The sequence below is a fragment of the Triticum urartu genome, chromosome 5, assembly GCF_003073215.2.
Source record: "Triticum urartu cultivar G1812 chromosome 5, Tu2.1, whole genome shotgun sequence".
Taxonomy (NCBI): domain Eukaryota; kingdom Viridiplantae; phylum Streptophyta; class Magnoliopsida; order Poales; family Poaceae; genus Triticum; species Triticum urartu.
Genome location: NC_053026.1, coordinates 634,959,579 through 635,103,757, shown reverse-complemented (window position 1 = coordinate 635,103,757; position 144,179 = coordinate 634,959,579). Strand labels below are relative to the sequence as shown.

The window sequence follows — 144,179 nt, the reverse complement described above, 5'->3', positions numbered from 1 at the left end:
ATCTTGCCCATGAGGCACGGTTCGCAAGTACCAAGCAATTCATAATCCAGTGGTTCCAAAAGTCCATCAGTATGGAGTTTCTTCATGCGCTTTACACCGATATGACCTAAACGGTAGTGCCACAAATAAGTTGCACTATCATTATCAACTCTGCATCATTTTGGCTTCAACATTATGAATATGTGTATCACTACTATCGAGATTCATCAAAAATAGACCACTCTTCAAGGGTGCATGACCATAAAAGATATTACTCATATAAATAGAACAACCATTATTCTCTGATTTAAATGAATAACCGTCTCGCATCAAACAAGATCCAGATATAATGTTCATGCTCAACGCTGGCACCAAATAACAATTATTTAGGTCTAATACTAATCCCGAAGGTAGATGTAGAGGTAGCGTGCCGACCGCGATCACATCGACTTTGGAACCATTTCCCACGCGCATCGTCACCTCGTCCTTTGCCAGTGTTCGCTTAATCCGTAGTCCCTGTTTCGAGTTGCAAATATTAGCAACAGAACCAGTATCAAATACCCAGGTGCTACTGCGAGCTCTAGTAAGGTACACATCAATAACATGTATATCACATATACCTTTGTTCACCTTGCCATCCTTCTTATCCGCCAAATACTTGGGGCAGTTCCGCTTCCAGTGACCAGTCTGCTTGCAGTAGAAGCAATCAGTTTCAGGCTTAGGTCCAGACTTGGGTTTCTTCTCCTGAGCAGCAACTTGCTTGCTGTTCTTCTTGAAGTTCCCCTTCTTCTTCCCTTTGCCCTTTTTCTTGAAACTAGTGGTATTGTTGACCATCAACACTTGATGCTCCTTCTTGATTTCTACCTCCGCAACCTTTAGCATTGCGAAGAGCTCGGGAATTGTCTTATCCATCCCTTGCATATTATAGTTCATCATGAAGCTCTTGTAGCTTGGTGGAAGTGATTGGAGAATTCTATCAATGACGCTATCATCCGGAAGATTAACTCCCTGTTGAATCAAGTGATTACAATACCCAGACATCTTGAGTATATGCTCACTGACAGAACTATTCTCCTCCATCTTGCAGCTATAGAATTTATTGGAGACTTCATATCTCTCAATCCGGGCATTCTGCTGGAATATTAACTTCAACTCCTGGAACATCTCATATGCCCCATGACGTTCAAAACGTCGTTGAAGTCCCGGTTCTAAGCCGTAAAGCATGGCACATTGAACTATCGAGTAGTCATCAGCTTTGCTCTGCCAGACGTTCTTAACGTTGTCAGTTGTATCAGCAGCAGGCCTGGCACACAGCGGTGCTTCCAAGACGTAACTCTTCTGTGCAGCAATGAGGATAATCCTCAAGTTACGGACCCAGTCCGTGTAATTGCTACCATCATCTTTCAACTTTGCTTTCTCAAGAAACGCATTAAAATTCAACGGAACAACAGCACGAGCCATTTATCTACAATCAACATAAACAAGCAAGATACTATCAGGGACTAAGTTCATGATAAATTTAAGTTCAATTAATCATATTACTTAAGAATTCCCACTTAGATAGACATCCCTCTAATCCTCTAAGTGATCACGTGATCCAAATCAACTAAACCATAACCGATCATCACGTGAAATGGAGTAGTTTTCAATGGTGAACATCGCTATGTTGATCATATCTACTATATGATTCACGCTCGACCTTTTGGTCTCCGCGTTCCGAGGCCATATCTGCATATGCTAGGCTCATCAAGTTTAACCTGGGTATTCTGCGTGTGCAAAACTGGCTTGCACCCGTTGTAGATGGACGTAGAGCTTATCACACCCGATCATCACGTGGTGTCTGGGCATGACGAACTTTGGCAACGGTGCATACTCAGGGAGAACACTTTTATCTTGAAATTTAGTGAGAGATCATCTTATAATGCTACCGTCAATCAAAGCAAGATAAGATGCATAAAAGATAAACATCACATGCAATCAATATAAGTGATATGATATGGCCATCATCATCTTGTGCTTGTGATCTCCATCTCCGAAGCACCGTCTTGATCACCATCGTCACCGGCGCGACACCTTGATCTCCATCGTAGCGTCGTTGTCGTCTCGCCAATCTTATGCTTCTACGACTATCGCTACCGCTTAGTGATAAAGTAAAGCATTACAGGGCGATTGTATTGCATACAATAAAGCGACAACCATATGGCTCCTGCCAGTTGCCGATAACTTGGTTACAAAACATGATCATCTCATACAATAAAATTTAGCATCATGCCTTGACCATATCACATCACAACATGCCCTGCAAAAACAAGTTAGACGTCCTCTACTTTGTTTGTTGCAATTTTTACGTGGCTGCTACGGGCTTAAGCAAGAACCAATCTTACCTATGCATCAAAACCACAACGATAGTTTGTCAAGTTGGTGCTGTTTTAACCTTCGCAAGGACCGGGCGTAGCCACACTCGGCTCAACTAAAGTTGGAGAAACTGACACCCGCCAGCCACCTGTGTGCAAAGCACGGCGGTAGAACCAGTCTCGCGTAAGCGTACGCGTAATGTCGGTCTGGGCCGCTTCATCCAACAATACCGTCGAACCAAAGTATGACATGCTGGTAAGCAGTATGACTTATATCACCCACGACTCACTTGTGTTCTACTCGTGCATATAACATCAAACCATAAAACCAAGGCTCGGATGCCACTGTTGGGGAACGTAGTAATTTCAAAAAAATTCCTACGCACACGCAAGATCATGGTGATGCATAGCAACGAGAGGGGAGAGTGTTGTCTACGTACCCTCGTAGACCGAAGCGGAAGCGTTGACGCGACGCAGAGGAAGTAGTCGTACGTCTTCCCGGTTCAACCGATCCAAGCATCGTTACTCCGGCACCTCCGAGTTCTTGGCACACGTTCAGCTCGATGACGCTCCCCGGGCTCCGATCCAGTAAAGCTTCGGGGAGGAGTTCCGTCAGCACGACGGCGTGGTGACGATCTTGATGTTCAACCGTCGCATGGCTTCGCCTAAGCACCGCTACAATATGACCGAGGTGGAATATGGTGGAGGGGGGCACCGCACACGGCTAAGGAACGATCACGAAGATCAACTTGTGTGTCCTAGGGTGCCCCCTGCCCCCGTATATAAAGGAGCCAAGGGGAGGGGGCGGCCGGCCAAGGAGGGCGCGCCAAGGGGGAGTCCTACTCCCGCCGGGAGTAGGACTCCCTTCTTTCCTAGTTGGAGAAGGAGAAGTGGGAAAGAGGAGGAAGAGGGAAAGGAAAGGGGGGGGCGCCGCCCCCTTCTCCTTGTCCTATTCGGACTAGGGAGGGCAGGGGCGCGTGGCCACCTCTTGCCTCCTTTCCTCTTCTCCCTTAGGGCCCATGTAGGCCCAATAACCCCCGGGGGGGGTTCCGGTAACCCTCCGGTACTCCGGTAAAATCCCGATTTCACCCGGAACGATTCCGATATCCCAATATAGGCTTCCAATATATCGATCTTTATGTCTCGACCATTTCGAGACTCCTCGTCATGTCCATGGTCACATCCGGGACTCCGAACAACCTTCGGTACATCAAAATACATAAACTCATAATGAAACTGTCATCGTAACGTTAAGCGTGCGGACCCTACGGTTCGAGAACAATGTAGACATGACTGAGACACGTCTCCGGTCAATAACCAATAGCGGAACCTGGATGCTCATATTGGTTCCTACATATTCTACGAAGATCTTTATCGGTCAGACCGCATAACAACATACGTTGTTCCCTTTGTCATCGGTATGTTACTTGCCCGAGATTCGATCGTCGGTATCTCAATACCTAGTTCAATCTTGTTACCGGCAAGTCTCTTTACTCGTTCCGTAATACATCATCTCACAACTAACTCATTAGTTGCAATGCTTGCAAGGGTTATGTGATGTGCATTACCGAGAGAGCCCAGAGATACCTCTCCGACAATCGGAGTGACAAATCCTAATCTCGAAATACGCCAACCCAACATGTACCTTTGGAGACACCTGTAGAGCACCTTTATAATCACCCAGTTACGTTGTGACGTTTGGTAGCACACAAAGTGTTCCCCCGGCAAATGGGAGTTGCATAATCTCATAGTCATAGGAACATGTATATGTCATGAAGAAAGCAATAGCAACATACTAAACGATCGGGCGCTAAGCTAATGGAATGGGTCATGTCAATCAGATCATTCACCTAATGATGTGATCCCGTTAATCAAATAACAACTCTTTGTCCATGGTTAGGAAACATAACCATCTTTGATTAACGAGCTAGTCAAGTAGAGGCATACTAGTGACACTCTGTTTGTCTATGTATTCACACATGTATTATGTTTCCGGTTAATACAATTCTAGCATGAATAATAAACATTTATTATGATATAAGGAAATAAATAATAACTTTATTATTGCCTCTAGGGCATATTTCCTTTAGTATCAAGCATCCCCAAGCTTAATTCCTGCTCGTCCTCGAGTAGGTAAATGATAAAAACGGAATTTTTGATGCGGAATGCTACTAGGCATAATTTCAATGTAATTCTTCTTAATTGTGGAATGAATATTCGGATCCGAAAGATTCAAGACAAAAGTTTAATATTGACATAAAAATAATAATACTTCAAGCATACTAACTAAGCAATTATGTCTTCTCAAAATAACATGGCCAAAGAAAGTTATCCCTACAAAATCATATAGTCTGGCTATGCTCTATCTTCACCACACAAAGTATTTAAATCATGCACAACCCTGATAACAAGCCAAGCAATTGTTTCATACTTTTGACATTCTCAAACTTTTTCAGTCTTCACGCAATACATGAGCGTGAGCCATGGACATAGCACTATATGTGGAATAGAATGGTGGTTGTGGAGAAGACAAAAAGGGAGAAGATAGTCTCACATCAACTAGGCGTATCAACGGGCTATGGAGATGCCCATCAATAGATATCAATGTGAGTGAGTAGGGATTGCCATGCAACGGATGCACTTGAGCTATAAGTATATGAAAGCTCAACAAAAGAAACTAAGTGGGTGTGCATCCAACTCGCTTGCTCACGAAGACCTAGGGCATTTTGAGGAAGCCCATCATTGGAATATGCAAGCCAAGTTCTATAATGAAAAATTCCCACTAGTATATGAAAGTGATATCATAGGAGACTCTCTATCATGAAGATCATGGTGCTACTTTGAAGCACAAGTGTGGAAAAAGGATAGTAGCATTGTCCCTTCTCTCTTTTTCTCTCATTTTTTTATTTTTATTTTTTATTTTTATTTGGGCCTTTTCTCTTTCTTTTTTTTATGACCTCTTTTTTTTAAGTCCGGAGTCTCATCCCGACTTGTGGGGGAATCATAGTCTCCATCATCCTTTCCTCACTTGGGACAATGCTCTAATAATGATGATCATCACACTTTTATTTACTTACAACTCAACAATTACAACTCAATACTTAGAGCAGAATATGACTCTATGTAAATGCTTCCGGCGGTGTACTAGGGTATGCAATGAATCAAGAGTGACATGTATGAAAGAATTATGAACGGTGGCTTTGCCACAAATACGATGTCAACTACATGATCATGCAAAGCAATATGACAATGATGGAGCGTGCCATAATAATCGGAACGGTGGTAAGTTGCATGGCAATTTATCTCGGAATGGCTATGGAAATGCCATGATAGGTAGGTATGGTGGCTGTTTTGAGGAAGGTATATGGTGGGTGTATGATACCGGTGAAAAGTATGCGGTATTAGAGAGGCTAGCAATGGTGGAAGGAAGAAAAGTGTGTATAATCCATGGACTCAACATTAGTCATAAAGAACTCATATACTTATTGCAAAAATCTACAAGTTATCAAAGCAAAGTATTACGCGCATGCTCCTAGGGGGATAGATTGGTAGGAAAAGACCATCGCTCGTCCCCGACCGCCACTCATAAGGAAGACAATCAATAAATAAGTTATGCTCCGACTTCATCACATAACGGTTCACCATACGTGCATGCTACGGGAATCACAAACTTTAACACAAGTATCTCTCAAATTCACAACTACTCAACTAGCATGACTCTAATATCACCATCTTTATATCTCAAAACAATCATCAAGCATCAAACTTCTCTTAATATTCAACACACTCATAAGAAAGTTTTTACTAATCTTGTATACCTAGCATATAGGTGGCCAAACGGGCCGGGATAGCTGGGTCGGCCCGGTAGCACGACCGGCACGACACGTGCTAAACGGGCCAGGCCCGGCACGCGGCACGCCAAGTGTTGGGGATATTACTGCTGGGCGTAAACCGGCCTATCTGGGCCGGGTCAACTTCATCAGTAGTTCAAGAGTGCTAAAGCCCAAGAAGACAGATGAGGGCCAAAGGCCCGTAGTCGGTTTAAGACTTGTAGTTGATAAACCGGTATTAGTATATAAACTTGTATTGTAAGTTAGGAATAAGGAGAGACCAACCCGGATACGAATATGGACCGGTGTTGGGACTTTGTGAACCGATCGGCGTCACCCGTGTATATAAGGGGACGACCCAGCGGCGGTTCAAGGACAACAGACAACAACTCGAGACATAGGCGAAGCTTGTTTGCTCCCTAGTCATTGAAACCCCATCAATTCCATCACAACTAGACGTAGGCTTTTACCTTCATCGAAGGGGCCGAACTAGTATAAACTCTCTTGTGTCCCTGTGTCCGCTTTAACCCCTTCAAGCTAACCCGTCGCGGTGGCTCCACGACTAAGTCCTTTCTCTAGGACATCTGCCGTGACAAAACCACCACAGTCGGCGCCCACCATGGGGCTATCGCATGATGGTTTCAGGTTCTTGGAGGGCTGCTTTGAAGGACTCGAGGGCTACGCTGTAGGCCGGATGACTAAGAGTCGTCGCGGCAAGCTCTACATCGACGATGCAGGCTGGGGCCCCGAGGCCGGCTCAGTTGAGTACGGGTACCGGGTCCCCTTTGGTGGCATTCACGTTTTCATTGGCAAGATTGGTGAACCGGGCCCTGAGTCGGACATCTGCACCGACCTCGTCGAGACGGCTCAGCGTGCAGGATCCGCCCGGGTTAAACCGGCCATGAAGCGTGCCTTCGTGGGAGTCATCCATGGAGGAAGTTATGAGAACGGATCGGAATCTCGCGGCGAGACCATTGTTTGTTCCGATGACGAGTCATCGACCGGAGAAACCGAATCTCTTTATCAGCTGCAAGATGGCCGGATTGGGGGCTGTTCCGATGGCGACAGTATTCCGGGCCCCTCTGATCTGCCCAACCGAGTTGGAATATTCATGGCCGGCACACAAGTAGCGCTTCATTCTTCGACCGCTGCGGCAACAACCTCCGGTTCAGCAGCGGCGACGGCTGCCGGGGTAGGAGGCCCTGTGCGCCCGCCGGCTCAAGTTCTATCAGAGCTATTTGATGCATTGGTTGTGCGTATGGCGGAAGCTAATCCGGCGGATCAAGGCATTCACAACGCGGAGATTGCAAAGGTGAAGGAACAGATCACCCAGGCCAAGGCGGATCTGGCAGCTGAGGACACCAGGATGGCCACAGAGCGGGCCGCTCTAGACGCACAAGCCTACAGGCTCATGTTGGACCAGAGCGCATCGCAGGAAGTCATGAGGAGGAAGATCCGCTTCACCAAACTCTGACCCGTCTTCCTTCAAGCTGGGGTAGCCCTGAGCCGCTTCAATAGGATCAAAATCCGGCACCCAAGCTTCAGCCCGGATTAAGGCATTGATTGCACCGGTTCGAGCAGCAGATTTCTTCAGCTCTTCAACCCGGGCAGGAAGCACCGACAGTTTAATCAGAGTGTCCTGAATCAAGGTGGGTGTCGGCTTGTTGTGGGATGCAGTACAGGTGATCCACTGTGCACCAGTGTACAGTTGTTCGACCAACGTATAGGCGGCTTTCAATTTCTTCCGCACATCTGACCCCAAGTGACCAATGCTTGTCCCTGAAATATCATAAAGGGTTAACAAACCGGCAGCTCTGTAAGAAGGCAGAGTCAAGTCAGAAGTCAAACTGGCTTACCAAAGATAGCAGTGGTCATGGCATGCACGTGCCGCTTTATGCTGGTCAGTTCATCCGCCACCGGTTTTAGTGCAGCCTCGGCATCCTCTACTCGTTTGATTAAAGCGGACTTTTCAGTGGCCCAATCTGCCCTCTTCTTCTTGAAGCTCTCCTTAAGCTGTTCCATGGCGCTTAAAGCGCTGGCTAATTCCTCTTTTGCTTTGGAGGTTTCAGCTTGTTGGGTTTTCAGGTTTTCTTGGAGATCGGCGACTTGGCTTTCTTTCGTCTTCAGCTCAGCCTGCATGCAGACAGTTATATGCTTCAACAAAACGGTACAAGGATTGAAGTACCATCCACATAACAAGTTATGCACTTGGCACTTGGGGGCTAATGCATATTCGATCTTCATCTTTCAATTGCTTACAAAGTCCCAAGATCAATACAAGTATTCAACTTGGCACTTGGGGGCTAATGGCTATTTGCTCGTATATATTCTGATGCGGCAATCTCAATTACTTAAAGTACTGGTTTAACTACGCTAAGTTGAACCGGCCCTTGGGGGCTACATCAGTGAATTTCAAAGCATTAAGATTTATATTAGTAAGTCCCGGTTTGAAAGAAGATTATAAACCGGCCCTTGGGGGCTAGGAGAGTCAGCAAGAATTGAAGCATACAAGCAGGAAAGAGCATATGGAAGTTACCTCATATTTATCTTTCATCATATTAACCAGACCGGCTTCATAGTCACGACCGCTATACAGCCGGTTCAGGTAGCCGGAATGGATATCTTGGGCGTTTAGAGCAGCGTAAGTTGCCAGATCAGCATTCCACTTGCCTTTGCCAAAGACAACAAATTCTTCCTTGGCAGAATGTTTGGACAAAATGACAGGATTGCTTGGCTCGGTATGGCCAGTGCCAGTAATGACAACCTCATCATCCTTGGTATCGATGGTTTGCACTAGGGCTGTTGGCTTGTCAGTAGGCTTTGTTGGACCGGTGGATTTCTCAATCCGGATGGAGCTTGTGGGCTGATTGACAGGATTTGAGGTATCAATAGGTCTCTCTTCAGCAATAAGATCGTCGTCTTGCTGTGGTGGATCATTGGGTATATCCTCAGGAATAGCCGCTTCAAGATCTAGTGTTTTGCCCGGTTCAAGGACGGCATCCTCTTCGGCCGCTTTGTCCAGGCGAGCCTTCTTGCTTGGCCTAGGCTTGGCCCTGAAAGGAATAACAAGATCAAATACAGCATATGTTCCAAGGTGATGTGCTGCAAATATTATGATAAATATAGCTTACCCAAGCACCGTTTTGAGTGGTGGCAGCTGAGTAGCCGATGACTCGCCAGAGGATGAGTGGGAAGTAACCTGGTAATCGGAGTCAGATGGATTAAGAGGTTGACGAAAGCAGCCCGCTTTAGGACAAGCACTGACAAGCAAATTAGAGACCTCTGAATGGCGTTTCCGAAGTGGACTGTTCGGTAAACCGGCGGAGGTAACTACCTGGCCGCTGTGCCGGGTTGTGCGACGAGCTTCGTGCTGTTGGGTCTTCATAACAAATTTGGGATCCAAATAAGCAAGAGGATGAGAAAATTTAACTTTCCGGTTTGCCTGACGGATTTTTAGTGAAGGCAAAGGTTCTGAATCAGAAGAGAGAATAATTACCTCTGCAGCATCAGCGTGGCTGGCTTCGGCATCATCCTGACAAATATCATCATCAATAAGACGCATGAAAAATAAGCCAAGTGAGTCAAGCCCTACCTCAAGGTCCGGATTATCCACATCATCATCAGGGGCCGGATTAGAGGATGCAGTGGTTCTTTTCATGTGGGCAGTCTTTTTCACAGCTTTAGTCTTTTGCCGGGTTGCTCTTTCCGGTTTGTCTGGTTTTTCTGGTTTCTCTTGCGGCAGTTTCTTGCTCCAAAACGGATCATTGCCCTGATTACATAGATACTAATATTAAACAATGACCAGATGTATCAATAACAGATTCAGCAAAAAGAAAAATCAAAGTCTTACAGCTGGCGGTTTGTTGGTGGTACAGAAGGGAAGCAGGCCGTTTTTAGCACAGATGTGTTCCGGTTCATTCAGCATCTTATTCACAGCCTCTGTGATTTCTTCATCGGTGAGCTGGATGTTGGAATGTCGCAGCGGGTCATCAACACTGCCAGTATACTCGCACATCAAACCGGAGTGCTGACTAAGGGGCAGTATGCTCCATGATATCCAACAGCAAGCGAGTTCAACCCCTGTTAAACCGTTGGCCATAAAGGCTCTGAGCTTCGACAGTTGAGGAGCATATTTGCTTCTCTCCTGGGCAGTCAACCTTTGCGGAAAGGGGTGTGTATTGCTGAGCCGCTCCGGACGAAAGCCAGGCAAGGGATTTTCACCAGCAGGGGAGGTGTCTTTGCAATAGAACCATGTCTGATTCCACTCTTTGGGGTGGCTGTGCAGTTTGGCGTGAGGGTATGTGACCTCTTTCCTTTTCTGAATCGCCACGCCACCCAACTCTGTATTGGAGCCGTCAGTAAACTCAGTACGGCGGTTTAGATGGAAAAGGTCTCTGAACAATTCCACTGTGGGTTCCTCTTGAAAGAACGCCTCACAGAGCACTTGGAAGTGACACATATTGGTAACAGAGTTGGGGCTAGTGTCTTGTGGATGGAGTTGGAAATCGGCTAAAACATCCTGGTAAAATTTAAAACCGGGCGGCTTAAAGCCTCGGGCTAAGTGATCTACGAAAACAACGACCTCTCCTTCTTGAGGTGTGGGAGGGCATTCTTTGCCAGGAGCCCTCCAATGGATGGTATCTTTGCTGCCTAAAGCGCCGATCAGGACTAAATCGTCCAGTTGAGCCTCTGTGACGCGAGAAGGAACCCAATTGCACTCATATACTTGCTTGGCCATGATGAAATCTACAAGGTAGAAGATCCCGGTTCAAAAATGCATTGATTAAGGTACATTGGTATGTGCAATGTCAAACCGGAGACAGATCTATCTAAACCGGAGTTTTATGAAGCAACAACATCTGGCGGTTCAACAAGGGGACTAATGGTATATACCGGTTTGGCAATTTTTTCTACAAGGTTAAACCGCCTGATCTAAGCATTGAAACAGCTGAGATTGCGGATGGATAAGTATGCAGAAACAGATTTCACAAGATTTCTCTACAGCGTTGGATCTGAAGCAAGTTCAGAAAATAAGAAAAATATTCAAAAGCTCAAAGCAGAACAGTATTGAATCATGGGCAGAAATATATGTGAGATCTATGGTCTTGGGCATGAAACTAAAGGCGGATACTAAAAGCCACCGCTACATAGAGTAGGGGTTCACATATGCTTCTAGGAGCTAGTATATGAACACGAACAGGTGATGAACACTGCAAGAACACGAAACCCTAGAACAGATCTGTGTTGAGAAGAGCAGAAGGCTTACTAGAGTTGAGGAAGACGCGGAAGGTTGCCGCGGTGCTCTAGTGTGTTCAGGTTGGTGCAGCGGCCAAGGTCGGTGCAGAAGTTGACGGCGGCGGCGGAGCTCCGAGGCTGGCGACGCGAGGAAGACGAAGAAGAAAGGCACGAAGGGGAGAAAAGAAATGACCCTTCGGTCCTATTTATAAGGCAAAAGGAGATGTGTCAGGCGCGACAATCAAGGGGCCATGAAACGGAGTTGTCGCCTCGATTTCCGTAGATCTATTAAACAAAGAAGCATAATGGATAGCTTCGTTATGAGAGGTGACGTCACTCCGGTTTACAGCAATCAGAGAAGATGACATCATGGCGGTTTACCAATTTATGAGAAGGTGTTGAAGATGAAGTTTTTGTTAAAGGATTGACATGAACCCGTTCAAATCAATCTGGGGCCTAATGTTGGGGATATTACTGCTGGGCGTAAACCGGCCTATCTGGGCCGGGTCAACTTCATCAGTAGTTCAAGAGTGCTAAAGCACAAGAAGACAGATGAGGGCCAAAGGCCCGTAGTCGGTTTAAGACTTGTAGTTGATAAACCGGTATTAGTATATAAACTTGTATTGTAAGTTAGGAATAAGGAGAGACCAACCCGGATACGAATATGGACCGGTGTTGGGACTTTGTGAACCGACGGGCGTCACCCGTGTATATAAGGGGACGACCCGGTGGCGGTTCAAGGACAACAGACAACAACTCGAGACATAGGCGAAGCTTGTTTGCTCCCTAGTCATCGAAACCCCATCAATTCCATCACAACTAGACATAGGCTTTTACCTTCATCGAAGGGGCCGAACTAGAATAAACTCTCTTGCGTCCCTGTGTCCGCTTTAACCCCTTCAAGCTAACCCGTCGCGATGGCTCCACGACTAAGTACTTTCTCTAGGACATCTGCCGTGACAAAACCACGACACCAAGGGTCGTGCCTAGGCCTGAAGGCCGAGCACGCGGGCAGGCACGGCATGGCCCGATTATCTTTTTTATTTTTTATGTATCCTAATGTGGCCCAATAGGTAAAAATAGGCTAAAAACGCCCAGTGCGCTAAATAGGAGGCAGATTAGCGTGCCGATGGGCCGGCCCGATTAGCATACGGGCCGTGCCTGGGCTGCAGGCTGCAGCACGCGGGCCGGCACGGCACGGCCCGTATAATAATTGTGCCTTCGCAGGCCGGGCCGTGCCAGGCACGATTAGGATGGGCCGTGTCGTGCCGGGCCGTGCCGGCCCGTTTGGCCAGCTATAACCTAGCATATTAGGATTATTTAAGCAAATTACCATGCTATTTAAGACTCTCAAAATAATCTAAGTGAAGCATGAGAGATCAATAGTTTCTATAAAACAAATCCACCACCGTGCTCTAAAAGATATAAGTGAAGTACTAGAGCAAAACTATATAACTCAAAAGATATAAGTGAAGCACATAGAGTATTCTAATAATTTCCGAACCATGTGTGTCTCTCTCAAAAGGTGTGTACAGCAAAAATGATGGTAAACTAAAAAGCAAAAACTCAAATCATACAAGACGCTCCAAGCAAAACACATCTCAGGTGGTAAATAAAAATATAGCTCTAAGTAAAGTTACCGATAGAAGTAGACGAAAGAGGGGATGCCTTCCGGGGCATCCCCAAGCTTAGTCTCTTGCCACTCCTTGTTCCATAATTCATCAAATCTTTACCCAAAACTTGAAAACTTCACAACACAAAATTTAAAGTAGAAAACCTCGTGAGCTCCGTTAGCAAAAGAAAACAAAACACCACTTCAAGGTACTGTAATGAACTCATTATTTATTTATATTGGTGTTAAACCTACTGTATTCCAACTTCTCTATGGTTTATAAACTATTTTACTAGCCATAGATTCATCAAAATAAGCAAACAACACACGAAAAACAGAATCTGTCAAAAACAGAACAGCCTGTAGTAATATGTATCTAGCGCAAGATCTGGAACCCCAAAAATTCTAAAATAAATTTCTGGACGTGAGGAATTTATCTATTAATCATATTCAAAAAGAATTAACTAAATATCACTTTCCAAATAAAATGACAGCAGTTCTCGTGAGCGCTAAAGTTTCTGTTTTTTACAGCAAGATTAACAAGACTTTCCCCAAGTCTTCCCAACGGTTCTACTTGGCACAAACAATAATTAAACACAAAAGGCACAACCAAAACAGAGGCTAGATAAATTATTTATTACTAAACAGGAGCAAAAAGCAAAGGATAAAAATAAAATTGGGTTGCCTCCCAACAAGCGCTATCGTTTAACGCCCCTAGCTAGGCATAAAAAGCAAGGATAGATCTAGGTATTGCCATCTTTCATAGGCAATCCATAAGTGGCTCTCATAATAGATTCATAAGGTAATTTAATTTTCTTTCTAGGAAAGTTTTCCATGCCTTTCCTTAACGGAAATTGGAATCTAATATTTCCTTCCTTCATATCAATAATTGCACCAATCGTTCTAAGGAAAGGTCTACCAAGAATAATAGGACATGAAGGATTGCAATCTATGTCAAGAACAATAAAATCTACAGGCACATAGTTCCTATTTGCAACAATAAGAAAATCATTAATTCTTCCCATAGGTTTCTTAATAGTGGAATCCGCAAGGTGCAAGTTTAAAGAGCAATCATCAAAATCACGGAAACCTAACAAATCACACAAAGTCTTTGGAATCATGGAAAACACTAGCACCCAAATCACATAAAGCATAGCATTCATGATCTTTAATTTTAATTTTAATAGTAGGTTCCCACTCATCATAAAGTTTTCTAGGGATAGAAACTTCCAACTCAAGTTTTTCTTCATAAGATTGCATCAAAGCATCAACGATATGTTTGGTAAAAGCTTTATTTTGACTATAAGCATGAGGAGAATTTAGCACGGATTGCAACAAGGAAATACAATCTATCAAAGAGCAATTATCATAATTAAATTCCTTGAAATCCAACATAGTGGGTTCATTACTATTTAAAGTTTTGACTTCTTCAATCCCACTTTTAACAATTTTAGCATCAAGATCTAAAGACTCCGAATTTTTGGAACGCCATCTAGGTAAAGGTGGATCATATTCAGTCCCATAATTATCAAGATTCATATTACAAAACAAATATTTAATAGGGGACACATCAATAACTTTTAGATCTTCATCTTTATTATCACGGAAACTATAAGAACACGCTTTTATAAAGCAATCTTTCTTAGCACGCATCCTAGCGGTTCTTTCTTTGCACTCATCAATGGAAATTCTCATGGCTTTGAGAGACTCATTGATACCATGCTTAGGTGGAATAGATCTAAGTTTCAAAGAATCAACATAAAGAGAAATCCTATCAACGTTCCTAGCCAACTCATCAATCTTAAGCAATTTTTCTTCAATCAAAGCATTGAAATTCTTTTGCGAAGTAATAAATTCTTTAATATTAGATTCAAAATCAGAGGGAATCTTATTATAATTTCTATAAGAATTGTTGTAGGAATTACCATAATTATTAGAGGAATTTATAGGATAAGGCCTAGGATTAAAGTTTCCTCTATATGCGTTGTTACCAAAATTGTTCCTACCAACAAAATTCACATCCATAGATTCATTATTATTCTCAATCAAAGTAGACAAAGGCATATCATTAGGATCAGAAGAAACACTTTTATTAGCAAATAATTTCATAAGTTCATCCATCTTTCCACTCAAAACATTAATTTCTTCTATCGCATGCACTTTCTTATTAGTGGATCTTTCAGTGTGCCATTGAGAATAATTAACCATAATATTATCTAGGAGTTCAGTAGCTTCTCCTAAAGTGATTTCCATAAAGGTGCCTCTCGCGGCTGAATCTAAAAGATTTCTAGAAGCAAAATTCAATCTGGCATAAAATTTTTGTATAATCATCCACAAATTCAAACCATGTGTTGGGCAATTACGTATCATTAATTTCATCCTCTCCCAAGCTTGTGCAACATGTTCATGATCAAGTTGCTTAAAATTCATAATATCGTTTCTAAGAGAGATAATCTTAGCGGGAGGAAAATACTTAGAGATAAAAGCATCTTTGCACTTATTCCAAGAATCAATACTATTTTTAGGCAAAGACGAAAACCAAGCTTTCGCATGATCTCTAAGCAAAAAAGGAAATAGCTTCAATTTAATAATATCATTATCAACATCTTTCTTCTTTTGCATATCACACAAATGAACGAAGCTATTTAGATGGGTAGCGGCATCTTCACTAGGAAGGCCGGAAAACGGATCTTTCATGACAAGATTCAGCAAAGCAGCATTAATTTCACAAGATTTAGCATCGGTAAGAGGAGCAATCGGAGTGCTAATAAAATCATTGTTGTTGGTATTGGTAAAGTCACACAATTTAGTGTTATCTTGAGCCATCGTGACAAGCAAGCAATCCAACGAACAAGCAAACGAGGAACGGGCAAAAAAGAGGCAAATAGAGAAAGAGAGGGAGGATAGAGAGAGAGGGCGAATAAGACGGCAAGGGTGAAGTGGGGGGAGAGGAAAACGAGAGGCAAATGGCAAATAATGTAATGCGGGAGATAAGGGTTTGTGATGCGTACTTGGTATGTTGACTTTTGCGTAGACCTTCCCGGCAACGGCGCCAGAAATCCTTCTTGCTACCTCTTGAGCATTGCGTTGGTTTTCCCTTGAAGAGGAAAGGGTGATGCAGCAAAGTAGCGTAAGTATTTCCCTCAGTTTTTGAGAACCAAGGTATCAATCCAGTAGGAGGCTACGCGCAAGTCCCTCACACCTACACAAAACAAATAAATCCTCGCAACCAACGCGATAAGGGGTTGTCAATCCCTACACGGTCACTTACGAGAGTGAGATCTGATAGATATGATAGGATAATATTTTTGGTATTTTTGTGATAAAGATGCAAAGTAAAATAAAAGCAAAGTAAAAAAGCAACGGAAATAACTAAGTGTTGGAAGATTAATATGATGGAAGATAGACCCGGGGGCCATAGGTTTCACTAGTGGCTTCTCTCAAGAGCATAAGTATTTTACGATGGGTGAACAAATTATTGTTGAGCAATTGACAGAATTGAGCATAGTTATGAGAATATCTAGGTACGATCATGTATATAGGCATCACGTCCGAGACAAGTAGACTGACTCCTGCCTGCATCTACTACTATTACTCCACACATCGACCGCTATCCAGCATGCATCTAGAGTATTAAGTTCATAAGAACAGAGTAACGCCTTAAGCAAGATGACATGATGTAGAGGGATAAATTCATGCAATATGATAAAAAAATATCTTGTTATCCTCGATGGCAACAATACAATACGTGCCTTGCTGCCCCTACTGTCACTGGGAAAGGACACCGTAAGATTGAACCCAAAGCTAAGCACTTCTCCCATTGCAAGAAAGATCAATCTAGTAGGCCAAACCAAAATGATAATTCAAAGAGACTTGCAAAGATAACCAATCATACATAAAAGAATTCAGAAGATTCAAATATTGTTCATAGATAAACTTGATCATAAACCCACAATTCATCGGTCTCAACAAACACACCGCAAAAGAAGATTACATCGAATAGATCTCCACAAGAGAGGGGGAGAACATTGTATTGAGATCCAAAAAGAGAGAAGAAGCCATCTAGCTAATAACTATGGACCCGAAGGTCTGAGGTAAACTACTCACACTTCATCAGAGAGGCTATGGTGTTGATGTACAAGCCCTTCGTGATCGATGCCCCCTCCAGCGGAGCTCCGGAACAGGCCCCAAGATGGGATCTCGTGGATACAGAAAGTTACGGCGGTGGAATTAGGGTTTTGGCTCCGTATCTGATCGTTTGGGGGTATGTAGGTATATATAGGAGGCAGGAGTACATCGGTGGAGCAACAGGGGGCCCACGAGGGTGGAGGGTGCGCCTGGGGGGTAGGCGCACCCCCTACCTCGTGGCTTCCCTGTTGGTTGCATGACGTAGGGTCCAAGTCTCCTGGATCTTGTTCGTTCCAAAAATCACGTTTCCGGAGGTTTCATTCCGTTTGGACTCCGTTTGATATTCTTTTTCCGTGAAACTCTGAAATAGGCAAAAAACAACATTTCTGGGCTGGGCCTCTGGTTAATAGGTTAGTCCCAAAAATAATATAAAAGTGAATAATAAAGACCAATAATGTCCAAAACAGAAGATAATATAGCATGGAGCAATCAAAAATTATAGATACGTTGGAGACGTATCACTTTTCGGCGGGAACGCCGAAAACACACTTTTCTGGATTGAGCTTCATGTCATATGTCTGGAGGTTGTCGAATGTGAGACGCATGTCGTCTATTAACGACTCGATGTTCTTAGTCTTGATGATGACGTCATCCACATATGCTTCCACTGTCTTGCAGATTTGTTTCTCCAGGCATGTTTGAATCATGCGTTGGTAGGTGGCGCCGGAGTTTTTAAGCCCAACATAGTGTTGAAGCAGAAAGGCCCGTATGGGGTTATTATGCCGTTGCGGCTTGATCGGATTCCTTCATTTTAATTTGATGGTATCCGGAGTATGCATCGAGGAAACACAATGAGTCATGTCCTGCAATAGCATCAATAATCTGATCAATGCGGGGGAAGGGGAAGGGATCCTTAGGGCAATCCTTATTGAGGTCTTTGAAATCGACGCACAGGCGCCAGGATTTGTCCTTCTTTGGTACCATCACCAGATTTGCTAGCCAGTCCGGGTGTTTTATTTCTCTGCTGAATCCGGCCTCGATTAACTTGGCTAGCTCCTCCCCCATAGCTTGTCGTTTAGGTTCGGAAAAGCGCCGTAGTGTTTGCTTGACCGGCTTATATACCTTCAATATGTTGAGGTTGTGTTCGGCCAGCCTGCGTGGGATTCCTGGCATATCAGAAGGGTGCCAGGCGAATATGTCCCAGTTCTCGCACAGGAACATTTGTAGTGCAGCGTCAACCGTTGGGTCCAGCTGTGCCCCGACGGAAGCTGTCTTCTGGGGGTCCGTCGGGTGGACTTGAAATTTGATTGTTCCGTCTGCTGGTTTGAAGGAGGTGGATTTGGGACATTTATCAAGGATTACATCGTCCCTATCCACCATAGAGCGTAGTGCGGTTAACTCTTCGGCCGCGAGGGCCTTAGATAGTGCCTCGAGGGCTAGGGATGTTGTTTTGTTTTCGGCGCGGAGGGCTATGTCCGGATCACTAGCAAGAGTGATAATACCGTTGGGCCCAGGCATCTTGAGCTTCATATACCCGTAATGAGGTATAGCTTGAAAGCGTGTGAATGCATCTCGCCCCAACATGGCATGATATCCACTGTTGAAAGGGGCCACTTGGAAAGTTATCTCTTCGGACTGATAGTTCTCCGGCGTGCCGAATACCACATCGAGTGTAATTTTCCCCGCGCATCATGCCTCCCGGCTGGGAATGATCCCTCAGAAGGTTGTATTACTATGCTCGATGCGGCTCCTGTCTATTTCCATTTTATTCAGTGTGTCCTCGTAGATGAGGTTTAGTCCGCTGCCGCCGTCTGTGAGCACTTTAGTGAGCCGAAAGCCATCTACAATTGGGTTGAGGACCAAGGTGGCTCGTGCCCGGACTGACCGGATTTTTGGTTCGTCACTAGCGTTGAAAGTTATGGTTGTGTCGTTCCAGGGATTTATTGTTGCGACTTGGCAGACTTCGGCGAGGTCGCGGAGTGCCCTCTTGCGCCGATTGTTTGAAGTGAAAGTCTCGAAGACTGTCGATACTCTGTGGTCATCGTATTTCGGGGGGAGTTGCTCCACGGTGTTTTTGGTGAGGATATCCTCGCCGCTCTTGGCCACTTGCCGGAGTATCCAACATGCTCTAAGGCTCTGGGTTGGTACGGTATCCGGTGTCGTGTGTAATTTGCATGGCCTATCGAGCCATCCCTCCAGAACGGTTCCGCGACCCGCAATGGGTTTAGTTTTCTTTACTATGGGTTCGGGTGCCCCGCGAGGGTGCATCCATTTTTCTTGCCCGAGGGGTTGGGTGGAGACCAGTGGCTCGCAGCGAGCTGTCTGAGTTTTCCAAGCGCTTTCCATTGCGTAGTACTTCTGTACTATAGTTGCCAAGTCCACGAAGTGTAATACGCGATGGCGGTTGATGGCGTTGAGTATTCCTTCGTTCGTGCAATTATTGCAGAATACTGAAATCGCGTCCTCGTCGCGGCAATGTTTAATCTCGTCTTTGACAAGTAGGAACCTGGCCCAAAAGTGACGGACTGTTTCCTGAGACTGCTATCATATGCACGTGAGGTCGCATATATCCAGATGATCAGAATTTCTTGTTGAATATTGCATGTGGTGGGTGGGTCGCTTTAAATCCGAACCCTGGCCCAATTTGGAGTCCGGAGTTTGAGAAGCTTCTGAGCTTGTTAGTTCGGGTTCTGGGATGTCCAATGATTTTCCGAGCCCCACACCCGATTCCGGATTCAGAGGGCTTGGAGTGTCGTTCCGCAGACAGGTATCCGGCTCTTCGAGCTCAGAAATCCAAACATAGTTCGTCTTCAGCATAGGGGAAGAATTATTGTTTTCCTCTTCTACGACTATCTGATGGGTGATCGGCGGAGATTTGATTTCTCTCTGATCGGGTTGAAACCCAATTTGATCATAGTCAGTAGCGACCCCCACGGCGGCGATGCGATCTAGGAGTTTGTTTAAATACGACCACTCCGCCAGATTCATCCGTCTGGAGTATTCGAAGTCAACACGGAGGCGATTTTTGATGACCCGAGAAGTCATCGTTGGCTTAACGGCTGAACGGGCGGTCATGGTAAAGCCGCCCAGCCGAGGGGTTTGGCCTGAGGCTAGAGCTCCTCCGGAGGTGATACTGTCTTTGGTAACAAGGCGAGCCATCAACCCTAACTTTGATGTCACAGTGGAACTCAATGAAAGCACCAATGTCGGTGTCAAAACCGGCGGATCTCATGTGGGGGGTCCCGAACTATGCATCTAAGGTCGATGGTAACAGGAGGCAGGGGACACGATATTTTACCCAGGTTCGGGCACTCTTGATTGAGGTAATACCCTACGTCCCGCTTCATTGATCTTGATGAGTATGAGGATTAAAAGAGTTGATCTACCACGGGATCATTGTGTCTAAACCCTAGAAGTCTAGCCTGTATGATTTTCATCGCCTCTATGGACTAAACCCTCTGGTTTATATAGACACTGGAGGGGCCTAGGGCTATACAAAGTTGGTTACAGAGAAAGGAAATAATACATCCGGACGCCTAGCTTGCCTCCCACGCAAAGGAGAGTCCCATCCGGACACAGGATGAAGTCTACTATCTTGTATCTTCATGGCCCAATAGTTTGGCCCATGTCACACAGGCCGGACGCCCGAGGACCCCTTAATCCAGGACTCCCTCAGAGGTCTTGGTCTCCATGGGAGTAGGGATAAGTGGATGAGAAAAACTCTATCTCTATCTTGAGCTATCACAATGCTAACCCTAAAACGTAGGTGGAGGAGGAGTATATATAGTCTAGGGGTGGATGGAGGTACATGGGCCTTGGCCCAAGTCATGCATGCACGCACGGTCTGGATGACCCTGGCATCAGAGGTCTGGATGATCCGGGCGGCCATTCGGATCGTCCGGATGTGTCATTGCAGCCGTCGTGGGTCCGGATGTCCAGGTCGGCGTCAGAACGTCCGTGTGGGTCCGGATGATCCGGGGTGTTGGTTTGGATGATCTGGCTTCACTCGGTGGAGTGTTGTGATCTTCGGACACGTTACCTGGATCGTCCGGGCCAGGGTCCGGGTCGTTCGGGCGGTGGTATGGATCATCCGTGCAAGCTCTGTCTTGCTCCTTTTCTTCTCCATCTTCGCGTTCTTCTCCCTCCATCATCCGGCCTTGCTCCTTAGCATCTCCATGGCTGGTTCCTTGGTACTTGAGTATACACACTATCTCTGTTTGATGTAGTAGCCAAGTCTCATGTGATTCAAGAGGGAGTTGCGAGAGAAGAGATGTCACCTCGGTCTCGAGAGCTCTTCCACGTGCTCATGTCATCGGTCCACTTAGCACTTGGGGAGACAAAGGTAGGTCCATGGGGATAATTATGGGATGCTCCGCATCATCCTCCTTGCCATTATACTGTCAATGGACATGAGTACAACATGGACTACTATCTACTTGATGGTATCTATACTCCATGGGCTACCTTTGTCACCACCATCTCCAACCCAGTTGGCCAGAAAAAGGCTCACTTTGCCCAAAGACAAGAAGTGGCTAGAAAGGATGTCGAGAGGGCATTTGGAATTTTGCAGGCCCGTTTTGATGTTGTTCGTGGAACTACTAAACAATGGGATCCGGGGACCTTGTGGGAGGTGATGACATGTTGTGTGATCATGCACAACATGATTGTCGAGGATGATTGTGACCATGCTGCCGCATCTCTACAATTTGAGAACGTGGGTGATCCTATCCAACTTCCAGACCAGAATTCGGCCACATTTGAAGAGCTTATTTAGATGCATAAGCAAATTCTGCATCGACCAACTCACGAGTAGGCAAAGGAAGATCCGATTGAGCATTAGTGGGTGGTAAAAGGGAAAAGAAATGTTGGGATGTAATATTTGAACTTTTTAAATTTAAACTACTGCTGCATGCGGCTATTTGAATGTCTATACACTTTGTATGTGGCTATTTGATCGTGCAAATTTAAAAAGATGAGGAAGGCTGGATGTATGCGCCTATGGTTGGATGGTGACCTTCTGCATCCGTGTCCGCGGACTGGTCCCCCGGTCCATGGACGGATGCGGGAGGAAATTTGCGGGTTGCCATTGGAGATGCCCTAACGCTATTAGCGAGTATAGTACTATAGTAGGTACAATCCTACATTAAAGGCTAAAGCCGGCTTGGACATTGTCCCACAAGAATCTAAGATAAGGGAGACAGAAACACAAACCCCACCCCCACCCCCCGGTTCTCACGCCGCCTCCTATCCAGGGACTCGAGGGCTAACCCTACCACTGCCACCACACTCCATCCCTCCCTCTCTCTACCTCCACCACCGTGAGAGGTACTTGCCGATGCGTGCGCGTGACACCATGAAGGTGGTGGTCGTCGGCATTGTAGCGACCCGCGCGATCTGTTGGCGCATCCTGAAGAAGCTCTACTCCTGATACCGATCTGCTCTAGCCCCTCGCGGTTGTGGCCGTCATCCCATGGGTGCTAGCAGGGGCGAATCTACGTGCAAGGCAGTGGGGGCGAATGCCCCCACATGTTTTTTCAGCCCACCTATACTAGGGCCAGGATATGCAGCATTGCCCCCACTTGGCCCAAGGCATTTGCCCCCACTTGGCCCAAGGTATTTGCCCCCACTCCTTTTATTTTTCCGGTTGTATGTTTAAAGCCCGTGTGTGAGAAACAGATATGTTAGTAGCCCACCAGCGAGCAGCCCATCTGTTGAGTATACAAGCAGGCCTCGTGCATACAATCAGGTGGTTCTGGCTAGAAACGAATTAAGTTTAGGTCGAGTTTAAGATGCGTCCGTCGCCTGATCTGCTGCTCGTGTGACTGCCGCCATGTCCTGAAGCCGTCGCGCTGCCGCCTACTGCCCTACGCTGCACATACAAGACGCCCCTCCAGCGATCAGCTGGCCGGCCGGCCGACTTGCCATCCCCATGGAAGAAATTGTACTGATCTATCATTCAATCAAGGTATAAGCCCTAGGTTTAGACGTTTAGTTCTCTCTTTTTCTAATTTCCACATAATTATGCTATTATGATTTCCGTGTTTTTACGCAAAAAAATGATTTCCATGTACAAAGGTAGCATTTGTATCAAATATCCATGTGTATAAATTTGACTTTTAAATTGGCAATTAGATTGATTGAATCTAGATTCACGTCATAATTTCGTATAAATTTCACTTTTAAATCTGGTTGGCTTTATAAATGATCGAGCCATTAGCTCGTATCCGTGTTTCTGGAAGAAAAAAATTATATATATCTTTGCCCCCTCTTGTTTTTCGTCCTGGCTCCGCCCCTGGGTGCTAGCGGGCAGATTAGGTGAATGGGCATGATTCTGGGGAAAACCCTTGCCCCGCACAGCGGCCACACCAAAGGTGATGCCTTCTGGCGCCTTTCTTCTTCCTTGAGGGTGTGGTGTGGATTCTCTCTCTCCCACCCACCCTTTAGCACATGTGAAAACTTCGTCTCCCTTGTTGGGCAACGATGGCACATGGTGTCGTGCTCCTTCCCAAAGGCGTCATTCGGGGATTCCCCTTGTGGTGGTGGAGCTGCTGGTGATTCGATAGAAGGGTGAGGTGGTCTGGTCTTCTGGGCACCGGCATGTGCGGTTCCTGGTGCGAAGGGTCCCTCCCGCTGATGTTGAATGCTCGTGGATGGGTGCGAGGGGATCAGGGTCCCCTCTCCGGCACCCATGGTACGTTGTTTAGTGGGAACCTTGGGCATAGGCGATTACAACCCTTGACCATCACATGGCGTTGCTCCCTTTTCGACATTCGTCGTGGTTCTACACCTTCGATCGACAACTCTCGGTCAACATTTGGTCTTCCTACTGTCGACGACGGTGTTCTTGTGGTCAGTGACCCTGGCCAGTGAGCCTACTTCTATTGTTCCCCTTTGGTACATTGGGTGCCTCAGACTGGGTTCTAGTGGGAACCTCTCCATCAGTCGTCGTTGCGGCACCCAACAAGCTTGAGTGAAAGGGTTGTGGCCCTTTGCGGCCGCGGAGACAAACCTAGTGTTGCTCATGCCCTTTGGATGTAGTCAGCGACGTGACACATGCCTGATGTTGCCCTCATCCAGAGTCCAGGTAGGTTAGCTGGTTTTGATGTAGCGATGGTTGACGAAAATGGTGTTTCGTGTTTGGTGTTGCCTTTGAGTCATCACTCTTAGCACCTTGTATCTTTTTTAACTTAAAACACAAACCTTTATTCATTTTCAATAACAATTACGTGTTTATGAGGAGGGGTACAATTTCACTCAAAGGCTCCTCAAACCAATCAAAAGTTGAAGAAAATTTAGCTAACTTAGCAAGTTCATGATCAACTTTATTTGCTTCCCTATTACAGTGCTTGAATCTAGTAATGGGAAAATCACAAGCCAAAAAGTAACGATCGTCAAACACTTTCGCCGTTGTACTCGCCGTCCGTCCTTCGTTGTTCATGGCTTCAATGACCTCCAGGTTATCTGAGTTTATAACAATACGGTTGCAACCCGTCCTTTAAGCAATGGATAGACCATATCTGAGCGCCAAAGCTTGTGCCGTCAGGACATCCATGCACCCATCAATTCCCCAACTACCCCTGCAATGAATTATCCTTTACCATCCCTCAAAACAGCGCCAGCTGTGCCCCTAAGTAGGTCATGATCAAAAGAGGCATCGACATTTAGTTTTACAACCCCCCTTGGAGGTTGTATCCATCCACTTATTTTCATAGTAGCCTTCGGTGATATGGCCATAACATAATTTAACGTAATAGCATGAATCCCCATAGAAATATGGTTGGCATCTTGGGTTTTCTCTTTATGGACTAATTTTCGCCTCTCCAACCATAAATACCTTGATGTATTTGCAGTCATCTCACGAACATTCTGACTGCCCAAGATAGTCGGCTCATTTTCAGGTATAGAGAGTAAAAATTCGAGGACCGCCACATCAGCATAATCAACTTCATAAGCTCTTTTGACCTGATCCAGTCCCAGCACTCTCCACACCTCCTTTGCTTTTTGACATTGAATAACATGTGTTTTGTATCCTCCAACCCCAAGGGACAAGAAGGACAATTGGGGGAGCTTTTATGTGCCTATTCACCAAAGTAACTCTGCACGGAAGAGTGACGTACAACGTGCGCCATATGAAAAAAAAGTACCTTCACTCGACAAGTTAACTTCCAAATCTCACTCCAAATAGGATTAATAGTTAAATGTCCCATCTCATCAGCTCTTCTCATTTTTCTCCCGTGTTGATGTTCCCATTCCACAGCATAGGATGATCAGACCAAAAACACTCCATTTTTTGAATAGCTCAAAGCAACAAAATCTAACATATCGTGTTGGGAAAGTGGAATTGCAAGGACCCGTTGTGCGTCAACTGGCCACAACATTTGTGTAACTAGATTTTCATCCGAGTTATTAGTAACATGGTCAATTAAAATTAGATACCCTTGAGATCAAATTACTCCCTCTAGGTGTGATTACTTTTCTGTTTGCACAATTCGGGATCCAAGCATCTTCCCAAATATCAATATCGTGACCATTTCCAACACGCCATATATAACCATGATTTAGACAATTAATCCCCGCCATTATACTTTGCCAAGTAAAAGAGGATCCCTTCTTTAACTTCGTATTCAACAAATCATCGTCAAGGAAATACTTAGCTCTCTACACGGTAGCACATAAGGACTCTGGATTCTCAAGAATATGCCAACCTTGTTTTGCCAACATTTTCCACCAAGCCATCCAATGCATTCGCTTCTGATTGTCCTCAACTCCCCACCAAAAATGAGACATCGCATCAGTGTTGGGGATCGTAGAAGAAATTCAAAATTTTCCTACGTGTCACCAAGATCAATCTATGAAGAGACTAGCAACGAGAGAGAGGAGTGCATCTTCATACCCTTGAAGATCGCAATGCGGAAGCGTTACAAGAACGCGGTTGGTGGAGTCGTACACACAGCAATTTAGATCGCGGTCGATTCCGATCTAAGCGCCGAACAACGGCGCCTCCGTGTTCAACACACGTACAGCCCGGTGACGTCTCCCACGCCTTGATCCAGCAAGGAGAGAGGGAGAGGTTGGGGAAGACTCCGTCCAGCAGCAGCACAACGGCATGGTGATGGTGGAGGAGCGCGGTATTCCAGCAGGGCTTCGCCAAGCACTACGAGAGACGAGGAGGGAGAGGGGTAGGGCTGCACCAAGAGAGAGATCAAATCACATATGTTGGGCAGCCCCATACCTCAAGTATATATACGGGAGGGGAGGGGATGTGCCCCCTCTAGGGTTCCCTCCCCAAGGGGGGCGGCAGCCCTAGATCCCATCTAGGGTGGCGGCTAGAGGAGAGAGGGAGAGAGGGGGCGCCCTAGGGTGGGCCTTAAGACCCATCTGGACCTAGAGTTTGCCCCCTCCCACTCTCCCTGCGCCTTGGGCCTTGGTGGGGGGCGCACCAGCCTACCTGGGACTGGTCCCCTCCCACACTTGGCCCACGCAGCCTTCTGGGGCTGGTAGCCCCACCTGGTGGACCCCCGGGACCCTCCCGGTGATCCCGGTACATTACCGATAGCACCCGAAACTTTTCCGGTGACCAAAATGGGACTTCCCATATATAAATCTTTACCTCCGGACCATTCCGGAACTCCTCGTGATGTCCGGGATCTCATCCGGGACTCCGAACAACATTCGGTAACCACGTACATACTTTCCCTATAACCCTAGCGTCATCGAACCTTAAGTGTGTAGACCCTACGGGTTCGGGAACCATGTAGACATGACCGAGACAACTCTCCAGCCAACAACCAACAGTGGGATCTGGATACCCATGTTGCCTCCCACATGTTCCACGATGATCTCATCAGATGAACCACGATGTCAAGGATTCAATCAATCCCGTATACAATTCCCTTTGTCTATCGGTACGATATTTGCCCGAGATTCGATCGTCGGTATCCCGATACCTCGTTCAATCTCGTTACCGGCAAGTCTCTTTACTCGTTCCATAACACATCATCCCGTGATCAACTCCTTGGTCACATTGTGCACATTATGATGATGTCCTACCGAGTGGGCCCAGAGATACCTCCCTGTTACACGGAGTGACAAATCCCAGTCTCGATTCATGCCAACCCAACAGACACTTTCGGAGATACCCGCAGTGCACCTTTATAGCCACCCAGTTACGTTGTGATGTTTGGTGCACCCAAAGCATTCCTACGGTATCCGGGAGTTGCACAATCTCATGGTCTAAGGAAATGATACTTGACATTAGAAAAGCTTTAGCATACGAACTACACGATCTTGTGCTAGGCTTAGGATTGGGTCTTGTCCATCACATCATTCTCCTAATGATGTGATCCCGTCATCAACGACATCCAATGTCCATGGTTAGGAAATCGTAACCATCTATTGATCAATGAGCTAGTCAACTAGAGGCTTACTAGGGACATGGTGTTGCCTATGTATCCACACATGTATCTGAGTTTCCTATCAATACAATTCTAGCATGGATACTAAACAATTATCATGAACAAGGAAATATAATAATAACTAATTTATTATTGCCTCTAGGGCATATTTCCAATAGTCTCCCACTTGCACTAGAGTCAATAATCTAGTTCACATCACTATGTGATTGTAGAGAATCCAACACCCATGGGGTGTGTTCATATCTTGCTTGTGAGAGAGGTTTATCAGTCAATGGGTCTGAACCTTTCAGATCCATGTGTGCTTTACAAATCTCTATGTCATATTGTATATGCAGCTACCACGCGCTACTTGGGGCTATTCCAAATAACTACTCTACTATACGAATCTGATTTACTCCTCAGAGTCATCCGGATTAGTGTCAAAGTTTGCATCGACGTAACCCTTTACGACGAACTCTTTTACCGCCTCCATTATCGAGAAAATTCCTTAGTCCACTAGTTACTAAGGATAACCTTGACCGTTGTCCTGTGATCCATTCCTAGATCACACTTGTACCCCTTGACTGACTCATGGCTTGGCACACTTCAGGTGCGGTACACAACATAGCATACTTTAGAGCCTACGTCTAAAGCATAGGGGACGACCTTTGTCCTTTCTCTCTATTCTGCCGTGGTTAGGTCTTGAGTTTTACTCAATACTCATACCTTATAACACAGCCAAGAACTCCTTCTTTGCCGATCTATTTTGAACTCCTTCAAAATTTTGTCATGGTATGTGTTCGTTTGAAAGTACTATTAAGCTATTTTGATCTATCCTTATAGATCTTGATGCTCAATGTTCAAGTAGCTTAATCCAGGTTTTCCATTAAAAACCACTTTTCAAATAACCCTGTATGCTTTCCAGAAATTCTACATCATTTCTGATCAACAATATGTTAACAACATATACTCATCAAAAATTCTATAGTGCTCCCACTCACTTCTTTGGAAATACAAGTTTCTCATAAACTTTGTATAAACCCAAAATCTTTGATCATCTCATCAAAGCGTACATTCCAATTTCGAGATGCTTACTCCAGTCCTTAGAAGGATTGCTGGAGCTTTGCATATTTGTTAGAATCTTTCAGGATTGAGAAAACCTTCTGGTTGTATCACATACAACCTTTCCTCAAGAAAAACGTCGAGGAAACAGTGTTTTGACATCCTATCTGCAAGATTTCATAAATAATGCAGTAACTGCTAACATAATTCTAACAGACTCTTAGCATCGCTACGAGTGAGAAAGTCTCATCATAGTCAACTCCTTGAACTTGTCGGGAAACATCTTAACGACAAGTCGAGCTTTCTTAATGGTGACATTTATCATCATTGTCTGTCTTCCTTTTAAAATCCATCTGCACCCAACAGCCTTACGACCATAAAGTAGTTCTTTTCAAAGTCTATACTTTGTTTTATACATGGATCCTCTCTCGGATTTTATGGCCTCGAGCCATTCGTCGGAATCCGGGCCCACCATTGCTTCTTCATAGCTCGTAGGTTCATTGTTGTCTAGCAACATGACTTCCAAGACAGGATTACATACCACTCTGATGTAGTACACATCCTTGTCGACCTATGAGGTTTGGTAGTGACTTGATCCGAAGTTTCATGATCACTATCATAAGCTTCCACTTCAATTGGTGTAGGTGCCACAGGAACAACTTTCTGTGCTCTACTACACACTAGTTGAAGTGACGATTCAATAACCTCATCAAGTCTCCACCATCCTCCCACTCAATTCTTTCGAGAGAAACTTTTCCTCGAGAAAGGACCCGTTTCTAGAAACAATCAATTTTGCTTCCGGATCTGAAATAGGAGGTATACCCAACTGTTTTGGGTATTCTATGAAGATGTATTCATCCGCTTTGGATTAGAGCTTATCAGCCAGAAACCTTTTCACATAAGCATCACAGCCCCAAACTTTTAAGAAACGACAGCTCAGGTTTCTCTAAACCATAGTTCATATGGTGTCGTCTCAACAGAATTGTGTGGTGCCCTATTTAAAGTGAATGCGGTTGTATCTAATGCCTAACCCATAAACGATAGTGGTAATTCGATAAGAGACATCATGGTATGCTCCATATCCAATAGGGTGCAGTTATGATGTTCGGACACACCATCACACTATGGTGTTCCAGGCGGTATTAGTTGTGAAACAATTTCCACATTGTCTTAATTGTGTGCCAAACTCGTAACTCAGATATTCATCTCTATGATCATATCATAGACATTTTATCATCTTGTCACGACGATCTTCAACTTCACTCTGAAATTACTTGAACCTTTCAATAATTCAGACTTGTGTTTCATCAATTAAATATACTCGGCATCTACTCGGCATCTGCTCATTGGACTGCACACATCAAAATGTATTACTTCCAACAAGTTGCTTTCTTGTTCCATCTTACTGAAAACAAGGTCTTTCAGTCATCTTGCCCATGTGGTATGATTTGCATGTCTCAAGTGATTCAAAATCAAGTGATTCCAAACGATCCATCTGTATGGAGTTTCTTCATGCATATCTACCAATAGACATGGTTCGCATGTCTCAATCTTTTCAAAAACGAGTGAGTCCAAAGATCCATCAACGTGGATCTTCTTCATGCGTTTTACACCAACATGACTTAAATGGCAGTGCCACAAGTACGTGGTACTATCATTACTATCTTATATCTTTTGGCATGAACATGTGTATCACTACAATCGAGATTCAATAAACCATTCATTTTAGGTGCAAGACCATTGAAGGTATTATTCAAATAAACAGAGTAACCATTATTCTCCTTAAATGAATAACCGTGTGGCGATAAACATAATCCAATCATGTCTATGCTCCACGCAAACACCAAATAACAATTATTTCGGTTTAACACCAATCCCGATGGTAGAGGGAGCGTGCGATGTTTGATCACATCAACCTTGGAAACACTTCCAACATATCGTCATCTCACCTTTAGCTAGTCTCTTTAGCCTTTTATTTCGAGTTACTAACACTTAGCAACCGAACCGGTATTTATTACCCTGGTGCTACTAGGAGTGCTAGTAAAGTACACAATAATATAATGTATATTCAAAATACTTCTGTCGACCTTGCCAGCCTTCTCATCTACCAAGTATCTAGGGTAGTTCTGCTTTAGTGACCGTTCCCCTCATTATAGAAGCACTTAGTTTCGGGTTTGGTTCAACCTTGGGTTTCTTCACTAGAGCAGCAACTGATTTGCCATCTCATGAAGTATCCCTTCTTTCCCTTGCCCTTCTTGAAACTAGTGGTTTTACTAACCATCAACAATTGATGCTCCTACTTGATTTCTACTTTCACGGTGTCAAACATCGCGAGTTGTTCAAGGATCATCATGTCTATCCCTGATATGTTATAGTTCATCACGAAGCTCCAATAGCTTGGTGGCAGTGACTATGGAGAATCATCACTATCTCATCTGGAAGATTAACTCCCACTTGATTCAAGCGATTGCAGTACTCAGACAATCTGAGCACATGCTCAACGATTGAGTTTTTTCCCTTAGTTTGCAGGCTTAAGAAACTTGTCAGAGGTCTCATACCTCTTGACGTGGGCACTAGTCTGAAATTCCAATTTCAGTCTTTGGAACATCTCATATGTTCTGCGACGTTTCAAAAACCGTCTTTGGTGCCACAATTCTAAACTGTTAGCATTACGCACTGAACTATCATGTAGTCATCAAAACGTGTATGTCAGATGTTTCCCAACATCTATAGACGACACTCAAGGATCAGCACACTGAGCGGTGCATTAAGGACATAATCCTTCTGTGCAGCAATGAGGACAATCCTCAGTTTACGGACCCAGTCCGCATAGTTGCTACTATCAACTCTCAACTAAATTTTCTCTAGGAACATATCTAAAACAGTAGAACTATAGCGCAAGCTATGACATAAGTTGCAAAGACCTTTTGACTATGTTCATGATAATTAAGTTCATCTAATCAAATTATTTAATGAACTCCCACTTAGATAGACATCCCTCTAGTCATCTAAGTGATACATGATCCGAGTCAACTAGGCCGTGTCCGATCATCACGTGAGACGAACTAGTCATCATCGGTGAACATCTTCATGTTGATCGTATCTTCTATACGACTCATGTTTGACCTTTCGGTCTTTCGTGTTCCGAGGCCATGTCTATACATGCTAGGCTCGTCAAGTCAACCTAAGTGTATTGCATGTGTAAATCTGGCTTACACCCGTTGTATGCGAACGTTAGAACCTATCACACCCGATCATCACGTGGTGCTTCGGAACAATGGACCTTAGCAACGGTGCACAGTTAGGGGGAACACTTTCTTGAAATTATGGCGAGGGATCATCTTATTTATGCTATCGTCGTTCTAAGCAAATAAGATGTAAATCATGATAAACATCACATGCAATCAAATAGTGACATGATATGGCCAATATCATTTTGCTCCTTTTGATCTCCATCTTCGGGGCGCCATGATCATCATTGTCACCGGCATGACACCATGACCTCCATCATCATGATCTCCATCATCGTGTCTTCATGAAGTTGTCTCACCAACTATTACTTCTACTACTATGGCTAACGGTTAGCAATAAAGTAAAGTAATTACATGACGTTTATGTTGACACGCAGGTCATAAATAAATTAAGACAACTCCTATGGCTCCTGCCGGTTGTCATACTCATCGACATGCAAGTCGTGATTCCTATTACAAGAACATGATCAATTTCATACATCACATATATCATTCATCACATCCTTTTGGCCATATCACATCACACGGCATATGCTGCAAAAACAAGTTAGACGTCCTCTAATTGTTGTTGCAAGTTTTTACGTGGTTGTTATAGGTTTCTAGCAAGAACGTTTCTTACCTACGCCAAAACCACAACATGATATGCCAATTTCTATTTACCCTTCATAAGGACCCTTTTCATCGAATCCGATCCGACTAAAGTGGGAGAGACAGACACCCGCTAGCCACCTTATGCAACTAGTGCATGTCAGTCGGTGGAACCAGTCTCACGTAAGCGTACGTGTAAGGTCGGTCCGGGCCGCTTCATCCCACGATGCCACCGAATCAAGATAAGACTAGTAACGGAAAGTAAATTGACAAAATCAACGCCCACAACAATTTGTGTTCTACTCGTGCATAGAAACTACGCATAGACCTAGCTCATGATGCCACTGTTGGGGATCGTAGCAGAAATTCAAAATTTTCCTACGTGTCACCAAGATCAATCTATGGAGAGACTAGCAACGAGAGAGAGGAGTGCATCTTCATACCCTTGAAGATCGCAATGCGGAAGCGTTACAAGAACGCGGTTGGTGGAGTCGTACACGCAGCGATTCAGATCGCGGTCGATTCCGATCTAAGCGCCGAACAACGGCGCCTCCGCGTTCAACACACGTACAACCCGGTGATGTCTCCCATGCCTTGATCCAGCAAGGAGAGAGGGAGAGGTTGGGGAAGACTCCCTCCAGCAGCAGCACAACGGCATGGTGATGGTTGAGGAGCGCGGTATTCCAGCAGGGCTTCGCCAAGCACTACGAGAGACGAGGAGGGAGAGGGGTAGGGCTGCACCAAGAGAGACATCAAATCACATATGTTGGGCAGCCCCATACCTCAAGTATATATAGGGGAGGGGAGGGGATGCGCTCCCTCTAGGGTACCCTCCCCAAGGGGGGGCGACAGCCCTAGATCCCATCTAGGGTGGCGGCTAGAGGGGAGAGGGAGAGAGGGGGGCGCCCTAGGGTGGGCCTTAAGGCCCATCTGGACCTAGGGTTTAACCCCTCCCACTCTCCCTGCGCCTTGGGCCTTGGTGGGGGGTGCACCAGCCTACCTGGGACTGGTCCCCTCCCACACTTGGCCCACGCAGCCTTCTGGGGCTGGTGGCCCCACCTGGTGGACCCGGTACGTTACCGATAGCACCCGAAACTTTTTCGGTGACCAAAACGGGACTTCCCATATATAAATCTTTACCTCCGGACCATTCCGGAACTCCTTGTGACGTCCGGGATCTCATCCTGGACTCCGAACAACATTCGGTAACCACGTACATACTTTCCCTATAACCCTAGCGGCATCGAACCTTAAGTGTGTAGACCCTATGGGTTCGGGAACCATGTAGACATGACCGAGACAACTCTCCGGCCAATAACCAACAGCAGGATCTGGATACCCATGTTGGCTCCCACATGTTCCACGATGATCTCATCGGATGAACCACGATGTCAAGGATTCAATCAATCCCGTATACAATTCCCTTTGTCTATCGGTACGATACTTGCCCGAGATTCGATCGTCGGTATCCCGATACCTCGTTCAATCTCGTTACCGCGGCAAGTCTCTTTACTCGTTCCGTAACACATCATCCCGTGATCAACTCCTTGTCACATTGTGCACATTATGATGATGTCATACCGATTGGGCCCAGAGATACCTCTCCATTACACAGAGTGACAAATCCCAGTCTCAATTCGTGCCAACCCAACAGACACTTTCGAGATACCCGTAGTGCACCTTTATAGCCACCCAGTTACGTTGTGGCGTTTGGTGCATCCAAATCATTCCTACGGTATCCGGGAGTTGCACAATCTCATGGTCTAAGGAAATGATACTTGACATTAGAAAAGCTTTAGCATACGAACTACACGATCTTGTGCTAGGCTTAGGATTGGGTCTTGTCCATTCACATCATTCTCCTAATGATGTGATCCCGTCATCAACGACATCCAATGTCCATGGTCAGGAAACCGTAACCATCTATTGATCAACGAGCTAGTCAACTAGAGGCTTACTAGGGACATGGTGTTGTCTATGTATCCACACATGTATCTGAGTTTCCTATCAATACAATTCTAGCATGGATAATAAACGATTATCATGAACAAGGAAATATAATAATAACTAATTTATTATTGCCTCTAGGGCATATTTCCAACAATCAGTGTTTCCCTTGCAAGTTTTTTTAGGGATTTTAAAGAGGGACATCACATATGTGGCCAGGTGGGGATTGCTTGTACAACAGATTTCTGGAGGATCACCTTTTCTCCCGCGGATAGAAGTTTCTCTTCCCATCCACTTATCTTCATGATGATACGGTCAATCAAGTACTGGAAACAGTCAGACTTGTCTATACCCACATTAACTGGTAGGCCCAAGTATATATCATTTAGAGCTTCAGACATAATATTGAGAGTGGTACAAATTTGTTCTCTGATATCCACTCTCATGTTGGGGCTAAAAAATATGTCTGATTTCTCAACACTCGCCATTTGCCTAGAGGCGGTATAATACGAATCCAGAATGGCTTTCAAAGCCTCAGCATTGTGTATGTTAGCTTTCATCAGGATCAATGAGTCATCCGCAAATATAAGATTCGTAATAAATGGATCCTCCCTACATACCTTCACACCTTCAATTTTCCTAGTCTCCTCTGCATGTGACAACAGAGCGGTCAGGCCCTCAGTACATAACAACAATAAATAAGGAGATAACGGGTCTCCTTGTCGTAATCCTCTGGAGGGCTGAAAGCTTGCAGATTCTTTCGTATTGAACCTAACCCGATATTCTACAGTGGAAACACATTGTATAATAAAATTGACCCAACTCTCTTGAAAGCCCAATTTCAACATAATCTCCTTCAGAAAAACCCACTCAACCTGGTCATACGCTTTGTGCATGTCAAGTTTGATAGCACACAATCCTTCCTTTCCTTCCCTCCTATTTTATATTTTGTGAAAACATTCATAGGCCACTATATTATCAGAAATTAATCTTCCAGACACAAAAGCACTCTGAGCCGGGCTGATAATTTCTAGGAGAAACACCTTCAAACGAGCGGCCACCATTTTTGATATAATCTTGTACACAATATTACAAAGGCTAATTGGTCTGAATTGGGTTTTTTTTTGGTGAATTGACCTTTGGGATCATCGCTGTCGCAATATCATTCCATCCATCAGGAATAGTACAAGTATTCACCGCTTGCAAAACTTCTTGAACAAGATCATCCTCAAGCATAGGCCAAAATCTTTTAGAAAAAATAGCATGGGGACCGTCAGGGCCTGGGGCTTTTAAATCTCCAATATCAAAAGGAGCTCTACGAACGTCATTAGTCGTATAGGGCGCAAGGAGGGCATTATTCATCTCATCTGGCACTCTTCTCATAACAAGAGATAAAACTTCCATATTCGGTTGCCCCATTTCAGAGGTAAAAAGGTTTGAGAAATAGCCCTTGATATGGTCCTTTAACTCCGTTCCTTGCCGCCAAACACCAGTGTCATCAAGAAGCTTTTTCATGTTATTATTTTTCTTTCTCGCCGTTGCGGCATTATGAAAAAGAAAATACATTATGATCCACATGCATAAATGTTAGCTCTTTCTCTTTGTAACCAAAAAAAATCTCCTCTTGATCTAACAAATGCTCAATCAGGGCTAGAACTTCCTTTTGGCAATAGTGAGACTCCACATTCATAGGTCCCGCCTCAATTTCTCCAACTCGTTTTTTATTTTATTAATTCTTTGCTTTGATCCTTTTAGAATCTCTCGGTCCCAAGTGTGTAGGTTAGCCTGCACCGCCCGTGTACGAGCAGCGAGAGACGGGCCAACACCCGGTAATTTAGCATTTTCCCATGTTGTGTGTATAATTTCTTCAACAGTCTCTTCTTTGAGCCATCTAGCCTCAAATTGCTTCACACGGCCTTTTGCGCAATTAAAAATATTCTCATCAAAATATTCTGTGTCAAGGATTAAGGGACGGTGATCTGAATGCACATGTTCCTCATTGATAATGGCCGCTTTTGGGAATTTATTTGACCATTCCACATTACATACAACCCTATCAAGTCCTTCCCTAACCTCCCCTATCCTCCATGTGAAGCAGTCGCCAATATTTCCCAAATCTTGTAAACCACATTCTCCCAAACAATTCCGAAACTCTTGCATCATTGCATTTGGTCTTGGGTTACCTCCATCCTTTTCATGAGGGTACAAAATTTTGTTGGAATCTCCAATAACAACCCAAGGGTAAGAAGCACGAGAATGTAAAGTGCGAAGATCTGTCCAAGATGTCTTTCATTCTGTCTGTTCATTCCTGAAAAAGAATATAGAGAGAGATCTGAAGAAAGAAATGAGATGTGCTGCTTCGACCAATCTCCTGCCAATGTGCAAGTGCAATGGAACAGTCAGATGATGCCACTGGTCCCATGGACCAACCAGAGTATGCTCTGTTTTTGTCTGAAGAAGAGAAACGCTCTGTTTTTCCGTTCTGAAGAGAGAATTGAAATGCTCTGCTTTCGATCGATAGATCTCTTGCCAGTGTGCAATGGAACAGTCATCAGATATTGCTACATTTCACGGGTTAATAATAAATTCCATTATTTGCACTATACACCCACCGCCATGGCAAACGTCGCAGCCGAGCTTGCTGCGCCGTCGCAATGGCGGCGGCGCTCGACGAAGTACGCACGCGCCTAATTAATCGACCGCGCCACCCTATACAACGCAATGCTCTTACCCTCTGTCACGCACGCCTACGAGCAACGCCGAGAGCCGAACCCCTCCCTACCGACCCAACGCCTACGCGACCACCTTGGCCGGCGGCACCACGATGGGGCTCCGCACCACGTGCTCCGGGGAGACCCACTTGAGGTTCCCCTCGGCGCCGGCGACGGCCGGCTGCTTCCCGGCCCACCGCACCGTCACCGTGAAGCTCTGCCTCTCGTTCACCTTGGAGAAGCGCAGCATCGGCGGGCGCACCGTGACCGACACCTCCTTGGGCATGTCCACCACGGCCGTGTACACCGAGCCGGCCTTGCCCACGTTCTTCACGGTGCGGCGGACGGTGATCGGCTGCGACAGCAGCTTCACCACCAGCGACGGGTAGTTGAGCTCCGCCTCCGTGATGGGCTTCAGCTTGGCGCAGTCCACGCGGCGGTGCACGATCTCCTTCACGCCGTCGTCGCCGTAGCCCAGCCCGCACAGGTACGGGATGTAGTCGTTGGGCGAGAGGTCGTAGACCAGGCCCGGGTCCACGGCGCGCGACGGGTTCACGTACCCGGCGCCCATGGTGAAGAAGCTCGCCCGGCGGTACTGCTCGTCCTTCACCGGCACGCCGGCGTGGTCCGCGGGGTCCGAGGACGTCATGAGCGCCGACTTGATGGCCGCCGGGGACCAGCTCGGGTGCAGGCTCTTGATGACGGCGGCGATGCCGCTCAGGTGCGGGGTGGACATGGACGTGCCGGACTCCATGAAAAAGGCCAGGCTCACGTCGTCGATGAACTCCGGATGCATCTCGCTCGGCGCCCACGCGGCGAGGATGTTCATCCCCGGCCCGCTGATGTCCGGCTTCAGGATGCCGGGGCTGGCCTTGCTCGGCCCGCGGGAGGAGAAGAAGGCCACCGTCGGGGCAGGGGAGATGCCCAGCACCGTCCCCTTGAACGTGATGCTCGCCGTGGGGCTGGGCGTCGACTTGAAGTAGGCGGTGATCTTCGAGCCGGCGGCGTTGCTGACGTGCGACGCCGGCAGCACGTGCGCGTTGGCGAAGGTGGTATACCCCTCCTCCGGCTTGTTCATGAGGATCATGCCGGCGCCGCTGTACGCCTTCACGGTCTGCCCCTGCTCGACGTGCTCCTTGAAGCCCCGGCTCTCGCAGAGCACCACCTTGCCGCTCACCGAGTCGGGGAGGGAGCTGCAGCCGCGGGCGTCCGGGTCGCCGCTGGCGCCGGGGAACACGAGCGGGAGCGGGCGCCCGGCGGAGTTGTTATGGGGCTGGAACAGGGACTCGCCGTCGAACTCCTGGCCGTTGCCGAGCTTCACCGTGGTGCGTATCGCCCGATCCGTGGTGCCGGCCGCGACAGTGAGCATCCAGGGCGCGCAGTTGGAGACGCTCCCGGCGGCCGGCCCGGCATTGCCGGCGGCGGCGCTGACGAAGATGCCACGCTCAATGGCCTTGTACGTGGCGACGGCGACGAGGTCGTAGTTGAACTGCGCGCCGTCGGAGACGTCGATGGACATGGAGATCACGTCCACCCCATCCTTGACGGCGGCGTCAAGCCCGGCGATGACGTCCATGATGGAGCAGCGGCTGCGCGAGCACACCTTGTAAATGGCCAGGTGCGCGTGCGGCGCCATGCCGGACGCCGTGCCGTGCGCATTGCCACGGACATCGGCGTTCTCCACGAAATTTCCCGCGGCTGTGCTGGCCGTGTGGGTGCCGTGGCCGGCGTCGTCGACGGGCGGGGCCGTGTCGTTGACGGCGGCGCTGCCGAACGCGCGCGCGCCGATGACCTTGTTGTTGCAACCCCCCGCGCCGGCAATGGCCTTGAACTCGCACGCGCCCTTCCACTTCTTGGGCGGCGGCGGCATCCCGGCGTCCCCAAAGGACGGGTGACTGGGCAGGATGCCGGTGTCGACGAGCCCAATCACCACGCCGCGGCCAAACCCAGAGCGGCTCCAGAAGCCGTCCTTGCCGGTCTGCAGGCCGAGAAACCCCGGCGAGTGGGTGGTGGCCAGCGGGAGGAACACCTCGGGGTAGAGCCTGATGCAGCCCGCCCGGCCCCGCAGCGCCTCGGCCTCGGCGTCGCTGAGCCGCGCGGCGAACCCGGTGAGCACGTGGCTGTAGGAGTAGATGATCCTGGGCCCGGCGTCCGCCCCGCCGTCGCCGGCAGAGCTGGGCGCGGCCTCCGGCAGGAAGGAACGGTGCCAGTCCTCGACCGGGAGAGCGGCGCTCCCCTCGTCGTCCCTGGGCTCGAGATGCACCACGTAGTTCTTCCGCTGCTCCTGCCCGTGGCACGCGCCGAGCAGCTGCGCCAGGAGGAGGAGGACGGGCACGGCCACGAGGCTCCTCATGGCACGCACGCGAGGGAGCCGGACGGACGGCGTGCCGAGGTACCGTCGGAGGTGGAGGTGATTTTGATTTGGGTGGGCGGCAGCTGGGGGATGGAGAGTGAAGTGGAGTGGGCGTGGCCGTGTCGTGGCGAGAGCGGGGGGGGCTGCCGGGGTTTATGTAGGCGCGGCACTTGGCAGTGGGTGTGGGCCGTGCGTCAGTGATGGGCGGCATCGGACGGACGGGCGCTGGCGGTGAGCTGGAGGGCACAGTCGGAGGGAGGCTCGGCCTGATTTTGAATTTGCGCCGCCGCTGATTTTGAATCCCCGCGGCCGGGCTTCACTGGCGTCACGCCGCCCGCGCGGACGCTCCGGCGGTGTACGAGAGTTTGCTTGGGCCGGCGGTGAGGTCATGGGTTTTTGTTTGGCCACGCGCGGGGTTCATTCATTTTGCGTGTCTGACGATGGAGCCTGCCTGGGGCGACACTTGACGCAACTGCGGTAGTTAAGGCACCGGAGCGCAGGAGGAGTAACTTTGGTGCCCAGACTTGGCGCACGCTACGGAACCGACTGACGTGCGCCCGACGGATGCATTCATGGTGTTTATTTACTCCTGCTGCCGTAGGCGCCATGCGCTAGGCACGGTAAATCCAACTCGAAACAGTAATAAAAGAGCCGCTGAGCCCACGAGCCTGGTAGTAGTACGTCCAGCGTTGCTCGAGCAGTGCAGGAGATTCAGTTTTTGTAGCTGCAGACAAGCTTCCCTAGGAGTACTACTTTCCGCGTGGCTTCTTGCCCAAGAATTTGTAACACGAGGTTGCGATCACAGCGTTTGGCCGGATGTATATGGTTAACGGAACGCTGTGCTTCCAGCTCAAAAGGAAAAAAAAATGCCATTCGAACGGGAGCGCATAGCTGGATGCATGCCGGAGGCCAAGCGATGAGCCTAACATCACAAAGATTTCCTGTTTCTTACTAGCATCAGCAGTCGTGGCACACACACTCTGAGCGTCGCCACGTCGATCGTGCCATCAGCTGGACGCCGGAGGGCAAGCGCTGCAGAGGCATCACCTCGTTTCGTGGCATCATCAGCAGCACACGTGGCATGCTCTGTGGTCTTTAGCGCTAAGCATCGCCACGTCGGTCGATCGTGCCCACAGCTGGACGCCGGGCCGGACGGTAGCGGTCCGCGTCGTATTCCATTCCGTCCCAGGCAGCGCGTGCGGTCGTGAGGGGCCTCTGGTCGACCCGACTCAGACTCGACTTGATCGGTGGTCTCCCCGGCCGATGGCGATCGGTGCGGCGCGGGCCCCGGCTGTCGGGGACGGTTTCCGGCTAATGGTATGATATCCAGCGTGGGGGCCCTGATGCAGTATTTTAGAGTGGTGCTAGTGCCGGGTCAATCATTCTTTTCTTGTTTTTGACCTGGGGTCAATCATTCTTTGACTCGACTCCGCGGTGGGCCGCTTTGGAATTGGAACGACAGATGGCCCAAGTCTGAACGGGACGGAACCGGTCTCGGCCTCGACGAGACTAATCTCTCTCTCTCTCTCTGCTTGTCGCTTTTGCACCAGAAGATGGGGCATAGAAAAGAGTAAAGTCTGTTTTAAACCTTAAACTCGTAGAGCGGGTCGGAATCGGACCTCAACCTTTTAATCCCTGAAATCGATACCCTCACCTATCTGATCCCGGTCAAAATCAACCCTACACCGATCCTAGACCTGTTTGTCGCACTGGAAAACTGCAATCCCGGGCAGGATTACAGGTTCACTGCAAGCCATATCCATCTTCTTCCCCTCGGCTATCGCGCCGAGCTCGCCGAGCGATGCTGCAACAGCCAGCACTGCGATCCATGGCAAACTCCACGGCATGCTCCGACACCCGCCAAGATGCCGAAGCCGAGTCAGAGGCCGTGCTCTCGGGCGTACTCGCGCGTCCATTGGACGGCAGCTAGCTGAGTTCCGCCGGTACAGATCGATCAAGCTAGCCGGCGTGTAAGTCATTACGTACGTTAGCTAGCTCATGGAAAATCCATCCACATGTCCACCGGCTTCAAAGTCAGCTTACGTGAATACGCTAGAATACCAAAATCGTGCGAGTCAGCTTTGCACAATAGTGTTCGCCGCAGAGTACTCGGCGACGACTCGGCGTCTTGAGGCTGTGCGTAATTGCCCATGGTGGCATGCGCTGACACGGTCATCGTCCTACGGCGGAACCAGCTCCGAGCTTTGTTCCTCACAATCAAGATGCAGTTGGCGCACGTGCATGTACAAGTGCACAAGGTCCCTCGTGAGCTCTCCCCTGGTGAGATGGAACCGCACCCTCATCTTGTCGTGCTCCGCCGGCATGCCGCCGCCGGGAGCATGCCAGACACGCCTCAAGGAAGAACCCGAGCACCTTGGTCACCAGGTTCATGGCGCGCCGCAGCACGTAGTCGCCAACTGATGTGATTACCGAGGACTCGAGCACGAAGTCGAGCAGGCCCGTACAGCGATGTACGCGCTCGTCGTGCACCTCTCTGGTTAATTCGGCAACGTCGAGGCGCCATTGGCGGCCGGCAGTGGCGCAGTTGAGGAGGAAGTGGGTGAGGCAGAGGCTGGACCAGCGCTGATTTCAGATGCAGCGGAGGGGATTGAGGATGTATACGACATGTGGAGCATGGACGTCAGCGATACTAGACTTTGATCCTGGGCGGGATTGATATTTTCCTGATGCGCCAAACAAATTCAAGGTTGATATTAACTGGGATAAAAAAGGTGAGGGTGCCGATTTCAGGGATTTAGACGTCAGGGTTCAGTTCGGACAAGCTCTACGAGTTCAAGGTTTAAAATAGACTTTACCCCATAGAAAAACGGGTGCTCTCTACTACGTACGTACTCCCTTCGTTTCTTTTTAATCTGTATATATAAGATTTGGTCAAAATCCAAACTTTATCAATTTTGACTAAGCTTATAGAAAAACATATAAAGATTCATAATATGAAATCAATATTGTTAGATACATCATGAAACTAACTTTGATACCATATAACTTTAGTATTGCAAATGTTGATATTTTTACGACAAAGTTGATCAAACTTTATAAAATTTGACTTTGATCAAATCTTATATGAAGACTAAAAAAAACGGAGAAAGTACTCACATCATGGATGCTCATAAGCGAAGGAGTGAGAGAATATATATTTATCGGACGTCGAGTCCCGCTCTGCCTTGTTCGATTCTAGCAACTGTACTGTTGCGAATTATTCGACGGTGGGCCCGCTCCAACATGTCTACGTGGAGGAACAGAGTTCCAGACGTCCTCGCCGCGGCAGGACCGAAACAGCACGGGCCGAGAGAGCCCAAGTGGGGTTCTAGCTTCGGGCGAAGAACTCAAGTGGTCACCAGATACGTATGGTAGCATGTGGGTTAACCGAAGAAGAAACTTTTTTTTTGAAGCTAACCGAAGAAGAAACTGCTCACCACGTTTTATTTTTGGGCACAAGGCAGGGTTTCTTCGGTGCTCCAGCCACGCATGCATGGCAAACGAAATCTAGCAAGGCCGGCCAACAATGTCATCTGCGCTGGCAATCCAAATCTAACAAGGCCAACCAATCATGGAAACCTTTCGTCTGCTACGAACCACCGCTACCTCAAATGTGCATGAGCGTGAGCATGATGGATCTGCATGTTCTCTGCCCGTTAAACCGGAGCACGTACCTACCCAAACCGGTCGCTACCATTTTCTTCGTACGCGTCTATGGGAATGATTGTAATTTCTGTTTTCATGGAATAAAGCTCCCTCATTAATGGGCGTATATTTTCATGGAATAAAGCTCCCTGATTATCCGCCGAAAAAAGGAAGAAATAGAAAAGCATCATATTCCACAACGGCGGAGGACTAAGGGTGGACAACGAAGTGGAGTATCGCGAGATCGCCAGTCAAGACAGTGACTTTTTTTTCTTGTCGTCACAAGTCACTGGATTCGTTGGATCAACATGTTTGGAGGCCTCTCGATGAAGCACATTGAGCAATTCTGCGGCCTTTGGAAGAGGCTTGTCGCGGTTCACCTTCAGGACAATCTTGCCGCTGATATCACGTGGAACCTCACTACCGATGGAATTTATTCCTCGGCCTCGGCCTACACGGCTCAATTCAAGTGGTCTATCGTTTCCAACATGACCAAGGTGGTCCGAAGGAATTGGGCTCAAGTGCAAGTTCTTTGTCTGGCTCATTATCAAGGATAGAATTTGACCGCCGACCAATTGTGAAGGACAAGATGGACATGTATGTAGGTTGACAAGTTGGACATGTATGTAGGTTGCCTAATGTGCTAGTCTAGGCTATTGAGGCCGAGGAGAAAACTGGGTTATCGCACGGGCAAAGCATTTGGTTCTATAATGCCGCGAGAATAGGCATTTGTTTTTTCATTTGTGTGAGAACCAATGACCCTCTTGAGACCTGGTTACTTCCCCTTTTTCCAATGAGATGAGGCAAAGCTTTTGCCTCGGTGTCAATTTGAATAAATCCCGTGCTACTTTCTCCAAGATTTTCTTTTGAAAGAAATCACTTCCCCTAGATCTGCATCAACTGGAAAATGCACACAGCCTATTAACTTGAGATTACCAGGTTTGTTTTAATCTTGATGGGTGTATTTTTTTAAAAGGATCAGGGTATTATTATTTTTCTCGAAAACACCATAAATCTGTCGTTAGAATTTTAGGCATGGCAAATGTGACGATTTCATGGCAATTTATATTGCGGTAATGATGGCAATTTGGTTTGTAAGCACAATAATTTTCTGACAAAAAATAAATAATGAGGTGGATTTGTCGTGCTTACCAACTAAACTTGCGATTCTCTGAGAATATATTTGGCCATGAGAAACATTCGACTGCCACGGTAAAAAAAATCTGGCACTAGATTTATAGTGGAATACATTTTTCCCGCGGGGCGGGGCGGGGATGGGATTTCTCTATGATTTTATATTTTTTTTCAAAGGTCAGAATATGTTACAGAATGAACTGTACACAAAGAACCGAAGGTGACTACGACGTCAAACTGTTTTATTTATGTCGACTACTCCATGGCGACGCGTGCACGCCTGGGAATGTTCGGCTCCCGGACCATTCGTTCCTTAACAGCAAGTCGAAATCTAACGCCGGCCAATCATGGAAAGCCTTCATCTACCACGTACTCAAATGTGCATGCATGATGATGGGTCTCCATGTTCCCTGCCGATTAAAACCGGAGCACGCGCCTACCCGCACCGATGGCCGCCGGGTGCCGTTTTCTTCGTACGCGTATGTGGAAAATGATGGGACGCACCGGCGCACGAAAATGCGGGGGACGGCCGGCCTCTTTTCTCCGGCCGGTGGCCGCGCGCCGCCGCCCCACTCGCTCAGTTCCCTTCCCCCAACGGAGCACGTCCCTCGCCGCAACCCGCGTACAATGGTACAGAGCGCGCGCGCGCGCACCTCCTCGGCGCACTACCGCCCATCGGCCGGAATCCTCGGTGCACTGCTCCATGCCGCTTGCTCGATCAGACCACCACTACGCACTGCGTTTGAAAACAGCGCCGTCCCATGCGACGAAGGAGAGCCACCAAGGGGCCATGCTGCATGGCCTCTCCGTGGTTTCCCGAGGCAATGTGCGAGCCAGCGAGAGCAATGAAAAATCACAAAACTGGCCCTTTGACCAAAGTTCAGCACAAAATGACCTTATTTTGAAAATATTTCATAAAATGGCCCTAACCGCATGACGTCCGCACCCGGGGCGCCATGCTAGATAACATAACGGCTTGGTCAACGGCGTCGTGCGCGTCGGCGCTGACTGCCACGTCAGCCTGGCGTTGGGCCCATGACGCCTCGGCCCAGGGCGCTATGGGTTGTACCACGATGCCTCGCCCAGGGGCGCCATACCCCTTCACTACATCGCCGCCCGAGCCCCGCTGATTTCTGTTCTTTCTTTCTCTCCTCTCTCTGTTCTTTCCCCACCCATGACGCCCCTCAAATTGCCCCTCCCTCTCCTCACTCAAGAGCTGCGGATCTAAGCCGAAGATCGGTGGATCCGGTTGCCCTTCGAATCCTCAAGATATCCTTCCCACTTTCCCCTCTTTCTACTGGTTGAAATCTCTCCATCTGATTGATTTGGATGAAACCCTAGTTCATTCTTTTGTTGAAATGAATAGTGGATTTTGGTGTGATAATGTAGGGATTAGTATGATTTAGGATATGTATGGCTTACAATATGTATGATATAGGATTATTATGAAAGTGCTATGAATTTGGTTAGGATATGTACGCACGTATATATGGTGTATGGAAGAATTAGTGCAAATATATGGTGTATTACGTTCTAGAAAATTATATGCACATATATGGTGTGTGGAAGAAGAATTAGTGTAGAAATTTTGTACATGTATGTATGTTTTTGCACTAGTGTGGATATTTGCAAATGACAACGGGGCTTACCATATACATTTGTAATTTGCTGGATGGCTTCTCTTATCCATCCATCGTATGATCAATTGCATCGTGCACAATTCATGGCCGATGAAGGAAGGGTTTTTGATCAGCTTCACCTGAGGTCCGGTTCGGTTCATGACAAGATGAAATTTGATGAGCGATACACGGAGTATATCCGGAAGACCGGGCTTCTCCCTTTCATCTCACTCGTGTCTCGTTCGATGCCGAAGATGAACCCTTGTGCGATCACGGCACTCGTTGACCGATGGCGCCCTGAGACACATACTTTTCACTTCTATGCTGGGGAGATGACTGTCACTTTGAGGATGTTTCTCTGATCACTGGACTTCCCATCAAAGGAGAGCCTATTTGTTTTAGCACAGATTTGGATGGATGGAGTGAGATTATGGTTGGACTCATATGGAGGGAGCCAGGAGTACAGGGGAAGTCCGCCGGTGCAAGTTATCATTGGATTGTTGAACACTTTGGGGAATGCCCGGCTGATGCGGACGATGAAACAGTGCAGCAGTATACCAGGGCATACTTGTGGTATGTAGTCAGCCGGACTCTTTTCTCTGACGGCACTGGCGTGAACGCTTCCTTTATGTGGCTTAAACTGTTTGCTGGGTGGGAGCATCGACTCAGTTGGGGTACGACGGCGTTGGCTTGTTTGTATCATCAGGTAAGTAGTTTTGCTTATAATATTGTTCTCCGCCGACACCAAAGCAAACGCCAATGGAACCAATTTGTCACCACCGTCATTAGCCACGGCGATCAACAATGTGCCCTTGAACTGGCCGGTCAGAAATGTGCCATCCACGGACATAACTGGCCTACAATGCTTGAAGGCCCTAATGCATGGCTCAAAAGTCCAGAATGCACGTCCAAATATACGAACGTTTGCATCATTGTATATCCTTGTTCTCACGCCATCTGGCTCCACCATACAGTACATGCCAGGATTTTCTGCCATCATCGCTTTCAACACCATCGCGAGGCGGTTGTATGATTCTTCCCAACCACCATACAATATCTCAAAGGCAGCTTGCTTGGCCTTCCATGCCTTCCCATACTTCACCTCGTACCCAAAAACCTCCTTCACCATCTCCATCAAAGCCCGAATGGGATATGTCGGGAGTATCTTTATGGAGGCTGAAAATCGATATGCAATGAATTTGGAGCTCAATTGACGGTGATCATCCTTTACATTAGCATAATCAATATCCTTGCCACTACATCGATGGTGAAACACGGAACTTGTAATCTTCCATTGTGGCCCACCTTTGACACATCTTGCACGGATAACGCACTTTCGAGTTTGACTTCTCCCCAATGAATGGCCGATGAAACTTAACCGCGTAGTCCTTGGCCCATATTTGAAGTTATGTCAAGCTTTCAAAGATTGTTCCTTCACTAACACCATACACACGTGCTTTGGTATCTCGCTTTGAAGTTAACCTTGGTGCAAGAATTTTACTTGTGCCACCATCAACAATCGCCTTATCGGCTAGGTTTAGATTACGAAACAATGATGTCTTGTGACTACGGCCTATTACCTTCTTCAAAGCATTGGCTTCTTTAGCCGTCAAACCATCCTCATCTATTTCTTCATCCGGGCCTTCATCCTCCGAGTCCCACGCATAGGACCTATTGTATGGAATCTCATGGTCCATGTCCTCTTCTATGCAATTTGCCTCAACATCACCAACATAATCGTCATGAAGATAAGCCTCCGATTCATCACCCTCAAACTCACCACCATCCATGTGCAAGTCTTCATTATCAACTTGGTCATTCCCGTCGGGGCTCAAACATTGGGTCATTGGAGGTTGGCTCATTGTTGTGTCATGCACATCCGGAATGACATGTGTTGAATCTTGAACCGGGCTTCTAACATCATATGAAGATGCACACTGATTCAAATCAATGTGCAACCGAGCACGAACAACCTTTGTGGCAAATAACTCAAATGATTTATCTTGTGAGGCCAACACACTCTCTTTATATGCTTCCCAATGAAACTCGGAATCAAGAGGCATTATCTTCCAAGGAATATGTTGCCCATACCCAACATTATACCTTCCGATTAAGTCTACTCCATCACTTTCTTCCATCCAATTCAACCTTCTTCGAAGCTCAACCAAATGTTGGAAATATGCCCTAGAGGCAATAATAAATTAGTTATTATTATATTTCCTTGTTCATGATAATCATTTATTATCCATGCTAGAATTGTATTGATAGGAAACTCAGATACATGTGTGGATACATAGACAACACCATGTCCCTAGTAAGCCTCTAGTTGACTAGCTCGTTGATCAATAGATGGTTACGGTTTCCTGACCATGGACATTGGATGTCATTGATAACGGGATCACATCATTAGGAGAATGATGTGATGGACAAAGACCCAATCCTAAGCCTAGCACAAGATCATGTAGTTCGTATGCTAAAGTTTTTCTAATGTCAAGTATCATTTCCTTAGACCATGATATTGTGCAACTCCCGGATACCGTAGGAGTGCTTTGGGTGTGCCAAACGTCACAACATAACTGGGTGGCTATAAAGGTACACTACAGGTATCTCCGAAAGTGTCTGTTGGGTTGGCACGAATCGAGACTGGGATTTGTCACTCCGTGTAAACGGAGAGGTATCTCTGGGCCCACTCGGTAGGACATCATCATAATGTGCACAATGTGATCAAGGAGTTGATCACGGGATGATGTGTTACGAAACGAGTAAAGAGACTTGCCGGTAACGAGATTGAACAAGGTATCGGGATACCGACGATCGAATCTCGGGCAAGTATCGTACCACTAGACAAAGGGAATTGTATACGTGATTGATTAAGTCCTTGACATCGTGGTTCATCCGATGAGATCATCGTGGAACATGTGGGAGCCAACATGGGTATCCAGTCCCGCTGATGGTTATTGACCGGAGAGTCATCTCGGTCATGTCTGCATGTCTCCCGAACCCATAGGGTCTACACACTTAAGGTTCGGTGACGCTAGGGTTATAGAGATATTAGTATGCGGTAACCCAAAAGTTGTTCGATGTCCCGGATGAGATCCCGGACGTCACGAGGAGTTCCGGAATGGTCCGGAGGTAAAGATTTATATATGGAAAGTCTTGTTTTGGTCGCCGGAAAAGTTTCGCGCATTATCGGTATTGTACCGGGAGTGCCGAAAGGGGTCCGGGGGTCCACCAAGGGGGTCCACCTGCCCCGGGGGGCCACATGGGCTGTAGGGGTGTGCGCCTTGGCCTATATGGGCCAAGGGCACCAGCCCCAAGAGGCCCATGCGCCAAGAGATAAGGGAAGGGAAGAGTCCTAAAGGGGGAAGGCACCTCCTAGGTGCCTTGGGGAGGATGGACTCCTCCCTGGCCGCACCCTTCCTTGGAGGAAGGGCCAAGGCTGCGCCCCCCCCCCTCTCCCTTGGCCCTATATATAGTGGGGGAAAGGGAGGGCAACCTAACCTAAGCCCTGGCGCCTCCCTCTCCCTCCCATGACACATCTCCCTCCTCCCGCAGCGCTTGGCGAAGCCCCGTTGGAATCCCGCTACTTCCACCACCACGCCGTCGTGCTGCTAGATCTCCATCAACCTCTCCTCCCCCCTTGCTGGATCAAGAAGGAGGCGAACTCGCTGCTCCGTACGTGTGTTGAACGCGGAGGTGCCGTCCGTTCGGCGCTAGGATCATCGGTGATTTGGATCACGACGAGTACGACTCCATCAACCCCGTTCTCTTGAACGCTTCCGCGCGCGATCTACAAGGGTATGTAGATCCACTCCTCCCTCGTTGCTAGATGACTCCAGAGATAGATCTTGGTGACACGTAGGAAAATTTTGAATTTATGCTACGTTCCCCAACACCAAAACCTCCTCAAGGTAGGACTTGTGGAAAACACCATCACTACCGGCTTCTTCTTTGGGTCACCATACTCCACGTCTCCCTTCTCAAAGGAGACAAAGTCCACATGATGCACATTGACGATCCTCACCATCTAGAATCATAAACACCAAAATGCATCAACAAAAATAGCAAAATTGGATGACCTAGGGTTGCCCCAAATCCTCACAATGTGGAGATTTCAACCAACAAAAAGGGGAGGAATGATGGAGAATACCTTGAGTGATCGAAGGGAAGGATAAATCACCGATTTGGAGCTCCGATTCACGAAATTTTGTGGGCATTAGGTAGGGGCTTGAGTGGGGCGGCCGGGGTGGAGAAGGGGAAAATGAGGGTTTGTGGAGGGGAAAACATGGGAGACTCTGTTTTGTGGACGCAAGGAGCATGGCGGCATGACCATCAGCACGGCGCCCTGGCCTGGGGCGCCATGGTGCCATGCCCTGCCAACATGGCAAGTCACCGCTGACCGACGCGTTATGTTATCTAGCATGGCGTCTCGGATGCGGGCGTCTTGCATGTAGGGCCATTTTATGAAATATTTTCAAAATAGGGTTATTTTGTGCTGAACTTTGGCCAAATGATCAGTTTTGTGATTTTTCACGCGAGAGCACACGGGCGGGCGGGCGGCACTGGGACGCATGGAGGCGGCCCCGGCTGAATAAACAAGGTGACGGAGCACGGTCCCGGCCATGGAAATCACCTGGCCGAGTAAACAAATCGAGGGAACATGGCAGGGCGGTCCGGCCAACACGTAGCGGTCGGCCATGGCGCACGGGTCCCGGCCTTCACCGGCTCTGCCGCCGTGTCTGGTTGGTACTACGAAAGGCATCACCATCTTTATTTTATCAATATTTGCTCGCTTTGATCCTGAATTCCTGATGACGGATCAAGTCACACAGATACTTGCGGCGCAGCAGCTGGGCTGGCCTGGCCGCCTGGTCTGACCCCGACCCTCTGAATCAGACTGAGGTGATTGCTCTGCTTGTGCTTGGAATATCTATAATAAATCAGGCGCCGGAGCCTACACATGCTATTACTCTAACCAACAATCAGCAATCAACGCTGCTAATGATACAGACGGGACGGAGGAATAGCTTGTTAACTCGTCTGTGCCGGAGCTAATCATCGGTCTTTACATACAGTACCATATTTTGTCGTCCATCAACATCAACTTCAACCAGTGGTGCGTGTGTGTGGCCATGCATGCATGCCCGGGCCGGCGGATAAGGCAGCGGGTAGCCCGGTCCAAGCCCTGCCTGACAGACAGATGCCCTAATACAGACGTAAAGATGTAGCTGCGTCGCTGGCCAGGTTTAATTAATCATCATCATGCAAAACCTAAAGCTGCCTGTAGTAGCTAGGCAGAGCGGCGAGTGGAGCTTAACGTACACCGCGTCTGCCTGCCTCCGCCTAACCTAACCTAAAGCTCAAAAGGGTTAGACCGCTAGATAATTAGCCTAGCTGCTCCCGTACTGCCTTGCTTGATAATTAGCACTGATTGCAGTTAGGTCTAGAAGTGGTAGTAGATATGCATGCATTATGAGAGATCATACACCTAGCTAGATATATACTTGTAGCAGTATCTCTAGTCCCATCGCCTCAAAAGACTCCTGCCTACGCTCCAGCAAAGTGGGCTGAATTCTTTTCTTCCTCAAAAGATAAGGCAGAGTGTGGACTGGTGAAATTCGTTCCAATGATGAGCCGAAATTCTGTGTAATGGTATACATGGTGGACGCCAATTATTGGGCCCGGTCGGAGGATAGCATTGGCATCAATATAGGGTTATCCCATGCGTGTGCTCTCCGAATATCTTTCCGGCCGGATGTTCTTGATAACTGGGACATCCAACGACTGAAGAAACCCGGACTGTGTGTAGTAAAAGTTGGCGTGGGTGCCAGCCTTAATCCATGCTCGGCGGATCGTCGTGTGTGCAAGAACCAAGTAAGACGAAAGACGACTGACGACGAGTCATGCATGCATGCATGCATGCAGCTAGCTATTCGGTCGAACTTTGGCATCACGTATCGTTTTCAGATGAGCTCGAGCCAATGCATGCATGCATGCAGTGTCGTCACCCGTCAAGTGCACATACGTAACAGCTTGCGATATTTCATTCCACGGTGGTGATTCGACGCGTGCCGAACTGCCGACACGGCGACAAGGACCGTGCACCGAACCGACCCGATGATGATACCCGTCGCCATTGCAGCAGCCATGCAAATCATTATATGGAATAATGGGAATCAATCATTTGGAGCGAGCAAGCGGGCAGCTATCGCTGTAGCTAGCCAGCCAGCTAGCGGATGAACGTTGAACGGCGCGCTGTATTCCCCGGCGGCACGTAGTACGGTAGCATGTACTAGCCGGCTAGCTTGCACGGCGGCACGTCACGCCACACGACGCGACCAAGACGACGGCCGGCCCTGTCGCCACGGCGGCACGCGCGCGCGCGCGCACGGGCTGTGTTTTCACGTACGTTTATCCCACGCCGCATGCATGCATGCACGCACGCACGGCGCAGGCAGGCAGAGGTGACGAGAGGGTGGATGCAGCTGCGCGCGGGCACGCACGCACGCGGGCAGGGACGGACACGGCGCGTCGTGATCGGGGTTAATGGCGCCGAGCTGTCCAGGCCGGACATGCCCGGAGGAGACGGAGCCAGGTATCATTTCGTTCGCTGACGCGGAGCAGTTGAGTTCACTGGACATGGGCGACGGACGAACGCCACGCGCGCCCACGCCGCTGATGATTTTGGTGGACCGCCGAGTCCGGGCCCGTCCACTTCCGTCTTCCGCAGCCCTGTCTGCGCGAGAGCGAGCTGCTTGTCGCTTTGCACGAGCAGTCGTGTGAGTGCGTGCGTCGTCTGCAGTTTCGCTCGCTCGCATGCCCGGCCCATCTCGCCGTGGAGCAGGCGCCGGGCACTGGCAGGGACGCGGTGGAGAACGACGGCGAATCCACCACCCCGCTGCAGCCTGCAGCCCCACTCCGGCCGGCTCCCGCGCCGGGCAGAGCGCCCATTGCTCGAATGGGTCACGGCCTCGCGGGCAGGGTACGGGGGAATACAACAAGGCTGCCATACTCTTGGCAACATTTGCTCGCTCTGCTAAGCCCGCGCGCGCGCAGAGGGATCGCCGTCGCCGTCGCGCTCTGCTTTCCGAGCCGAGAACAGTGCGTGTGGCCGTGGAGCCAGACCAGAAATTTTGAAATGTGCTGCGTCGGAGTGCTGCTGCTTGGACGTCTGATGGTAGACTGACGAGTGAGCTGAAACTTGAAACCTGTCCGTCTCACTCATCTCATGATGCAGATTAAAGCCTGCTGCCGCTGGTGACGCCTGACGAGTGATGGGTGACGTCCTGTGCCGCATGGAAAGCCGTGAGCACATTCAGCTTTTGGGGAATGGAACGGAATGGAAACGCTCAAGAGCTTGAGCAGGGCGCTTTCCTGTCCGATTGCCGTCGGGCAGGCCATGGCCAGGCACAGACGGCGGCCACTCATGATCGCACCCATGATTCATGGACACAGCTTTCACCGAACTTCGTGCTGAGTGGCTTATCGATGCGCAAAGAGAGACGGCGACATAAAAATTAGGGTCTGTCTAAATCTTAGTCGACTTAGACTTCACGAAATCTAAGTCGACTGATGTCATATATAAATTGATCGCAGGTTTAACTCCGTTCGCATGCTTGGAGTCAGTTTCCTGTTTGTTTTGTGTTGGCCTGCGTTGGCCTTTGTTGGTTCACCACGTGGGCTGCTGTTGGGCTGCATTGACATTGTCCATTTGTTGTGCCTGTGTTTATTTTTTTATTTGTGCATTTTACTGGAATTGCTAGAATATTGTCCCGTTGGTGTATTGCTACACAACACAATGTAGCTCTTATTTTTTACACTAGCATTGCTAATGCTCTGTTCCTTCTTTTTGTGTCATCTTGTTTTTCTTTAATCTTTTTTTACAAAATATATTTTTTATTTTTAAATGATAAAGAAATATTTAATGCAACAAATAAAAAAATATAAAGAAGAAGACAATTTAATTGTATGTGACCGACAAATAACTATATGCGGCCGACTAGTGTGCAAATGGGTATCAATATTATTTTGAAAGGGGAAAAGTAATTTGCATGCGAATGACATGTAATCATATGCGACATGTAATTGTGTCCGATCGAGGACATGCAATTGCATGCGGCTGACGTGTGTGCAACTGGGTAGACGGACAAGCAACTCATGTGGCCGATGTGTGTGCCACCTGATGGCAAATATTAAAAAAAAAGAAAAACAGTTAAGTTTGCTAGCAAATATTTAAAATACTGATTTTAATCTTCCCTCATCCCTCACAAAACAATAAAGAGTTGCACTCTCTTTGAAGACATGCAATTATAGTCAGGCGCGTGCATAGTAGCAACTGCAATTGTCTTCCTTCACCCGGACAGAACAGTACTGAGTTGGAGTTGCAATCAGAAGACGCGCATGCAATTGTGTAACTATTGGAAGACATGCAATTGCAGTCGGGGCGAAGCTTGCAGTTGCGTGCCTACTAGCAAACTCCCTTCACAACAACATTAAAAATGTGTCTGAGGATTTGGACAAGTAACTCTTCTCTCCTTTCATGTGCTCCTTTTTTTTTGAAAAAATGAGCTCCGCTGTCAGAATCAGATACAAAAAAATCTTCATCCTTGGAAAAAAATGCAAAAAGAAAAAAGGAAAAAAATGTGTATGATTTCAAAAAATAAGAAAAAACACAAAGTGGTTGTGAGATCGGGTGTTTGATTTGTGTTTGTGGGCATGGCAGAAATCAGGGGTGTTATGGTGCTCGTGTGACACAAAGCAAGGTAGGGGATTAACGGGGGAGCTGCCCCCCTTCTGACCAAGCAAAAAAGTCTAGTTTCGAAAAATCTCTACTCTTATAAAAAACTGAGTTGATGATGATGGTGTGCCTGCCATCTTGCAATATAGACCGTCTGATTTATATCTGACGGATAGAAAGCAAACTATGGCAACTTTACAAAAAATACCCGCACTTCTCCCCACATTTTAATTTGCTCCATCTCATAATCCGTCACTTTCTGTAGGTTGTACGGCTCCTTGTAATCTACAATATGAGAGCATATAGTGACATGAGAATTAGTGGTATTGCCTATCTCCTCCTTCAGGAAGCTTGATACTATTATCTCACCAAAACACCTAGAGAACAATGATCATTAATAATTGTTATTCTTCTTGTACCTTCCACAAAGATGGGAGTATACCTACAATCAAAGAACAAAGGAGCTGCTCAATCGAGTATCTTCCAAGCCCAATTCTTACCAACAATGTTCAATGGTTGTGCACCTCTGAAATTGGTCAGAACCATCTTCAATCACCTGATGGCAGAAGAACACAAGCATTAGTACTATGATATGGGGGCTACAGATCTTAAAAGTTATGTGTAGCCAAATTTAAGGCATAACAAGCTGAACCAATCATCTCCACTCCATTGTCAACTACAAACGGATGACGACTCCGGTCTATACGAATCTCACCTCTCCGTGCTAAAAAGTCATTGAAATCATGGTAATGGTAGCAGAAAAAATGCATTCTCGATCGCACTAAGCCTATGACTAAATCTACTGGTTGATAGCAACCACTGATAGTGGCCTAACAAAATCTTGTCCCAAGCAATCTATTAAGCTTGTATAGAGAAGATCCGCCGTCTTAGTGACAACGCTGGCAGGGAAACTAATGCATAATTCAGTTTGCACGCATTTACCAAAAGTGAACTGTTTAACACACGAACATTCCTAGTGGCGCTGCTTACAGAGAAGCTAATGCAGAATTCATTATTCAGACTAATCAGTCATGATCAGTATTTTGGCTAATTCTAATTAGTGCCAGAAAAAAAATGTATCTTCAGAGAAATCTATACCCTATCTGCAGGTTATGTCAATCACGCCAGAAAGAACGCGAGATAGTTCTGGATCCGATTGTGCTCGGTACTCGGTGATCCGGTTGCCGCCGAGCACATATCTCTCCTCCACCTTCTCGACCTCCCCTGCCACAGCTCCCGTACCTTTCCTCCTCCCCAACATATTTCGCCGCCTCTACTGCCATGACATTGGGCCATGGGCATACCACCCCTGTATACTCTCAGTCCTTTCTGCTCTCTCACGCTACAAACACATCACCAAGATCTCCGACCAAATCAGAGGACAAATATAATAAAAAAGAGTGGCATATACCTGGTGGTTGGGTGTCTGATGGTTGCAGAACTGGGTGGATGGATCTCGCGGCTCGCGGGTGGATGGACTGGGCGGCGATGGTGGCTACCGGCTCGATGCAGCAGCACACGTGTGACGAACTGCCATCCTTGGACCAGGCTCGGCAGCGAACGCTGTCAGCCCGTGCAGCCTGGGCTACGACGTGTACTTGGCGAAGGGCACTGGGAAACGGCGCCGCAGTGCACGAGAAAAGGAAGGTGGGGGCAGCTCCGGTTGGGTCTCGACACTGGCGGCTAGCCTGGATCTGAGAGAGATGGGGTTGTGCAGAGGAGATGAGTGGATGGTGGCACCCAACCATGGCATGCGATAGGGCCTTGACCATCATGATGGAAACGTCCTTGGGAGGTCGAGAATCGATGGTGGCGGCGGCAGCCGTCTAGGACGAGCGGCGCGCGCGTACGGAGAGAGGGCTCTGACAAGGGTGGGACAGGCGGAAAAGGAGGTGGGTTCAGTTGAAAAAAAATCGAGGAATGAGGTTGTCTTTCCATCACGAAGGGACGTGTGTTCGTGGTCGTGGGTCGTGGGTCTATTTTTCTTTTTTGGGTTGGTTTCTCGAGCGGGGATGGTCGGTGGTTTTCTTTTTTTAATCGTGTGTGCGGGGAGAGATCGAGGAGGTCGAACCATTGCACGAGGTTGAACCATCACAATGTTCGATCCCCCTTTAATAGTAAAGATTTAGAGAACTACTTCCTCTGTTCCTAAATATAAGTTTTTCAAGAGATTCTAACAAGTGACTACATACGGAACAAAATGAGTGAATCTACACTCTAAAATATGTCTACATACATCGTATATTATAGTCCATTTAAAATGTCTAAAAGATTTATATTTAGAAACGGAAGGAGTAGATAATTGCCTATGCGTTGCAATGGCGACAACCAGTTATTTAACTAAAAGTAGAACTCCGTAATGTGATTGTATAAATAAATGTCCATCATATTCTGACAGTGATTTGCTTGCCTAAATATATTTTAGGGTTTTAGTTTATAATTGAGGGTGTGTCTAGAGCATATCTAGATGTGCTCTAGTTATTGCACATCTAAGTGAGTGAATCAAGCATAAAGAGAAAAAAAAAGAAAAAGGAAAATATTCACACGAATCTCAACGTAAGATCAATGACATAGGACTTAGATGTGCAATACTTATGGCACATCTAGATGTGCTTTAGCAAAACTGTATAATTATTTATTGGCTTATGAAAGAAGACAACAAGTCAATAAAAAATGGGATGATTAAGGTAGTTTTAAAGAAATGATGTTCGGGAAAAGAATGAAAGTTTGGACGAAGCACTTTGCCGGGCATACTATATAGTAGAGATAGAGATGTTGGCTATATTGTGTGACCATCAAACCAGGAGTAGGGCCAAGATTTAAGCAGGTCCTATTCCCTGTGTACCACGAACGATAGAGATCAAATGCGCCCCCTGGGAAGGCAACACACGAGCGCCTATAGGGCCGTCCCATTCAGATTTCCTCCACACCAGTTTTGGGAAGGTTCTATAATCTCCCCCTTAACCGGGTTTTCTTTTTTTTTCTTTTTTTCCTGGACATTCTTTTTCAAATTTTCGAACATTTTTGTTCATCAAATTTTAAAAAGTTTATAAATTAAAAAAAATCATGAAATTCTAAAAATGTTCATCTAATTCAAAAAATATTTATCAAAGTTTTTTAAAAATTTATTAGAATTAATTTTTTATTGAAATCAAAATTTGGTCATCAAATTTTTAAAAGATCATAATATATTGAAAAGTTCATGAATTCAAGAAAATAATCAACCAATTCAAAAAACATTCATCAAACTTAAAAGTTGTAGAGCAATATTAAAAATAATTTTCTGAATCGTGGGCAATTTTTAGAATCCGAAAATTTATGTAAACATGAATATTTTTTCAAACTCGGGATTCGTGAACATTTTTTTAAAGCAACAAACATTAAAAAAAGCAACAAAAACACGCACAGCGCGCCCTGCATATTGGCCGGCCCAAATGTGGGAATATACTTGCTCTATTTCAAGTGATCTCGGTTGTTACAAGTGATCTTATATTTATTTAAAGAGGGAGAATATACTTTATTCCTTGGTATTACTACGCCAGGCCAGAGTAGAAAATTTCAGGCAGGCCTCGTCAGAGGCAGAAAACTTCTCTTATGCACAAACTTTGTTACACCGAAAACATTTCTTTCGAGGCAAAAAGTTTCAGTCTCACGTGTCAAGGTGAGGTGTTACTTTTTCCTCTCGTTTTTTTTAGAAAAGGTGTAATTTTTCCTATGATAAGGCCTAGGACACAAACCAAACTGACTCTGAGCACATCAGATTGTTTGATTTGTTCTTGATAGCAGTTAAGGATGTCATATCATCCATGCATACCCATACGTTGGTCGAACATACTCCCTCTCTTCCTAAATATAAGTCTTTGTAAAGATTCTAATATAAACTACATACAAAGCAAAATGACTGAATCTACACTCTAAAATATGTCTATATTTATCCGTATCTAGTCCATATTCAAATCTTAGAAAGACTTATATTTAGAAACAGAGAAAGTATATTGAAAGAATGTTTATTGTATACAAAAATGTTTAGTGCGTATTTGAAAAAGATCATTTTATGTTAAAAATGTTTATCATAGAAAATAAAAAGAAGAGGACATTAAAAAACAAAATAAATATAAAAACCCAAAATAAACATGAAAAGAAAAGGGAAAAGGTAAAAGTAAAATGGAACATGAAAAAAACCCAATGGAAATCTAACTAATGTAAAGAAACAAAATAAGAAAACACAAAAAAAAACGAGAAGAGCGATGCCCATGTAATGGGCCAGCCAAGTTCATCCGGGTCTATGTGTTTGCGCCTATTTGAAGTGCCGAATAAGCGAATATCCTATTTGTCGCTCAAGGTACCAAATAGTTCCCTATTGGTATAAAAGGACAACTCGATCGCTCCTTCTTCCTTAACCGACCCGCTCATGGGAACATTCTGGAATGTTCCTTTACTAGATTATTCCTTTTTTGCTTTCATCTGCTCGTTCATTGGTTTTGTTTTTCTGTTTTCCCTTTTGCATGTATTTATCATTTTCCTGTTATATAAATTCCAGAACATTTTAATTTTTGTGAACTTTATTAAATTGACGAACCTTTTTCAAAATTTGTGGTTTATTTTTTCAGATTCATGACTTTTTCCTAAATTCATGAAAAAAATTAAATTCGTGAATTTCTTAATATCCACATTTTTTGAATTCACAAATAATTTTCAAATTCTCAAGGAAATTCTAAATACGTGAACCTTTTCAAATCCGCGACTCTTTTGTTCAAAAAATTCATTGGGCGCTGAATTAATTGGTTAGTTATATATAAAGTTTCAAAAACTTTGGAAAATGATGGATAATGGGCGTCACACATACGAAAATTATAGATATGTTAGGACATACTAGCATCCCAAGCTTAATACATGCTCCTCCTCATGCAAGTAGAACAATTTTAAATTGTCGCAATGCATATAAAAGAAGTCCCACATATTATTTGATACTCAAATGCATAAAGTAAAATCACAATTGCCAAAAGTTTGGACATAATTTCAATATTTATAGGAACATAGTGATGACCTTTATAACAAATAATTTTTAACATGACAGTCGCTTTTAGGCCAACGAGACACAATCACTTGTTGCTTTTCTGGAATATTTCAATCAATCAACTCGACATAGAGTAGAATCTAAGTGCAAATCTAGGTTCCATGCCCTAATCAATGGCTGGAGAAGATAATGTAGGGGTTGAAAGAAGGGAGGGGAGTTTGGCTCTTGGGTGCTAGTGCACCCGAATTGCAAAAAAGTAAAGTAATTTGAAAAATGGTCGGAAAATCATGAATTTTTTGGCAACAAACTTGATAAAGCGTTACACTCATGTAATATTTCGTGGGAAAATGATTTTAGTGTTATTTTCCAGGTCAAATTCAAAATCAACTCTATATTAGATGTACTATTCACTCTATATTGTCGTGGACAAAAAAATTGTGCTCGGATTTTTTACGGTAGTTTTTCACTGTCAACTATTTTATGAGTACACCCAAAAAAAAACTTTTTTATGAGTACACCAATATGTCAAGTTTCTTCGAAAAAGTTTTGAAGTTTTTTTTACTTTTTACTCAATTGCCAATTTCCCCCCTCGAATTCATTTATAGGTTCATCTACAACCCTGTGTATCCTGTATTTTCCTTGAAAGAGGTCAAAAATAAAGATAGTTGCGCATCAATGCAGCTGATCATTAGGTAAAGAGGAAGACCATATAATTGATATTATTGTAAGGAGGGGGACAAACCATGCAACTATGGTGTACATGGAGCTTTATATGTATGAAAGCTCTCCCATGGACTAGGGGGGATCCATCCAACTTAATTGCCCATGAGGACCTAGAACTCATTTGAGGAGATTCTAAGCCAAGTTCAATTATGTGAGGTCCCTACCAGTATGTAAAAAAGTAAAACCTGTGAACTCTCAACTACCAAATGCATGAAGTTGTGCTACTTTGAATCACTTTTTTTGCTTCTGATGGATAGTGCTACTTTGACGCAATTACCAAAAATTTCTACTTTCAAATGCATGGTGCTGCTTTGAAGCACTACTCATGTGCACTCTAAGGCCTCCTTTGGTTTGGAGGATTTTTGTAGGAATTTCATAGGATTGGATTTTTGTAGGAAAATTCCTTTAGAGCCCTTTGGTTTGGAGGAATGGGATCCTATTCCTATGGACGAATTCTTCCTATCCTCCACATTTCATAGGAAAATAAACATTAGCCTAGACTCAATGGAAAAAAATCCTATGAAGTGAATCAAAGGACATCTCCTTTCCTATTCCTACTCATAGGATTTGAGATGCATGTATCTCATTTCATATGACTTCTCTATTCCTATGATTTTGCTACCCTATGAACCAAAGGAGGCCTAAAAGTGAAATGGTTTTGCTGCTTCTCTTTCTCCCTCTCTCTCTCTCACAGTTTTGTCGGTGCCTCTTTGGCACATCCTTTTTTAATATACTCTAATGTTAGAAGGAACACCTTACAATAATAATTACTACATCTTTCCCAACTTCATCACAATGCTAATGAAGGAAATATGCCCTAGAGGCAATAATAAAGTTATTATTTATTTCCTTATATCATGATAAATGTTTATTATTCATGCTAGAATTGTATTAACCGGAAACATAATACATGTGTGAATACATAGACAAACAGAGTGTCACTAGTATGCCTCTACTTGACTAGCTCGTTAATCAAAGATGGTTATGTTTCCTAACCATGGACAAAGAGTTGTTATTTGATTAACGGGATCACCTCATTAGGTGAATGATCTGATTGACATGACCCATTCCATTAGCTTAGCACCCGATCGTTTAGTATGTTGCTATTGCTTTCTTCATGACTTATACATGTTTCTATGACTATGAGATTATGCAACTCCCGTTTGCCAGAGGAACACTTTGTGTGCTACCAAACGTCACAACGTAACTGGGTGATTATAAAGGTGCTCTACAGGTGTCTCCAAAGGTACATGTTGGGTTGGCGTATTCCGAGATTAGGATTTGTCACTCCGATTGTCGGAGAGGTATCTCTGAGCCCTCTCGGTAATGCACATCACATAAGCCTTGCAAGCATTGCAACTAATGAGTTAGTTGTGAGATGATGTATTACGGAACGAGTAAAGAGACTTGCCGGTAACGAGATTGAACTAGGTATTGAGATACCGACGATCGAATCTCGGGCAAGTAACATACCGATGACAAAGGGAACAAACGTATGTTGTTATGCGGTATGACCGATAAAAGATCTTCGTAGAATATGTAGGAGCCAATATGAGCATCCAGGTTCCGCTATTGGTTATTGACCGAAGACGTGTCTCGGTCATGTCTACATTGTTCTCGAACCCGTAGGGTCCGCACGCTTAAGGTTTCGATGATAGTTATATTATGAGTTTATGCATTTTGATGTACCGAAGTTTGTTCGGAGTCCCGGATGTGATCACGGACATGACGAGGAGTCTCGAAATGGTCGAGACATAAAGATTGATATATTGGAAGCCTATATTTGGATATCGGAAGTGTTCCGGGTGAAATCGGGATTTTACCGGAGTACCGGGAGGTTACCGGAACCCCCCGGGAGGTATATGGGCCTTAGTGGGCTTTAGTGGAAGAGAGGAGAGGTGGCCAGGGCTGGGCCGCACGCCCTTCCCCCCCCCCTAGTCCGAATAGGACAAGGAGAGGGGGGCGGCGCCCCCCCTTCCTTCTCTCTCTCTCTCCTTTTTCCCCCTCCCGAATCCTATTCCAACTAGGAAAGGGGGGGGAATCCTACTCCAGGTGGGAGTAGGACTCCTCCTGGCGCGCCCTCCTCCTGGCCGGCCGCCCCCCCCCCCCTTGATCCTTTATATACGGGGGCAAGGGGTACCCCTAGACACAGTTGATCCACGTGATCATATTCTTAACCGTGTGCGGTGCCCCCTTCCACCATAGTCCTCGATAATATTGTAGCGGTGCTTAGGTAAAGCCCTGCGACGGTGGTACATCAAGATCGTCACCACGCCGTCGTGCTGACGGAATTCTTCCCCGACACTTTGCTGGATCGGAGTCCGGGGATCGTCATCGAGCTGAACGTGTGCTAGAACTCGGAGGTGCCGTAGTTTCGGTGCTTGATCGGTCGGGCCGTGAAGACGTATGACTACATCAACCGCGTTGTGCTAACGCTTCCGCTGTCGGTCTACAAGGGTACGTAGATCACACTCTCCCCTCTCGTTGCTATGCATCACCATGATCTTGCGTGTGCGTAGGAATTTTTTTGAAATTACTACGTCCCCCAACAGTGGCATCCGAGCCTAGGTTTTATATGTTGATGTTATATGCACGAGTAGAGCACGAGTGAGTTGTGGGCGATATAAGTCATACTGCTTACCAGCATGTCATACTTTGGTTCGGCGGTATTGTTGGACGAAGCGGCCCGGACCGACATTACGCGTACGCTTACGCGAGACCGGTTCTCCCGACGTGCTTTGCACAAAGGTGGCTAGCGGGTGACAGTTTCTCCAACTTTAGTTGAACCGAGTGTGGCTACGCCCGGTCCTTGCGAAGGTTAAAACAGCACCAACTTGACAAATTATCGTTGTGGTTTTGATGCGTAGGTAAGATTGGTTCTTGCTTAAGCCCGTAGCAGCCACGTAAAACTTGCAACAACAAAGTAGAGGACGTCTAACTTGTTTTTGCAGGGCATGTTGTGATGTGATGTGGTCAAGACATGATGCTAAATTTTATTGTATGAGATGATCATGTTTTGTAACCAAGTTATCGGCAACTGGCAGGAGCCATATGGTTGTCGCTTTATTGTATGCAATGCAATTGCGCTGTAATGCTTTACTTTATCACTAAGCGGTAGCGATAGTCGTGGAAGCATAAGATTGGCGAGACGACAACGATGCTACGATGGTGATCAAGGTGTCGCGCCGGTGACGATGGTGATCACGACGGTGCTTCGAAGATGGAGATCATAAGTACAAGATGATGATGGCCATATCATATCACTTATATTGATTGCATGTGATGTTTATCTTTTATGCATCTTATCTTGCTTTGATTGACGGTAGCATTTTAAGATGATCTCTCAATAATTATCAAGAAGTGTTCTCCCCGAGTATGCACCGTTGCGAAAGTTCTTCGTGCTGAGACACCACGTGATGATCGGGTGTGATAGGCTCTACTTTCAAATACAACGGGTGCAAAATAGTTGCACACGCGGAATACTCAGGTTATACTTGACGAGCCAAGCATATACAGATATGGGCTCGGAACACGGAGACCGAAAGGTCGAGCGTGAATCATATAGTAGATATCATCAACATAGTGATGTTCACCAATGAAATTACTCCATCTCACGTGATGATCGGACATGGTTTAGTTGATTTGGATCACGTAATCACTTAGAGGATTAGAGGGATGTCTATCTAAGTGGGAGTTCTGAAGTAATATGATTAATTGAATTTAAATTTATCATGAACTTAGTCCTGGTAGTATTTTGCAAATTATGTTGTAGATCAATAGCTCGCGTTGTTGCTTCCCTGTGTTTATTTTGATATGTTCCTAGAGAAAATTGTGTTGAAAGATGTTAGTAGCAATGATGCGGATTGGATCCGTGATCTGAGGTTTATCCTCATTGCTGCACAGAAGAATTATGTCCTTGATGCACCGCTAGGTGACAGACCTATTGCAGGAGCAGATGCAGACGTTATGAACGTTTGGCTAGCTCAATATGATGACTACTTGATAGTTTAGTGCACCATGCTTAATGGCTTAGAATCGGGACTTCAAAGACGTTTTGAACGTCATGGACCATATGAGATGTTCCAGGAGTTGAAGTTAATATTTCAAGCAAATACCCGAGTTGAGAGATATGAAGTCTCCAACAAGTTCTATAGCTAAAAGATGGAGGAGAATCGCTCAACTAGTGAGCATGTGCTCAGATTGTTGGGTACTACAATCGCTTGAATCAAGTGGGAGTTAATCTTCCAGATAAGATAGTGATTGACAGAATTCTCTAGTCACCATCACCAAGTTAGTAGAACTTCGTGATGAACTATAGTATGCAAGGGATGACGAAAACGATTCCCAAGCTCTTCATGATGAAATCGATGAAGGTAGAAATCAAGAAAGAGCATCAAGTGTTGATGGTTGACAAGATCACTAGTTTCAAGAAAAGGGCAAAGGAAAAAAGGGGAACTTCAAGAAGAACAGCAAGCAAGTTGCTGCTCAAGTGAAGAAGCCCAAGTCTGGTCCTAAGCCTGAGACTAAGTGCTTCTACTGCAAAGGGACTGGTCACTGGAAGCGGAACTACCCCAAGTGATTGGCGGATAAGAAGGATGGCAAAGTGAACATAAGTATATTTGATATACATATTATTGATGTGTACTTTACTAGTGTTTATAGCAACCCCTCAGTATTTGATACTAGTTCAGTTGCTAAGATTAGTAACTCGAAACGGGAGTTGCAGAATAAACAGAGACTAGTTAAGGGTGAAGTGACGATGTGTATTGGAAGTGGTTCCAAGATTGATATGATCATCATCGCACACTCCCTATACTTTCGGGATTAATGTTGAACCTAAATAAGTGTTATTTGGTGTTTGCGTTGAGCATAAATATGATTTGATCATGTTTATTGTAATACGGTTATTCATTTAAGTAAGAGAATAAATTGTTGTTCTGTTTACATGAATAAAACCTCATATGGTTACGCATCCAATGAAAATAGTTCATTGGATCTCGATCGTAGTGATACACATAATCATAATATTGAAACCAAAAGATGCAAAGTTAATAATGATAGTGCAACTTATTTATGGCACTGCCGTTTAGGTCATATTGGTGTAAAGCGCATGAAGAAACTCCATACTGATGGGCTTTTGGAATCACTTGATTATGAATCAGTTGATGCTTGCGAACCATGCCTCACGGGCAAGATGACCAAGACTCCGTTCTTCGGAACAATGGAGCGAGCAACAGATTTGTTGGAAATCATACATACTGATGTATGTGGTCCGATGAATATTGAGGCTCGCGACAGGTATCATTATTTTCTGATCTTCACAGATGATTTGAGCAGATATGAGTATATCTACTTGATGAAACATAAGTCTGAAATATTTGAAAAGTTCAAATAATTTCAGGGTGAAGTGGAAAATCATCGTGACAAGAAAAGAAAAGGTTTCTACGATCTGATTGCGGAGACAAATATTTGAGTTACGAGTTTGGTCTTCAATTAAAACATTGTGGAATAGTTTCACAAACTCATGCCACCTGGAACACCACAGTATAATGGTGTGTCCGATCGTCATAACCGTACTTTATTGGATATAGTGCAATCTATGATGTCCCTTACCGATCTACCACTATCGTTTTGGGGTTATGCATTAGAGACAACTGCATTCACGTTAAAAGGGCACCATCTAAATCCGTTGAGATGACACAATCTGAATTATGGTTTGGCAAGAAACCAAAGTTGTCGTTTCTTAAAGTTTTGGGTTGTGATGTTTATGTGAAAAAGTTTCATCCTGATAAGCTCAAACCCAAACCGGAGAAATATGTCTTCATAGGATACCCAAAGGAGACTGTTGGGTACACCTTCTATCACAGATCCGAAGGCAAGACATTCGTTGCTAAGAATGGATCCTTTCTAGAGAAGGAGTTTCTCTCGAAAGAAGTGAGTGGGAGGAAAGTAGAAAACTTGATAAGGTAATTGTACCTTCTTCCTTATTGGAAAGTAGTTCATCATAGAAATCTGTTCTTGTGACTACTACACCAATTAGTAAGGAAGCTAATGATGATGATCATGTAACTTCAGATCAAGTTAGAATCTCGTAGGTAAACCAGAGTGAGATCCGCACCAAAGTGGTACGGTAATCCTGTTCTGGAAGTCATGTTACTAGACCATGACGAACTTGCGAACTATGAGGAAGCGATGATGAGCCTAGATTCCGCGAAATGGTTTGAGGACATGAAATCTGAGATATGATCCATGTATGAGAACAAAGTATGGACTTTGATGGATTTGCCCGATGATCGGCAAGCCATAGAAAATAAATGGATCTTCAAGAGGAAGACGGACGCTGATAGTAGTGTTACTATCTACAAAGCTAGACTTGTCGAAAAAGGTTTTTGACAAAGTTCAAGGTGTTGACTATGATGAAATTTTCTCACTCGTAGCGATGCTTAAGTCTGTCCAAATCATGTTAGCAATTGCCGCATTTTTATGAAATCTGGCAAATGGATAAACAAAACTACATTCCTTAATGGATTTAAAGAAGAGTTGTATATGATGCAACCAGAAGGTTTTGTCAATCCTAAAGGTGCTAACAAAATATGCAAGCTCCAGCGATCCATCTATGGACTAGTGCAAGCATCTCGGAGTTGGAATATACGCTTTGATAAGTTGATCAAAGCATATAGTTTTATACAGACTTGCAGTGAAGCCTGTATTTACAAGAAAGTTAGTGGGAGCACTACAACATTTCTGATAAGTGTATGTGTATGATATATTGTTGATCGGAAATAATATAGAATTATTCTGCAAGGCATAAAGGAGTGTTTGAAAGGATTTTTTCAAAGAAAACCTCGGTGAAGCTGCTTACATATTGAGCATCAAGATCTATAGAGATAGATCAAGACGCTTGATAAGTTTTTTTTTCAATGAGTACATACCTTGACAAGATTTTGAAGTAGTTCAAAATGGAACAGTCAAAGAAAGAATTCTTGCCTGTGTTACAAGGTGTGAAATTGAGTAAGACTCAAAGCCCGACCACGGCAGAAAATAGAATGAGAATGAAAGTCATTCCCTATGCCTTGGCCATAGGTTCTATAAAGTATGCCATGCTATGTACCAGACCTATCGTATACCCTACACTAATTTTGTCAAGGGAGTACAATAGTGATCTAGAAGTAGATCACTGGACAGCGGTCAAAGTTATCCTTAGTGGAATAAGGATATGTTTCTCGATTATGGAGGTGACAAAAGGTTCGTCGTAAAAGGGTTACGTCGATACAAGTTTTGGCACTAATCCGGATGACTCTTAGTCTTCATCTGGATACATATTGAAAGTGGGAGCAATTAGCTAAAGTAGCTCCGTGCAGAGCATTGTAGACATAGAAAATTGCAAAATACTTATGGATGTGAATATGGCAGACCCGTTGACTAAACTTCTCTCACAGGCAAAACATGATCACACCTTAGTACTCTTTGGGTGTTAATCACATAGCAATGTGAACTAGATTACTGACTCTAGTAAACCCTTTGGGTGTTGGTCACATATCGATGTGAACTATGGGTGTTAACCACATAAAGATGTGAACTATTGATGTTAGATCACATGGCGATGTGAACTAGATTATTGACTCTAGTGCAAGTGGGAGACTGAAGGAAATATGCCCTAGAGGCAATAATAAAGTTATTATTTATTTCCATATATCATGATAAATGTTTATTATTCATGCTAGAATTGTATTAACCGGAAGCATAATACATGTGTGAATACATAGACAAACAGAGTGTCACTAGTATGCCTCTACTTGACTAGCTCGTTAATCAAAGATGGTTATGTTTCCTAACCATGGACAAAGAGTTGTTATTTGATTAACGGGATCACATCATTAGGTGAATGATCTGATTGACATGACCCATTCCATTAGCTTAGCACCCGATCGTTTAGTATGTTGCTATTGCTTTCTTCATGACTTATACATGTTCCTATGAATATGAGATTATGCAACTCCCGTTTGCCGGAGGAACACTTTATGTGCTACCAAACGTCACAACGTAACTGGGTGATTATAAAGGTGCTCTACAGGTGTCTCCAAAGGTACATGTTGGGTTGGCGTATTTTGAGATTAGGATTTGTCACTCCGATTGTCGGAGAGGTATCTCTGGGCCCTCTCGATAATGCACATCACATAAGCCTTGCAAGCATTGCAACTAATGAGTTAGTTGTGAGATGATGTATTACGGAACGAGTAAAGAGACTTGCCGGTAACGAGATTGAACTAGGTATTGAGATACCGACGATCGAATCTCGGGCAAGTAACATACCGATGACAAAGGGAACAAACGTATGTTGTTATGCGGTATGACCGATAAAAGATCTTCGTAGAATATGTAGGAGCCAATATGAGCATCCAGGTTCCGCTATTGGTTATTGACCGGAGACGTGTCTCGGTCATGTCTACATTGTTCTCGAACCCGTAGGGTCCGCACGCTTAAGGTTTCGATGACAGTTATATTATGAGTTTATGCATTTTGATGTACCGAAGTTTGTTCGGAGTCCCGGATGTGATCACGGACATGACGAGGAGTCTCGAAATGGTCGAGACATAAAGATTGATATATTGGAAGCCTATATTTGGATATCGGAAGTGTTCCGGGTGAAATTGAGATTTTACCGGAGTACCGGGAGGTTACCGGAACCCCCCGGGAGGTATATGGGCCTTAGTGAGCTTTAGTGGAAGAGAGGAGAGGTGGCCAGGGCTGGGCCGCACGCCCCTCCCCTCCCTAGTCCGAATAGGACAAGGAGAGGGGGGGCGGCGCCCCCCTTCCTTCTCTCTCTCCTTTTCCCCCTCCCGAATCCTATTCCAACTAGGAAAGGGGGGAATCCTACTCCAGGTGGGAGTAGGACTCCTCCTGGCGCGCCCTCCTCCTGGCCGGCCGCACCCCCCCTTGATCCTTTATATACAGGGGCAAGGGGCACCCCTAGACACAAGTTGATCCACGTGATCATATTCTTAACCGTGTGCGGTGCCCCCTTCCACCATAGTCCTCGATAATATTGTAGCGGTGCTTAGGCGAAGCCCTACGACGGTAGTACATCAAGATCGTCACCACGCCGTCGTGCTGACGGAACTCTTCCCCGACACTTTGCTGGATCGGAGTCCGGGGATCGTCATCGAGCTGAACGTGTGCTAGAACTCGGAGGTGCCGTAGTTTCGGTGCTTGATCGGTCGGGCCGTGAAGACGTACGACTACATCAACCGCGTTGTGCTAACGCTTCCACTGTCGGTCTACAAGGGTACGTAGATCACACCCTCCCTCTCGTTGCTATGCATCACCATGATCTTGCGTGTGCGTAGGAATTTTTTTGAAATTACTACGTTCCCCAACAGCTAACATATGTCTTACTATGAAGATGAAAAAGAAACTCTATATGAATGCCTCTCGCAGCGTACCAGGATATGCAATGATCTAACGCAACATATATATGAAAAATAATGAAGAGTGGCTTAGCCAAAATATCATGCTAGTTATAAATGACCATAGAAAGCATATTACAATGAAAAACTCGTCGTCTATTCATGTAATGTAAAAGATGGTAGTGCATAGAAAATTTACTAAAAATGGCTATGAAAATGTCATAATAGGTAGGTATAATGGGCTTTTTAGGAGACGTGAGGCTTATGTGTAGGATGACAGGAGCAAGTCCTCATGGAGTTAGATGTACTGGCGACATATGCACCATGTCTCAATGTGAGAGCAGGCAATGCTCAGTACTGAATAGGCTACCGATAAGTATTATATGAAAGCAAAGAACTATAGAACTTGCATTAATTATAAAGACACAAAAAACAATTGTATCATGAAATAATATGGAAAAGTAAAACAAGCTTATTATCCAGTGGAGGAAGGCTCATAGGTTAAAACCCATTGCGCACACATCAACGCGCTTGTCTACAATGGTTGCAATGAAAGCAAGGCTATGCCAATCTAGTCATCAACTAGAGTCCCCAACTTTTGTTTATTTATGTGAAAGAATGGAAATGGTTTGATTAATGAATACACTATCTCATATCCAAATAGTAGGAGCTACTTTGTAATGCCAATTATTAGTGTCAAGAATGTCTCATAACTATTGCCAAGTATTCGGTATTATTGAGTCAATCTCTAGATTGATGTTCTTATCAAGTTTTGATTATCCGAAGCGTGCAAGCCTAAAAGTTCAGAACCATCCCAATCAAAATATGCCCAAGAAATCATAATAAAATCATACGTGTCAACCAAGTTTCCAACTTTCCAACGGGTATAAGAGAATTATGGAAAATTAACATAGTTCCTATGCTACTTTTATTACTATAGTAGATTTAAGTGAAGTGCACAGAGTAAACAATCAATCCAAGCAACGCTCACAACCTTATTTAACATAATGACTAGAGCTGATCATCATACTTTATTCGTAAAGAAAAACAAAAGGATGTTCCAAGATAAATGCACAAAAAAGCAATGAACGGATAAATGGGGTTTAAGGAAGTCATACTCTTCAACTACAAAGGTTGTTGAAGAATAGGGATGCCTTGCGCATCCCCAAGCTTTGCCTTTTCAGTGTTCTTAGAAACAAATTGGGGGTGCCTTGGGTATATTCAATCTTGAATCTCACACTCTTCGTGGCTTCCTTGATTATGATGGCTTCCTTAATGATGTAAACTTACGTCCATAAATAATTACTAGCAAGGTTGTCAGAATCGCGATTTTGAATCGGATTGGAGCTCTGATGATAGAACCGTAAATCTTAGAATCTTCACTACCAGGATTGTAGAAACGTAGATTTTATGAACTAAAACCATAGAATCATATGGGTAAATTTGGATCGTAAAGTCATAGAATCGTATAACAGAATCGCGATTCAAACAACCTTGATTACTAGTGCTAGTTATACTTGTTGTATATAAATCATGAAAACATGGTATGGCAATAGTTATAGTAAGGAACACAACCATAGGCTCGTTTGATGAAGTAGGAAGCAAAAAATTATGTAATCATATAGAAACCATGCAATTTGCACAAGAATATGTCAAAACAAAATCATTCGTCAACCAAATTTCCAACTTTCCAACAGGTATAAGAGAGTTATGAAAAGTTAACGTTGTTTCTACGCCACTTTTATTACTTTGGCGAAGAGGTATAAGAGAGTTGTGAATTATCCGCAAAGTATGACCTCTATTACAAAACAATGAAATGGAACTAGCTATAACCCCTCTCAGCGTCTTGGCGCTAACGGATGTCGGATCGTGCCATGAATGGACCAGATCTTCCAGTCGTACCAAAGGGCGTACCTAGGCCTCTAGCGCACCTGAACGGGTTGCTGCTTTACGAGCTGACTACCCTTGTCCGTCCTCAATTTGGGTTAGCGGGTTGCTGATGAGGGAGCGGGCTGTGGTGCGTAAGGATGTGAGTCGAGTGTACATGCGACCTATTCATTCCCATCTCGATGTCACGCAACATCTCACGAACCTTCTGTCGCCGCCATCACCGCCAACTTGCCTTGCCGCCGCTACCACGACCACACTGTCCTTCCTAGTCAAAGGATGCGTCGACGCAGAAGAACGATGGAGTATCCATCCATTCGAAGGTGACGCTTTTGTCTTCTCCCACCGGACGATGCTGCTCTCCTTCTCGTGCCTTTTGACATGATACATTGCGGGTTCCAGATCCTAATGAAGTCCTTTATGAAGATGTGTCATGTCCTTGCCGATGCAACTTCTCCTTTCCCCATCGCCGACACCACATAACCAGTGGAAATCATAGCCCAATCGTTGTCTGGCGTTCCTCTTGCCAATATGAACTAAGGACAATCGTATTCCTCTCACATGCCGGTCCACTACCAGAGACTCAAAGCAGGGAGGGGCAGATCTAATTAATTCCGATCATCAAAACATGTCAACCCAACGACATAGATTGCTACAATGGTGAGCGCCAACATGTCTAACATGCAATTAATATAATACTATCAGATATAGGATCTGTGCTAATCACATAATTAACGCGTAATTGATATCCTGCGTAATATCAACATCCAATAAATTTCTCTTGTAATATCAACGTGCGTTACATGTAGTACACATTTACAGTGAGGGTAAGGCAACGCGTGTGGCAATCGCAGGAACGCGCGTCCCCCGGGTCTGCGTCGCGTGGTCGTCGCACTATTTGACGGACCGACCGAGGCACCGCGCCGCACCACACATGCCCGGCCGCCGCACACGTCTCAGGATCAGTCACACGAATGCGGTCGCACGCGCAGACGGGTCCTTCCGCGTTAAAGCATTTCCTCTTCTGGGCACGCAGGCGCACGCGCTAGCTGGGGCCGGAAGCAACAAGCAAAGCAAGCAAGCGGCGCCCTGCGAGCCGAGCCGAGCCGAGCCGCGCGGCGCGATTTTCACACACGCCGCCGCCCCACCCCCCTCCCCCTCCTCTTCCACCTGGAGCGAGCGGCGGTAGATCGCATCCTCCAGTCCAAACCAAAAGGTCTCGCCAGAAAGCCGAGAGAGGTTTTGAGATTTTTCCTTGCCGCATTTCCTCTCCTCCCCCTTTCCCCCTCCCCTTTCCTTCCACCCCACGCCCGCCCCCGCCCCCGCCCCAGCTCGAGCGCGCACGCGCACGCGCAAACCCTAGCCTCCGGTCGCCCCCCCTCTCTCGCCAGCTCGGCGCGCCGGCAGCTCGGGCGTTCATGCGGGGCGGCCTCTGAGAGCGAGCGAGCGCGCGCGCAGATCCAGCAGGCGCCCCGGCGAGATGGCGAGGGCGGAGGCCAACTGGGAGCGCCTGGTGCGGGCGGCGCTCCGCGGGGACCGGATGGGCGGCGTCTACGGGGTCCCCGCCAGCGGCATCGCCGGGAACGTCCCCTCCTCGCTCGGCAACAACACCCACATCGACGAGGTGCTCCGCGCCGCCGACGAGATCCAGGACGAGGACCCCACCGTCGCCAGGATTCGTAAGGCCCCTTCTACCACCGTATCTAGCCCTTGCCTGCTGGCGCTTGCCCACGACGCTGCCATGGCCAGAATCCGCCTGTCATAGTTGGGCTGTACCTTCTTACTACTGAAAACACCTTTTGGGCCCAAGCGATGTTAGCACAAAGTACCAGTGCTCTTGAGAAAAGCAAACGCAACGCTTGTGATATGATTTGTACTAATGTTTGAGCAGTTAAGTTGCATTGCACGTTTTACTTTGACACACAGTTTGCCTGTCTACGACATTGCTATGACCAGAATTCGCCTGCCATGCTTCAGCTATTTTGCTCCACTGAACACACTTGGTAGACCCAAGATATGTTAGTAGAAACTAAACTAGTAGTTCTCTGAGAAAAGCAAACACAACGCTGATGAAATGATCTGGACTATATCTGAGCAATTAAGTTCCTTCGCGCATCTAACTTTTTACTCGCAATATGGTATCATCTTGTAATATGTCTCGACTTCCATAGCAATTAAGTTCCTCCGCGCAGCTAACTTTTACTCGCAATATGGTATCATCTTGTAATATACTAATATGTCTCGACTTCCATGAGCAGTGTGTGAGCACGCATATGCCCTCGCCCAAAATCTGGATCCAAATAGCGAAGGGAGAGGTGTGCTTCAGTTCAAGACCGGTTTAATGTCAGTAATCCGGGTATGCACATGTCTGCCATTACTCCCTCTCCTCACCCCTTTCTTGTTTTTGGGGGTGAATCTACTACTATTATTGTTGCATGACCATTCAGACACACTTATCTATGTTACTAGTCACTAGTATAGTAGTTCACAGATGTTTGACTGCGGGCGTTCTAAAATAAGCTAATAATTTACTTTTTTTTATGTATTGCTTGCCAATCAGAGCTGTAACATTTCATGACTGCCTTGAGCATGCAGGAAGGCTTTTGCATTCCAATCTCAGTCCTGAATCAAATCACACACCACATCTCCTGAACCATGACTTGTTGAATTGCAGTAGACTTCTTTGTTTGGGAAAGTAAAACATCTTCTAATAGTGTTTTTGTCTTTCTCAAAATTTTAGCAAAAACTAGCTAAGAGGGAAGGTGGTGCTATAGACCGAAGTCAGGATATAGCTAAACTGCAAGAATTTTATAAGCTCTACAGAGAAAGACATAAAGTTGACGAGTTGTGTGACGACGAAATGAAGCTGAGGGAATCTGGTGTGTTCAGCGGTAACCTTGGAGAGTATGTATTCCTCCTATGGAGACCTTGCTGAAAGTTGTAATTCATTTTTGCTTTTGAGACATGCTGTTTTTAAGCATGGTTGTTACTTCAACTTCTAGCATTGTGGTGTTTACACTACTGTTATTTGAGCAGGCTGGAGCGCAAAACACTGAAGCGCAAAAAAGTACTTGCAACTCTCAAGGTCTTATGGTCAGTAATAGAGGATATAACAAAGGAAATTTCCCCTGAGGATGCAGCAAATTTGATTTCTGAAGAGGTTTTGTTCTTATCCTTGATAATTAATTTTTGACTTCGCTTCTCCTTCATTCAAATGTTTAAAGATCAGAGAAAATATTAACAGTACCCCCTCCTTCCCAAAATCTTGGGCGTCTAGTGTTTCAGCACGAAAATTAGCGCAGGCGTTCGTTACTTGAGCTGTCGTTGGCTGGTAGAGGGAAATTGCTTCCCTTGATCTCCTCTACTCCTCACGAACTCCTCCGTCATGGGATTGAAAGCCAGGTGGGGTCCCTTTGTGGGGACTGGGGAGATAAGTGAGAGAGAGAGGGAGATGACGTGGGCTAACTGCAATGGAGACCCAGTCAGCGATTGTTTTCCTTCCCAGAAAATTAGCTATCGTCATCTATGGTTGTAATGGAAGGAGAGAGGAAGACATGCATGCCATACATTATGGGATTGCACGCAAAAGATTAGACGCCCAACATTTTGGGAAGGAGGGAGTACTTCCTTTTACTGTAACGTGGTTGAGTGCCACCATGGAGATAATGAAAGTATTTTCATCTTTTTAAAAACTAAAAGAGTGACCTCACCTACTGTTATTTGTACATTCATATGTTCTGTTACCAGCGGCAGTGGATTAACAAATATTCAGGAACCATGTATCTTGTAGAAGTATCAAATATGTGAAATTAACAAGACAGAAGCTTTAACTTTAAGATTTCAGTTATTTTATTGAGCTTTAACAGATATAATGTTGAGTTGTCTCAAGGATTTACTTTGACCAAAAACATGCATAGTGGCCCCATGCATATTGTGTAACCTCAGGGTGTAGTTTCCTTACTCGTTTATTCTTGCCCACGTCTCTAGTATAAGGTGCTGTGCAAAGAAACTCCATTGTTTAGCAGGCTCTTTACCTGACCATTATCTTAACTATAAACTGTAGTGTATCAATAGCACCATAAATTGAATTGCGAACGAAGTTTTAATGTATAACTGAATTCAAGTGTGGTGCGATTATTATGAGTCCGTGCCTGTTCAGTTTTGCTCCCACTTTCTGAACCTACTTGGCAAAAATAAATGTTCCATTATTTTATTTTTTGTGTGTAAATAGTAATGCACTCTTTTCTACTCAGATGAAAAAAGTCATGCAAAAGGATGCGGCAAGGACAGAGGATGTTGTGGCGTATAATATCATTCCTCTAGATTCCTTGTCTACAACTAACCTAATTGTCACTTTTCCAGAGGTATAGTTCAGGGCCTGGTCTTTTTTAATTCTTACAGTTTTTAGATCTGGTAGTGACTATATTCCTGTAACGTTGTTTGAATTTCAGGTGAGGGCAGCAATATCATCTTTGCAGTACCATAGGGATCTGCCCAGGCTTCCGAATACCATTTCAGTTCCTGATGCTAGGAATTCTGATATGCTGGACCTTTTGCACTGCGTGTTTGGTTTTCAGGTTAGCTAGCATGTGGCTCACCTGTTGTGTAAGCTAGCCTACATTTTCTGTGGAGTTACTGCTGTAATCTTTTTACTGCTTGATGAACTACCTTATTATCTGCCAACAAAAATTTAGTTGCCAACCTGAGGGACAAACACTAATTCTGATTAGCAATCAGCAAATTGCTTGCTCGTCGTACTCAACTATATGGGTTAACTGATATAATAGTAAATGTGCTATGCTATATGCATATTTCTGGATACTGCAAACTTGGAAACTATGTTAAATTGTGCACCCGTTCAACATTACTTGAGATGTTGAGATTAATACTTCCCATGTTATCCTTATCACATGTTCTTTTGTACGTTGATGTACATTTCATCGAGCATTTAACTGAAAAATAAGGCAATGCATATATTTACAAGTCACGCTGGTGAATAATATAGTGTCTTAGCATGTAACTGTGCACACTTATAAATGATAAATAAACAATAATATTTATGGAGCCAAACTTGCATCCTAGTGTAATAGTATGAGTGTATGACTGAAGCTGTTATGGAAAATGAGGCAGGAATAAAATAAGCATATTGACTTATGTGTTATTTCCATGATTTCTAAGATGGAAATAGAAATACAGGTTGCGATACATAATATCTCTTGGTCCTTGCACTTGGGGTATGTTTGGTTTCTGACCAAACCTATCCTTTTAGTTATTTGGTCATGCCCAAGATTATGGCCGTTGTTTGGATGGTTGCCAAATTGGGTATGCCCTTGCTCCTTTAGCTGCTTGTAGTCTCCCAGTGTATTTTCTTGCCAACATTGGCTTCAACATGGGCAATCAAATCCTTGGCACGGCTGTCTTCGGTTCAAACTTAACACACCCCTTTTAACTTATCTGGGCTTTCTTGATCCATTATAAAATGACAATGCTACATAATGTTGATGCTTTCATTGAAATATGTGATAACCCCCTTGATCTTGTGGTTGCAGAAAGACAATGTGAGCAATCAACGGGAGCACATTGTTCACCTGTTGGCAAATGAGCAGTCTCGATTAGGCAAACTATCAGGGAGTGAACCGGTGTGTGTGCACTATATATTCAGCTCATTGTTCTGTTTTTTTAATTACGAGAGCATGCAGGAGACCACGTGTGAATATATTTGTTTTTTTCCCTTTAGTTATACCCTCCTTCCCGGACCAGTTAAATGATTTTTGTCCTAATAAATATTAAAATATGTCAGTTGGAATTTTTAGTTAGAATTTGGAACAAGTTATCACCCTGAACAAAACATTAGGTGTTTTAACTTATTATCGATGTTCCTTTTTCTTGTGCCAACATAGTTGTACTTGGCCGATCAATGTTTTCTCTATTGTGTATGAACCGAACAATTTCTTTTGGATTTACCTAGCTCGCTATCTGGTAGCAACATATACATATGTTTTCTTCTTTCTTATTGGTGATAAGTTGATATGTCATGTTCCTGTTTGTGTATTGTTTTACTCATACATGTACTCACTTCCGCTTCAGCACTTTTGTCTTCCTAACCAAGAAAAGGCATTTTGTCTAGTGCTTTAGAACGCATGAAACACTTTATGATCAAGAAGAGGCATTTTTTGAAACACACCATGATCAAGAGATAGTGAGTCCCTAACAAATAGTATAATTTATCGCTAAAAAGTACATATAATTTAATCCCCACTATTGGGATCTTGTTCCTTATTTATATGGGCAGGACTTACTGCCTCCTAACCCATGCACAAATCAGGTGCCATTTAAAATGCTTATGAAACATGTATGATGACACTTCAGAGCATATCCTTTTACTTCCATCATGTGATAAAATATGGTAACAGCTAAATGCGTTTTTTCATCTGGCCTTATTATCGTGTTGATTGAGCTTTTGCATGGTATTTAACATTGTTTTCATTTGTTGCTAGAAAATTGACGAGGGTGCTGTACATGTTGTGTTTTCCAAGTCCCTGGATAACTACATAAAATGGTGCAACTATTTACCACTACGCCCTGTCTGGAATAAGTATGATTTCTTATATTCTGCATTTCAATTCTTATTCTTGCCTTATTTGTTACAAATACCAAGCGACTGCATTGTTTTCTGTTAGCATTGAATCATTGACCAAAGAAAAGAAGTTGCTATATGTTTGTTTATACTACTTGATCTGGGGAGAGGCTGCCAACGTACGATTTCTTCCAGAAGGCTTATGCTACATATTTCATCATGTAAGTCCGTAGAGGATTCTACTCAAATTCTCCAATGTGCTTATTTCGGTGCATGTTGTGCCTCCATTTACTTCTTTCATGCATGAATATCATGAGAGTACTCATTTTTTCTTGTTTCTTGTATATTTGTTTAAGAATCTCGCGCAAGCCTCACATTTGTGTGCTATTATGCTTACTTTGAACATAGGCCCTTGGATGAATCATGTTTGGATGGTCCTTGTATTGGCCAAACTTAAAAGTGCACTTCAAGTATGAACACGCATCAAATTAAAAAAAGCAACAACAAGAAGTATATGTGGATTGCACTAGCCCTTTCCATCAGTTCGGACTTTTGATAAGGGCTAGTCCAATCCACATATACTGTAACATCCCCTCTCACGTGTGATGGGGAAGACAAGTCAACACGTGCAACAGGAAGAGAGTGACGGCGCGCGAAACTCACGTATGACTCAAGAGGCCTATACGTGGACACAAAGGGGAGCTACCAGCAATTTTTGGATAAATTGCAAAAGTCCGAACTGATGGAAAGGTCCGGACTTTTGGTTGCGTTGGCTAGTGCATGAAGCTTAACAGTATACATTATAGTCAAACTATTCTTGACAGTGGGAGAGCAAACTCCTAGGAGCACCAATTACACTTAATTGCTCTATTACCTCGTTGGCATGCTTGTAAGGCTGGGGATTGTTCTAGGCTTGTAGGCTTTTCGGCCTTATGTATTTCTAAGGTGATCATCTTTAATCTTTAGGAGCAAACAAATCAGCAAATTATGTTAGCATATTATATTAAAATTAAGCGCATGGCTAACCTTCATCTTATTATATTTGTAGATTACTAACCTCAAATTTTCTTTCATTCTTGCATATTCAGTTGTAGCTGTTAAATGTATAGATGATCTCTAACCAATTAAATTTGTAAATGATGCCAAATTTCAACTTTTGTTGTTGAAATTCCTGCTTCCTTTCAATTTTGTAGCTAGCAAGAGAACTAGAGGTGATTATGCAGAAACAGACTGCTGAGCCAGCTGGAAGCTGCATTTCTAATGATGGCGTATCATTTCTTGACCAAGTCATTTATCCTCTATATGAAATCGTTGCAGCTGTAAGTGGTGCTGCTTGATCAGCTAGTCAACTTCTTTTTCAAGGGTTATCAGCTAGTCTTAACTCGATATGTTCTGTCCTATATAAATGTCTGAATGGTGGTTCTACTGCAGGAAGCAGGCAACAATGACAATGGGCGGGCAGCACATTCTGCATGGAGAAACTACGATGATTTCAATGAGTTCTTCTGGTAGGTGGATCAATTGAGCTCTCGGATTTTGTTATTCTGTTGCTATTTTCAAATACTGTTGCTTCTCTCTTTTAGGTCTGAGAAATGTTTTCAGCTGGGTTGGCCGTGGAAACTGAGTAACCCATTCTTCTCAAAGCCTAATAGGAAAGAGCAGGTTTGTTTGTATTAACTGTATATAAGATTTTTGGATCTTGCAGTAGATGGAACTAAACTAATAAATGTGTGTTACGGGATCCTTTTTTTTTCTCGTTTGATGATTATTTGTTAGTATGACTGTCAGTCACAAGGATATTGTTTATCTTCTTTTCTGACTTAAGTTGCACTATTATCTATCCACGTAAGCCACTGTCACTCTTTTTGAGGGTCTTGGTAGCTCATCAATTGTTCCCGACGTCCCAGCCACTCTCTTTACCTTACTTGACATGGTCAGCTAAGACCGTCATAGTGGCTTCTCTGGTGTGTTGCTCCTTAGCTCCTGCTTTCCTAATGAGGGCTGTCACTGTGGCGCAGTTACCCGCCAGCTCTCAAAGTGTTTGACGAGGTTCACTGTTGAGCAGAATCGTTGGAACTCGGAGATCTGCTGTTCTGGTGTGCTTGACAGTAGTGTTGTCTTTTGTTCACTTGTGTATTGTTGTTTTGGGGAGGATTGTTATGGTATTGGGAGGTGAGTAATGAGTAGCGATTTGGATTGTGTGCAACGAAGAGGGATCTGGAATTTTCATTGTTAGGTTATGAAATATATTCCCATTTTATGCTTTATCAGTGCCATAGCATCTTTTAGCAATTACCAACACAAACCCAACATTCTCGCCAAACAGGCCCTAATCCTAGAATCGACGAATTTTGTTCTTGAATACTGTACACATCATCATTAGCTATGTTGAATACTTTGATATTTTTTCTTTGTTTATATATTTTTTATGAATTGTTTGGTAGTTTTCATAAAATTGTGTTGATGCAATTTCTTTTACAGGGCTTGATAAGTAGGAATCATCATTACGGAAAGACATCTTTCGTGGAGCACAGAACTTTTCTGCATCTTTACCATAGCTTTCACCGCCTCTGGATGTTCCTACTATTGATGTTTCAGGTACATGAATTATCCTACAACGGTCTCAGTATTCTGCTTTGGGTTCACCTTAAATGTCCGCCCTTTCTGTTGTAACTTTTGTGGTCTGTGTCTTAGGTTTGTTCTGTTCATGAGTTGGGAGGTGCCAGAGGCACACTACTCTGGTTGAAGGCTTGTGTCTTGGGGATTTGTATTTTGAAGGGGAATAATAAGGGATATTTTAAACTAATGTGTGTCTTTTAGAGGCACAGTTCATGAGTGTGTGTGTCTTAGGATAGTGTCACTTTAGTGTCTGTTGGAAGTATCAACTGTGCTTTGCTGCTGGTCTGTTGAATGATATTACCAGACAATATTCCCATGAATTTTTTGAACTGTGTATTTGTTTCATGAAATACTACATGATTTGATAGAAACTTCCACCCTTCCTCTAAAGCTGCCCATTCTTGTAAACCCCTCTAGCAATTTATGATCCAATTATTAGTATTTATTATTAACATCAATATAACGACAATATTTTAAAGGTGATGTGGCTTAAAGGCAATGCTGAATCAGGAGACAGCTTTTTAGAGTGAAGAATGATTTAGCCTTACAGAGACATTGCAGAAGCTTACTTTTGTACATACTCCCTCCGTCCCCAAATAAGTGTCGTGGTTTTAGTTCATTTTAGTTCAAATTTGAACTATAACCACGACACTTAATTTGGGACGGAGGGAGTATAACCTAATAATAGTTGGACTTCTCTTTATATGCTTCATTGCCATGCATTACACTGGCAGTATGATACTGCTTTGCTGACCACCGTGTATTCTTTTCACATGCGAGTTCATTGTCATACAAATTCATGCATTTACAGTTAAGATTTTAAAAAAATATGTTCAGTAGGAGAGATGCACAACTTTTCGTGTTTCTTTATTGCTGTTTCGGATGGTATTTCCTTGCCTTGAAAATTCTTTTGTGCTTTCTTGTCATTTTTAAATTCTTTTATCGTGCCTGTTGTGTCACCTAACAGTGCGGTTCTGTTTATGTGCATGCAGGGACTTACTATCATTGCTTTTAACAATGGCAATTTTGACACAAATACTGTATTGGAACTTCTTAGCCTTGGCCCAACTTATATCATAATGGAATTTATTGAGAGTTTGTACCAAAAAACCTTTCTGTTACCATAGCAGTGCGATCTTTTGCATAAATTCTCTTGTAGGCGACTAATTGCTTCTGTTCTTTGTTTTGTTTGCGGAAGGTGTATTGGACATTCTAATGATGTATGGCGCCTATTCAACATCTCGTGGTTCTGCAATTACTAGAGTGATCTGGCGATTCTGTTGGTTTACTGCGTCTTCACTGGTCATCTGTTACCTATATATGTAAGTTTCGATGCCTGTCCAGAGTGAATTGCCAATAATTCACTATGTAACTGGATAATTTGTTTGAATCGTTTCATTAAGGATCTTATCATCTAGCTCAGGATGAATACTGAAATTCTGGGAACATATCTGTCCCGGGATTCAATCAGTAAGCGTTTGATCATGGACTGTTTTGATCATGGACTGTTGAAAAACAGATAATAATATTTTGTAACATCTCTGAAACTTAGTATGCCAAAAATTGACCTCGTGCCCTCAATGTTCCCTGGCACTCTTAATTGGTAGGTTGAATATGATCTGTTCTTAAGGCCCAAGCATAAGGACTAATGGCTAACATTTAGTTAGCCTTACCATTTTTATAAAGAAAGGATTAATGGTTCTCTGTTAGTCATTTGAAATATCTATGATCTTAGTTGTGTTGAACATAAGGACATGATGGCCAACAGTAGAAAGATCGAATTTGTACCTAATTGTGATGTCTGGCCCACCTTGACTTGATTTGTATGTCCTTTGAAGCTTGTCATTATGCAAACCACCCTCCATTAGTTTCTGGCATTCTGCATCTCTTTTGACGGTTTTGGTTAAGTGTAACATCTTAATTCTGAGAATAAGATGGATAGAACAAGGCTTTATGTGGTTTGCTTGAAAAAGTTAATAGCAGGTTGGCCCAAGGACATCTCTTCTGTTTTTCTGAAATAAAAATACTAAAACTGGCCTGTGGACCAGGGCATCAGTTCAGTCTTATTGATGAAACTATCACATTAGCCATCCAAACGTTTTTGTATGTATTTTGACAATTCTACTTATCGAGGAGCAAAGTATTGAGACCCTTTGATGTCAACTCTAATGCTTATGCTAGTTTACTTGGATGAAAAACTTAGCTGTTTCGTACCTACTCGCCTTTGCATCCATGACCACAATATTTAGCAAAACTTTCTGCCCAAGCTTATTAATAGATTTCCTTACTTGGTATCTAATTGTGGGGAAAATCCCTTTGTGGTGTTTACACAATTTCAGTAAAAGTATTAATAACTTGTCGTTTTGCAGCAAGGCACTTCAAGATGGGGTGCAATCTGCACCTTTTAAGATTTATGTTGTTGTAATCAGCGCGTATGCGGGTTTCCAGATAATCATCAGCCTACTCATGAGTGTTCCCTGCTGCCATGGTTTTACCAATGCTTGCTACAGCTGGTCTTTTGTACGCCTTGCCAAGTGGATGCATCAGGTCTTGTCCCTTTTCACGCGTTCTGACTATCTAAAAGCTGCCTTTCTGTAGAAACATTTGTAATGAAAGTCCTCTAAATTATGTTACTGATGTCTGACTTTTTTTTTATATACTGAAGGAACACAATTATGTTGGAAGAGGCTTGCATGAAAGGCCTCTAGATTATATGAAGTAATCTGGTCTAACCCTGAAGCATAGTTCTGTGATTGTGCTGGCATGTTTGAAGCACATCATCACTAACTTGATTTACTGTGCAGATATGTCGCTTTCTGGCTTGTTATTTTTGCTGCGAAATTTTCATTCACCTATTTCCTCCAGGAAAGTATAGTTTATCTGTTTTAACTCTGCTCTCTGCTTATACCGGCATCAATTTGTATTTGAAAGTTGGCTTTCTTATGCAGATCAAACCTCTTGTAAAACCAACAAGACTGATAATCAGTTTCAAAGGCTTACAGTATCAATGGCATGACTTTGTCTCAAAGAGTAAGTATATACACACTTTATCCCATCATTACACTGTCATTTTTAGCATCAATTGATCATAGTAATAGTTCACTTTCTTGGTTGAGAGGGGCAATTTGGCTCCTGAGCTCATCTACACCCGCCATGAACAGTAAAATCAAATAAAATACTTGAAATGTTCAAAATATTCTGATTTTTTTCGCATGATAGATGTTTCAGTGCGAGAGGTCCGTGCCAGGTTTCAGCTCATTTGGACATCTGAGTAGCGCTCAGCAAAAAAGACAAATTTGAGATCTGTGAAAGTGTATTGTTCATGTACTGTTCGGACCGATTTTGTTTTTTTGCTGAGAGCTACTCAGATGTCTAAACGAACTGAAATTTTGTACGGACCTCACGCACTGAAGCATCTTCCATACAATTTTTTTTGGAATTTTTTGAGTATTTATTTGATTTTACTATTCATAGAGTGCAGATGAGCCCGGGCTCAGAAATGGATATTCAACTTTCTTTCTTGTTTCTTCTTTGAGAAAACACATGAGCATATTTCGTTTGGTTATGTTGATAGAACAAAAATCTGCTATTTGCAGGTCTAAGAGTAGTGCCTCTAAATCTCTTTGCAAATATTCGTGCCTTCTGGGTTCTGTTGTATATCTGGAAATATTTTTTCTTGAAAAATGCATCTCTCCCCAAACATCAGTGCCCTTAATCTCTTAAGCCTGTTATGTTGCAACTTGCCACCATGTTTTTGCTATCCCAGTGTGATGCGCTAAGCTGTGCCCTTTGATGTGCAAAACTTGTATGCAATTTCTATCATTCTGAAGTGAGCTTGTAGGCCCAGATTTTAATTTTTGTATTGGTTCTTGGAATATTTGCAGATAACCATAATGCGATTACAATCCTTGCTTTATGGGCTCCAGTGGCCACAGTAAGTAACCTTTTTTCCTTATAGCTTTGGTTGACATTATGTACCATTAGAGTATTATTTCACATGCATCCCCTCCGACTTATTGAACTGTAGGTATGATATATGATGAGCTAATATCACTGGAAGTCATAGAACTTGCTCTGGATGTTCAGTTTGGTGCTAAAACTTTAAAAATACGGATTTGTGATCAGCTAACTTGCCATTAAGTGCAAATACGATCACAAAACGCCTATGCATACGCACCGCTTGCGTGGTGTGCCACGTGTGTACAGCGTGCGACATATTTTTACAGAAAATACCCTTGTCCTTTTTTCATTTCGCACGGAAGCCCTCCCTTAATCTCATGTAGACATGGGTCGCATTGTAAGTGCACATTAATTTGGGAATAGGAAATAAAAAAATGATGCAGACGGGATTCTAACTCATGACATCGCCGCAGAATAACTCACACATGTACTAACCACTAGACCTAGAACAAATGCTTGTTAGGATAACGAACAAATATATTTTTTAATATAATGTTCACCTATAAACGACAACAAAAAATTTGATGTGTTTTTTTTGATAGAAAAAAAATCTAACATGTTACTCGTACATGACGGGATGCTTTGATCCTATAAGTCTCGATGGAACACCAGTTCGACTATGTAAAGCCCAGTGAGTTTACCTGTGCATAAATTACTTTAACTTAAAGAAATAATATATTTTGTGAACTTGGGACGTCCTTTTTATCTAGAATTTTGAACCAAAATTACTTTCATTTATGTGCCGTAAAAACCAACTAGTTTTATTTATGTTTCCTTTACACATGAGCACACTATTGATCAAAAAGTTCAGGTCCATATTATGTCCGAAGATGTAAATCAGCCCATTTTATTTTATTTCAAAAATTTCGAAGTACACAACATAAAGTTTTCAAGAATGATACCGTGCAAAATTTCACTCGTGTTGTCAAAATTAACAGATTTTACATTAAAATAGACAGGCGATATTACATAGGCACGTGCATAATGAAATTGTTGAAAAATGCTATATGCATGCTGCCGCACAAGCACAACTTGAATTTTCAACGGAATCTGATAGTAGGGCCTGAGCCTTTTAGCTTCCTTATATTTAATCTGATTCTGGCGTTGCCATTTTTAGTTTCCTTTTTGTTAGACTGATGTCCAATCTGGAACACGAGTAAAGAATATTTACCTGTTTCATTTGCAACAAATGTTTGCTGGTGGAGTGGTTAGTGCATGTGAGATCTAGCATGCGTGACGTTCCTGGTTCGCGTACTTGGGGTGGCTGATGTTTGTTTCTATTTTCTCTCAACAGATATTTAGGAACACATTTCACTTTGTGTGTAATTAAATAAACGCCAGGGGTTACTACAAAAAAATCATGCGGGGGTTTCCTGCATAATTCAATAAAACACTAGGGGGTATATTGTAAAAGATCCAACATGCACTTGGCACCCAACGCCTACCCACTCCCACCCACTGATCGGTGGGCCAGGCGTGCCACGCAAGCAGGTCATACAGACATATACAGGAGGAGGCACCGTATGTGCACGGGATGTCAAGTTAGGTGACCATAAATCCATATTTTTAAAGTTTTAGCACCAAACTGAACATACAGAGCAAGTTCTTTGACTTTTGGTGATATTAGCTCATATATGATCCATGGCACTACACAATCATTAACAATGGTATTTCGAAATGACAATTTAATAAGGTTCCTTTAGAAGAATTAATTTGACTATCATTTCAGTGTAACTTTGGGTCTTGTTGAAACATTGCACAACTTACTGGAGACACAACTCCAGCTCGCAGGACAACAAAGAATGACAATAATTTGGTATCAGTTCCAGTGTGTCATGCTTAATAAGCTCAATAGTCTGGTAGAAATGCACAGATACACTTCTTTAGTGACATGATACCACTCGGATAAACTATGTCCTTACTATCCAACAAGAGAAAATACTTGTACAGAGCTTCTATGGATGACAAAGGAGTAAGTAGGCTATATGTAGCAGATGTGCAGAAGGTATTTCCAAGGCATTGGAATTTGTAACACTAAAAGAACACTAACTAATTATCAGTCAGTTTACTCTCATAGACACATTGTGTACTTTGAGCCCATACACTTCCATTCTTCTTGAGTGGCTGACTATGGGCGCTTCCTCAGTGTTTATGTGCAACTCACACACAACTAGGATTAAACCATGTGGGCGTAAACCCAACATTACCAGGTCAAACATGGGTGCTCTTGTGCTGATGTGCGCACTGCATATTGGTTAGCTGATGATATCAGTTGTGGTCATTGCTTTACTTGATCCTGGTCTGTAGAGCATAAAAAAAGGGCAGCCCGGTGCATGTAGCCCCTGCTTGCGTAGGCGATGAATTTTGAATTCTGTGCTGTAGACTGAAAGTTCTCTAGAGTCAATAGTTGAACTACCACATAGATGTCAGCTGATGCGCGGTGTAAACATAGCGTCAGACCTGAACAAAAATATGGTTTCCTTGCCAGCAGCCATAGGATAAGTAATATTACAACATATTTATTTCAGCCTATCTTTTTGGATGGTAAATTATCTTCTTATATCATTATTTTGGCATGCTGGTTATTAGTACATGGATAGATAACAAATTGATAAATATTGTTTCTGTGGCAAATTATATTATCTGGCTGAATCACCATGCAACCTTGATAATTAAGATCAGACTCATGGGAGGCTAAACGTGCCTATGCCTATTTCCATCAGCTTGCTTGTTCCTTTTATTCTGTTGGGCTGATTGTGCAGGTAGCTGCTTCTTATGTGCAGTGAATATATGAAATGCATATTTATATGATGAATATTATTGTGCAGATTTATCTTTTGGACATCCATGTTTTTTACACTATCATGTCTGCTATTGTTGGATTCCTCCTTGGTGCACGTGATCGCCTGGGAGAGGTTAGTCCTTAAACTTTAGCTTTATGCTAATTGTTATGCTGTTATTTTCTGATAAGTTGCTTCTGGAAGATCTATTACTCTTGTTGTTTACAAGGGAAATTTTGTTATTTTTTGTAAGATGATTTTATTGGACTATCACTGTGTAATTAGTAAAAAAAGGGAAGATGTGGGAGGAAGACTTCCACCGACTTCTGTTAATATAGAGGATGAGGGGTCGAATCGAACCTGTTGGCTATCCCACCAACTGTGGCGCTAGACAACTGAGCTAAGGAGGCAGCTTATTATGTGTAGTTAGTCAGGGTAAAGCGCACTTCTGTAAGGAAATGCAATCATAAATAGCACATGAACCATTCACACACAAAATATATTTATATTTTGGTTGGATATGTGTTAACTTTTGGTTGCCCCGCCAGCGTATAGTTCATACTTTGATGTTTTCTTTCCTAGCTCTTCATATATTTATGGCTGATAAAGCGCGGTTTGTTTAATCATCTGTTGATTTATCCTGCCTGGTGGTCCTATTTTTACAGATTAGATCTGTTGAAGCAGTTCACAGGTTCTTTGAGAAGTTCCCTGAAGTATTCATGGATAAACTTCATGTTGCTGTTCCAAAAAGGTTTTAAACGTTTATACAGTTTTTTTACACTTCATTTCAATACACTAAAGCTGGTTTTGATGGATCATACAGGAAACAACTGCTATCATCTGGTCAGGTGTGTTTCTTTTTCGCACCAGCATTTCACAACTTGTTCCTTCACAGTTTAGCTTTCTGTATGTGGATCCCTGATCGCATGTTTAAAAAAAAATATATTCTCCAAATTCAATATTTATTTCCTCCTCAAGTTAAGAAGCTTTGTTTTGTAAAGAGCTCATGGTTCAACTTGATATTTACTCTCATATGTTACTAGAAACATGCAGAAATGTACCATTGAAGTACCTTTTACGACAAATAGTCTAATTTTCTCGTGAAAACTTAATCTATGCACATATTTGTGGTCAAAATTACCAAAAGTGTGTCTGTTAATGGACATGAAAGTGATAAATTTTGGACCAGTGGCATCTTGTTTTGTCAGTTATACTATTAATTTTCTTTTAGCAACTGGCTCCTTAGCTTAAAGCATGAACTTCAGACTTGAAATATTTTCGTTCCTACAAAGTGAATATATTTGTTATATGTACCTGTGCAAAATAGCCAATTCTCCACTGAAAGTTAAATAGGTAGGCATTCCTCCTCCTGCTGTGTGAGTATTTGCTCAGTCCTAATCCTCCTCCATTACACGAGCATCTCTGCTTCCTATGCCTTACACCTGTGATGCCCTCTCTGTAGCGTTTTCTAGATATCGTAATTTTTATTTCCTTTTTGGTTTGTCCTGTATGCCTTGCACTGGACTCGTAAATTCCTCATGGTTGTTTAAGCTTTTGTTAGTTATGACAGTTATGGCTAAGTGTTTTGCGTCTGTATTGCTATTGCTCGCTTAAACAAGTACAGTAATACAAACTGTCTTTTTGTGTGCAAATTATAAATATACCATGTTTTCTCTCAGTTATTTGTTTTTAGTTTAAATATGTTGACACTGGAAATCCTAATTTACCAGCAAGCAGAGCTAAACAAGCTTGATGCATCTAGATTCGCTCCTTTCTGGAATGAAATTGTGAAGAATTTGCGGGAAGAGGACTACATTAGTAACACGTAAGCAAATTTCTTTTAAATTTGTGCTATTGTTTTGTTGAAAGCCATAGCTTGATGTTTTGACCCTTTTGCAGTGAACTGGATTTACTCTTGATGCCCAAGAATATAGGCGGTCTTCCAATTGTGCAGTGGCCACTTTTTTTGCTTGCCAGCAAGGTCAAAAGTCAACCAAATTTAACTTCTAATAGTATTCCCTTGCATATTTTCCACGTGCCGTCTCTGATTAGTGTCTCTTTAGTGATTAGTTGCCCTTCATTGCAGGTTTTCTTGGCCAAAGATATTGCAGTTGATTGCAACGACCCACAAGATGAACTCTGGCTAAGGATCTCAAAGGACGAATATATGCAATATGCTGTCGAGGAGTGCTTTCATAGCATCAAGTATATCCTGTCATCTATTCTAGATAAAGAAGGCCATCTCTGGTAATGGTTTTCTAGAACATTATTTATTTGCATCCTGTGTTCTTCAGCAGATTTTTTATGCTGCAAAGTATTTTACTTTTTTAGGGTGCAAAGGATTTTTGATGGTATTCAAGAAAGCATTTCAAAGAACAACATCCAGAGTGATATTCATTTCAGCAAATTGCCTAATGTCATTGCCAAGCTTGTTGCTGTAGCGGGAATACTGGTAAATATTATGATTTAGTTTGAATACATCAATGTTGTGGTGTGCTTTTTGGGTGCCTTTTTAGTTACATGTGTGTATCGGTCATATTTACGGCAAGATCACGTTATTCCACTGGAGTCCGAACATTTCCATTTGCTAGAACTAGATTCTCTTTGGATATATGATTTAGCTTGCTCATTGTCTACTGAGGTAGATATCCCTGGTACTGCGAAAGCTCTGTTGAAACCTCCTAGCATTCCCTTTTCAGTTACATGGCTTGTATAGGCCATATTTGCCGGAAGATCACCTTATTCATGGCTGAAATCCAATCTGTACCATTTGCTAGAACTAGATTCTCTTTAGAAATCCTGTATTTTATAGCAAGAGCGCATCTACTCAAGCCAGATGTCGCTGGTACTGTAAAAGCTTTGCTGAAACCTCCTACACCATTTTGATCTGCCCCTGTGGCTGCCAGTGTTGGATGTATTTTCTTATTATATAAAATATGGTGTCCACGTCCTTTAATTAGCAGTGACAACTCTTATCAACATCTCCAGTTTTGCACTTCCTTGTATAGCCATGACTTAGAACACTAGCATGTCCATTTGGGCCACTTCTGACATGTTGGCTTTGGAGTGGAATGTGATCGAAGTCCCTTATTCAAGCATATGCAGTAAAAACATTCTTTATGTATGCATGAAGAGGCTATTTTCGCATTTGACTTGACGAATGTGAAGGATAAGGAAGCTAGCCGAGCCTAGGAGGATCCGCTTAGGTAGCTGGAACGTAGGGTCCCTGACACGTAAGCTTCGGGAGCTAGTTGATACAACGGTGAGGAGAGGTGTTGATATCCTTTGCGTCCAAGAAACCAAATGGAGGGGGCAGAAGGCGAAGGAGGTGGAGGATACCGGCTTCAAGTTGTGGTACACGGGGATGGCTGCAAACAGTAATGGAGTAGGCATCTTGATCAACAAGAGCCTCAAGCATGGAGTTGCAGACGTCAAGAGGCGCGGGGACCGGATTATCCTCGTCAAGCTGGTAGTTGGGGATTTAGTTCTCAATGTTATCAACACGTAAGTTGGCTACAATGAGAACACCAAGAGTGAGTTCTGCGAAGGCCTGGGGGACATGGTTAGGAGTGTACCTGTTGTCGAGAAGCTCTTCATAGGAGGAGACCTCAATGGCCACATTGGTACATCTAACACATGTTTTGAAGGGGTGCATGGGGGCTTTGGCTATGGCATCAGGAATCAAGGAGAAGATGTCTTAAGCTTTGCTCTAGTCTACGACATGATCGTAGCTAGCACCGTCTTTAAAAAGAGAGAATCACATGTAGTGACTTTTAGTAGTGGTTAACACTCTAGCCAGATTGATTTCATCCTCTCGTGAAGAGAAGATAGGCGTGCTTGCCTAGGTCGTAAGGTGATACATGGAGAGTGTTGTCCCTTAGCATCTTGTGGTGGCTGACTTTTGCTTTTAGATTGGTGTCCAGCGGGATAAGCGTGCCAAAGTTGCTAGAACGAAGTGGTAGAACCTCAAGTGGGAGGTAGCTCAAGCATTCAAGGAGAGGGTCATTAAGGAGGGCCCTTGGGAGGAAGGAGGTGATGCCGAAAATATGTGGATGAGGATGGTGACTTGCATTCGTAAGGTGGCCTCAGAGGAGTTTGGAATGTCCAGGGGAAGTAAAAGCGAAGCTAAAGATACATGGTGGTGGAAAGATGATGTCCGAAAGGCTTATGATGGAGAAGAATATTGTTTGAGACGCCTTTACCTGGATAGGAGTGTAGACATCACAAAAGTACAAGGTGGCAAAGAAGGCCTCAAAGCGAGCTATGAGTGAAGCAAGGGGTCAGGCATACGAGGACCTCCACCAACGTTTAGACACGAAGGAAGGTGAAAGGGACATCTATAAGATGGCCAAGATCTGAGAGAGGAAGACGAGCAATGTTGACCAAGTCAAATGCATCAAGGACGGAGTAGATCAGCTCCTGGTGAAGGACGAGGAGATTAAGCATAGATGGCGGGAGTACTTCGACAAGCTGTTCAATGGGGAGAATGAGAGCTCTACCATTGAACTGGACGACCCGTTCGATGAGAGGCGTTTTGTGCGGCGAATCCAGGAGTTTGTGGTCAAGGAGGCTTTAAAAAGGATGAAAGGAGGCAAGGCGATGGACCGTGATTGTATCTGCATTGAGGTGTGTATCCCCATTGTATGGCTAACTAAGCTTTTCAACCTCATTTTTCGGGCAAACAAGGTGCCAGAAGAATGGAGACGGAGTATATTAGTATCAATCTTCAAAAACAAGGGGGATGTTCAGGGGTGTACTAATTACCGTGGAATTAAGCTGATGAGCCATACAATGAAGCTATGGAAGAGTCATTGAGCACCGCTTAAGAATGACAAGAGTGACCAAAAATCAGTTTGGTTCATGTCTGGGAGGTCGACCATGGAAGCCATTTTCTTGGTACAACAACTTATGGAGATATACAGGGAGCAAAAGAAGGAGATGCATATGGTGTTCATTGACTTTAAGAAGGCCTACGATAAGATACCGTGGAATGTCATGTGGTGGGCCTTGGAGAAACACAAAGTGCCAACAAATTACATTACCCTCATCAATGACATGTACGATAATGTTGTGACAAGTGTTCGAACAAGTGATGGCGACACTGATGACTTTCCGATTAAAATAGGACTGCACCAGGGGTCCGCTATGAACGAGTGGTGTATGCTCTTTGCGGATGATGTGGTGCTAGTTGATTATAGTTGGACAGGGATTAATATGAAGTTAGAGCTATGGAGACAAACCTTGGAAAAGGTTTTAGGCTTAGTAGAACTAAAACAGAGTACATGAGGTGCGGTTTCAGTACTGTTAGCACGGGGAGGAGGTGGTTAACCTTGAAGGGCAGGTGGTGCCTCATAAGGACACCTTTCGATGGGGTCAATGCTGCAGAAGGATGGGATATTGGTGAAGATGTGAACCATCGAATCAAAGCCGGATGGATAAGTGGTGCCAAGCTTCTGGTGTTCTCTGTGACAAGAGATTACCAGAAAAGCTAAAAGGAAGGTTCTGTAGGACGGCAATTTGGCCCGCAATGTTGTATGATGCTGAGTGTTAGCGGACTAAAAGGTGACATGTTCAACAGTTAGGTGTAACGGTGATGCACATGTTGAGATGGATGTGTGGCCACACAAGGAAGGACCGATTTCGGAATGATGATATACGGGATAGAGTTGGGGTAGCACCGATTGAAGAGAAGCTTTTCCAACATTGCTTGAAATGGTTTGGGCATATTCAACGCAGGACTCCAGAAGCTCCAGTGCATAGCGGACGGCTAAAGCGTGTTGATTATGTCAAGAGAGGTCGGAGTAGACCGAACTTGACATGGGAGTTCATAGAGAGAGATCTGAAGGACTGGAGTATTACCAAAGAACTAGCAATAGACAGGGCTGCGTGGAAGCTTGCTATCCATGTGCCAGAACCATGAGTTGGTTGTGAGATCTTATGGGTTTCAGCTCTAGCCTACCCCAACTTGTTTGGGACTAAAGGCTTTGTTGCATAAAGAGGCTAGTTATCTACCACCTGTAAGATAAACTGGAGTGTGCTGTCTATTTTCGTTTACACAAGTCCATTACAGTGCTGTTACTATCTAGGACTAGACCAACGATGTGAGTTTGTTGGTAGTGTTATCTTATTAGCATTTGGAAGACAACTTTTCTTACACATCTTTTGTGATACAAACATAAGGATCAAGTTACTTGGTAACTGATTCATGAAAAAGAACACATAATGCAGTAATTTTGAGTCTTTGGTTTGTGAGAAAGGCTGTTTGGTTCCAAGAAATAGGTGAAATCATATGTTATAAATCATGGAGCAATGTTGGCCTTTTCTAACCCAAAAAGCCCTAGTTCTTAATCGTTGCCATGCATTAATTATTTATATAAATTTGCTAATGATCTAACTCTTCTCAGCAAGAAACATTACACACCAGTAGTAACTGAAGTATAATCACTGTAGTTTCTGACCACCACCAATACTTGGCATCGTATCAATCAGCCTGCCCAACTGCACTTCACTTAGTTCACCTCCGCTGGAGGCTTCCCCAACTCGCCTCCTTGTCAGCCTTGATTAGCAAACCAGCTTCATCCATGTTCTTTACCTCGCACCAGGCTGTCCCATTCGCAGATGAGTTTATCTTTGTCTGTCATCGCTGCTGAGTGCCACCACTATCTTAGACAACATGATTATGGCTTTGGATGGAGACTGGAGATGGACTTGCAGCAGCAAAGGAGAGAACACGAGGAGCTTCCCAAAAAATGTTTTTGCTGCTGCATCTGCGGTAGTTTGGTTCCGCATGTCATAACACTACCTACTTATTCACTCAAGTTTTAGAAGTTAAAGTGTATTATCTGGTTTTGTTCAAGGGTGTTCAGGACTTTGGAGAAAGTAGTCAATTACGATACAAATCTTTTCCCAAACTGGATCGAACATTTTAACCCCCGCTCCTAAAATACTCTTTGTAGTCTGGTGTTTAGAACAGTTTACTAGTTTATACAACTGTTGAAAATTGGAATGATGTTTTGCAGAAAGAAACGGAATCCGCTGATATGAAGAAGGGGGCAGTTAATGCGATTCAAGATCTATATGAAGTTGTTCATCACGAAGTGCTTTTTGTTGATTTGAGGTCTGGTATCTTGTCTATAATGTTCTAACCTTATAGTCAGATCTGTATGCTGTGTGCCATTTCATTTCTAATCCCCTTTGCTTATGAATGTTAGTGGTAACATTGACGATTGGAGTCAGATAAATAGAGCAAGAGCCGAAGGCCGCCTCTTCAACAATCTCAAGTGGCCAAATGAACCTGGATTGGTATTGTCGTATGATCTTGTTGAGTTGATATTTTCCTGTTAGCTTTGATCTCTTTATAGCTATTATTTAAATATATCTTGATATAATGGAATGCAGAAGGACATGATCAAACGATTGCATTCACTTCTGACCATCAAGGAATCAGCTGCAAACGTTCCTAAAAACCTGGAAGCCAGCCGGAGACTGCAGTTCTTCACAAACTCCCTGTTCATGCAAATGCCTCTTGCAAGGCCTGTTTCAGAAATGCTTTCCTTTAGGTGTGGCTTCTTTAGTTCTTTTCTGCTTGTTCCATTGACTGTGGAGCATTTAATATTCTCTCGTAAGCAGTACTGCCACCGCACTTGATTCCACTCTCTGCAGGTTCTAATAACAGTAACAGCTGCAAACTGCTTTTTCCAACTTTTAAACTTCAATATAATTAATTCTGCAAGTTAAGGTTGCCCCATAACATAGCAGGAACGAGCTGATTGTCACTAGAAACTGGTTAAAACCAACTGCCCTTTGATTTTCAGTATTTCTTAATAATATTGTCCGGTAGGATGTTTAGTTGAAAACAAGCCAAGAATAATGATACACTGAGATACTATGTGTTGCACATGTTGCTACAAATCTTACAGTGGGGAGAAAGTGCTGCCATGGCCCATTCTCCCGTAAGTAATTTAAGAAGAATCTAGAATTAGCTGATGTTAATCAGACGCTGACCAAAACTGTCCTTTGTTTTGGAAAACTGAGAGCACATGCAGTGGTTATCAGTTTTCTACTGCTCCTATTCATGTGTAAAGCAACAGCTAAGCCGACCCTATCTTTGGGTAGAGCTCCAACTGATAAATATAAGTATCCTGTTATGGGATTAGGTTTTATGTGCGTGTTGTGAGTTTGTTTATTGTTTGCCCCACGTCCTCAAGCTCTTGTATACCGAACTTGCCTTTGTACTAAATAAGAAGATGCCTTTTTTTGCGCAAAAAAGAATTAAGATAAGATACTATTATAAGTGATATATGCTTGATGTCTATATAATGTGCTGGCACATACTATTTGGAATTAAGCAAAAGCAACCAATAAAGTCATTCTCATCTGTAATCTCCTGTTTTCTTGTCCAAGTCATTCTTATCTGTGGCGCCCTGTCCTTTTCTCCCCTAAAGTTACTGCCACACAGCTGTCCTCTACAGCCCCCTCCGCAAATACGGTGCACTTATTTCAAAAGTTTGACAAAAAATGTATCTACCATGCCACTAAATTTGAAAGGTATTCTTTATATACAAATGGAGAAACTAAAAGAGAAACAAATTCTGACTGCAAGGAAATAAAGAAAAAACTAAAGTGAGATTTTGTTTCCTTTTCTGTTTTTCCTAATGTTTGCCATATTACAGATCATTTTTTTTCGGATGCTTGATTGTTTGTTTTCAAATCTTTCATGACCATTTGCACCTTATTTTGGCATGAAAGCACCTGAGGGGCAGGAGCAGTATATGTTAGTGGATAAGCAAAGTATTATCTCAGTTAGTGGATATTAAGTTCATACTGGTTTGACTTTGGCATATCAGATGTCATACTGGATGACATATCGGAAATATGTACTTTTGTTGAAAAAACACCAGTGTATGATTCCATATTCTTGTTCATATCATGCCTTTGTAGTACAAATAGTATATAGAATTTACAATACTTTGTATAACAAGTGTATGATTCCATATTCTTGGTAGTTTGAATAAGTAATACATAAAGTATAACTCATTAAATCTTTACTGTAGCATAACAAAGTACATTATATATGCTTTTTACCCAAAAATTCCATATCCTTGGTATTGCTTTATTATATTTGTTAAGTTGTACATGTCTAATTTCCTTGTAAACATTAAATAAATCCTAGTGGTTGATAGAGCTAATGTGTTCACAACTATCCATCCAAAAGTTTCTGCCTAGGTTTCTTTCAGAATTTATTGATGAGTGATGACAATAGTTTTAAATGGTGGGCTATAGCGTTTTTAGCAGGGTCCTGCTAAACAGCATCTTATGTACAATTTAGCGGTTTTGGTACACATCCGAATATCCTACAGTAACTGCAATACTCGGCCGTAGAAAGGCTCTTGTTACATATTTGTCCATGTATTGGTATAATACCCAGTCTGCAACTCTGTAACATAAACATATTCCTTGATGTGTAGTAGGCAATGTATTTGACAGTACTAGAACTAAATCATTTGTATTTTTGTATTTGAAACTATACCATTCGAGTATATAATTCTCGACTTTAGTTTGCTGAAACTACGAGTTGAGCATTATATGCTCGAGTAGTATAGTTTCCAGACCAAGTGAGGGTACGAACTTCAGTTCTCCTTTTCCCCCCATTCAGTTGCACGTGCTGCTCTGACATTGCCATGTTCTTTTGTAGCGTATTTACTCCATATTACTCTGAGACTGTGCTTTATAGCATCGCTGAACTCCAAAAGAAAAATGAAGATGGTATATCTACACTGTTTTATCTTCAGAAGATTTATCCAGGTTTGTTCTTTCTTTCCCTGGTGAAATTTGGTGACACTTATGTAAAAGGTGGTTTCTTCGCTCAAACCATGTTCCTTCTAAAAGATCTGTTTCTATATTCGAGTAGATCGGATGCCCCACTTATTTTTACCAATCGGTTTACAGCTTGAATATTGATAAACACCTATGGACCATAGCCTCCTGTTTGAGGAGTGTTAATATCTAAACATGGACAACTCGACCTAGCGTATACTGTCATCAATACCAATGCTATACAACTGAGCTTATTTCATTCCCGTCTTAATTGTTGAGAAGCATTTTTCTTTGTTACCATGGGAATTCCTTGTCCAAACCTTATGCGGTTAACTTCTGTATACAGATGAATGGAAGAACTTCCTTACTCGCATCAACAGGGATGAAAATGCAGCAGACACCGAACTTTTTAGCAGTGCGAATGACATATTAGAACTTCGGCTATGGGCATCTTACCGCGGGCAAACATTAGCGCGAACAGGTTTGCTATCTTTTGGATTTACATGTTGATTCTTCCCCGTGTGCATTCCTTTTGTAAATACTTTTCCTATGCATGGATCTATATTCTGTAACTATGTTTCTCTGTAGTTCGTGGAATGATGTACTACAGGAAGGCCCTTATGTTGCAAAGTTATTTGGAGAGAATGCATTCTGAAGGTATGTCTACTAGCTTCCTTTTCAGACATAAATTCTTTACTTAACTGAATGCATGTAACATCCTTTCTGATGTTTTTCTTGTCCAGACCTCGAATCTGCATTTGATATGGCTGGTCTGGCTGACACACATTTTGAGTACTCCCCTGAAGCTCGCGCACAGGCTGATTTGAAATTTACGTATGTGGTTACCTGCCAAATATATGGAGTGCAGAAAGGAGAAGGGAAACCAGAAGCTGCAGATATAGCCCTTCTGATGCAAAGGTGCTCATTATATTTCATGCTAAATAAGCGATGCTTCTCTTTTTAGAATCAGTGAAGGAGCTGATTAGCTCTTTCTTTTTGTGCGTATTATATTGTGCTACACCAGTACACCATCTCTGATTTTTCTTTGTTTTTCAGAAATGAAGCTCTCAGAATTGCTTACATTGATGTTGTTGAGAGCGTTAAGAATGGAAAGCCTAGCACTGAGTATTACTCAAAGCTTGTTAAAGCTGACATCCATGGAAAGGACAAGGTAGTTTAGTTTTGGATGTCTTTCCTCCTGGCTAAAGGTTGATTGCTCTTATCGATTTTCTTAAGGGGCTGTTCAATAGCAGTTGGCTTGGGTTTCAGCCGTTGTTTTCCCTGCTCACGCCTTTAATGTCTACGATGTTAGTTCTTTTAAATTGTTTTGGTACATTAAGTAAAATCTTTGTGCATAAAACTGTGGGTTAGACCATGACAGTAAGTACATTGATTGTTCATACTGATACTATTATCGCAGTTCTCATATCCTTACTTGATGACCATACACCTGTTTATACAAGCAGCACTAAATCTTCAACTGTAAACTTCAATATTGTGTTTTGTTATATGAGCAATGTGTTCACTCTGACCAAACTAAACTTCCCGTTGCAGGAAATTTATTCTGTTAAATTGCCCGGCAATCCAAAGCTTGGGGAGGGTAAACCCGAAAATCAAAACCATGCTGTAATATTCACTCGCGGAAATGCCGTACAAACCATTGATATGAATCAGGTATCCAGCTATCTTCACGCTTCTTGAGTTATTCACTGTCATTTTTTTAGGGAAATACTTCATGGCTACTGGCTAGCTTTATTTCGAATCAAATACAGATACATCATCCATTTCGGAGCCAAAGCAGAAAAAGGGATGAATCCTGGCTAAGCTTGCCAAACTCCCGACTAATGTCGAAGCAATCATCAATGACCGACACTGCCACAGAGGGGGGATTCAAGCTCACTTCTTGTGCGATCAGTGAGGTCCGAACAATCTGACTGCACCAGCAGATGTTCAATGCCCATTACGTGAGCTGGTGACATTATGCGTTTCAGTGCCATTGCCTCTGCGGTATGCGCATCCGCTATGGGCCCTGTGAAGAAATTCTTCGCCACAACAAAATCGCCAGCATCATCTTGTATCATCGGACCACAAGAACCTGTACTATCATCATATGACAGCGAGGCATCGACATTTAGCTTGAACAATTAAAAGAGTTGTTTCGTCGGAATTGCTGACAGTGCTTCCGGCCTGACAGTAATTCAGAGGCAATGTCTGAATCGAGAGCGCCGATCATTCAGGCAATTATACCGCTTCATTATTAACCTGCTGCTTCTCTCTCACAACTTATACCAGCATCCCACAGCGATAAGGACGGCCATAGAAACATGCTCCATATACATACCGTTAACATCAACACCACTAATAAGTTAATCCAAAATAGCAGACCCCACCCTATCAATAATCATTGCCTTTTTGATCCTGTCTTTGGGACCCCACCTCCAAATATTCCTCACCCGGCGTCTCCCAGACAGAGCATGCCGAATATCTTCTCTTCCTCCTTGCAAATCAGGAAGATAGGAGAGGTTACTGTTCAAGCCCGCCAATCAATACGCATTGCCTTTTTGATCCTGTCTTAATTAGTGTCATTTTAATCCAAATTCTGCACATTTAAATATTCTAGGACATTCAGTTTCTTGTTTTGCAAGGGAATAGTAAGTTTTCTATCAACTCAGAGAAGGTTTTACAGTAATAGAGGCAGCTATCTAGTACTTTCTGTTAAAAAATGTATTTATTTGCTGCACCTTCTTCACTTTGCTATGTACATTTTTTCTTATGTGTTCATTTCTTATACATTTGGTAGTTCTGTATTCTGTGCATAGTTTCTATTCACTCTGCTATGTATATTGTCTCTGTTCGAGGATTTGACTAATGATCCATTGCAAGACTGTATCAACTGTTTTGTTTATCATTGCTGAGTTGTTTTTTCAATTGAAGGACAACTATTTCGAGGAGGCACTCAAAATGAGAAATCTGCTTGAGGAATTCTCTCAAAATCATGGCAAGTTCAGGCCTTCAATTCTTGGTGTTAGAGAACATGTCTTCACCGGAAGGTGATATTTCAGTATACTTTGGTTGTTTATTTTCTTTCTGGTTTGCTCCATTGGTAAACCCAGTCAAAATAACATTTTCTCTTGTGTAGTGTTTCCTCCCTCGCTTCGTTTATGTCAAATCAAGAAACTAGTTTTGTGACATTAGGACAGCGTGTTCTTTCTAATCCACTGAAGTAAGTGCATTTACATAATAATTTTCTAATCGACTGAAGTATTTTAGAATTACATCTTGTTAACATCCTTTTCTTTTTGCAGAGTGAGAATGCATTATGGTCACCCAGACGTGTTTGATAGAATATTTCATATTACGAGGGGTGGCATAAGTAAGGCGTCCCGTATCATCAATATCAGCGAGGATATATTTGCAGGTAAGATCAAATACCCTTTTTTTGCTTTGTCTCTTGGTGTTTGTGTATCATTCTTTACTTTTCTAGTATTAATTTGTTCTGTGGTTGCCTATTATTTTCTGAGTTAAGAACATGAAGGTACACAGCTCACCATTTTTACATAGTTCATTGGAAACTATATCTGTTTCTCATCTCAGAAGCTGAGCAGTATATATTAGGTTATGTTTGAAGTGAGTCTTTGCATTATCTTGCCCTTCCTTTCTGTTACTCGTGCTAGCTAATAATATTTTAAATCTTGTTGTGATTTGTCTTTAGATCCCAACTGGTTACCATTCTGTGTTGCTCTTCATAAGGGAAAGAAATTCTTCACTTCGGAGTCAACTATACACATTTTTTTTATGTTTTACTCATTTTGATATTATATACTGTTTGCTGATCTGTAAAAGTGGAAATCATACGAAATATCTCACAATTTTCATGTTTGTTTAACAAAACACTAACAGTATTTTTGCTGTTATTCATGGAAAGGAATTTTGATGAAATTAACAAGTTAATAATGATATGTTGCAATGCCATTTTGTAATCTAGATATTATATGCAACCGTACTCTCAAGAAACAAGTAGAAGCCTCGCACACATCTGTGAACACCATATTTTAGTCTTGTGTTTTTTCTCATGTTTTAGTTGGACGGTATCTCTTCCACATACAATCAGTATGTCAATTGTTTATGGTATCCCTCTTACTAATTCCATATATGCGTGAAAGTTTCTGCTATAGCATTTATCATTACGCTAGTTAGCTGATAATATATTACACTCGTGGAGTTGTACTCCCTCCGGTCCTTTTTACTCTGCACATTAGGTTTGTCTGAAGTCAACCTCATCCAACTTTGATCAAGTTTATACAAAAAATTATTAACATTCACATAACAACACATTTATTAATAGATCCATCTCAGAATATATTTTCATATTATATTTATTAGATGTTATAGATGTTAATATTTTCTAATATAAATTTGGTCAAACTTAGCAAACTTTGACTTCAGTCAAAGCTAATGTGCGGAGTAAAAAGGACCGGAGGGAGTATCTTCTTACTGGTGCACCATCTTTGAATTGCAGGGTTTAACTCTACTCTACGTCAAGGGAACATAACTCACCATGAGTATATCCAGGTCTTGTTTTTCTTCAATTTGTAATTGTTTTACTGTACCTGTTGATTAGGTGTTTCAGTCAACGGAAACCTTAAGCTTTCTTTGTTTGTTGACTATGAATCTTTCTAAACAAGTAATTTTTTATTAGTTCACTCCTCGCATCTATACTCCTTTATTGGACAAAACCGTACTACAGAACTCAGCAAGGATAGACTTAATAACACCTGGCAATTTTTTTTGATAGACTTAATAACAGAACTGAATCTACTGCATGTCTTGTACAAAACTTTAGATGGAGACTATGTGACTACATTGCAGTTTCTGCTAAATTAGAGCATATATGAACTCTTGATCGAAGTCATTCAGTCGTGTGAGGTAGATTACTTCCATTTGGTCATTACTAGCTAACTTTCCGGTGTGTTAAGGGGAAGTAAGCAACACAAGTGTTCCAGTATTTTGAATTTCTGATGGATGCCATTTTTTCTTCATCTTAATATTCTAAATATGTTTGGCCTTGAGTGATTCCACTTTTGAGCTGCCAGCTTTAAACCTTGCTTACTTTATGTTACTCAGAGAGTAATATAGTTTGCCTCTACCACTTAATTATATTTACCAGCAATTTTATAGTTAAATGAATGAAATGCTTAAAAAAATACTGATGCCCTCAGTGTGGTTCTCTCTTCCCACACATTGATCTCCACTCTTATCCGACTGTAGCATATAACTTGGGCTCTACTACTGCCTTGTGAACATTGTATGGATGTTTGACATATTCTGTAGGTTGGTAAAGGAAGAGATGTTGGGCTTAATCAGATCGCACTATTTGAAGGAAAAGTTGCGGGAGGAAACGGCGAACAAGTTCTTAGCAGAGATATATACAGACTTGGGCAGCTTTTTGATTTTTTCAGGATGTTATCCTTCTATGTGACTACTGTTGGGTTTTACTTCTGTACTATGGTAATTCTATATCTGATACAACATGTTATGTTTTTTCTGGCAGCTGTGTTTTCTACTATCCTGTTCGTAAATATACAATGTCCTAGAATGCGTGCAGTCAAACATTTCTAACCTCGACTCATAAATATGAAAAAGTAGTTTGGTCATGTGAAACTCATACTATTTAGATTTTCGAAGATAAGTGTTGTCATAATATTGCAGTTCTATCAAGTCTCACTAGAATATTCGTATGAAAACTGATGTTCAAAGTTGCATGTTGGTGACTGAAGGCCCAAAAGGTCATCTATTTATGACCATAGTATATTGCATGGATCTTTTTTTTTCTGAGAGAACGCAAAGACTTTGCGTTTCTTTTCATTGAAAAGGGGTGGAAAAGGTTGTATGGATCTTCAGGCATTGCTATGGCAATTATTATTGTTCTGTTAACCGTTTTCTGTTCTCTGTTTCCAAATGCTCACTATGATCCCATAATATTTTTGTTACTTTCTGTGAATCTACTATGTATTATCATTCGAACGAATCTTTTATGTTCAAATATTATTCTTAGTTTAAATTCCCAACTAATACATTTTCTTGTGCAAGCTCATGTTTTGTGCATTATAAGAGCTATACCTGTATCTGTGGGATTTGTATTATTGCAAGTCACATTGATAAAACTAATTATACAAATTGAAGATGCTGCCTGTTGACCTTGAGAATTCCGCTGTTGTATCCCTTTTCTTCTTTTGTCCTTAAAGAGTTGCCGATATTTAATTGTTTATTTATTTTTGCAGCTAACTGTACTGACAGTGTACATATTTCTCTATGGTAAAACTTATCTGGTAAGATTCAATATCCATTGTTCTCCTTCTTTGCAGTAAGATCTCTGCGAGAATCTCAGACAGGTCGTTTTTTATCATGTCAATCTACTTGCATGTAAATGTCAAACCTACTTGTTTCCTGCGCCTTTTGTCATGCTTATCTATGCCTCTAGTTACTGCTGTTCCAGTCATATAGGCCACACATATTGCTTCAATTATGTCTCGGCTATTCTTTCTCTCCACTGCTTTTCATGCAACATAGTTGGGTGACAGCATAAGCACTTTTTGTTGGCTCATGCGGCTGCCAGTACATGTTACTTTTGGGACATAAAGTTCACACAAAGTTATAGTGAATGCAAACTTTCTCAAGCTTTGCATGGCATTTAAATACTACCCGTTTTCAAAAGAAACTTCTTCATTTGTTATTATAATGGTATGTAACAGTTTATGTGTCAAAAATACCGTTGCATCTGTAGATTCTTCAGTCTTTTCTTTGTCACGTTTTGGATTTTTTCTGACGCATTTTTTGTTGTATTGTAGGCTTTATCTGGTGTTGGAGAATCAATTCAAAATAGGGCGGATATACAGGGAAATAAAGCATTGAGCGTGGCTCTGAACACCCAGTTTCTTTTCCAGATTGGTGTGTTTACTGCAATTCCTATGATTCTAGGTTTCATCCTGGAAGAAGGTGTCCTGACGGTACTTCTCTTCCTTGGCAGACTTCTGGGTTTATTATCATATCTCTATTTATGGTTGGTTTATTACTGTCTCTACTCTGAAAAGAATATTGAGTTTAAATTAAGTTATGTTCCTTCTGATTTCAGTATAGTTCTAATTTATTCGTTTTTTAGATGAGCTTATCTTTCTGGTGTGTTATGTGGAACCTTGGCCCTATTTATTAGCTTGGTTCATGAATAGCCACTACCTTGTAAATATTTCCCTAGAGAACAGCCGGTTATGAATCCTTACATGTGAATGTGTGGATGCAGGCTTTTGTTAGCTTCATTACTATGCAGTTCCAACTATGCTCCATATTTTTCACGTTCTCTCTTGGAACAAGGACTCACTATTTTGGTCGCACAATACTGCATGGAGGTGCAAAGGTAGGGCTTTCTGGAAGTCATGCTCGTCTTCTTAATCTCACACACTACATTTTTCTGTTGTTGAGAATTTCGCACTATACTGATCTTGTTTTTCTTATTTATTACCAGTATAGAGCAACTGGTAGGGGTTTTGTGGTACGGCATATTAAGTTTGCTGAGAATTACCGTCTTTATTCCCGAAGCCATTTTGTGAAAGGGTATGTTGTCATGTGATGTTACTTTCATGATTGTATGTGCAATTTCAGTAATATCCAAGCCAACAATTCTCGTTCCATTTTGTAGGCTGGAGGTTGCACTTCTGTTGGTTATCTTTTTAGCTTATGGTTTTAACAACAGTGGAGCAATTGGCTATATCTTACTTTCCATAAGTAGCTGGTTTATGGCTCTTTCTTGGCTTTTTGCTCCATATGTATTCAACCCTTCTGGATTTGAATGGCAAAAGTAAGCCACTTAGCATTCTATGTATGTTTATTCCAGCCAATCACTATAAACTGTCAGGACAAAGATAAAACCCTGTGCCACCCCTTCTCTCTTGCTCTCTCAGGGTCGTCGAGGATTTCAGAGACTGGACAAACTGGCTTTTTTACCGAGGTGGTATTGGGGTTAAAGGAGAAGAAAGCTGGGAAGCTTGGTGGGATGAAGAACTGGTAATTCAATGTTGCTTTGACTAGCCTCTCCAGTCTTGAATGATCTGTTACGACATCTATTTGCTGTGTTATTTGTGTCAACACCTGAATTGCTTTTGAAGTTCAACATTGTCACAAAACTGAACTTCTACAAATATCCTGCTGCAGCCTGATGATGTCATGAGAACATATTGGCATATTTCTTTGAAGCAGCATTGTGATTTATGCTTTTGAATTCTTATATAGATGTATCAATAGTTTCAATAAGTTCACTTTATCTTTCGTCTTGCTTACTACTATGCCAAATGCTGCGTACTTTTCCTGCTCTGTTTTTGCACCACCTCTACACTGATTATGTCATTACTTGTGCTCTTTCCGCAATTATTTTCTTTGAAAAGGACACAATTAAAGAAAATACTGAAAGGTGTTAATTCCTTTGTGCCATTGCATAATTTGTCTCCTTAAGTCTGCAGTTGGATTTATGTTCTTCATGTGATACCAATACGTATTATGCAGTGGCGGATCCAGGATTCGAAAATTGGGTGTTCAAATATTTTGTCCAATGTAATAACTAAAAGGTTCATGTAGCTACTAAGAACTTTTTCCCCAATAATAATGACAGTACCCTACAGAAAATAGTAAAAAAATGAAGATTGTTTTCTACACAATCATAAAATATGTCATGGCCAGAAACCCGTCGTTAAAACCGTAGTTCATGTAGGGTTGGTAATAGTAATAGGGTGTTAATGCAACATACGAGATGGTGAAAACGCATCGATGGTAATTGGTCTTAAGGGAATGAAGATGTTTGTGATAGTTGGACCGAAGGTTTGAGACCAGTTTATATGAATCGGCATGATGTTTATTGCACAAACCACACCACTTTTTATACATGTATCTGGTATAAATCATATATAAAAATTTCCTGCCAAAACATTTGGGTGTACAGATGTACACCCTTGACCCCATGTGGATCCACCCCTGGTATTACGCTTGGAAGTTTCATACACTAAATTTTGTTGAGGTCCAAGGTGTTGAAAATAATTCATTTCCAAACATTTCCTTTTCAGGCACATATTCACACCTTCCGCGGGAGGATACTGGAAACTATACTTAGTTTAAGATTTTTTATTTTCCAGTATGGAGTTGTTTACCACATGCATGCAGGCAAAGAAAGTACATCATTATCGGTATGTTTGTGTTTCAGCACTGTTCTGCTTGCTGACATGAAATTCACTGACAAATGAACATGTAATTTTATGTACCAAAGATACTGCAGTTTCTTTAAGCACTTGCTATGGCAAAGTCTATATTTGTATATATCGTTGATTGTCTGATCTTCCACTTGTACTTTAGAAGATTACAAAAATATTTTCTTTCATTTCTTATATGTTTAGAAGGAAGACCATGTTAAAAATGGTTGCCATTTACTTAATTTAGTAGTGACCCCATTACAGCAAAATTAACTCAAAACACTAATCTGTTATTCTGTTACCTGAACCCACCCATAACGCATACACAGGTGCAATTCCGGCACCGCATAAAACTGATCTTGGATTGAATGTTAAGCATTGCCATTCTTTTGCTAGTTTTGGTCGTCTTAACTGCTTGAAAACATCACAGCACCATGTCTGATTCTACTATTTCCTTGAATGGGGTTTAAGCTTACCGATGTATCAGTTGTTCCTTTGAGAACAGTTGGGGAAGAATCAATTGCAAGCATTTGTTGGCCTACTTTATCAAAAGAAAAGAATACTAGAATAGTAATATCATGTCTTGGCACTGCAGGTATATTGGGTTTCATGGGCAGTGCTTGGAGGGCTTTTTGTCCTCCTAATGGTACGTGTATTTGCGATGTAATGCTTAACAGCCATACCTGGTTTTTACTGATCGCAGTGTTCACCTGTGTTGCTTTCTGTATTAATCTGCAGGTATTTAGTTTAAACCCCAAGGCCATGGTTCATTTTCAGTTGCTCCTGCGTCTGGTCAAAAGCATTGCACTGTTAGTGGTTTTGGCAGGTTTGGTTGTGGCAATTGCGATGACACCCCTCACTGTTTTAGATGTACTTGCTTCCATCCTAGCATATGTGCCTACTGGATGGGGAATTCTTTCGGTGAGTTTCATGTGGCAACTTTGGTACCATGAAATCCTGCATTTCGGAAACCGTGCCATTGTTCAAAATGACACTGGATAGTAAAGGCTAGTTGGTTATTACGCAACTTAAAACTTGGTAGTGGATCTGCTAATGTTGCGTAGGCAATGAAAGGATTTATATATAGAATGATGACACAGATGGTATATGTCAAGTCTTCCATGTGGTTTACCTTTGCATAGTAACAGAATGGTGCTCCATTGTTAGCTCGACAGGCGGAGATATCTTTACTACCGTACAACTGTTTCAAACACCATATAGATTTTTATCTCAAAGAAAACAAATCCAAATTTCAGGATACTAGAGTTTCTTACTAACCAAATCTTTATCGATCTTGTTTTTGCTTCTGCAGATTGCTGTGGCATGGAAACCAATTGTGAAGAGATTTGGTTTGTGGAAAATAGTGCGCTCGCTGGCTCGTCTGTATGATGCTGGCATGGGAATGATCATTTTTGTGCCCATAGCCATCTGCTCCTGGTTTCCCTTCATCTCCACCTTCCAGACACGGCTACTGTTCAACCAGGCTTTCAGCAGAGGTTTGGAGATTTCTCTCATCCTGGCTGGCAACAATCAGAATGCAGGCATATGATGGTGGCATCATCCATTTTTTGAATCCTCACCCAGATCATGCACCTTCGTAGTTAGTTGATCCCCGGTTCTGAGTTAGCAGCAGATGTATATATCTCCGTGTTGACTGGCAGTTATTTGCTATGGCTGTATATGTATATCGCCTGCGACATTTTTTGCACTCATGATAGTTATAGGAGGTGGTGTTATTGAAGGAGCGGGTGCTGAATCATTGTTAAAATAGCTTGTTTACTTATGTTAGTTTGTTTAGATAATGTTGTGAAACTGTGGTCTGCACATCCGAGTCATCTTACGTGCCACTAAGTACCATGGGGCTCCGAGGTCATTCTTGCTCCCCTTTTTGTACCTCCTCTCATGCCTTCGCTCAACCATGCCGTAATCCTTTTTGGAGGCTGGCATAGCGCTGAATGAACTTTGGCCGATGGCATGGCCGCTGACAAGATCTATGGCCGCGGGCCTTTTAAAAATTTATGCGTGGACATGAAATGGGTCGCGCGCTCTATGGCCATGGGCCTTTTAAAAATTTATGCATGGACATGAAATGGGTCGTGCGCATTGGGCACATGGCTGATCCAAATCAAAAAGATGGTGGACGTCAAGCGGGCGGTTGGCCTGAACGGACAAAAAGTGGACAAAGCGCGCGTCCATTTGGGTCCGCGTGTTGTAGTTGCTCTTATGCAATGTGGTGTTGGTTGTGGATTCCTATCTCCAACGGTGACTATCTCTGCTCCAAGGGAGTGAACATCGAAATAAATATTTGTTTCCCTGTGCCTTCGATTGTCCTTAACTGTAGCTCGTTCATTTGCGTTTTACTTTGGTCCCTTACGTTGCAAGCATCATAAATAATGTAGAGACCCATTCACATCCTGCCCCCTTCGCAGATCCATCTTGATCCTTTCAGACAGGAGGAAAAGCATGAGGCAGTGGAGAGATACAATAATGCAGGGTCAATGCTGGAGGACTTCATATAAAACCAAACAAAGAAACTACAAAACTTAGAACTAATTGTGTCATTTTGCTATTTTCACATTCTGGTTTAAAATTTGCTAATTAAAATGAAGAAACTCAACCATAATCAACAATTTGGGGATATTGACCTTTTTATGTGATGATCAAATTGGATGAATGGTTGAGGACATCACAAACAATATTGACCTTTTTTCTCTATTTTTTGTATACACAAACTTTTGAATAGTCCCTTTTGTAATATTGCGAAATGAAATAATCATAAATTAGCTACTGATTTATCATTCTTGTCTCCATTCTGAAACAACATTTGTTCCGTTGGATTTTCTTCACTCGGAGGTACCGATTCTTTTCTCTTTCCCCAAAGGAAAAGATAGAGCCCAGCTAGAATCATGAACATGCCCAGAACACTGCAGGCATGTAAACAGATCGATTATTAATTACAAGGAAAACTCAGCAACAATTTTTAAGAAAATAATGTTAGTAATTGGCAATGCATATTTGGGTATATACCTACGGTCTTAAGAACGTTAGCCAAAATCAGCACTTTTTAACATAGGATGGAGAGAAGTGGTAAGCATACCTCCCAACGGACAGATCATGGCCGAGAAGCAACGAGTCAAGAATAGTAGTGAAGAACACCGACACGGCGCAAAACATGGCCGGATAGGTTGGCCCACGCTGCGTGATGACCCACGAAATCATCACAAACTTGGCAGCAGTGTTGAGTATTGCCTGCAGCAAGATGTAAATGAGGACCTTCAACCGAGAGCCAAAAAGTGAACTGATGCACAACAAAAGGAATAGCCGAATAGTTTTACCGAGTACACAATGGTGAGCAAGCTCATGTTCCATTTGAGCGCCCATGTTGCCTTCTCTCTGTTCATGGCAACCCGCACGACAGCCATTTGGATGCTCCCCACGAAGCATGTAGCGACCGTGGACCAGTACTTGTATGGGAACACTTTTAGCATCTGAGCCTGCTCATTACAAACCAGGGGCAGCGCCAGGGGTCTTCTTGGGTATTCGGTTGAATACCCAAGATTTTGACAAACCATTGAAATTTTATATAAAACAAGCGATTTTTTTTTGCAAAACAGTGATGATTTGGGCAAAATGAATACCCTCCTTCAAAATGAATACCCACCCTGTAGAACCTGGCGCCGCCACTGTTACAAACTCATATATAATTAAGCTGTATTTGTCACTTTGCCAAAGAATTAAAAAACGTAATACTCCCTCGGAGTAGTTGAATTTTGCATGAAATACCTGTACAAAAATAATGATATATAGGTAATACTATTTATTTGAGATTTTGCAATAGTGAGTTGTTGCTTATATGTTTGTTATATACCTGTACTGTATACCAAACGGCGAGGCTGAGGCAGCTTGTGATGAGCAAGACGGTTCCACGCACATGGTGGTGACCAAACACAGCTCCGGCTTGTTTGGGGTGGTAGCCGATGATATTGGTGGGCCAAAGGTGCAGCACCTTGCCCTTGTACAGGCTGATCACCAGCGTTCCTCCAACACAGACTAGGGTTCCAATGACCTTGATGTTCCCCACCAGGCTCCTCATGTCCAGTGACTCCTCCTTGAAAAAAAGATTATACGGTTGTCGCAGTTCCTTCCTATATGGTCCCAATATTTCTGGTAGGTGCTGCATTATATTTCCATCTTGTTTACCTGAAAAGGACCGCGAGGATGAATGTGGTAATCGGGATGATGTTATAGAAGTTTATCGCGTATCCTGGCGATGTGTCTCTGAGGCCAATGTAGTAGAGACCAGGAATTGTGAATCTGGAAGGAGAAAGCAACAATCACTACTACTTTGTGGGCAGATATTAATCAGAACCATTGCTGAACTAAGATGATGTGAACAAAACGACTAACCCCACAAGTGCACTGGTGAAAATCCATATGAATGCCTTCAATTTAAGCTCCTTCAACTTTCCTCTACATCAGGTGATGAGGGTAAGTAAACAGATAATCATTTGCAAAATGTTTCTATATCACGACGAATTTTGATATTTACTTGCCAAATGTTCCCTGTCATATGACAACCATGAGAAGGAGAAAAATATGCTAAAATAACAGTAGTTAATTAGAGCTAACTTCTCAAAGAACATCGCCAAGGGAATGGTCAAGATGGCGCCAAGGAAGAAGCGGTATGTGAGCAAGGTCCAAGCAAGTGACCCACTGTCCACCACGACTTTCGTGAGCAACACCAACCCTGTCGTGAAAATTTGGACCAACACCATGAATATGTTGGAAGACCTTGTCCTCCCGCGAGACAGACTCGGGCACGTCCGCACGCTCTCTGCCCACGCGGTGATCGTGGCCACGTAGAGCTAGGCCACGACCCCCTCTCTCTGTTGTACTCTCTTGTGTATATAAAGGGCAAGACCCTATGACCAATTCAGTGTGGTGAATATTACCATTCTACTTGGCACTAGAGCAAGTTCTTTCCTTCCTGTCCATGGCCGGCTCCCATGCCTCTGACGCCGGCTCTGACTCCGGGGAACTGCCCCATGGCAGCGCACCGCTGCCCGCTACTTTCCCCCCTCCCACCTCCTCTCCGCTGCCCACCACCTCCAGTTCGCTGCCCATTAGCACCGCTCCCCCAGCCACCGCTCCGCTGAACCTCACCGTGTCGCCACTCGGGGCGGCGCTCTCTGACGGCACCTCCTCCTCTACTGCGCCGCCGCCATCAATCCACGCCGTCAACATCGGGGCGCTGGATCCCATCTCCGGCAACTACTCGAAGTGGCGCCGCATCATGTCCTTCATCCTCCGCAAGTCCGGCGTGGAGTGCCATGTCCTCGTCCCTGCGATCCCCTCCAGCAGACGGCGCAGTGGCGCCACGACGATCTGCAGATCCTTCTCATGATCTACGGTACGATCACCGATGAGCTCTATGATGTGATTTCTACCAAAGATACCACTGCCTATCACGCCTGGGTCCCGCTCGATGCTTTCTTCCGCAACAACCTCGCGGGCCGCGCCGTTCACGTCGGCGCCGCGTTCCGGTCCACGGTCCAGGGCGACCTCCGGATCGGGGAGTACCGTCGGCGCCTCAAGGCGCTTGCCGACGAGCTTGACGACCTCGACGAGCACGTCTCCGACAAAACCCTGACCCTGCAGCTCATCCGCGGCCTCTCCCCGCGGTTCCAGGTGATGGCGTCGCTCCTCCTGATGCAGGTCCCCTTCCCCAACTTTGTCCAGGCCTGCTCCAGGCTGATGCTGGAGGAAATCAACATGGATGCACGCGCCCGTACTGCGGGGACCACCGCCCTCATCGCCACCACCGACGGCTCCTCCTCGGGCGCTGGCGGCTCAGGGACTGCTGGATCAGGAGACCGCGGCGTGCCGCAGCAGCTGCCGCAACAGCAGCGCCAGGGCGACCGCTCCGCCTCCTCCGAACACGGGGGGCGCGGCCGTGGCCGTGGGCGTGGCTACGGCGGCCGTGGCGGGCCTCCAACCGCTCCCTCTCCGTCGCAGCAGCCCTGGATGGGGTATTTCGCTCCGTGGGGGACGCCGTTTCCTCCCGCTGGCCGCACTCCCTGGGTGCCGCCCAACGCCGCAGGCGTGCTCGGTCCACGGCCCGGCGTCCTGCACCAGGCCTACCCCATGGTCTACGGCGCGTCCCCGGCGTACGGCCCGGCCCCTCTCTACACCGCGGCGCCACCACCCCAGCCACCCTCATGGGATCAAACTGGGCTGCTCCACACCGCCATGAACAACATGTCCCTGCAGCCTGCTAGCGCCGGCGGCGAGTGGTACCTCGACACGGGTGCCTCGAGCCACATCACCAACAACGCAGGTAACTTGAGCTCGTCTTGTTTTTCTTCAGAGCACCCATCCATATTGGTCGGCGATGGTTCGTACATGCCTGTTCTTGCCATCGGCACCGCTTCCCTCCCCCCCCCCCCGTTCAATCTCAACCATGTTCTTTTCTCCCCCTCCGTTATCAAGAATCTTCTTTCTGTACGACAATTTACCACTGACAATTCCGTTTCTGTCGAGTTTGACCCTCATGGCTTTCTTGTGAAGGATCTCGCGACCAGGACCCCTCTCATGAGGTCAAATAGCTCCACCGGCCTCTACCCGTTCTTCGGCGAGTCTCCTACCACTCTCACCGTTGACGTGGGCGATCTGTGGCATCGGCGCTTAGGGCATACTAGCCGCGCCTCCTTATCTAGTTTAGCTAAAGATTTTCTTTCATGCACTCCTAGTATTTCTTCCCCAGCCACTTGTGAGGCATGCCAGCTAGGGCGGCAGCCACGACTTCCCTTTCCTACCTCTAGTACCTTTACTACTTCTCCGTTTCAGCTTATCCATAGTGATTTGTGGACATCACCGGTTCCTAGCTGTTCCGACTATGCATATTATCTAATCATAGTTGATGATTTTAGCCATTACTCCTGGAGCTTCCCCCTCCGTCACAAATCTGATGCTGCCGACATACTCATACGCTTTTATGCCTACGTGCTGACGCAGTTCCATCTCTGTATTCAGTGTATACAGTGTGACAACGGGGGTGAATTCCTCAACATTCATTTACGCTCCTTCCTCTCCGAGAACGACATTTCTCTCCGTCTCTCCTGCCCGCACACCTCCCCCCAAAATGGCAAGGCCGAAAGGGCTATTCGCACCACCAACAATATCATGCACACACTCCTTCTCCAAGCTCACATGCCACCGGAGTTTTGGGTCGAAAGCCTCAACACCGCCACACATCTCCTCAACCTTCGCTCATCGCGCGCTGTTGCCAACAACACCCCTTATTTTATGCTCCATGGCGTCGCTCCCACATACGATCACTTACGCACCTTCGGTTGCCTCTGTTACCCCAACCTCTACGCCACTACACCCCACAAACTAGCCCCACGATCTCGTCGTTGCGTCCTCCTCGGTCTCCCTCGTGAGCACAAAGGCTATCGTTGCCTTGACCTCGAAATGCCGCAAGTTATCACTTCCCGACATGTCATTTTTGACGAGGGCGTTTTCCATACACCGATGCCACACCGACCCCTCGTGCCACAAAAAATCCCGTGACCCGATCCCCACACCCAATCCTCCTCGATTATCCCACGGCCACTCCGACCGAATCCACAGCGCACCTACCTCGTACGCCTCAACCAACCCCGCGGCTCCCCCATCCCCTCCGGGATCGCCGCCCGCCAGACCTGCACGCCCATCTCCCACGGGATCCGCACGCCCTACCCCACCCACCACCTGCAGCTCGCCGCCCGCCAATCCTGTGCCGTCCCAACAGAGCACTACCCCACCCACATGCGACAGCGACCCCCCATCCAGTTCATGCTCGCCACTTGGCCGTCCCCTGCCTCCTCGCGCCGTTCCAATCACACCACGGCGCAACACCCACGCCATGCAGACCCGGGGCAAGTCCGGTTTTCTGCAGCCCAAAGCCCTCTTCTCCCCCCACTCTCTCATTGCCGAGGCCACTAGTACCGCCATCTCGCCCATCCCTTCTTCCTACAAACAAGCCCTCAAGGATCTGAACTGGTACGCCGCCATGTGCGATGAGTTTCATGCTCTGTTGCAAAACAATACGTGGTCTCTTGTTGCTCGTCCTACAGGTGCTCATACGGTGACGGGGAAATGGGTCTTTCGCCATAAGCTACATCCTGGCGGCACACTCGCCCGCTACAAAGCGAGATGGGTGCTTCGTGGCTTCACTCAGCGACCCGGCATCGACTTCTCGAGACCTTCAGTCCGGTGGTGAAGCCAGCGACGATACGGGTCGTCCTCAGCCTCGCTGTGTCGTCGGACTGGCCCATTCACCAACTGGACGTGAAGAACGCTTTCCTCCATGGTGAGCTCGACTCCGTCATCTTCAGCCAGCAACCCTCAGGGTTCGTCGACGCCGCTCGGCCCACGCACGTCTGCCAGCTCCGAAAATCTCTCTATGGGCTGCGCCAGGCGCCGCGGGCATGGTTCCAGCGCTTCCACGCCTTCATCCTGTCGCTCGGCTTCCATGCGTCCAAATGCGACTCATCCCTTTTCATCCTCCACAGCGCCGCCGGCACCGCGTATCTCTTGCTGTACGTCGACGATATCCTCCTCACCTCCAGCTCCACCCATCTGCTGCGCTCCACCATAGCCGCCCTCCACGCTGAGTTCGCCATGACCGATCTCGGCGACTTGCATCACTTCCTCGGCATCAGCACGCACCGCACCAGCTCCGGGCTGTTCCTCTCGCAGCAGCAGTACGCCCTCGAGATCCTCGACCGCGCCGCCATGCTCAACTGCAAGCCCGTCTCAACACCAGCCGACACCAAAAGCAAACTCTCGTCACTCGCCGGCGCTCCTGTCTCCGACCCCGTGCTGTACCGGAGTTTGGCCGGCGCCCTGCAGTACCTGACATTGACACGGCCAGACCTCGCCTATGCCGTGCAGCAACTCTGCTTGTTCATGCATGATCCACGCGAGGCTCACTTCACTCTTCTCAAGCGCATGTTGCGGTATGTGCGCGGCTCCGCTCACCTCGGGCTCCGCCTCCGGCGAGGCAGCAGCACCACCAACCTCGTGGCTTACTCCGACGCTGACTGGGCCGGGTGCCCGGATACGCGGCGTTCTACATCCGGCTTCTGCGTCTTCCTCGATGACAATCTCGTCTCTTGGTCATCTAAGAGGCAGCACACGGTGTCGCGCTCCAGCGCGGAGGCGGAGTACCGCGCGGTGGCGCACGCCGTGGCTGACACTTGCTGGCTTCGTCAACTTCTCCGTGAACTGCACCGGCCGCCAGCGAGCGTGACGATCGTCTACTGCAACAACGTCAGCGCCATGTACCTCTCCTCCAACCCAGTACAGCACCAGTGCACCAAGCACGTGGAGATCGACCTCCACTTCGTCCGTGAGCGCGTGTCCTTTGGCGATGTGCGTGTTCTACACGTGCCCTCGACGTCCCAGTTCGCCGACATATTCACCAAGGGGCTGCCGACTGCCGTCTTCACAGAGTTCCGGTCCAGCCTCAACATCGTCGAAGACCCTGCTGTGGCTGCGGGGGGCTGTTGGAAGACCTTGTCCTCCCGCGAGACAGACTCGGGCACGTCCGCATGCTCTCTGCCCACGCGGTAATCGTGGCTACGTAGAGCTAGGCCACGACCCCCTCTCTCTGTTGTACTCTCCTGTGTATATAAAGGGCAAGACCCTATGATCAATACAGTGTGGTGAATATTACCATTCTACTGAATATGGCAGGCCACCATTCCTTCACGTTCGTCGAGCCCCCCATTGTGTATGTCTGTCGCTGGACGTGCGTGATGGAGAATTGGAGATAGCCTTTGAGCAAAGCTACAGGGAGGGAGTGGCAAAGCTACGGGGAGGGAGGGGAGTGCTGGCTCTGACTCACCAAGTGAAGTGCTTGTCATTCTTTATGTGTGAGCTAGTGGCGTGCATGTACAGAGAACTTATGTTTGCATGATGTCTACACCCTCTAATTTTTCTCTTTATGTTCGAGGGATATATATGAGAGTTATTCCTCAATCTCTAAAAAAAAAGATTTGAATATGGGTCGGCGGTGCAGGCTCTGTTAGCTACACAGAGAACTTGTGTTTGCATCTAATTAGCTATACTTTCTAATCTTTCTGATTTAGGGCCTGCTCTGTTAGCTACATGCCTCCACTTCTTGGGATATTGTGCACTTTACACCTTTGCAGACAATTTGATTGGACTTTGTATCGATATCAATGCTCAAACAATTGTCTAAAAAAATGTGCAAGTTATATAATCATCAGGCATCGCTAATTTATATCATCAGATGTAATTTCAGAGCGTAGTATTCATTTTTGCGACCGTGAATGTCACTTCTAGACCATATTGTCTATTTTGCTCTCTCAGTTTTGATTTCATTACATTTCAGACTGGTAAACGAGTATGAACTATGAAGAGTATATCTTCCGTTCTTCCAATTAATTGATAAAGTAATCCCTAGTCTTTTGTTGTAGACTTGGTTTCATTCGAGTAATGAGCTAAACCTATATCATGTAGCCTGTAGGATTCTAGTGGAATTAACTTGAAAGCCTTTCGTGGTGAAATACTCGTTCGGCGGAGGCGGACTTCCAAAGACACCATGAGCTAAAACCGTACTGGTAAGTAACCAAATGAGAAACATGCAAGGTTGTTGTCATGAAAGATTAGTGAGATTCTGGGAAAATATGTGTGGCATCAGATTCGATATGCTTACGATTTCCACGCCTCCAAACCCAGTAGCTTCTTTGTCCATCAGGAAAGAAGACAAACAGCCTGTCTAGCTAAACTTGGTTTGGAGACTACACAGTACAGTACACATGCTGGCGACACGGCGAACGCAATGGACAGACACGCCATAGACAAACACAAACCATATATTGGTCCAACAGGGAAGAACATAACAGATCAATATAAATGCAAAGATCATGCATAATGTAGTTTCTGACTATCAGGTGGTGCTAGACTGCTAGTGTATCTCATCTCATCAGTTTTAATTTAGGAGCGTAATTTTCATTGTTGCGGCCATAAGTGTTATTTGTAGACCATATTATCTAACTTTGTGGCAATGATAATGAATACATGCTATAGGTGTTTGCAAAGTTTGGTTGTCAAATGACATCCAAGGAGCTTCGATGTAACGCCCTCGATGCGGCTATATCTCCCACGTGTCGAAGCACGACTTAAAGGTATAACCGCATTGAAAGCAATGTCGCAAGTGAGGTAATCTTCACACAACCCATGTAATACATAAGGGAAAGAGATACATAGTTGGCTTACAATTGCCACTTCACACAAATACATGAATAAAGCATTACATTAACCAGATACAATCAAGGTCCGACTACGGAACCCAAAATAAAAGAAGACTACCCCAAATGCTACACAGATCCCCGATCGTCCCCAACTGGGCTCCATTACTGATCAACTAGAACGAAACAACATAAAGGATAAGATCTTCATCGAGCTCCTCCTGAGCTTGGTTGCGTCACCTGCTCGGTAACATCGGCACCTGCAAACTGGTTTTGGAAGTATCTGTGAGTCACGGGGACTCAGCAATTTCACACCCTCGTGATCAAGACTATTTAAGCTTATGGGTAAGGTAAATGTATGATGTGGAGCTGCAGCAAGCGACTAGCATATATGGTGGCTAACAACGCAAATGAGAGCGAGAAGAGAAGGCAAAAGCACGGTCGAACAACTATGATCAAGAAGTGATCCTAAAACAACCTACGTCAAGCATAACTCCAACACCGTGTTCACTTCCCAGACTCCGCCGAGAAAAGACCATCACGGTTACACACGCGGTTGATGTATTTTAATTAAGGTCAACTTCAGGTTTTCTACAACCGGACATTAACAAATTCCCATCTGCCCATAACCACGGGCACGGCTTTCGAAAGTTCAAATCCCTGCAGGGGTGTCCCAACTTAGCCCATCACAAGCTCTCACGGTCAACGAAGGATATTCCTTCTAGCGGGAAGACCCGATCAGGCTCGGAATCCCGGTTACAAGACATTTCGACAGGTAAAACAAGACCAGCAAGACCGCCCGATGCGCCGACATCCTGATAGGAGCTGCACATATCTCGTTCTCAGGGCAACACCGGATGAGCGCTTCATACAACTAAAACCAGCCCTCAAGTTTCCCCGAGGTGGCGCTGCAAAGAACTCTAGTTCGGACCAACACTTAGACAAGCACTGGCCCGGGGGGGTTAAAATAAAGATGACCCTCGGGATGCGCGACTCCCAAGGGAAAAAATGCTTGGTGGCGAATGGTAAAACCAAGGTTGGGCCTTACTGGAAGAGTTTTATTCAAGACGAACTGTCAAGGGGTTCCCATTATAACCCAACCGCGTAAGGAACGCAAAATCCGGGAACATAACACCGATATGACGGAAACTAGGGCGGCAAGAGTGGAACAAAACACCAGGCATAAGGCCGAGCCTTCCACCCTTCACCAAGTATATAGATGCATTAATTAAATAAGAGATATTGTGATATCCCAACAAAATATCCATGTTCCAACATGGAACAAGCTCCAATCTTCACCTGCAACTAACAACGCTATAAGAGGGGCTGAGCAAAGCGGTAACATAGCCAAACAATGGTTTGCTAGGATAAGGTGGGTTAGAGGCTTGGTTCAACAATATGGGAGGCATGATAAGCAAGAGGTAGGTATCGCAGCATAGGCATAGGAAAAGAGTGAGCAACTAGCAAGCAAAGATAGAAGTGATTTCGAGGGTATGGTCATCTTGCCTGAGATCCCGCAAGGAAGAAGAAACGAGTCCATGAAGAAGACAAGCAGACGAAGTCGAACGGATCCTCACAAACGCGTCATAATCGGAACCAACCCGAAGAAGCAACACCGGAAAGAAGCACACAACATAGTAAACAAACCAACACATGAACATGGTATGATATGTGGGATGCGGTATGTGATGCATATGCATGATTTGCAAAGAAATGATTTAACCTGGCCTCAACTTGGAAATCCAAGAGTGCCACTGGAAAGGTGAGGTGATTTCGGTTGAAATCGATATAAAGATCACCGGAATCGGATGCACGGTTTGGAAATGGCAAGCAAAACAAATATGGCACCGGTCTGTGATAATTAGCAAGTAACCATCTAAATGCAACAAGATAAATATGCTACAACACTCAAACATGGTAAAAAAATACATAGCATGGATCCACTCAAGATGCTTAACAAAAGATGAACACTGAGCTACGGCTAAATCATCCATTAACAGGCTCAAACAAGCATGGCAAAAGTGCAAATGATAACAGGTTTCAGACTTAGTGAAATTAACACAAGTCTGGAATTTATCATCAGAAAGCATACTTTAGAGCATGAACAAGACATGCTACAGGAACATATCATGGCAAAGAAAGGCATGGCATAAAGCTATTCAAAGCACTTAACAAAAGTCCCTTAGTGACCTTGAGCTAAAAGGGATCAGAAAATACAATTGCAAGCATGTGAACATACCAAAAACATAAACAGATTCAAACTTGGTGAAAAACTGAAGGATGGCAAAACAGTTAACGAGTAGGCATGTTTACGAACTCGATGCACTCACTACAAATCATGACATGACAAACTAAGCATACAACCATCAAGAAGACATGACATAGAAGCTAGACATGGCAAGAACAACATCATAGCACGCACGGATCAATAGCAACATCCTCGGCAAAATCGCTAAACAAGTTAACAATCTGCCAGGAACATTTTATAGCAAAAGTAGAGCTCGATTGACTCAAGCTAGGGTGCTCCATAAATGCAAACAAAGACATGGATGGATAGAGCACCACAATGTTAACAAAACATCCTTACTGATCATCCTCAAAATAGGCACAGATCACTAGGAAACAACATGAACATATGGCATAACAACAAAATCAGGACAAGGACTTTGTGAAATTCTAAATCCCTGAAATCAGCATTACCGATGACGCTACTTTGCAAGCTTGTGATGGTCACCACAAATATCACAAAAATACATGGCAAACACCACTGTAAGTATGGCATGGCATATAACAAAACATATGTAGAGCTCAGGATCATAGCATACACACATTAATCATGGCAAAAATGACAAAAGCCTATTTGCTGAAACAGATCTGGCAAATTCCTCAAATAGCCCTCTTCCAATGACATTTCGGGCATCAAGATGAGCTGAAATGAAAATGATGCAATGAGATGAAATGATGTATTCGTCGAGGCGAACATTTTGATATGCTACACGCGCAAATCGAAGCCACGGATGCAGAGTTATGATGCGATGAAAAATGCCAAAAGATTAGGGTTCGGAGGAAAAAGTCAACCGAGTGGAATCTCCAGATCCAGATCTGGATCTCGCCGTTACTGTAGCAGTTCGCCGGAGTTGGGTCGCCGGAGACGAGGGAGGTGGCCGGAGCAATGAGGGAGAGGAAGGAGCTCGCCGGGGGGGGGGGGGGGCCCGGCGCCGGCGAGGGCGGCGGCGGCGCCCGGCAGGGAGGCGTGGAGGCGCGGGACGGCGGTGGAGGACGGCTGACCGGCGCGGTGGCGCGGCGAGCCGGCGCGGTGGCGGCGGAGGCGGACGACGACGGCGGCCGTCGCGGTGAGGAAGAGCACGGGCGGCGGCGCGCTGGGCCGCGAGGGCCGGCTCCGGGCTCCCCGGGCCGCGCGGTGAGAGGGGGCGTCCGAACCAATGGGAGGAGGACACGTGGTGGCGGCGGGACAAGCCGGACACGTTCGGCGCCGGCGGACGTTGTCCGGCGCGCGGAGGAAGAAGGAGGCTAGGGTTTCGTCCGCGAATTTCGGGGAAGGCCACATATTTATAGGTAGAGGGAGCTAGGAGAGTTCAAATGAGGTGTGTTTTTCGGCCACGCGATCGTGATCGAACGACCGAGATGATGGAGGAGGTTTAGGTGGGTTTTGGGCCAAATTGGAAGGGTGTTGGGCTGCAACACGCACGAGGCCTTTTCGGTCCCTCGGTTAATCGTTGGAGTATTAAACAAAGTCCAAATGACACAAAACTTGACAGGCGGTCTACCGGTAGTAAACCAAGGCCGCATGACAAGTCTCGGTCCAATCCGGAAACGTTTAACACCCGCACACGAAAAGAGGTAGAAAGGGAGACCGGGTGACATAGGAGCGCCGAATTACAAAACGGACAACGGGGAAAATGCTCGGATGCATGAGACGAACGCGTATGCAAATGAAATGCACATGATGACATGATATGAGATGCATGACACGCAAGCAATGACAAGGCAACAACAGCGAATAACTGAAGGACACCTGACATATCGGTCTCGGGGTGTTACATTCGAGCTCCTTGGATGTCATTTGACCACCAAACCTTGAAAACATCTATAACATTTATTCATAATCATTGCCACAAAGTTTCAGATTTTTTTAAAATGTTTTGCTATGTTTTCGGCCGGGGGCGTAGCCATTACTTCACCTTGATTCCCTAAAGATGCGATGACCGTCCATACTACTTATAGAAGACGTTGAGCAACTGGAGGGCGCACGAGGTTGCGTTGTTGTCATGGAAGACTCGTAAAATAGACCCTTGGGAACATATGTGCGTGGCATCCATTTCAGATTTGATATGCTTACAATTCCCACCGCCAAACTCAGCAGCTTCTTCAGCCACCAGGAAAGAAGACAAACGGCCTGTCCAGCTTAACTTGCCTGGAGACTACTCTCCCGTTCGAAATTACTCGTTTAAAAAATAAATGTATTTAGATTATTTTAGTTGTAAATAGATCCATTTTTATAATAAGTAATTTCGAACGGAGGGCATGATAACAACACGGCGAACGCAACAGGCAAACACAACACGCCATCCACCCATAGGCACACACGAACCACATATCAATATAAGTGCAAAGAAGGAATTCGATCACGTCACGTCATGAAGATAGCTTTAGATCAACCAGGAATGCATGCATGCAGAAATAAGTACTTTCTCCGTTAATTTTATACTAAATCAACGACAATTAATATGAATTGAAGAGAGTAATAATAAAAATCTTGAAGATGAGATGCACGGGTGGTGAGTAGAGCAGCGATGACGTACGGCTCAAAGATGAGGGCGAGAAGGATGACGAGGACAGCGCCGAGGAAGAAGCGGTAGGTGAGGAGGGCGAAGACGAAGAGCCCGGCGTCGACCACCACCTTGGTGAGCAGCATCTGCCCCGTGGTGAACAGCTCGATGAGCACCATGCAGATCGCCGGGCCCCACTCCAACTTAAACGACGACCCCATCGATTTTGGATGATCAGCCAACAAGAATAGTAGGAGTTCTAGAGGGGATGGAGCGAAACTAGTGCAGCAAGGAGAGGGAGTGAAGTAACAAACCAGGCACCAGGGGAGAGATTCTCATGGAATCGGGCGAGCTGATCCCACGCGGGCCCACCTGTCACGCACTGGTAGGCATGGGAGCTGCACGCCGTGTGTGACCCATTCTTCACTCCTAGATTCACCCTCAACCGCTACACTAATTCAGCCTGTTTGATAGATGGTAGATTCAGTCTATTGGGTAGATTCTTTAGTCGATTTTACTCTTCAAAACAACAGGATGATATTTTCTCTCCTTGGTCGAACGAGCTGAAGGAGATGTACATGCACGGTCGTAGATTCACTTGGTCGAACGAGCGGGAGGTGCCGACCCTGACTAAGATTGACAGAGTCCTTATTTCGGTAGACTTGGTCGAACGAGCAGGTGTTTTCCACGAGGGTCTCAGACCACGCTCCTCTGCACCTTTCTACGAGCGCTGGTTTTTGCCCCAAGAAGAGATTTAGGTTCGAGCTGTTCTGGACTAAGCTAGAGGTCTTTGAAGACGCCGTGAGGGAGGCTTGGGTCTGCAACTCCGTCATTGTTGACCCCTACAAGAAGCTCGATGCCCTGCTACGCAACACCGCTGCTCATCTGCAAGCGTGGGGCCAAAGGAAGTTTGGGAATGTGAAGTTACTGATGGGCGTGGCCACCTGGGTCATCCATAGACTTGACGTGGCGCAAGACTACATGAGATTACAGAGAGAAGAGCTATGGCTTCGACACACTCTCAAGCAGTCGCTCTTGGGCATGGCTGCCCTGGAATGCACTATTGGCCGTCAGAGATCGAGGCTCAAGTGGATCAAGGAAAGGGACGCAAACACTAAGCTTTTTCAGGCGGTTGCGAAGGGAAGGAGATCCAAGAACTTTATCTCGCACATCAAGAGGGGAGACGAGATCATTACGGACCAAGAGAGGAAACTGCAAGCTTTCACAGAGCACTTTGAGCAACTGCTTCGCACGACGCAGGAGAGAGAGCACACCCTAGATCTGCAATTCCTTGGAATCGAAGCACGAGACCTACACATTCTAGAGGAGATCATCACCGAAGAGGAAGTGTGACAGGTTATTAAGGAGATGCCCCCGGATTGTGCTCTTGGCCCGGACGACTTCATTGGCGCATTCTATCAAAAAACCCGGAGCATCATTAAGCATGCTATTATGGCCGTGTTGTTAAAGCTATTTGTTGGAGACGCAAGAGGCTTTTCTAAGCTTAACAAGGCACACATTATCCTCATCCCGAATAGACCGGATGCACAAGAGTTTGGAGACTTCCGACCGAATAGCTTAATTCACAGCATTCCTAAGCTATTCGCCAAGGTTCTGGCCAACCGCCTTCGAGGGCTGATGCATGAGATTGTAGCGATGAACCAATCTACGTTTATCAAAGGAAGGCACCTTCACGACAACTTTCTCCTTGTGCGTCAAGTGGCTAGAAAGATCCATGCGAGGAAGCTGCCCGGAGTATTTCTCAAGCTGGACATTTCAAGAGCTTTCGACTCCCTCTCGTGGCTTTTTCTGTTTAAGGTTATGAGAGCCAAGGGTTTTGGCCAAAGATAGGCATCATGGATGATGGCGTTGCTTCAATCTGCTAGTACCAAGGTAGTTGTAAATGGAGTTCCTGGACAGGAAATTCTGCAAGTTTGTGGTCTCAGACAGGGCGACCCGATTTCGCCGATGCTATTCGTTATCACCATGGATGTGCTGACGGCGCTGGTCAACAAGGCCACCGAGATGAGGGTGATCAGTTCCTACAATGGGATATCTAGTACTCAGAGATATCGATCTACGCGGACGACGTTGCGTTCTTCATGAGGCAACTCCCTCGGACCTGACGGCAGTGCATGCGATGCTTGAGGCTTTTGGGGCGGCCTCGGGCCTTATGGTCAATTACCGCAAGTCCTCGGCCATTCTTATCAGGGGCGATGAGAGGACAGAGCTCGGGTAGCCGGAATCCTGCAATGTGGCATGTCGGAGTTTCCATGCAGATACTTTGGCCTGCAACTTGCTATCCGAAGCTTAACGCGGGCAGATTGGATGCCTATGCTGGACCGGGTGCGGCGGTGCGTCCCGGCCTAGCAGCGGGGCCTTATACATCGACCAGGAAGGCTAATCCTTGTGTAGTCTGTCATTGCGGCAAGGCCGGTCCACCACCTAATGATCTCGGATGCTCCGGACTGGGTCTTTGAGGACATGAACAAGTGGATGCGATCGTTCTTCTGGGCGGGGAAGACAAGGCCAATGGAGGTCAATGCCTTGTGGCGTGGGACAAGATCTGTCGACCGAAGAAGCTGGGAGGGCTTGGGATCAGAAACTTGAAAGGACAAGCACCGGCTCTCCGTGTACGGTGGGAATGGCTGAAAAGAGCTGGCCCTCAAAGGCCATGGCAAGGGCTGACCATGATTGAGGACACCAATGCGCGTGTGGTCTTTGATGCTAATGGTTAGCATTACAGTGGGCAGCGGCGACAGAGTGCTCTTCTGGAGGGACAAATGGATACATGGCTTTGGGGTATCGGATATTGCGCCCTTGCTGGTAGCGTCAGTGCAGACTAGAATTATCAACAGCCGCATGGTACAACAAGCTCTCATTGAAGATAGATGGATGGAGGATTGCAACATCACAGCCTCTTCACGACCCAGCTGCAAAGCATGCATCTTTGCCACGCTACACCTGCTTGCAGTGCGAGGACAACATTGACCATATTCTTGCCAAGTGTACATATGCGCAGGAAGTGTGGCATAGAGTGTTCGACCTCTTCAGACTCAATGTGATCGGAATGACGTAGCTGGACACTTTTTCCGCTTGGTGGCTTAGAGAGAGGAAGAAATTCATGAGGGCGAACATGAGAGGCTTTGACACCCTTGTCAGCGCGGTGACATGGAACCTGTGGAAACAAAGAAACGCCAGGGTGTTTAAGAGATTGAACCAACAAAAACCGGCGTCCCTCCTTTCGACCTTGGTGTTGGAGGAGATTGCACTTTGGTGAGCTGCGGGATTGGCATAGGAGGCCTTCAACATTTTGTGAGGAGTTAGCTTTGGGTGTTTTGGGGTTAGGCGTTGTAGTGGGTACCCGCCTTGGATTGTTTCGCATGGGAGACGGGCTTCTTGTAATTAAACTCTCTTTCCTTCTATAAAAATATGGTATGTCATTGATGTACTCTCGAAAAAAATATATTTTCTCTCATTAAGCCGCCTCCACCGCATGCCACGTGCCCCTGTGGGCTCTGCTCGCCGCTTTCCTCCTCGCCTTATCTTTTTATACAGAGTAAATCTCTTCTACACGCTTCTTCCCCTCCCTTTTGTCTTCTTCATACGATCGAGCAGGGGAGAGGATCCCATGACGAGCACCACCACCGCCGCTTGCTGCAACCCCATCGCCCCCTGCACTAGCCCGACCTTTCCTCTTCTCCCTCGAAATCGCCCCCTGCCTAATCTTCCTTCCTGCGGGAGTTGTTGTTCCCTGCCCCTTCCACCACGTGGATCTCGTCGTTGACTGCTGCCGGCGACACAACAGCCCGTCGACTATTGGCGACGCTAAAAACCAGGGAGGAGGGAGGGCTGTTGCGGCGCTGCAAACGAGATGGCTGAAGGATCATCGACGCCGCGATGCAGTACTCTTCGGCATGGCCGGAGTTCAAGAGGGCGTTGTCGTGCCGCGCGGAGGGCGCCGTGGTCGGCGCTACGATGGTGAAGCTGCAATGCAACACGTGTGTCCATGTGACCCATGGATCTCAGCGGCCGCAAAAGCTTCAACACAACATCCATGGTGGTGCGCCGACGGCAGAGCTGCGATGCAGCGTCTGCACTATTGCGACCGGCTGCAAGGAATCCATCGTTGGCGCTGCAATGGAGCTTCGTCGTCGCATCGCTGGAGTCGACAGGCTGCAATGGAGCTCTGTCGGTGCTGCATCGGAGCTTTGTGGCTGCTGCATTGGAGCTTCGCCGGCGCCGGCTGGCGATGCTGCGTTGAAGCTTTGTCTCCACCACCGGGGGCTGCAATGAAGCTTCGTCGGCGCATCACCGGAGTCAGTAGGCTGTAATGGAGCTCCGCCGGTGCTGCGTTGGAGCTTTGTTGCTGCTGCATTGGAGCTTCGCAGGCGCCGGCGATGCTGTGTTGAAGCTTTGTCTCCGCCGCCGGGGGTTGCAATGGAGCTGCACCAGGGGGTGGGGTGCTGTTGCAGTCGCCGGTGCAGCAGTACGAGCATAGGTGATGTAGTCGCGGTTCGCATCAGCGTGGTGTCGTGGTGGCATATTGTTGTGTATAGATGGGTACAACAATAGAGAAAAAAGACGCTCCGTGCTAGGGATGAAAATGTAGTGAAAAGTTTCCGCTTTTTCGAAGGAAAAATGGAAACGGAGAGGAAATATGAAAACGGAAACGGAAATTTGCAAAATGGAAATGGAATTGGAATTTTTGATGCGGAAACGAAAACAAAAACGGAACAGTGTTTTCCGGTGGAACAGACTCCGTTTCCGTGAATATGGAATTTCCGTTTCTACTATAGGCCCATGGTTGCTTTGTAGCCCAATTACCAAACAACATACAATGACACAATGAGCAGACTGGATCATTTGAGGACCAACTTTTACTTCCACACACATTCTCAACTAGACACAATACAAAATTGTCATATACTATTACAATACTACCCTACGTTACCAACACAACCATATTATCATGTAGCCATGTAAAAATTTCTTAAATTTCTTTGTTTTTTGTGTGTATTTCTCTATGATTCAAGGGGGTTTAAGTTCCGGTCAACACACCGTTTTGTTTTCGTGTCCGCTCTGTATTCGCTCCGTGTCTATTTCCGGTAGTATTTGTTTCCGTATTACTTCCCGGGGTTTCCATATTCATTTCTGCTTCTGCAAAAAAAATGAAAAAAAATATGGTAGCACCCAGTTCCGTCCGTTCCGCTCCATTTTCATCCCTACTCCGTGCTGCTGTGTGATCGAACGACCATATGCATTCTAATCAATGTTTTAAATAGCGGGCTATGGCATATAGCGGCAACCCTTAAAAACAGCTATAGCTGGGCTATAGCGGGCTATAGTAAGGTTATAACGGCAAATTATACATGAAATCATTTAGCGGCAACATGTTCAAACAGCTATAGCGGGGCTATAGCCGGCTATTTAAAACTATGATTCTAATCGAAGGGCTAGCCAGGCGGCTGATCTTTTAGCCGAATGATTTGTAGCAGACGTCATTTTTATTCCTTTCAATTCTTCTCTTTAGTTTCTTTTGCTTTTTTAAAATGTTTTTCCTCTTTTTTTATTTTTTTGGTTTCCACCTTTTTGTTGTCCATTTATGTCCGTTTTTCTTCTTGATATTTTTAAACACCTTTTTGAAATATATGTGGATATTTATTAAAAAAACTACAAAGTATTTTCTAGAAATACATGAACCTTTTTGTATATACAAACATCAGCACTTCTTCATTTTCAGCAATATTTTTTATGATTTTAAAAATTGATTAAAAATTTAAAAACAAAATCTTTGGAATAAGAAGTCGGTTCGAAATCAGTGTCCGCATTCATGCCCGGCCAGAGCGGCGCAGCCGCGCATTGGTGCCGGCATTGAAGCGGCACACCAGCCGAGAGAGCGCCCGGGCAGCTTCCCGGTGCAGGCGACTACTATGCGCTCAAACGATATGACGGCTGCCCGTTCGTCCGTCTGCCACCCACATTGATGGCACGTGGTTGCCGAGGTGTCTTTGCCCGCGCCACCCGTCCGTCCCTCTACCGTCTGCCATTGCTATATAAACTGCTGCCCCGATCATAGCCGCAGTCATCCGCCTTCGATCCCTCTCCGCACCACCATGGATCCCCCACGCCAAAGCTCTCCGGGATGGGCTGACGCCGGACCATAAGAGCCGGAGGACGACGACGTCCCAATGAAGGGCGCCGCCGATCACCAGCCGGTGCCACCCTCCTCCTCCGCGCCATCCTCGCCGGTGCATTGCATCATGACTATCGACGAGGCCCGCACCCATTAAATGGACATGGTGCGGGAGGAGCAGTTCCAGGAAGCGCAGGCCGCCACAGCCTACAACCACACCTCCTCGAGGAGCGCCTGCAGGCGGAGGAGCAGCTCGCCGCCGGAGGGGCAGTCGCGCCAGACGTTGACCTAGCAGAGCAAGAGGCGCTGGTCGATTCCTACCGCTCCACCCGCGAGATCTGCGTCGCCCGCTGGCGGTACCGCCAGTAGGTGGCGGAGGTGGCGACTGCTTACAAGGAGTGCAACGAGGTTGTGTTCGGCGAGATCGACGAGGAGGAGGAGGAGGACATTGCCGAGGCCGCACCCTGACGCCACAACCATGAAGCCGACACGTCCGCGGGTGTCGCCAGCAGCGAGGAAGAGTAGTGCACGGTAGGTCGCCACCGCTCATGTCTCAGGAAGGCCACCGCTCCTCCCCTCCCATCGATACCAAGCTTGCGGGGCTCAACATCGTCGACCTATTAGTCGCTTGGCGGTGACGTGAAGGCGGACAACTTCAGTTCCCGGGGTTCCAAAGGCGGAACTGGAGAAGGTGAAGCTTCAGTTCTCCGGGCTCATGGCCGGACACGGGAATGGTCGCTGGCGACCATTTAGATTAGGTATCAATTATACCTCTAGAGCCGGACTAGCAGCACTTAGTTGATGTAAATGTAATGAAATCCATCATGTTTATATAAAATCCGACATGTTTATATGAAATCCAGCCGTGTTTGAACAAATTTTATCCGGTTGGTTTGAACTGTTATTAAAATGTATGCGGCTACGGTTAAATGATGGCCTTCCGCATTCGTGTTCATGGATTGATCCCCCTATCTGTGGACGGATGCAGGAAAAAATTTACGGATTGCCTTTAAGATGCCCTAAGCTCGCTAGAAACATAAAGCCGTGCTTCCTCCTCTAGAGGATCCACGTGGTTGCCTCCTGCTGGTTGCCGCTATGAAAATTTGTGGCTGTCAAATCAAGGTTGGAACGGTCTTAGGGTGTCTCCAATGTACCAAAAACATGGGTCTTAAGCCAAATTGCCTTGAGACCCAAGTGTATTTGGTTTATGTCTAAGAGCATCTAGTGCCAGGCGACCCAAACCCGTCTCAAACGCTTGGACGGACGGCCCGTTCGGTGACCAGTCATAAAAAATTACCCAGACGGGCTCCTCAAACGAGCCTCAAACGCCCGAGCTAACCGGCACCTCTAATATTCGGTCCGAATATAGGTCTGATATGGGACATCCGGGCGCGTCCGCCACTTCGGCCTGGCCCGCAACGACCCCACTCCACCCCCCACAAATAGCAGACGACCGTCGAGCAAACCGTATTCAAACTCAGTCCGTACTCACTGGACCTCTCTGCTACTCCCCAAATACACTTTGTCTTCCCTCGCCTGCCATGTCCGACAGCGAATCCGACCTCCCAGAGTGGCTCAAGGCCGCCGTGGGTTCCGATGGCTTGTCAGCGCCCGACGAGGACAAACCAGCGCTCCGCATTGCCCTCCACCGGTCGCTGCTAGACCGGGGCGACGACTCCTCTTCCGGGGCGTCGACAATGGGTCAAGTGGGCAGCTGCAGCTCTGCGATGCCCCGCACTCGTTCGACGTGGTCCATGCCGCCCCCTGCCAGGCGCCACCCAGCACCACCCGCACCTGCCCCTCTGGGGCGCTGCTGCGTGCTATCGCCGGTTGAACCACAACCTGAGTCTGTGGGCCGCGCGTATTGCCTTGCAAAGAAGCGGGCGACGTAGGTGGCTACTAGCCGCTCAAAGGGCGGATCGAGCAGATCTGTGCCGGAGCCACTTCTCCCGGCCAACGACGATGGCGAGGCCCTCCGCACCACCATCTGTCGCTCGCACATGTCCGCAGAGACAGATGCCCGCTGTCATCGCCGCAAAGATGCGAAGGCACTCCGTGTGGCCTTGTAGGAGTCAAAGCGGTTGGCGATGCAGCGGGCGACGACGACGGAGAGAGACTCATGGCTCCGGGATAAGCAGAACCGCGAAGCCCGACACATGGTGGGCATCATCTACTCATCCTCCTCTACTTTGGACAGCGACAACGACGACGACGTGCCCGGAGTCGCTGATGCCTACGCCGAGTCTAGCCGCTGAGACCCCAAGGGGAAGAGTCCAGCATGGAGGAAGTGGAGAAATCCCCCCTTCCCGGTTTTAGTTGCTTTTTAGTAGTGTTAAGTGATGAACTTGGGCGACACTTTTGTATCACACTATGTTTATCTATGCAGGATTGCTATGTTCTATGTTGATCTACGTAGGAACACCGTTTGCATGGGTTTGTATGGATTTGGGGTAGGAAATATGAGGGATGCAACTATGGAATACGAGAAATGAGGTTCGCTCGGTCATCTTTAGCGAACGCGCCCAGGTGCGTTCACGAGCGTATAGGGGGCCAAATTAGGTGACGGAGGCTGTAGATGCTCTAAGGTTGCCCCCACCAAAGTATTGCTAGCCAAATTTTTAGTTGAGATTTTGGTTGCACATGATTTGGCTAACATTGGCAAGAAAAATGATCTAGAGTTAGCTAGAGTACAATAGCATGCTAAAAGGTTGGCAACCATCCAAACAAAGGCCAACTTTTGGGTCTTGATCAAAATATCTGGTAGGTATAGGCCACAATTCAAACATACATTCGCAACAAAATCTTATGACCGTGTCATAGTGCTAAGGTCAAGCCATATAAGGAATAATTAACTATTTCTCGTTCTCTCACATGATTTAAGGATCTCTTCATGTGGGCTCCAACCTAAGGTCCATTGGGTATTAAGCATGTTAGGGATTCTAGTTTGTTATAGCACAATGAGTGGAACCTATCTTATGACTTACTTACAATTATCATTGATGGCACCCTTAGCCCCAGCCACACAAAACCTATTACTGTCTGTCTATCGACTGCCTCGTTTCCTCACAAAACCTATGTCACGCCCAATATGTGATCCTATCCTTGAGAGGAACTCGAAGGTCCCATCAAGGATGGAGCCGCATATTGAAGATGCTTTGCAAGGTGGATATCATTACATCGTACCATGTACATAATAGTTGAGAATACATACAAAGGCATACAATCGCCACATGAATACAACAAACATCATACAGAAGAGCAACATCCGACTATGAATGAAATTAAACAAAAAACATAAACGGCATCCACCCTGCTAGCCCAGGCTGCCGACCAGGAACCCATCCCTTGATTGAAGAAGAAGAACTCCAAAACAAGCAAGCATCGCTCTCACGTCATATCATCACATTACCTGTACCTGCACCTATTGTTGTAGTAATCTGTGAGCCATGAGGACTCAGCAATCCTATTACTATGGGTATTAAGATAGCAAAGCTAATGGGTATGGAATGGATAAGTGGTGAGGTTGCAGCAAGCACTAAGCATTGTATGGTGGCTAACTTAGGACTACAAGAGTAGGAAGAGTAAATTACGCATAACGGTCGCAAAGTAGTATGATCAAGAGGTGATCCTAAACTACCTACGAGTCAATCATAACCCCACCGTGTTCTCTTCCCGAACTCCCTCGAAAAGAGATGATCACGGTTACACACACGATTGGTGTATTTTATTTTGAGTTTAGTGTCAAGTTCTTTACATCCGGATATTATAAATTTCCATGTCGTCACATAACCGCGGGCACGGCTCTCAAAAAGATTTAACCCTGCAAGGGTGCTTCAAGTGGTCCATTATAAATTACCACGCGCATCCGATGTAACATCCTCACACCATGAAGAACACGATGCTTACGATAAGGAATTCCGATGGACCTGCCTCTCGTCAAAGGTAAAACTAAACCAGCAAGACCTCCCGATGTGCTGACAATCCCGATAGGATCCACGTATCTCATTCTCAGGGCATGACCGGATGAACGCAACGATCAACAACTGAGACCCGAGTTGCCCCGGGGGAAGTCGCAAACGACTCTGTTTTGGACCAACACCATCAGCAATGGCCCACCTTTATTATGTTGAATTAAGAATCCTCGGGTAGCGCTAACTCCCTATGCTAATTAATTAATTATCAGTATTATTATGTTGGCAAATTTTAAAACCAAGTTAGGCTTTGCTGGAAGAGTTCTTTCCTAAGCAATCGGTCAGGGATTCCCATACACCCACATGTGTCGGGAGCGCTCGTCAAGGAACATAACATTGGTACGACGGGAACTAGGATGACAAGAGTGGAACAAAACACCAGGCAAAATGCCAAGCCTTCCACCCTTTACCAAGTATATATATATATGCATTAATTAAATAATAGATATTGTGATATCCCATGATATCCATGTCCCAACATGGAACAACCTGCAACTAGCAACGCTATAAGAGGGATTGAGCAAAGCGATAACATAGCCATACAATGGTTTGCTAGGATAGTGGAGGTTAGAGGCTTATCATGGCAATTTGAGAGGCTTGACAAACAAGTGGTAGGTAGCGCGACATAGCGATAGCATTAAGACAACTAGCAAAGCAAAGCTAGTAGTGATATCCAAGGTAATGATCATCTTGCTTGAAATCCCGCTCAGAAGAAGACCGAGTCCATCAAGTAGACGAACCAACATAGTCGAACGAATCCTCACAATCCCATTGTAACCGGAGCTATTGGCTAGAAGCACAACCGAAAAGAAGCAACCAACATGGTAGACAAACAAGCAGAAAACATGACATGATGCACAACCAAGTATGATGCATGACAAGGTTAAATGTTGTTACTTGTGGAAAGAGATGATGCATAAAGAACCCACATCAAAGCAAGTTTAAATGAGGCCGGAAACAACACATAACAATTCCGGTAATTCCCCATGCAAATTTCGAATTTGGTACTGATCTGAATTAAACACAATGTTAAATTTGTTAAACATCAATTTAAAATGCACCATGGTAATCTACATGTTTTTCTAGTCAAGTTACATGTGTAGATCATTTAATTCGAAGCTACGGTCTAGAAGATATGAGCTAAACAAGTTAACATGACATTGATGCAAAAGCAATCAAAACACAATCATAAACACTCCAGAATATGGATGCAACAAGAAAATATGAAACTACATGCAATTCTAAACAAGTTTCATATAGGACATGATCAAAACGGAGCGACGGTTCAACAAATACACACAAGGCAAGTTTAAATAGCAATCTGCCCCAAACAGCATGATACCTACTTAGAAGCAATAAAACATGATGCTACTGGAACAAGATGGGCACCAATTTGATATTCACTTAAAGTATAAATAACATACTTCAATTCATTTTTACGGTTCAGGTTCCTAAGCATCATGGTTAATTTGCTACGATCCATGCAAAATGCAATGTTCTGTTACAGATTAGGACTTGGTGAAAAACTGGGCATATGCATGAGCAGAGTTAATATGATGGCATGTTCGAGGCAAGAAACAAAGATGCTACAACAACAGGTCTGCGTGAATCATCAGAGCAATATGCAACCGTGAATTCGAAAATCTAGGAACACAAACATTAACATCATAATGTTGTGAAACTGTGGTCTGCACATCCGAGTCATCTTACGTGCCACTAAGTACCATGGGGTTGCGAGGTCATTCCTGCTCCCCTTTCTATCGTACCTTCTCTCCTGTCTTCGCTCAATCATGCCCTAATCCTCCCGTGTTTCTTCCATTGACGATGCATTATGACACAAATCCCATTTGAAACATGATTCTTAGACTTGCTATGGCAAGCAACGGTGGTGACGTTAGGAACCTATCTGGGCTCACCGAGATAGAGGAAACCTCGCTGAAGGGTGCCGCGAATTGGGCCGACCCAGGCGCATGAGAAACAACATCACTCATTTTCTATTTTTCTTTCACGTTTTTGTTTTTTGTTTACTTCTGTTTGTACTTCCCAATATTCTGAATAAATAAATTACAAAAATGACTCTACACAAAACGTTTGAAAATGTCGATCAAACATTTGAAAAATGTTAAATGTGTATAGAGATAATGTATATCATGTATATCAAAAATGTATACAAGAAATAAATAAAATGGGTATGAAACAATTTGATCATGTGTTTTAAAAAAGTGAATCAAGCATTTTAAAAAATGTTGAACATGTGTTTGAAAAAATGTGAAGCAAGCATTTGGAAATGAAATTGTTCGCTTGGGAATTTCCCGAAATGCTAATTATAGGCATATAAAAATATTAATCAAGAATTTGAAAAATGTTGAACAAGTATTCGAAAAATGTTAATCAAGCATTTGAAAAATGTTAAATGTATTTAGAAAAAATGTTGTCCATGTGTTAAAAAATGTTAATCAAGCATTTGAAAAAAATGTTAAATTTGCATAGAAAAAATGTTGACCATGTACTAGAAAATGTAAATCTTGTATTTGAAAAAGTTTAAAAGTTTGTAGAGAAAAAATGTTGACCATCTATTCATAAAATGTTTATCTGGTCTTAGAAATGTTAATCAAGTATTTGAAAAATGTTAAAAATATGCAAAGAGAACCGGTTGACCATGTATTTTTAAAAATATTTGCATTGGAAAAATGTAAAACGTTCTTAGAAAAATGTTGCTGACATATACAAAAAATGTAGAATGAAAACCAAAAGAAACAAGGAAAAACAAAAAATAAACAAAAAATGAAACAAAGTAAACCAAAAAATAAAATCAAAGAAACAAATGCAAAAAGAATGATAAAAAAACCAAAGAAGAAAATAAAAATAATAAAAAAACATAAATAGAAAACGAAAAAAAAATGCTAAAAGAATGAAAAAATCGGAGAAGAAAAAGAGTATGGTATTAATACTATGTATGTAAGCTGACGTAGAAGAAAAAAGAATGAAAAATAGAGAAGGAAAAAGAAAAGAAACAAAAGAAAACAGAAAAAAGGGGAGGAAACCGGCTCCAATCGCCTCGAGTAGGTCGTGCCCCTACTACTAATCACTAACTAGAAGCCGTATTCTCCTTCTTTTTCATTCTCTTTTTTCCTTTAATGTGTGCGGATGGGCCGACCCAACTACTGTAGACGCTTCAGCGAGGTTTTCTACTATCTCGCTGAATGCTAGATATAGCGCTGGCGGTTTTTGACTATAGAGGATGAGTATACAGTTGTTAATTAAAATTATACCTAGGATCTGTTTACCAATTCCAGTTCCTCAAGCAATATAATTGGTGATCAATTCCATTATTTTCGGTGTTTGGATTGAAACAAAATGAGTAGTAATGTCAATTTTCAAATTTTTCGTTCAATACTTGTATTTAACACAGTACAACCCCTATGAATGCACATGCACAACCTCTGTGAGCACCTTTGAGATACCGAGCCTACGTTGTGGGATTGACGAAGTCACCACAGATCCCTCGTAGTTGACGGGAACGTCTCCTCCGACCAAACGAACATCGTCAGAAAGCCTGAAATAAATCCAAAAAAATGGGAGCACTAGTGAAACCTAACCATCTGAGGTAATCTTAGTTTGGTTTTGTTCAACGCTTTGAAGATCTACAGTTTGTACAAAGAGTGTACTTATATATTTGTGTATGTATTGTTGCATATATACAAGACAAAACTAATACATCTACAAAATAATACATCGTATAATAAAGGTTGAAAGTGCATCTAGGCCCCCATACTACGTTTTGACGATTCAAGACAAGATTGATGGACGAACATTTTACTCAAGTATTGATCATTTCTAGTCCACCTAGTTGGTAGAGATGTTCTTGACCCCTCAAAAACTGTGAGAAAGGATCGATAAGATTATTTTACAAATTCAGTTAGCAAAGATAAAAACCGAAAATAGCTTCTAAAAGGAGCTGACCAAAAGTTCGGTTAACCAACCGAGCTTTTCGGTTCGGTAATCGGTTTATACCGTATTTGCTGAATGTGCCAAAGAATAGGCTGCGTGCCTCCCTGCGTTTCTACCTGCACTGATAGCCTAGCTATACACCTCTTTGTGTGCGGCTGGCCGAGGCGGCACTAAACGATCAAACTGCAGCGCTGTGTGCTACATCAGCGTCACACGTGAAAAAAAAGCCCATAAGTCCATAATTGCTTGTAAGTTTGGGCCTGCATGCAGGCAGGCGGTTTGGTCCATGGAATCTTTTTATCGTGACCGCAAGCTTTCTGGAGGCTGCATAGCGCGGGAGCATCGCTGCAGATTCACGTGCCTCCCATCAATGTTCGGTTTCCTGTTCGGTTAACTGTGCTAATACCGAACCGAAGGAATTTAGTTCGGTTATAAAAAAAAAACATAGCTAAAAACCAAGTTTTTCTGTAGGAACAATAAAAACCAAACTTTCGGTTTTTTCGGTTTCAGGGTCGATTCGGTCTTTGGTTCGTCGGTTTTTATGCCCATCCTTAAAAGAAACCATGGGATATTGGACTTTGTGAGAAGAAGTTATTTCTTGCTAAGTGCTCAAACTCAGACTTCCAAAACTCGCACAAAACCCCTCACTCTTTCACCCATATCCTCTTCTCTTTTCATGCCCCAAGCCTTCGAGTGCATTATTTTTGGAACCTCGAGTCCTTTAAAGAGTGTTCGAGTTACTTTGAGTGTTGTTCAGACCCTTCGATCTGGTGGTTCATGCATTACATGATGCCAAAGAAGGTCCTACTCTCATTCGGTTCCTCCAAGTGAATTCTTCCAAGACCCTTGAGCTAGTGAAGTTTGGTTTCAATGAAATTGGACACTACAGACATATCCACCCAAACATCTCGATATTGATCACTAGCGACATCCCTAGGTCCCAATATAATTCGTACCATCCGAATGGTGAGTGGTCGGAACCTTCAACTTGGGATAAGTGAATTTTACAAAACCTTATGTTCCATTCATTCAGAGCCTTCTAGGATAGGTTCACGATAGTTCATTCAAAGTCGTCGAGCATGTTTCCTACGGACCCTCCGAGGTCTTTTTGTTTGGATTTGCAATAATTTGGAACCTATGAATGGGTTGGGGGTGAAATGACCGAGATGGACCTATGAGGGATCAACTTGTGATTTCCCTTCGGAAAGTTTGTGAAGGTTTAGATGCTGTGTCAAGGTCTAACACAATAACACTAGTGGTTGCTAATCACCTTTGTGGTGATATCTCAAGGAGAATAGGCAACATCAAAAGGATTTCACGACACTACCATGGAGATCCATGAAGAAACATCATATGTGCAAAAAATACAAGCTTGGAATCTCATCGGGCAGCTCGTCAAGTTATGTAAAATGTACTCTTAACTTGGCGGAACCGAAGAACTTCCTCGATGTGCTAAAATGCACAGCATCTCCTTCATTGTCAAATGTCATTCAGGTTTTAGTAGTCAACATTTTCTAGTACATTCAGGTTTTAGTCAACATATTCAGATTTCGACATTGATAAGGACTAATATGTTTGCTAACTGTACACTCAGGTTTTAGTCCCTTAGAGAAATTCCAACGCGCCGACCTATTTCGTCCGCGCGCGTCCGTTTGGGTTGTCGCGGACAGAAAGTCGTCCCAACAAGCCGACCCAAACGGACGCGCGTCCGCTTTTCGTCCGCCCGCCGATCCATTGCTGGCCCAAATTTGAGCCTCATTTGCGTCGGCGCGAACACGAAACGGACGCGTGTGACACACGCCTACTCCTCTCCCTGGCCCGCCAGTCGGTGGCACATCGACCACCATTTCCCTCCACTTTCCCAAAACGCCCCCGCCCGCTCGCGCTCCCAGCCATGGTCGATGACGCGCCGACCCTTGATGCCACCGCCGGCCTCGCCTGTGCCCCGCACGACCGCGACGCCACCCAAGAAGAAGAAGAAGCTGACGCGGAGCGGGTCGTGCAGTCGGCAAAGCGAACGGACCAGAGGCATGTGGCAGACGCAAGGGACGAAGCGGCGGCCGTCACCGCCCTCTCCGCCGCCGCACAGTAGGAGGAAACCAGTGCCCGAGTCGCCGCCGCAATGAGGGAGGCCTGATGTACCTAGGGTTGAACTCTGTCCAGAACAGGATCATCAGCGCCGCCGTGGCCGCGACCAGCACGGGCTCGTCAGCGTTTCCTCCCATGGTGCTGCCAGAATCGCCGCGCATGTATGCCACACAGCCGATTCCCGGCTTCCATGTCTATCTGCAAGCTTCCCACTTCTCTTGGGAATGCTCGCCGGAGGTGAGCATGGTGGCGCCATCCACGCCCGCGCCCGTGGCCATTGATCTCAACGCCACGTCGGTGGCCAGTTCATCATCCTCTAGAGGAGCGAGGAAACACTCGCGGGAGATGCCAGCCGACATGATCCCCGGTGCACACAACCTGTTCGACAGAATGGCGGCGGCCGGCGAGGACGAAACGACTAGCCATTTCATCATGGAGAACATCATCTTCGAAGGTGGTGCAGTGGCCGCTGCCTCCGTTGGCGGTGCCGCTGCAGCTGCCTACGATCCCGAGGAGGCCCAAAGCTATGACGACTGAGCGCCATTCACGCCGTCGAGCTATGATGAAGCTGGCACGGAGGACGCGTTCATGCAAGATCATGTCGGTCTGGGCAGCTTCCCGCTCGACCACGGGTTCCCAGAGGACTACAACCTCGAGGAAGAGGATGATATGGACATCGACCGAGAGCCTTTGTTCAAGGACGAGCTCCTCAACCAAGCCGGCGCGAAGCCGAAGCGCAAAAGCAAGTGGACGAAGGCATACACCCCGTCCGAGGACAAGCTCCTTTGTGAGTGTTGGAGGGGCATTGGGCAAGACCCCAAGGTCGACGCCGAACAAAAGGCATCAACCTTTTGGATTCGTGTGCATCACGAGTACCATGAACGCAAGAAGTTTGCGCCGTACCAAATGCAAAGCAAGCGTGGGTGGGTGTCCCTCTCGAAGCGATGGAGGGTGATACAACAAGAGTGCAACAAGTTTTGTGCCACCCTTGAGACCATCAAGGCACGCCCCGTGAGCGGCATCACATGCAAGATATGGTATACATGTGCCCCTCTTCATATCTGTTTACATTTTAATTTATGCTTGCATGTCCATTTGCCCATATGCTTGCATGCTATTCATTTGTAGGCATTCCAAGCTTTGGAGGCATTCAAGGTCCAACATGACGGCAAGTCCTTCCACCTCTCCCATTGTTGATGGTCATCAAGGGGAAGGAGAAGTTCAAGGTGCAATATGCCACCCTCATGTCGCGTGGGGGGGGGGGAGGAAGCCGTGGAGCAGCTTGGGGAGGGTGAAAAGCCACGGCCGCGGGGGAAGACCAACTCCAAGAAGGAGGACAAGCGTGATGCGGCGTTGATTGCTCTGCTTGCAACCGTGGAGGGCATGATGAGTGAGGGAGTCCTGGACCTGGAGAAGGCCCGGGTGGCTGCCAAGGAAGCCCGCTCCAAAATTATAGCAACGAAGGAGGAGCTGAATCAAGCTGCAGATATCATGTCTGGGAAGCCCTTCTTGTTGCGGACTAAGTTCAGAGATCCGAAGTATGCTCCTCTAGACCGGCTATGGAGTTCTGCGGATGCGTACATGGATTTGGCTGCCAGTGCTGCTGATGCAGCCGAGTACTTCAAGGATCAGAAAGGTCCCGAAGTGGAAAAGCTGTTCTGGTCACAGTTTCACGCTCCAGTTCGTCCGTTGCTGCTGAATGAGCGATTGACCGGTTGGGCCGAGCTCCATAGGTTGTCCGGACTTGCCATGAGGTCCATTGTGGATCACCTGTGTCCGGGAGGGCCAAGGCCGAGTAGCTACTTTAGCTTAGTGCAACAATTCCTTAAAGCTGTGCCACACATCGATGCTGTAAAGAGATCACGTGCATAGAAGGTGCGCGGATGGCCCTTGCCCGTGTTAAAACATACTAGGTGGAGATGGAGGCCACCACTGTTGCGGCACAGGGTTCGGCCATAGGCCGAGTGGTTGCCGAGAACTATTTTGAAGAAGCCCTTGAAGGCGCTCGTTCGATAGAGGCTCAGTGCTCGAAGAATATTATTTTCCAGTGACATATAGTCCCATTGTACAAACAATGTTTTATTGAATTTATCAAGGCTGTATTTATACTTTTGCCCGAAAGTGCTATGATGCCTCCTGTGCGGTCGTTTATGTATATATGTATATAACCTGAAAGATGGCAGTCGTCGGCTTCAGCCCCCACGCATATAATGCGGGGGTGTATGCAGAAGACGCATGTTCACACTTGATCCAACGTCTTGGTCCATTAAGGAGGTGATAGCGCAGCGAACTAGGCAACCGGACTATAATGCTTTAACACTTTCACTTAGCCAGAGGAGTTTGACAGTGGGGCTACTATATAGCCCCTGGTGGCTCCGCGCTCATCCGGATTCGGGGCGCGTACATGCCTGGCCGGGAAACGACCCTTTGTTAAGGCGGAGGAATCCCGAAGATTCCGCTAGGTCATCGAGTGGTTGACCAGTCTCATGCTATATCATGACAGTCAGTTTTCGGCTTTCTCTACTGAGGTGCTTGTCCGGGTGAACCAGGGCACAATCGCAGTAGTTCTCCTGGTGCCGCCTTAGCTGATAGAGCGAAACGTAAGGCAGCAAAACAAAGGAGCCGGGGAAACCCAACATTTGACCAAAGACATGATTCAGAGCTGATGCATATAAGGCCAAACTCGCGACGCCGAACACTGTTGGGGAACGTAGTAATTTCAAAAATTTCCTACGCACACGCAAGATCATGGTGATGCATAGCAACGAGAGAGGAGAGTGTTGTCTACATACCCTCGTAGGCCGAAAGCGGAAGCGTTAGCACAACGCGGTTGATGTAGTCGTACGTCTTCACGGCCCGACCGATCAATCATCGAAACTACGGCACCTCCGAGTTCTAGCACACGTTCAGCTCGATGACGATCCCCGGACTCCGATCCAGCAGAATGTCGGGGAAGAGTTCCGTCAGCACGACGGCGTGGTGACGATCTTGATGTTCTACCGTCGCAGGGCTTCGCCTAAGCACCGCTACAATATTATCAAGGAATATGGTGGAGGGGGGCACCGCACACAGCTAAGAGATCAATGATCAATTGTTGTCTCTATGGGGTGCCCCCCTGCCCCCGTATATAAAGGAGCAAGGGGGGAGGCGGTCGGCCTAGGAGGAGGGCGCACCAAGGGGGGACTCCTCCTTCCCTTGTTGGAGTAGGAGAGAATGAAAGAGGGGGAGAGGAACAAGGAAAAGAGGGCTGCACCCCTTGTCCAATTCGAACCAGAGGGGGGGGGGCGCCTCCTTTCTTTTGGCCTCTCTCCTCTATTCCCGTATGGCCCAATAAGGCCCATATACTCCCCAGCGAATTCCCGTAACTCTCCGGTACTCCGAAAAATACCTGAATCACTTGGAACCTTTCCGATGTCCGAATATAGTCGTCCAATATATCGATCTTTACGTCTCGACCATTTAGAGACTCCTCGTCATGTTCCCGATCTCATCCGGGACTCCGAACTCCTTCGGTACATCAAAACTCATAAACTCATAATATAACTGTCATCGAAACCTTAAGCGTGCGGACCCTACGGGTTCGAGAACAATGTAGACATGACCGAGACACGTCTCCGGTCAATAACCAATAGCGGAACCTGGATGCTCATATTGGCTCCCACATATTCTACGAAGATCTTTATCGGTCAAACCGCATAACAAAATACGTTGTTCCCTTTGCCATCGGTATGTTACTTGCCCGAGATTCGATCGTTGGTATCTCAATACCTAGTTCAATCTCGTTACCAGCAAGTCTCTTTACTCGTTCCGTAACACATCATCCCGCAACTAACTCATTAGTTGCAATGCTTGCAAGGCTTATAGTGATGTGCATTACCGAGTGGGCCCAGAGATACCTCTCCGACAATCGGAGTGACAAATCCTAATCTCGAAATACGCCAACCCAACAAGTACCTTCGGAGACACCTGTAGAGCACCTTTATAATCACCCAGTTACGTTGTGACATTTGGTAGCACACAAAGTGTTCCTCCGGTAAACGGGAGTTGCATAATCTCATAGTCATAGGAACATGTATAAGTCATGAAGAAAGCAATAGCAACAAACTAAACGATCAAGTGCTATGCTAACGGAATGGGTCAAGTCAATCACATCATTCTCCTAATGATGTGATCCCGTTAATCAAATGACAACTCATGTCTATGGTTAGGAAACATAACCATCTTTGATCAACGAGCTAGTCAAGTAGAGGCATACTAGTGACACTTTGTTTGTCTATGTATTCACACATGTAATATGTTTCCGGTTAATACAATTCTAGCATGAATAATAAACATTTATCATGATATAAGGAAATAAATAATAACTTTATTATTGCCTCTAGGGCATATTTCCTTCAGTCTCCCACTTGCACTAGAGTCCATAATCTAGTTCACATCACCATGTGATTTAATACCAATAGTTCACATCACCATGTGATTAACACCCATAGTTCGCATCGACATGTGACCAACACCCAAAGGGTTTACTAGAGTCAATAATCTAGTTCACATCGCTATGTGATTAACACCCAAAGAGTACTAAGGTGTGATCATGTTTTGCTTGTGAGAGAAGTTTAGTCAACGGGTCTGCCACATTCAGTTCCGTAAGTATTTTGCAAATTTCTATGTCAACAATGCTCTGCACAGAGCTACTCTAGCTAATTGCTCCCACTTTCAATATGTATCTAGATTGAGATTTAGAGTCATCTGGATCAGTGTCAAAATTTGCATCGACGTAACCCTTTACGACGAACCTTTTGTCACTTCCATAATCGAGAAACATATCCTTATTCCACTAAGGATAATTTTGACAAATGTCCAGTGATCTACTCCTAGATCACTATTGTACTCCTTTGCCAAACTCAGGGTAGGGTATACAATAGGTCTGGTACACAACATGACATACTTTATAGAACCTAAGGCTGAGGCATAGGGAATGACTTTCATTCTCTCTCTATCTTCTGCCGTGGTCGGGTTTTGAGTCTTACTCAACTTCACACCTTGTAACACAGGCAAGAACTCCTTCTTTGAATGTTCCATTTTGAACTACTTCAAAATCTTGTCAAGGTATGTACTCATTGAAAAACTTATCAAGCGTCTTGATCTATCTCTATAGATCTTGATGCTCAATATGTAAGCAACTTCACCGAGGTCTTTCTTTGAAAAACTCCTTTCAAACATTCCTTTATGCTTTGCAGAATAATTCTACATTATCTCCGATCAACAATATGTCATTCACATATACTTATCAGAAATGCAGTAGTGCTCCCACTCACTTTCTTGTAAATACAGGCTTCACCGCAAATCTGTATAAAACTATATGCTTTGATCAACTTATCAAAGCGTAT

At 44.8% G+C, this 144,179-nt stretch overlaps 2 protein-coding genes across 2 annotated transcripts; one reads left to right on the top strand and one right to left on the bottom strand.

The window, feature by feature from the left end:
* Window positions 1-36,936: 36,936 nt before the first annotated feature.
* LOC125511440 (subtilisin-like protease 4) lies at window positions 36,937-39,812 on the bottom strand. Its single transcript, XM_048676817.1, has one exon. The coding sequence runs from the start codon at window positions 39,442-39,444 to the stop codon at window positions 37,174-37,176; it is 2,271 nt and encodes a 756-aa protein (XP_048532774.1). The 5' UTR covers window positions 39,445-39,812; the 3' UTR covers window positions 36,937-37,173.
* Window positions 39,813-72,800: 32,988 nt separating this feature from the next.
* Window positions 72,801-108,397, top strand: LOC125511439 (callose synthase 9). The gene is made up of 51 exons (XM_048676816.1): window positions 72,801-73,292; window positions 73,872-73,969; window positions 74,354-74,517; window positions 74,650-74,773; window positions 75,867-75,977; window positions 76,065-76,190; window positions 77,163-77,252; window positions 78,111-78,208; window positions 78,294-78,411; window positions 79,384-79,509; window positions 79,622-79,698; window positions 79,774-79,852; window positions 80,672-80,788; window positions 81,802-81,904; window positions 82,008-82,131; window positions 83,179-83,356; window positions 83,475-83,527; window positions 83,614-83,674; window positions 83,758-83,839; window positions 84,694-84,743; window positions 87,598-87,684; window positions 88,215-88,300; window positions 88,373-88,397; window positions 89,280-89,374; window positions 89,449-89,530; window positions 89,636-89,796; window positions 89,881-90,001; window positions 94,569-94,666; window positions 94,761-94,851; window positions 94,948-95,108; window positions 97,244-97,353; window positions 97,712-97,846; window positions 97,954-98,022; window positions 98,109-98,283; window positions 98,422-98,536; window positions 98,920-99,039; window positions 100,300-100,415; window positions 100,505-100,588; window positions 100,671-100,783; window positions 101,885-101,937; window positions 102,697-102,873; window positions 103,647-103,694; window positions 104,214-104,372; window positions 104,663-104,776; window positions 104,885-104,973; window positions 105,059-105,217; window positions 105,321-105,423; window positions 106,473-106,592; window positions 107,191-107,241; window positions 107,334-107,516; window positions 107,908-108,397. Exons 1-51 carry the CDS (start codon window positions 73,094-73,096, stop codon window positions 108,142-108,144), a joined length of 5,715 nt encoding a protein of 1,904 aa, XP_048532773.1. The 5' UTR covers window positions 72,801-73,093; the 3' UTR covers window positions 108,145-108,397.
* The last annotated feature ends 35,782 nt before the right edge of the window (window positions 108,398-144,179 follow it).

What these genes read in the sequence shown, in the direction of transcription:
- LOC125511440 (XM_048676817.1), bottom strand. Translation starts at nt 39,444, where the DNA reads ATGAGGAGCCTCGTGGCCGTGCCCGTCCTCCTCCTCCTGGCGCAGCTG.
- LOC125511439 (XM_048676816.1), top strand. Translation starts at nt 73,094, where the DNA reads ATGGCGAGGGCGGAGGCCAACTGGGAGCGCCTGGTGCGGGCGGCGCTC. An exon ending in CACGTGATCGCCTGGGAGAG is followed by an intron (nt 87,685 to 88,214) that starts GTTAGTCCTTAA and finishes CTATTTTTACAG; the next exon opens with ATTAGATCTGTTGAAGCAGT. An exon ending in TCAGAAATGCTTTCCTTTAG is followed by an intron (nt 95,109 to 97,243) that starts GTGTGGCTTCTT and finishes GTTCTTTTGTAG; the next exon opens with CGTATTTACTCCATATTACT.